Source organism: Terrapene carolina, unplaced genomic scaffold, assembly GCF_002925995.2.
Source record: "Terrapene carolina triunguis isolate 2854851 unplaced genomic scaffold, T_m_triunguis-2.0 Scaffold95, whole genome shotgun sequence".
Lineage (NCBI taxonomy): Eukaryota > Metazoa > Chordata > Testudines > Emydidae > Terrapene > Terrapene triunguis.
Genome location: NW_020664446.1, coordinates 43030014 through 43174192, shown reverse-complemented (window position 1 = coordinate 43174192; position 144179 = coordinate 43030014). Strand labels below are relative to the sequence as shown.

The following is a 144179-nucleotide window of genomic DNA, read 5'->3' as shown; positions in this document are numbered from 1 at the left end:
GTTGGCGCCTAGGATTTGACCAGGGGTCTCCAACCATTTCTTCCACTCAGGCAGAAAGGGCAATTGAACCTGGATCTCCCAAAACCCAGGTCAGTGCTCTGACCACTGGCTAAATATTGCAAGGTCACCACCACTAATAATAATAATTTTGAATGGGACCCAATCTGGTAGGCAGCCTCTGAGCGTACCCACCGGATCGGGCCCCATGAGTGAGATTGGCTCCTCTGCTTGTCTTCCCCTGCTTTGTGGATCACACGGGGGCTTAGATGGGACACAGGTGTTCAGCCAGCTAGACTGAGACAGCAGTGCACATACCCAGAGACAAAAACGTAGGTGCCAAGTGAGTTTAGGTGGCAGCTGAGCAGAAGTTTTGCAGACCACAGTGGAGCCTAAAAATGGGTCTAAGGCACCTAAGTACCTTTATGGAACTGGGCCTTACATATTTAAAAAACAGCTACTCTAGACAGTATTACAAATTAAAGCATTCACACTGCAATCAGGTGAATGAGATCAAAATTGAGAAATATTGTGTCAACACTATCATGTACATGTCCTCCACTTTTGATTACAAGATATCATATGTGTGTGCAAGAATTCTCCTTGATCATTAACCCGCTGTTCCTGTCTGATAATTTAATGATTGCCTAATATTAAACATATGATGTCAGAATAATACCAATGACTACACAGTGATCCTATAAACCCAACTGTCTACCAATGTAGGCATTTAGACTACCCTCATCACCATCATATCTGGATACCTAAATAATAAACCCAGGTGTATACTTCAGTGTAAGAGTCAGGCAGAGAAAGCTATCATTTAAATTAAGGATCAGCAGTGACCCTTCCAAAGTTGAAGCTAAAGCAAGATTCCCAATATAAATCTGATTTTCAGCCACTCCCAACAGCTGGCTTTACCCCCTTATCTGACTGCTAGACCATGCAGCTCTCTCTATGTGAGGCATGAGCAGTTTTGAAAATGGAATGCACATCCCCACTTAACTGATACACACTTCTAGCTGGGAACTCCCTGAGCAGTGGATGGCTCTCCAGAACCTATCAATATCTGGGTGGGTTCCAGGCACCTCGATTCCTCTCTAGTACCAGTGCTGTATTTCATTTCACCGATAATTCAATGCTGCAATGGCCAGCCTGACACTGTCATTACAAGGGTCCGCAGCTCCACTGTCACAATGCCCTTCTCCTTGCCTAGAACAGCACAAAGCAGCTTCTCCCTAGTGTGATCACTGAGTGGTACTTTGGTACAGAGTAAGAGGGAATGTTGCATTTTCAAATGTATCTTAAAGGCACTAGCCAGTATTACATGCATTCAGTGTGTCTATGTTTTCACTGGTTTCCGTGTAAGTACCATCACCTGTCCTTGAGTTCTTATTTTTTGTTTTTGTTTATTGCGAGCATATGTTTGTCTCGAGTCACTGCTTCACTCACCTCTTCCCTCCCCCTTTCCTTTTTCTCCCCTCACCTCCCACTCCTTCCTGCCTTTTTTGTAAACCCTTTCCCATCTGTTCAGGGTGCTTCAGGTTTAGACGGCAGGCCTGGACCACCGGTGAGTTCCATTTCTCCATTACCCTACATTCCTCTTCCCTGGTACTGTGATGTGTCTTGTCCATCGCACTATGCCTCATTTACATTATGACTAGCTTTCTTCTCCCTGAAGATGGAGAGGATGTCAAAATGCTAAATTTAGATATTGTTACTGAGAGGTGAAAGATCGCCCTCTTGTCACTCTCAATAATGTACTTCCATTTGGGACTAGGGGTTTTAGCCTTAATCACATCCTTTTAAACATTTTTTTACTTTATTATTTATTATTATTACCAGGATTATATTAAATGATGCCTCTGCATGAACCCATTATGCCATGTACTTCTGTCCTCATATTGTGAGCTGTCTCCGTCTTGTCTTTCCCCGTGGTAGCCTCGCTTACAGCATTGTGCAACAGCATCTCCTCAGACTTGTCTTAGACATAGTAACACCTCACTGTGTACTGTTTTCACACATACCATTTAGGACTGCATTGCAATGGGTTGCATGCACAACTCTTATTATAACCTCAAATGCACCTCTCCAGTAGGAGGAGAGGCATGTGAGAAACCTTCTGAAAAACAGCACGAGCCACCCCTTTGTGAGCACCAACACACCACACAATTTCCTGAGCTTCAGCAACTTCATAAATGCTTTTCTCAAGTCTCAAAAACCATTGGTGGAAGTTTTAACTTGAATTTTATTCATCTGGGAGGCAGTGATGTCTAGTGGCTGAGCAGGAGGCTGAGAACCAAGACTGCTAGGTTCTATCCCTCACTCTGTCATTAACTCACTGTGAGTCCTGGGGCAAGTCAGATAACCTCTCTGTGCCTAAGTTGTAAAATTAGAACAAAAATAATGATGCTAACCCAATTTTATAAAGCACTTTTGATCTTTGGATGAAAATTACTAAGGGCAAAGTATTATTATTTCTTCATAGGATGCTATATAGCCTCCAAATACAGTCAGATTTGACTTTTTCAGAGGTACTTTGATTTCCCCTTTTTCAGTGGAACAGGAATTACTGTAATTTCATTGCCCCATAACTCCCCCAAAACAGAAATTGAATGACAACTTCTAATTTGCATATTTGTTTCAAGAAATTGTATATTTACTTTTACAAATCTTCTAGATATTCCCCATGGATCTTTAGGGACTCTAGGCCTTAAACTATCTTAAAATGGAGAAAATGTATAGGTAGTTAAAATCCCCATGGTGCACTTACAGTCCCTGCATGAGTCCAGGGAATGATTTTTTTCCCTCCTTTACACTGAAGTGGTGGGTGTGTGTCATGATGAATTACTTCTCCAGGCAGTTCCTGCAAATTCTTACAAGTACAAAGTGTCCTTCTTACTCACACGAGTCATCCTACAGAAGTCAGTGGGAGTCCTTTTGTGAGTAAGGATTGCAGGATCCAACCTCTCATGATTAAACTTCCACTTCCTTTTCCTTCAATTAAAAGGATAAGCTACTGTAAAAGGTCCAGAAGGTCTCCTTTTTACATTCCTGACAGAGGTAGTTTTCCTTTCTAGCAGCTCATGAAAGAATTAAAAAATTGGAACTTGGATAGATAGCTAGTTTTTCACCAGTCCAACATAATATGATCTGATTTGGCATAGAGTTAAAAAGGTAAATGCATAAATATGTTCTGTTTAGGAAGGTGCTTTGAAATCTCCTAATCCTTTACTTAGATTTTAAAATAGCAGCATGGAGAACGTTAGATACTGTGGCAGAGAACACTCATATGACCTAAGGTTGCCAACCCTCCAGGACTGTCCTGGAGTCTCCAGGAATTAATCTTTAATTAAAGATTAATTCTTATGTCATGTGGCGAAACCTCCAGGAATATGTCCAACCAAATTGGCAACCCTAGTTATGACATGTGGTATAGGAGTCCACAAGAGGCTGAATCCAGATTCAAATGAGTGTAAATCATAAGGATTTCCACAGAAAATCTGACTTAGTTGTGTTGACTTCAAGAATGATAACACTTCTCATGGCCAAAAGGGCTATTGCCTCCGACTGTATTATTAATGCAAAAAGATAAGAATTGATTGGGTTGACTAATTAACTTACCAACGTCCAAGCAAGCTTCAATGTGGCTGAAAATGTTGGTATGAAAAAGGGAGATTGATTCTGGGCCAAAGGCTGAGCACAGAGACTGGATTTTCCCTTTACCATGACCTAGAACTTGTTGGAGTGATCTAAATGGTGAAAGGGTGGACAGAGGATTTAGGATTGAATGGGTACTCTCTCGTGTTTGCCTTTGTGTATGCGTGCATCTGCATTAGTCCATGCGGCATGGTGACCTTTCAAACTGCATGATGATCTGCCTACCAAAAAATAATGCAAATTCTATTTCATTTTTGCTCAACTGAACTCATTTGGAAAAAAGCTTAAAATGTCTACATCGCCTTTCTGCTGCTACAGGTTTCAGCTTTGCTGGGGATGCAAACTCATGGGTAAAACTACAGTCACCTAGCAAATAAAGGGGTGTCTGTCAATGTTATTTTTCAAGAAAGCCACCCCCCAAATAAAAACCAAGGCTTTGTAAAAATATACTGATCTTGTATGGCAATTTCTATGGTCCTATAATTGCATGTGAGAGTTGTTAAGAGAACCTGTCCTCATCAACCCTGAAAGCTGTAGTAATTCAAATGACTCCTTACATAATTGAATCTCCTTCTCAGCTCTGCTTTTTCCTCAAGGACCATGCTGTTTCTCAGTTGTAAAGAAGCCTGATCATGAAGAAAATGGTTTATGTGTTTTTCTCTCTAAAATTGCAGGGTACTCCAGGACCAATTGGAGCTCCAGGACCAGCAGGACCAAAAGGGGAAAGGGTAAGTTAGCTTTAAAAGACACACACACACACCCCTCCCCAACTTCTTCAAAGTTTCATGGATGGTGCCAGCTGCTACTGTTTCTGAAGTACAGTAATTGCAGCTCCTTCCAGAAGTTGGGGCTTGGCTCTTTGTGACTTTTAAGCATTTTATATTTTGGCTTTTTTCTGTACGGCAACTAGAGGTCCTGAAATGGGTGCCCCCTGCATTATTTTCAGAAGTGTTCATTTATCCATCTGTGCCCAGCCTGTTAATGGATATGTCTATACTTCAAGCTGGAAGTATGGATTACAACATGGGGAGACATACCCATTCTAGCTCTGATTGAGCTAGCCACTAGAAGTAGAGTGTAGCCGTGGTGGCACAAGTGGCAGGAGGGGCTAGCTATTCCAAGCATTTACCCTCCAAGATGCTATATACATACTTGGGCAGCTGGGACCTCCTTCTGCTCGTACCACTGCAGCTACACTCTTGTGAGTTGAACCTCCAGATCAAAGTGTATTTGTACCCCATACTGTATACAAAAATAGAAAAAAATTTCTCTTTCGTCTCTATTTTAGGGCAGTAAAGGTGACCCTGGAAATGCAGGACCAATGGGGCTAGCTGGGCTTCCTGTAAGTATTGGGGTCTCTAAATTGTCTGCTATCCATGAAGCTTTCACCTTCCAACTGCAGCATACTCTGCTGTAATGGGAGAAAATGTTCTCTTATTGACATATTAATGCCAAAGTGTAGCTGAGGAATTTGTACAAATAATGGTACATGGAAACCCTGGTTTTATTTTTCAAAGTAAGAGTCCCAGTCCCAGCGCCCTCAGTGATATTATTTAAATAATTCAAATACTTTAAAACAAATAATAGAAAAATAATTAGTCTAGCCAGCAGAACAATATAAAGAATAAAATATGTAACAGTGTAGATCCTGAATTTACTGGGTAAAGTAAGCCATGCTTAGACTATTCATGTGTTATACTAAGGTGCTATTACTGAACATATCCATTCCAAGTGTTTACTTTTCTGAACTGAGCACCAGCCTTCCAAAGGCTGACAAGACAGAATTGGGGCCCTGTTTTGGAACCCTAGTCATGCAAGTAGCCCTTCAATGGGACTATTCACATGATCAGGGTTTATTAGTGTGCTTAGCGGGTGTAGGATTGGAGTTGTAGCTTTAGATGATCACACACTATCTTTATTTTAAAATAGAAATGAAGAGGTTAGTTTATTTGCTGAGTTTTTGTCTGAAGAATTATTTTGACTGAGTAAACAAAGGGACCAGTTTGGCTGACATTTTTTTTTTCTTCTTACTGATCTATTTTAGGGTTTACAAGGCCCATCTGGTGACAAAGGAAACCGGGTAAGTCAGGAACCAAACTTCCTGCATTTGGTTACTAATGTCTTTATGTGGTGGTGGAATGGTTAATTTCTGAATTACCTGGAAAAAAAACAGATGAATTCCTACATGTTAAACCCTTATAAATCAACTTACAGTTGTGTAATTTACAGTGTGATGGCTGTAGTTTATACAATGCACCATAACCAAAGACCTCATCATTCAAACACTAAAGCATACCCGCTGTATTTTCAGAAGCGCTCAGTGGTGGCCTCTCTCTGTTCTCACTGAATGAGGCCAATGCAGAGTGCTTTTGAAAATCCTACCTTAACATGCTTAGTGAGATGTGCAGGGATGTATACCAGACAATTCCCACTAGTGGTAATAACGGTGGTATAGCTAAATCTTGTCACATGGTACTCAAATTCCCCTTGATGCAAAAAAGAATGTCAGCCACTTTATTGCAGCAAAATGTTTTCCAAAATTTCCAGAATTACATCATTTTTTCAACCAAACATGGAAATCTGGAGAAGAAATTAAATATGACTATATTAAAGAACCCGATCATGCAGTCTTAGACTCCTTACTCAGGCTTTGACTTGAATTGGTATAAGAACTGCAGAGCCAGGTCCTAAGAAAAGCAATAGATTATGTTAATTGCTGACAATCTTTTTTACATCATGTGCCTGTGTTATAAAGAAATAAACTATACCAAAGTGTACATATTTATAAGATTTTTTTATATTAGGATTATTAGTTATCTGAATCCTTTGATAACAACAATAAAGAGATACACAGCTGAGAATAGTTTATTCACTTGATAGATATAGATTCTCTTTATAAGGCTCTGATGCCATATGCAAGCATTTCAGAAATAGACTAAGCTATGATGGAATAAGTGCCAAAGCAGTAATTGTATGAGATAAATATATTTGCTGATAACATCGGGCGAGTGCTGTCTCTCCTTCCTTATCATCTGGAGTGCTCCTCTGATTCTATGTTGGACAGATTAACAATTTTGAAAAATGCACTGCCAGTCAGCATCTTAAACAAGGAGAGACTATTCCAAATTTCTTGAAATTCATGGCAGCTCCAAGGTGCTGCTACCTTTTAATCATTCCACTTCTGGTTTTGCTCTTTAACCTCCTCTTTATTTTATTAAGGTTTTTTTTTCTGAATAAGACATAAGCTTAACAGGATCTTTATTTAGACTTTTTCAGTTGGCTTTAAATCTGTATTTAGAGGATGGGTCTTTTGTTGGCTGCAGTAGGAATCAGTTTGGGTTAACGTGGCTTCATTGTTCTCCCGCACATAAAAATAACTGACGAGTGGGAAGAACAGCAACTTTCATAGATGATGAGAGGGGAGTGTCACAGTCCCCTTGAAATAAATATTTGGCTGAAATGCAACAAATGTTTTGAAACAAAAATGTTTGAGTAAACTGAGTTTGTGAATGGGCAAATACTGTAGCTTTTCAGGTCTGATCCACCAAATATATATTTTATCACTAACAATTTAATTAAGGGCTCCTCCTCAGCCCACAGTCCTTTTAACAAATTATTAAGTGGGCCACTTATTAGAGTAACTGAGGAATTAGAGTAAATTTTATTTTAAAAAATTTAAGCTTCCCGTATCAGGCTTTGTCTGATGTCCCAGTCTAATTGACATTCTTACAAATATCTCACAAGCTCCATTACGCAGAAATCTGGAGACTTCTGTGTGCTCAAATTCATTGTCAGGCCACCAAATGGTGTCTCTCATTAGCCAAACTGTTTAGTCACCAGAAGTTTGCTCTCCTTTCCCATAGCCCAGGCTTGAGCATAGGGTATGGCACTTTCATACCCATTTATGGGAGACATGCCACAGTAATGAAATGACATGGACTTCTTCAGGCACGAATGTTTTTTATTTTGATCCTCTGAGATGGACTCCCTCTGACAGGAGACCTGGAACAGAGAGCTTTAACAACTGAATTCAAACACCTGCCTTGAGTTTGATACATTTTCTTGCTGGAAAAGAAGCTGTTATTTAAAAATATTTTTAATAGTAGGTACTAGTAACAGCCATGGGCTATTAATAAGATGTATGCCCATACATTGTGATTAACACATTGAAAATAGGTTCTGAAGTGCCCACCCCATTCCCTGCAGTAATTTGACAAAAATCCCCTTCACAGGCCTTTCAGTTGCAAAAGACAGAACCCTGCCTTTTTATGCTGTGGATCTTTTCTGTGGAGCAGAGCCCTTTGTTCTTATGTCACTGTAGTATGTATAATAATAGCCTTCAAGATCCAGTGCAGTCATGAAAATAGTGTGCTATGTAACAACTGAAATGTTACTGGAACATGACAGCCTTGTGGATAACTCAACTGAAAAAGTATAAATGCTGAAAGTGTGCATTAAAGCTAAATTCTTCACTTTTTTTATAATATCTATTTTTTTCTTCTCCTGTCTGTGTGTTCGTATGTATTCCTTGCTTCTACAGGTCCACCTTTGTCCCCTTTATCCCTTCCTCCTCTTCTGCCTTTTTTCCTGGGTCCTTCCTCCTCCCTCCACTACAACCCATTCCACGTTTTCTCCTGGATTATCCTCTCTCTGTTCCAGTGTTTGATCCTGGGTGATTTCTCCTAGTTACCTCTCCTATCCCATCCATTTCTTTTGTCAGCTTGTAATTTATTTTGTCTAAAACCTTTTACTTTTCTTTTTTCTTTTTTTTTTTAAATCTATACCTGTGCTGCCTGATTTTATTGCACCTTCTAATCCTTACCATCTAGACACTAAATAAAATTCCCTCTTCAGCCATCCCACTTCCATTGTATCCTCAGCAGCTTTGAAAAGTTCTGCTCTTTTTAAAATATAATTAATATGAAGATATTTTGTATATATATTTTCTTGTAAATATCAAGGCCTATCCTGATGTTGACCTGCGCTTAGAATTTTTATTTAATTCAGTGTGAACTGAGGGTGAAATTTACCCTGTGCAGAGGGCCAGCGGGAGACCTGCTCACTATTTAAGATCCACTTATGCCCTGTTTTTACACAGGCTTTATGCTGGCCCTCTGCACAGGGATGCATTTCATTCTGTGGGTGTGATTCTTTTCTCACGGACCCCAATGTAAATCAGGAGTAACTCCACTGAAGTCAGTGGAGTGACACTGACTTAAACCAATTTTATACCAGAGAAAACTCAGACCCTCTCTGCACAAAACAACGGCACTATCAGGCTAATTCATTTGCTAAAATTAAAGCTGTGACAGATACAGACCTACCTTTATTAATCAAGAAAGAGAGATTTTTTAAAAGTACAGCATTTAAATAAAGCAGTGGAAAATGCTTACGTAAAACATATGGTATTTTAAAAATCATTTAAGAGAATGCATTTAAAATTACTTGTTATATTATTATAAACCAGAAATATTTTTGGGGGAAGGACAAGGAGAAGTATAAAGGAAAACAAGTGTAAAACTCATTAATTGGTAATTAGGTCCAAGGATGTGACAAAACAGGAGAGCCAGACTTGGAATCAAGCGGCCAGTATCTTGTTCCTTGGGTCAGTGGAGCTAAGAAGTGACACACTTGGGCTCCTGAGCCAGGCTTAGGACCACTCAGTGTTCAAACATCTCCTAGTCCGGGGGGACCAACCTGAGCCTGAAAAGGAGCCAGAATTTACCAATGTACATTGCCAAAGAGCCACAATAATACATCAGCAGCCCCCCCATCAGCTCCCTCTCCCCACCCCCGCCGCTCCCAGTGACCGGCAGCCCCGCCGATCAGTGCCTCCCCCTCCCTCCCCGTACCTCTCGATCAGCTGTTTCCTGGCATGCAGGAGGCTCTGGGGGCGAAGGGGGAGGAACGAGGGCATGGCAGGCTCAGGGGAGGGGGCGGGAAGGGGTGGAGTGGGGGCAGGGCCTGTGGCAGAGCCAGGGTTTGAGCAATGAGCTCCCCCCGGCACATTAGAAAGTTGGCGCCTGTAGCTCCAGCCCCAGAGTCGGTGCCTATACAAGGAGCCGCATATTAACTTCTGAAGAGCCGCATGTGGCTCCGGAGTCACAGGTTGGCCACCCCTGTCCTAGCCAGTCTGCGGAGTGGTATTAGGTGTCACTCTCCTGGCTGGAGGAGTCCCCAGTGCAATCCCATCTACAAAGTTCAGGGGGCTGACAGTTCATTTAATGCAATGGTGGGGTCAGAATCCTTATCAGGACAATTGCTGAAGTGCAATACATGCAAATAAAAAATATCAATAAATCCACAAAAGGCTTTCCTATAAGAGCAACTTAACTGAAGGAATTTCCTTTTTTACAATATTTTTCTAGACGTTTATTTATTTATTTTTTTAACTATCTCTGACATTTATTTGAAATGGATGATCCTAAAGCTTTTGTGTATTTTTTTTTCTTGGACTAAACTATTATTTACAGGGGGAGAGGGGCAAGAAAGGCTCTAGAGGGCCTAAAGGGGATAAGGGAGACCAAGGAGCGCCTGGATTAGATGCACCCTGTCCATTGGTATGTTCTGTTTTATAAAATGTTTTATTTTAAGATTTGTCAATGAGGAAGAAAGAAGGAAAACTTAAAGTAAATGATGGATATAAAGAGCACCCTGCTATAACAAAAGTCACATTGCTTAAATAAGGTCCTGCGCTGCTCCAACTGGAGTCTATGGCAAAGCTGTTTTCTTCAGTGTGAGGCAGGAACAGTCCCTTAAAGCGCAATTGGGCTATAGAGTGACTTTGGCTTTGGCCCTTTCTTTTCAGGAGCTCAAAAAGGAATGGGTGAAATGGCAGGAGGCTGAGAGCAAAGGGGTTTTACTATGAAAGGAGAACCTTGGAACTCCCATGCCCCCACTTGCGGGTTGTTGTTCTTTGGCAATGTTTAACATCATCACCCTTAAGCAGCGATGAAATCTAAAATGCCTTCTTTTTTGCCTCTGAGCAGTGTCCATCTGATGTGTTTGTAAGGGAGTCGCTCCTTGATAATGACACAGGGCACCCAGGTTAGGATATCCAGTGGGAAAACAAATTGGTGCGAAATCTGATGGGAGGTACAAAAAATGATCAAGATGGCCATGTCATTCAACATGACATTATCTCACTTCATTGGAAGCCTCTTTATATTTAAAAAGTAGCAAGAATTATCCAAATTATTTTCTAAAACACTAATGGAAAAACATAATGATATATGGCAGCAAGGATTATTTTATATATATCGATCATACCCTAGCTATTAAGGAAGCTCTGTGTGTCTAAAATGTTATCATTGATCCTTTTAGTTCACCCCCCAGGTATATTATTTGCTCAAGCTGAAGAGTCACTTGCGTACCACAGTAATAAGTGCAGCGTATGTGCCCAGACGGATCCTGCACAGAAATTATTCTCTTTTGTTTCAAAGTGGGGACAGCAACTGAAGATGATTTCTAAAAACAGAGATCCTCTTCCCACTCCCCCAACCAATAGAGTCCTCCCAGATTTAACAAAATCAGAAAAGCATCTTCAGACTCACACAGAATACAGAACCGGCAAGGCAACCTTTCCTACCGGTTATGTACTAGAGATTCAAACACTGATTATTTATGTACTGGGTATGTAGCTTGAGTGCCCTTTGATTATACCAGTGCGGGACTGGGCCTCTCCTCCCATGGCATGGAGGGGATGGCATTGACTGGAATAATTATAGTGGTTGATTTCATGAACAGGGACTCCGAGGTTTTAAAGGCGAGAAGGGTGAGCCGGGGTTACCTGGGCTGGACGGGCTGGATGCCCCTTGCCCATTGGTATGGTGTTACCTTCCCTTTCCTGCATGCTTCTGTTTGCTTTTCGTTCTTGATTGTTGTTTTATGATACTTCCAAATAGTAGCATGAATTGTAAACCTACAGCAGTGGTGCCATCCTTACCAATCTCCATCCTACCTCCTCTCACACGGCTTGCTTCACAATATGACCCATAACACCCTTTGCAGTGAGTCACGGCTACTACAGCCATCCCTTTGTAGTGTGGGGAGAAATGAAGCAGTAGTCTGGATGTTCTACCACATTACAGAGTATTAACAGAGTATTGTTCATAACTGCTTCATTTCTTCCTGTAAGATTTCCTTCAGAACCCCTGCTGGACCAATGCTTCGAAAGCTGACCCTCCAATACTTCAACTCTCTATTTGATCATTTGAAATGCTTAAATCCTCCATTAACTCCGCTGGCCAAGTGTGAATACTTGAAAGTAAAGTCTGACTCTCCTCCACACCGCCTATGCACCTCCCACATTTCAAAACAACCTATAAGAATGCAGACATAACTCTCAAACAATCCCTGAGAAACATACCAGTACAGTATTTCAAGTCATCAAGTTTCCAATAACTAATTTCTAATTATAAGAGTGTCCCGAAAAGACTGAAGCACTCCACTCTTATGTCATGACTTAACAAAAGACCTCACCTAAGTAATCTTTCAATCGCTCATGAGCAACATAAATGTCTGGGGGGAAATTATGGATTTTGCAGTACATTCAGAATGTAAACAAATTTGGGCTCTAATGGAAGAATCTTTCAGAACTGAAGGCCCTTCATGGAGAATCCCATGCCAGCAGCTCCTTCTCTCTTGTGATAAGGGAGTGCCAGCTCAAACTCCTCTTCTGGCCTCAGCAGCGGGCCCAACATTTCTCCTTTCTGTTGTTCTTTAGTGTCTCAGAGAAGGTTACTCTTGACTTGAAGGCTGCCTAGTACATTTCCTGACATCCATCTTACTTGGCTCTTAAAGGGATATTATCATTTTAATGCCACTTCCTAAATACTGTATCTAACCTAAATATGACAAAGCTGCTCCTGCCATCACACTAAAAAGCATCAGTTTATTCATTTACTCAAAAAAAAAAAAAAACTCAGCTCAAATGCAGTATCTGTTCCTTAGGGTATGTCTGGGAGCATGGGTAAGGCTTATGATAGTGTAACGCCAACAGACCCCGGTTGTCAGCAGGCGGGATTGAACCAGGGGCCTCTGGAGTTTAGTGCAGAAGCCTCTACCACATGAGCTAAAAGCCAACTGCCTGTTAAGCAGACTCATTAATATCTCTCTCTAAGTGGTCTCAGTGCCACTAGATGGGACAGAACACCACACCCAGGAAGTGTGTGGGTTACAATAGCTAGTGTGCTGAAAATAGCAGTGTGGACACACAGGTGGCAGCTCAGGCTAGCCACCTAAGTCCAAGCCACCCAAGCAACTGCCTGTGCCACAATGTCCACACTGCTATTTTTATCCTGCTAGTTCAAGCAGAGCTACTGAGAGTCTGTAAGGATTTACTAAAGGAAAGTCAGTGGATTAAAACTCATGATCCTCCTAGTTTCCATTTCTAATTTGACAAGTCTGGGAACAGCTGTGACAGCATGGGTTGTACAAGCCCACCTAGGAGCCAGGGTATGGATTTGAGCAGCTAGCCTGTGTTGCCTTGGCTTTACTGCTGTTATTCAAACTAGCTAGACCAAAGCTAGCACAGCTACATATACTTCAGTCACACCTTTAGTTGCAGGCTAGAAATACCCCAAGAATGTTAGTGCCAAGTCCTACTCGGTGTTACACATGCAGAACCACATTGATTGGACCATAGACAAACCAATGGAAAATTATGTTTAAAAAAAAAGGGGGGGTGGACTTTACTGAGAAACATTTGCTGCATCTGAACTGAGTTTTTCCTGAGTAGATAAATACAGTGGTTGCCATTAAAATCTTTACAATTTTGCCTTTGCAAGTAGCTAACGTTACTGTCACTCCAAGTATTCCCTGCAGTTTGCACTTCAATTTTCTTTGCATAGTGAATAATCGAATACTTCTGTAATAATAGCCATCTTCAAAGGCCAAACTGTAAAGATTTTAATGGAAACTCCTATTCTGTGAATCCTGGGTAAATAAACAAATTCTGCCCTCATTCACACATGTGATCACAGAAGCTAAAAATGCAAAAGAACTGTTCAGTCAACTAGTTCACCTCCTGCAACTGCTAGTCACTTCTATACTGAACATTCCTAAATTGTATAAAACACTCTGAGAGCATCTCTAAATAAAAGGATTCTTCCACTACCCTGGAAGACTAGTTTATCTTCTCTGGCACTACTCCTTCCAACTGCAAATTGCACTGCAGGGCAGCAGCATAATGTATGTCTATTTCATGACTATTTTTGTTATGGGAGACACGCCAGGAAATCTGGTGAAATGAAAATGCCAACAATATACAGTATTCTGGCATCCAAGCCTGTTTGAGACATTAAATAAGCATGTTTGTTGACCCAAAACTGTTAACACTTACTTCTGCCTGGCATTCTGCTGACACAACTTACTTCCATGCAGGATCTGCACAAATGTATGGAGTCTGAACTAATGCAAATCTGAAATATGGGACTCTAATGACTCATTACTAATAAGCATGTCCCACCTCCCTCCCTCTGCAAACTAGCCTGCAACAAACACTTCCTTGTGACCCTGTTCTTCCTTTGATCCCTAAACTATAACTCTCCAGCCTCCTGTTCCTTTACACACCTAACTTTCCATTTCCTCCTGCAATCCACTACACAATTCATTCCCGCCCACCACCAGCCTACCAATGGGAATGCACTTCTTCCCCAGTAACGGATCCATAATCATTTATTTCCACAGTCCTGCAACCTGGGGGAGGGAGCATTGCTGGGAGGCTACATTAAGAGAAAAGGACTTTCTGTCATCACCCAGTGATATGTGATCCATCAAAGTTGCTTATCCATGTACTTCAGTTAACTAGTTTCTCTCTCATTATAACCTTGTTCATTTTCTTGTCTTTGTTTTTTCTTTTCTTTTTTAAAAATGAGATGGTAAGCTGTGGAGACGTCTCCTACAATAGTTAAGAAGCTAAGAATAAACTAATTTGATTGAAGAAAATGGGTCCAATTCATCCTTTGTATAATTTCACTGACTGCAGTAGAGTTAATCAGGAGTGTATATGACCCAATAGCTTGAACTGTTAGAGCAGTTGTAGGCATCTTCTATAAGGATTTGATTGAACTGTCTAACTATCAATGGCCTAACTTGTTAGGTTAGGCTGTTTACCTGTTTATTATCCCAGTAATATCTCCCCACCATCCTCTATTGCCTGTTTCACAAGGCTGGTTAGTGCTGATCTGAGTAGAATTAATGATAACAGTTCACGAAAATTCATCTACCAGTTACCAAGGCAAAGGTCACCCTGTTTGTTTACTTTTAATATCCAAATGTTTACAGGATACAAAACTTTTTCAAAATAAAAACACTCTAAACCTGTATAGGGATGTCTGATCCTGCAGTCCTTTAGTGCAGGATCCTGCCAATTTCAAAAAAAATTCTGCACAAGAAATTCTTGAAGGTTTGGGCCATGTGAGAATACAGGCCTAATCCCATCCATTTTGTTGAGGCAAAATGCCTATTTGGCCAGCTATTCAGGATGCCACAAAGGGGTCGTAAAGCTGTCTTAAAGGGGCAGCTAAAGATTCCTTCATGGTAGAGGAATCCTTATCTGGTGTGAAGCCAACTCTACTACTCCACCTCCCAGACTGTCTCAGTGTAGGAACATGTTGGGGCAGGAGGAATGTGACGGAGCGGTCTGCATTCCAGCAATCCCTACAAACATAATGGCCCCAAGTAAGCTATTGCCAGTCAGCACAATTAAGAGTACCCCTGAGGCTGCTCTAGGTTATCCCAGGGGTTGAATTGGTCCTGGTTGTACCCAGGATTAGGGGTAGGTAAGAAAGAAAGCTGGTGGAAAACAGCCCTTTTAAAGAAAAGTGCACCCATTTTCCTCAGTCCAGGGCTCTAACTACCACCTGGTAGTAAGCATTTAAAATAATTAGGATTTTAATTAGGTTGAGCATGGCAGCAGCCATCTTGATGAAAAGTGACAGCAGAAGTAAGGGAGCCTGATGTCAAAGACCAAATAAATTTTCAATCAGATTTATAGATGTTATAGTTAACATTAAAAACAAACTTTTGCATTTAGATATGAAATATTTTGCTTCCTTATTAAACAGTTAAGCTCCTATTGTGACAGTGAAATAAGCTTTCAAAGCAGGGTGAAATCGGTTTTATAATCCATTCTCCCAAATCAGTGTCCCATGCCACCACTATAGAAATTGAGCAAAATGGAGGCAGTAATTTCTTTTAATATATTCTCAGAGCCTCCATCTGGATGGCATTGAGTCTGGGCTTCACCCCAACACTAAGGGATTAGCCAGCCGCACCAGAAAAAACACTTTGCATCCATTTCAAACCAGCACTGAAAATGCCTCAATCCCACACTACGCTATGCTTTTTGTGGGGAGTGAAAACACTTTAAAAATGGGCCAATTGGGCCAAGATTATCTGTACAGTAACTCCTCACTTAACGTTGTAGTTATGTTCCTGAAAAATTCGACTTCAAGCGAAACGATGTTAAGCGAATCCAATTTCCCCATAAGCATTAATGTAAATGAGGGGGTTAGGTTCCAGGGAAATTTTTTTCACCAGTGTGTGTATATATACATACACACACACACACATATATACACACAGTATAAGTTTTAAACAAACAATTTAATACTGGTACACAGTCATGATGATTGTGAAGCTTGGTTGAGGTGGAGGAGTCAGAGGGTGGGATATTTCCCACGGAATGCCTTACTGCTAAATGATGAACTAGCAATTGGCTGAGCCCTCAATGGTTAACTCTCACACTCTACAAAGCAGCAGGAATGGAGGGAGGGGAGACACTATGAGAGAGAGATGCGCATTTCCCCTTTAAGTACGCTGACCCTACTCTTAAGTACACTGCCTTGTTAATTAGATCAGCTTGCTGAGACTGCAGCTGCTGCCAGCAAGCTCCCTCCATCCTGAGCCCTGTCGTGTGTGTCCCCTGCTCTATGGAAGATGGGGTAAGCGGGGTGCAGGTGCAGGTGCAGGAGCAGGGGGGAGAGGGACACCCTGACAGCACTTCCTGCAAACAGTGGACAAAGCAGGCAGCTGCCAAACAACGTTAGAAGGGAGCATTGCACAAACTTTAAACGAGCATGTTCCCTAATTGATCAGCAACGTAACAACGTTAACCGGGACGACTTTAAGTGAGGAGTTACTGTATCTGTCCTGTTACTATGGTTAATAAAATTTATATTATGGTAGTGCCCAAACATCCCACCCTAGTATGCCCAAACACAGATAAAGAGGCAGCCCCTACTGTGAACACCTTGCAATCTAGAATCTTCAAAATTGTTTAAAATACCAAATCATATCCTGAACTGGTGTTCTAACAAATCTGCGACTGCCACACCTTTTTCTTTGTGCCCTATATGCTGTATAGGGTTTGCCAGTGCCCCTATTTGTATCTCCTTTCTTGCTATTGAAGAATATCTACAAATAGAATAAAAGTGTCAAGCAGTGCAACACAGAGATTTCTGATGTCTCAGCAGATTTGACACAAGGGATTTCTTGACATTTAGAAATAAGGACCATACAGCCAAGACATAAGAAAACGTAACTCCCAATGAATTTTGCTCAAGTGGACAAAGTGACCATTCTTCACTCAGTGCTAAAGCCAGCCCAGATAAATGAAATGAAAATATTTTCTAGACATTTCTGCAAGTCCAGATGTTAGTGCAGTGTTTGTGATCCGCTTTGCTGTATGTTGTCAGGAATGGCACGTCACCTACGAATTATGACATGGAATCACGCATGACAACATAACCAGCCAGTTCATGTCTCCCACTGCCAACATCCTGATATGTTTTACTCCTGAGTTGCAGCTTTTATGTTTCCCTCTTCAAGGAAAACAGGGCCAAACACATTTTCTGAGCAGAACTAGAGCATATATCCATAACCCTGCAGCCTAATACCCATCAACAGGAAGCCTGTGTGTGTTCCCTGCACAACACAGACAAATTTCCCTCTTGAATCTCTGGTTTCGGATTGAACCCTAACCAGGTCTTTCAGCCAGAAAAATGGGTCACCCAAAACAGAAGGGGGGAAATTATATATATTAGGACATTCATCTCAGCCCAACTCAGACTTAAAATGTTTGTTGCAGCTATATTCGTTAACCCTTTCCTTCCTTCCGTTTGGCTCTGTCTCCTGATCCTAAACTGTGTTTGTTTCCTTCTTTGTTGTAGGGGGAAGACGGCTTGCCAGTTCAGGGCTGCTGGAATAAGGTAAAATAATCTTGGAACTTCTATGACTGTGCTGAATTAAAGGTGTTGATGCATTTTGCAGATGCTTTTCTGTGAGTCTTTCTAATGACAAAACAGATGTGTAAAGCATGCAGTGGATTTTCAGTGCCAATGCTCATGACAAGCAAGGACCAAAACTGTCCATTTGATTTATCCAATAATACACAAATAAAATAGGTTAAAAATGATGGAATTCTATTGGCAACCCTGGATATTCCAGGCTTAAAAAATATCTTATAGTTGCACAGAATCAAAACTCATTAGCTGTGTTATATTCCTACATATCAATATATTATTAGTAAATAATCCTTTTATCCATAGATCTCAAAGTACTTTGCAAAGATGGCTAAGCACTGTTATCCCCATTTGGGGGAAACTGAGGCACATAAAAAGCCAACATTTTCAAAGTGGAGTGCCTAATATTAAGCACCTGAATCCATTTTAGGCACCCAAATAAAGGTAATTGATCTGATTTTCAGAGGTTCTAAACACCTGCAGATCTAGTAGATTTAAACTGAGTTAATCTGGAGTTTCTGGTGTAAATGAGATAAGAGTTGAAACAGAAATATCTTATATGTGGTTGGGTTGTTGTTTTAAATTGTTATTACAGCCAATACAGCATGCTAAGATAAAAAACAAGACAAATAAACTAAAGCTCCAAATTTCCTTCCAATAACCTTCTGCCTGGGTTATAATTAGCATACAGTACTTTATGTTTTACAACTGAGGAGGTTTTAAAAGCTCTGAAGGGAACAGTACAGCTGGGATTTTCACAGAGCCTAAAGGAGTCAGGCATATAACTCCCATTGACTTTCAGTAGGAATTGGGTACTTAACTCCCTTAGTCCCCTTTGGAAATTCCAATCTAAAGATATAATGATAATTCAAGCTCTAGTGCTGTGATCAGCTCTAATGCTGTTTATAATATTGACTGGGAATTTCAGGTTTTAGTCCTGGCTGTATAAGGCGTAACATGATTCAGTAGCTGGAAGTTGAAGCTAGACAAATTCAGACTGGAAACAAGGCATACATTTTAAACGGTGAGAGTAATTAAACATTGGTACAATTTACCGGGGGTGTGGTGGATTCTCCATCACTGAAACTTTTTAAATCACGATTGGATGTTTTTCTCAAGGATCTGCTCTAGGAATTATGTTGGGGAAGTTCTATGGCCTGTGCTATACAGGAGGTCAGACCAGATGATCACAATGTCCCTTCTAGCCTTGGAATCTATGTTCAACTGACATACTCTGTAGCCTTGGACAAGTCACATGGGACCTAATTTTCAAAACCTGCCTCTAACTTTGGGTGCCCAACTTTAAACATCTCAGGCCTGATTTTTCAGTGCTGCTGAGCACCTGCAACTCTCATGCATTTCACTTGCAATTGTAGGTGTTCGGCACCACTAAAATTTAGGCCCTTAGTTTCTAAATTAAGACATTCCACAATTGAAGGACTCTAAACTAGAAGTCTTTTTCTGATCATTTAGGTCTTAACTTCAGTGTGTTCATGAAAAAAAGGGGTGTATTATCTACCTCACAGGGCACTTTGAAAATCAATTAATTAACTGATTTGTAAAGTGCTTTGAGATCTTTGGATAAAGGTTGCTGTTTAAGTGAAAAATAGAATTACTATGCCAAATCCTGGCCCGAGTGTATCCAGGATGGAAAGCACTCAAACTCTATGGTCTGCCTGAGCTTTGCAGTCATGACAGTTTGTGCTAATTCTGAAAGGACACACTACCTGAGGCAACTCAGAGCCCTTACAAGGCTGCCCAAAACCTACTCCATTCCCAGGGATACTCCCCCCAACCAAATCCTTGAGGAGGACATCAAAGGAGGCACTGAGACCATGCAATGAATCTGATGTCCAAGAGGAATAGGTATGACCCCTCTCCCCCAAGCAGGCTGACAGCTATGCAAGAAGAAATTTACATCTTCGAAATGGAAATATCAGATGGAAATATAGGGGCCCCCTGACCTGAAGATTCCAATCAATGATCGACTCACAGACATGCACTTACACAAACCTTGTAATAACATGTTTTCTTTAAAGAAAAACAGCATAGAAACCTATTCAGGTCCCTTCTTTTCCCTTCATTTTCTGCAGTTCAGCTGCATAGGAGTTCTTGATGCCCTATAGCCATTTCAGGCTTATGCATCCATCAGTGCCACTCTTCAGGTTCTGGGTCATTATTATTAGTATTACCTGTTGTTTACATTAGTGCAGAAAGCAGCTCCACAAACAGCAATTTCAATAGGTATGATGGGGATGAGGAGGGTGGAGAGTCATCCAACATTGTACCCCCTCCTTCCCAACCAGACAAATGAAAATGGTCATTCCTGAGGTTCTTGATTGCTTCCTCAACTGTTGTGTGTTCTGGAGCATGCTCAGATAACAAGGTCCCCCCAGCTGTGTTTCCCTCCATTAAGAAATCCTTACAGCCATTTGAATTGTGAAACTAACACAGGTTTATGTTTTCTTTTGCAGTGATGATTCTAACCATGGACTGGCCTGTGTGTTTTTTGTACATAGAATATTTATTTTTATACAGTGTTCTTTTCTGAAATGCCAAGAAGTTATACATTTTACAAATTATCAAAAGCTGCATATATTTTGTACAGAAAATACTAAATTGCCCTTTTTCTGTTTGTCAATCCTTTATATAATTCTGTGTCTATATTATGCTTATATTGTTGTGGAGTCCAGCTGTAATATTTGCATGATATTTGTGCACACTTGATAAGTATTGGAACTTAATAAATTATTGCATTCAGGTGCCAAAAGGAACTGCCCTATATAGATCTGAAGGTCATTTCCCTTGCCAAATTGGGAGAATTAAAGAATATTTGAAGTGTTATGGATTTTATTATTAAAATGAAATATGACAATGTTATCTTTTTGTGAATAAACTATGGTGTTGCTGGGGAAAGCCTGGGGCAGCCAGCAGTGCTATTAAAATGAGGGACTTCTATCTTCTATTTATTACATCAATTTAGAGCATAAGGGCTTTCTTACTCAGTTTGCCATATCCTAGTGCAACCAAACCACCACTAGAGGACACTACTGGTGCTATTTTAACAAAGGTGCCCATTCATCAGTGAGGACGTTTAGGCAGCAAAACATGTACAAACATACAGAATCTGTCTTAAACTCTTGTAACTAGTTAAGATGGTATGTCTCACATTACCAGTTAGCCACCAGCATTTGTGATTATGGCACCAGTTCAGCAAAGTACTCAAGCACCTGTCTAATTTTAAGCACAAATAGTCCCCTTAAAGTCAATGGGACTATGCACATTCTTAACATTAAGTAGCCACTTGAATGCCTTGATGAATAGAGACCTAAATGAATACTTACTGTACATACGAATACACATTTAGTGTCAAGTATCAGGGGGTAGCTGTGTTAGTCTGTATCCACAAAAACAACAAGGAGTCCGGTGGCACCTTTAGTCTTTAAGGTGCCACCGGACATTTAGTGTCAATCATGGGGTTACATGCACATTTGCAAAAGAAAATAATCATAATTTGCATATGAACATCTTAAATACTCTTCTTGGTTTACCTATATTAATGTCTCAATTCCAAGGTGCCCACTCAGATAAAACTATGTTAGTAGGTTAAAGAGAACATCACAGTGTATGTTACAGAAGCAGTAAAAGAACACAATGGGTGCCACACTAGTGTAGCAACTGACCTCCATATATAAAGACCACTTGAAAGAGATTGCTAAATCATAAACCTCAATTTGATATAATTATGCACAAGCCAAACTGTGATTCTAATAACATAGAAACTCCATTCGTGCTTGTGCATTTCACATTGTACACAACGGACCGAATTCAGTCATGACATAAGTGCAGTTCCCACTGAAATAAATCCATTTATGCCTTGGTTGAATTTTGCCCACTGTGTGTGTTATGTATTGGAAAGAAAGGGATGATGTGTAATTCCTAAAACTTGTGCACCTTTTGTAGCCCAGGTCTGAAAGGTGAAACACTAGGAGTAAAGTTTGCAATTGGGGGATAGAAGGGAAGCTAATAGTGTCAAAAAAATCACAGTGGAGATGAACAAAGTGTACTCCATCAATTGAACTAAACAGAGGCACTGAAATCAAGCTGCTTAATGCAATACTGCAGGTCTCTCACAATTTTGCTATATATTCCCTCCAAAGTACCTGCAGTACTGTATGTATCAGTCTTACATAAAAAGAATCCCTTATCTATGCAGTATAAGGAAGGTGAACACCTGGTTTGAGAAACTGCAAGTTAAAAAAGCCCCGGTATACAGTATGTATCATATCCAGAGGACTCCCAATTTGTTATCTTAGCCAACAGATTCCTCTTTGTTGCTACAATATAAACAGAACTGCCATTGCCCTGGGTTAAGACACTTTGTTTGAAACGATATAGCATGAGAACTAACAACTGTATAGCACTATTTTTTCATAAAAACATTGATATCAAATCCAGCTACCTGTTACAAGGGTGTGGAGTGTGGAGTGTGGCTGGCACGGGCAGCAGTTATCTGAACACGAACTGATACTACCCAATTCTAGTCTTACAATTGGATCAGACACAAAAAAGTCAGCCAGTACAAAAGTCAAAATAAAACCTTGTCCTAATAGTAACCCTGTTACTGAGTCCTTGTAGGGTTGTTACGGCGTTAGAGAGGAATTCCTTTGCTAACCTTGTACCAAGAAACAACCAAGATGAATCAGTCTAACCCTTTCTAAAAATGGTAGCTGTACTTAAACAGCTGGCATTGACAAACTCCTAAGAAAATTCACAACTGTCTGCTTTTTGTCTGCCCCTTTCCTGTTTTCTGAATGTGTTCTTCTTTGTTGCATGGCATGAATTTGTCACGGCAAGATTTTTTTTTTATCTAAAAGAAAACAAAACTTACAACGGTAACATTGTTTTACATGCCAACTGAAAGTTAATTCATGCGCTCAGAGGAGTATGATATTTGTTTATTATTTCTCAGGCTGTTTTTCAGCTGATAAATTTATGAGGAAGGAACCATTGTCTGAGGCATCAGGGACCTTGAAATGAAATTGCCAGAGCTCTTGGAAGTCGCTAAATCATGACAGTAAAATAGGGTTGCCAACTTTCTACTCGCACAAAACCAAAACACCCTTGCCCTGCCCTGCCACTCCTCCGAGGCCCCACCCCCACCCTACCCCTTCTCCAAGGCCCAGCCCCCCCATTCACTCCATCCCCTCCCTCCCTGTCGCTCGCTCTCCCCACCCTCATTCACTAGGTCATTTTCACCGGGCTGGCTCAGGGGTTGAGGTGCAGGAGGGGGCTCCATGCTGAGGCAGGGGGTTGAGGTGTGGAAGGGGGTGAGGGCTCCGGCTGGGGGTGCAGGCTCTGGGGTGGGCCTGGGAATGAGAGGTTTGGGTTGCAGGAGGGTGCTCCGGGCTGGGATAAAGGAGTTTGGAGGGTGGGAGGGGGATCAGGGCTGGGGCAGGAGGTCAGGGGTGCAGGCTCCAAGCGGCGCTTACCTCAAGAAGCTCCCGGAAGCAGCAGCTTGTCCCCCCTCCGGCTCCTATGCGGAGGTACGGACAGGCGGCTCTGCGTGCTGCCCCATCCTCAGGCACCACCCCCTCAGCTCCTATTGGCCGTAGTTCCCCACCAATAGGAGCTGCAGAGCTGGGGTTTGGGGCGGGAGCAGCGTGCGGAGCCCCCTGGCTGCCCCATGTGTAGGAGCCGGAGGGGGAACATGCTGCTGCTTCTGGGAGCCGTGCAGAGCCATGGCAGGCAGGGAGCCTGCCTTAGCCCCGCTGCGCCACCGACCGGACTTTTAGCGACCTGATAAGCAGTGCTGACCGAAGCCGCCAGGGTCCCTTTTTGACTGGGTGTTCTGGTCGAAAACTGGACACCTGGCAACCCTACAGAAAAAAGAGAGAGGTTTTGGGAGCACTAGACAACATGGGCTTGATATTCCTGTCACTTACTCCTTTATTGCACCAGTGTAACTCCAGTGGCTTCAGCAGAGTTGTTACTGCTTTACACCAGTGTAAATGAAAGGCGAATCAAAGACCAATTGCTGCAGCTAGAACCCACTTCCTTTTAGTCAGCAATGTGCGAATACACACACCCAGCAACTGTCAGCTCATGCTCCTCTCCCCACTTCTTTGTTCAGCTTTACTTCGAACAATTCCATTCAGAGCTTTGGGTTGGCCTGTTCTCTAAATAATTTCCAAGATATCACTAGGCTGTCAATTACTGAGTCTGGATATCAGATCTTAGGCCTTTCAGGGGTTTGTTTAACATTCCCTCTGAGTTTCCTAAAGAAGTCACTGCACATTTTAAAAATGTCACTGCAGTTTTTGTGTTGCAGTTTGACCCGCACCCATCTTCAGTGGCAGTGATGGGGTAAAATATCAAAGAGATCAGCACATCCAGGTCCCATGCACTGAAGGGGTCCCCCAAAATAATTATTTTCCAATAGTAACAATTAGTCTCCCCCTAAATAAAAAATAAATAAAAAAGATTGTGTTTCCTAGTAACGCCTCTAGCCCTATGCAGAGAGCGGTTTGGGGTTTCTGTTTTTTCTACTGATCTGCACCACCTTTAACCTTCCTTCCCTGCCCAGTTGGAAATTAACTTGGTATGCTCCTCCTCCATATCAGGAACTCCTTAGTTCAGTCCTCTACTCCCTGGTATAGTCCAGTGTTCCTTCTTCCCCACAACATTCCCCCTGCAACACATAATCACCCTCTGAAAGCTTAAGTTCAGGCCCAAGCATTTTAAATCTAAAAGCATGTATTTTTCAAGACTGAGGGCAGGTCTACACTTAAAATGCTTCTTTGGTGCAGCTGCACCAATGCAACTGCACCGCTGTAGTGCTTTAGTGAAGACACTCTACGCCAACAGGAGAAGCTCTCCTGGTGACACAACGCTGTCTACATTGGTGCTTAGGTTGGTATAACTACGTTGCTCGGGGTGGGGATTTTTCACACCCCTGAGCAATGTATTTATACCAAAGTAATTCCGTAGTGTAGACCGGGCCTGGTTTTGCTCTGAGTAGATTCCACCGACTTTACAAATTAGTTTTATTTTTATCCTTACCTGAAAAATAGCAAATACTTCAAGGCAAAGGGAATCTGTAGACTTCAGTTTAAAAGAAAACTTGGCTCTTAAATACTAAATACTTATTTTAAGGGAGTTTGGCACCTAACTCGCTTAGGTTCTTTAAGGAACCATAACACCTTTGAAAATCTGTCCCTGAGAGTCTGACAGAGTTAACAACAAAGAAGCAAAGTAGAAGAGTGTTACAAGGTATACACAAATCTGAGAGTGCGAGAAGTGAGTGTTCTTTTCAAGAGGAGGAGGCAATGATACCTAGATAGCAGGCAATTCACAAAGTAAAAAGGGGAATTGACTTCTGCGAAGGGAAAAATATTGAATTTGCTCCTTTGGTTACCCTAGAAAAATTTTGGCCAGTCAACAGAAACTTAAAAATTCTATTGTGGCTTCACAAAATAAAGCTATGCTGGTGATGAGGGGAAGATTCAAAGGGCCACAGTTCACCACTGGAAGTTCCTGAACATGCCTTCTCTCAGTTCCTAGGCCTCCTTCTTCTTGGGTGGCTAGCAGCTGATGGAAGGGCACAGAGCATGGCCTAACTCCATTCAGAGTACTTCACATTGCTGGCAGCACTAACACTCCTGCTGCCTTTGCATTCAGGAATTGCAGAAACTGGTATTGTGGTCCGCTCCCTGTGCCCTCCTTCCCCTCCTTGTGCACCAACACAGGGCCAGCCACGATCTAGTCCTGCTTTATTAGTGCTGCATGAGATATCAAGTACATGATATTTCCACCATCTTAGTCTAAAATTTTGGTTGAACAGCTATTCTCACAAGATTCCAGACCCTTACAGTTTTGGATTAGAACTAGAACTCAGATCATAGAGGCATTTTGTCATCAGTGGAATCAAATTTGAACCACCTTGAAATTTGAAGGTTTGGATTCCAGGTTCAGATTTTGGTCTATTTCTACTAAAACCTAGAGCAATAAAAAGCAGTGCTAGTATTAGGCATTACCTTTGATAGGCCATTTTCATATTAAATCATTTGTCTACCACTTTAAGGGTCAAACTCCTTGGTTGATAGCCAAAAAGTGAGACAAGCTTGGGGGATGACTGCAACAATGAAAGGAGAAGAACATCCTTCCTGAAGATTTGCTGAAGATGTTTGCAAATTACCGTCCAGGAGTTTGAAGGAATTCTTCAGTCACGCACACCAGAGTATCGTCCTTGACCAACATGCGTGGTGTGGCTACTGGAGATGGGCATACCAACAGTTTTTGCTTTGTTTTTTTGTCCCCTCCTTCCAGAGGCCAGCAGCAGAGCTAGAAAATTACATTATTATTTTTTTTGGTCATTTTCCCAAATTCTATTTTTGTCATCAGACTCTTCGCATGAAGAATTAGGTTTGTTTTCCAGCAGCCAATATGTAAAGTAAGTGTAACATAGATACAGACAATAATTCTGTGGGACTCTCTCAGTACAAGAAGGAAACTCTCTCTCTTGAACAAACATCTCTTTAAAGAAAAACTTGTATATTCATTTTGGAGAGCAGCTCCAAGAGGACATGGTAAAAGCTTTGCTACCTTTCCTGGTTACAAGATGACAAACTTCCATCTATTCCCTTTGATGATTCCATCTTTAATCCTTTCATAACCTTTTATTCTCCCCACAAGCTATACATGAATGAATCTTTTGCACACACACAAACAAAACTTCTATCCAGTTTGTACAGTCACATTATATCCTGGCATAATGGACAAAAATTCTGCTGTTTGATGAAAGTCTGTTTTCATTAAGCAGTTGCTTTGGATACTGGAGTTCCATTCAGTTTCAGTCTTTCATGATACAAATTGGAAGTATTAGTTGGCACTACACACCAGAACAAAATCATGTTAATGATGACTTTAGATCTCCAGAAATGTTTCTGATGTCTTGATAAAGTGCTTAAGTAAACTTTTCTGTGGGTACATTTCAACGGAAGTATTCCAAGATTGAAAGGAAGGATCATAGTGGTGTAATTTCCAACAGTTACAAGATATTAAGGGGTTTTACACAGATTTACTAGAGGGAAGAAAAGATTAGGCAAGGAGTTAAATGTCACATAGTACATTTCCCCCTTCATATGAAATTCTGAGTGTACAACACCGGAACCTCAGCTGCCTCACAACACGTAACACACAAATACGGCATCCCCTATTTTATTCCTATTACTGAGAGTGAAAGAAACTCTAATCATATATATTTGTATTGAGTATCTCTACTATAGAGTTCCTGCAATAAAACAATGCAGCTACAATTTATAAAATAAGTACAACTATTGCATTGAGTGCACTAATGCCCCAATTCAGCAAAGCACTTACATATGAGTAGTCCAATTAAAATCAGTGGGATTACTCATATGCTTAAAGTTAAGCATGTTCTTAAGTGCTTTGCTAAATGCATTACATTATTTTAATCACCAGAGAAATCAGGCTGATTTGGATAATGGGTTAGCAATTCATGTTGTAGTTCAGCTAGGAGGGCTTATCTTCAGAAATCAAATCCAATGTGATTTATTTTTTATCAGAATAAATCCCAGAAATAAGATACTTCTATATATACCCATATCAAGCATCTCTCACTTCAGCTGGCACTACCATGCCTACTTTGGGGTTTATTTGTTTTTTATCAGTGGTTTACTAACTGCTTTTCAGCTAAAATGCACCTTTTGTTATCATCTATCTCCATGAACAAGCTTGTGATTGGCTGCTAAGATCTGAAGTTGAGAGATGTGGTGGACGGTAACTCACCAGGAAAATTAATGATCCCATTACACAGGTTTAAGAATCATGATTAGTGTAAAAAAAAAGCCCACTTCAGAGTTCCATAACCAATGATCTAGTGGCACTATTTTTACAAACATGGCAGCACAGCATTTTGGAGTTGCTGAGACTCAAGTTTCTAAATCAGTGGGTCTCAATTTTTTTACTGGCGACTCCTTTCACATCGCAAGCCTCTGAATGCGATCCCCTTAATAAATTAAATACACTGTTTAATATATTTAACACCATTATAAATGCTGGAGGCAAGCGGGGTTTGAGGTGGAGGCTGACAGCTCACAACCCCCCTCCCCCCATGTAATGACCTTGTGACTTCTTGAGGGGTCTTAACCCCCAGTTTGAGAACCCCTGTACTAGATGATCCAAGATATCTTGAAAGCAACGTTTCAGTGCTTTTTCAACAAGGGGAATACAGAAGACTTACTTATAATTTGAAGGGCAGAAGAAGACGCTTCCTGCTTTGGTCCTAACTCTAACTGCTATGTATCAGGATAGCTTCATAAACCGGGATGTAAAGTATATTAGTACTGAACAGAGAGCAGGCCTTGAAATAACGAATGAAAACACAAACCTGTCGAAGTTTGTCATTGTAGGGGAAATTGTATGGAATACTGGAATGCCCACAGGAAAGGCACACTTGTGATTATCCTAATTTGCCTCTAGGCACTCCCAGTGCATTAAACCCACCCTGATGAAGAGCCTTTATCAGGCAGCAAAAGTTTTAAACAGATGATAGGTCATATTGACTATGAGACCTTATACAGTATCCACCTCTTCTCATCCTTATACAGAACCTTTTCAGAGAAAGTCTACTTCCAAAATAATTCAAGGATGAAGGGGACAGGAAATATCTTCATTTAAAGAATATGTGATGCAAAATTTCTTTAAGAAGTATATCAGTCACACAGATTATGCAATAAATGTATTAGCAAAGGAGAGAAATATCTTCAGGTTAATGAAGGGGTTAATTTCTTTTATTTGTAGTTTTTACTTTTCGGGGTGTAAGAACCTGACCAGAACTGCAGGCGGTGTGCCTTTTGTTTTTTAATGAAAAAAGTTATATTTATAGTTTGATAATGTTAATATCACTTTTCTTTCTGTTATTAATATTATTATGGCAATACATTTGCTCTTTTTTATTTCATTGTGATTTCTTTTAGGAGTACTTTACGTGGGACTTTGGAATATAAGGATTATAAATACTCCCCACCCCAAAGTTCCTAAGGACATTTTTGCCCTGTTTTTCCCCAGTTCATTACCAAACTGGTGCTTTTTACTGACATGTTAATTTTCAGTGCAAAGAAATATATCCACACAGGCCACCCATGGGGACCAGGTAACAGTGACCTCTCATACAAATGGTCTCTCTAAAACACTGTATTTACATTTTCAAAAATAAAAACAAGAATATATTAGGGACCAGATGACAAAAAGTGGTCTCCTCTCATACCAGGTGGTCTATCTTAAAGAAGGTGGTCTTGAAAGTTTCTCTGTGTTATTTTTGCTAGTGTTCTATGGAATCTCAGACTCATTAGGAATATCTGAAATGCTGATTAAAAAGAAACAAATTTTCAGTTATGACTTGAAAACAGTAGGATGTTGGTAGTTACCTTCTAAAATTATCCTGTTTTCTCCCTTTGTTCTCCCTGGCCCCAATAAAGCAAAGTACTTAAATTGATGCTTAACTTTAATCCAGTGGGTCTACTCACATGTTTAAAGTCAAACACATGGTTACATGCTTTGCTGGATCGGGGACTCTGTCTCTTTTCTATTTCTTTGTTCTCTGAATCATTTTCCTATAATGTCCCTTACTGTTTCATTCTGTTTGTCTCTCATGATTTTCTTTCTTTGCTTCTTTCTTTCCATTTCATCTTTCATATCATCTTTTCTTGCAACATCTTGTTCATTGTTTTATTCCCCCCCCCTTATTACCTTATCCTTTCTGCTACATTGTTTTCCAACCTTTACCTCTCTATAATCAGATATTTTGATCTGATGAAAGTATCAAACCAAAACATCAATAAAGATGGTACAGTTTTTATAGGTTTTTTTTTATTTAGTGTTTAAAATACTAGAAAACAAAGACCAGTTTAGTTTTACAACTAGTTTATGATTTTTATTGTTGTTGGTCACAATTAAATAATTGTACAACTTTGGTTCTTTGTGAAACAGACTTGCTTAGAATCATTTAAAATGTCATTTGAAAAGTACTTTCACCACAGATCATTGTATTTTTTAATTTATGTCATTTTGAGATTTCAGTAGGTCAGATGGTGGTGGTATGTGTGATGACTTGGTGGTGAAACTTCTAGAGATTATATTGGATTTTTCCTTTCTTTTGCATGGCTCTGTGTGCAAATACAGTGTCCCTGGCTTGGGGCATGCTGGGGAGTGTGGAATTCCATTTTGTGATAATTCCATTGTTTTCTCACAGTAACATCTCAACAACTGCTTCAATAAATCCTCCCCTCCACTCTCCTGCAAATGCTCATGTTTTCCCTGCTGTTACACATAATGGACAGAGCAATAACCAAGCAGTGTATCCTTCTCATGTGATGAGACTTTCAAAACAAAGCACACTTTTACTTAAAATCCATAGCCCTTACTGCAATTGCTAGATTATCTATTGCCTCCCTATCTTCAGTATGGGACAAGTGTCTAGTCTTACTATAAAAAGCAACAAAGAGTCCTGTGGCACCTTAAAGACTGGTGCCACAGGACTCTTTGTTGCTTTTTACAGATCCAGACTAACACAGCTACCCCTCTGATACTAGTGTTACTATCACAATGATCCTGAGACCACAAATAGAATGTACTTCTGCTATCCCAGTCACTGATAACAGGGTAAGAGTCTGTGCTTCATGTCTAACAGGTGCATCACAGAACTTGAGGCCTGTGGGGGGAGTGGTTATGGTGATTTTCGGCCACCTTTGCACCCTTTTGCCCAGCTTGTAGCTCTGCAGCCACCCCCCTCCTGCGTCAGCCCGACCCCCGCATACCCCTATGCCAAGGCTTGTGAGAGGGTCCTCAGAAGACTGCAGGGCTTTTAGAGCTCTTTCATGCCACTCTGGCCACTTTATCCTGTGTAAAGGTGCTGGAGTGGGCGTGAGAATTTTGCCCCTGGTCTCTCAGTCACATTTGACTCCTTTTGGATTACATCCATGCCATAGAATCATAGAATCATAGAATATCAGGGTTGGAAGGGACCTCAGGAGGTCATCTAGTCCAACCCCCTGCTCAAAGCAGGACCAATCCCCAACTAAATCCATTATGGACCTTCGGAACTAGTATGTAGCAATGCTAAATCAATGAAGATGAAAATTTGAGAAACATTTGGAGCTCAGTCCTTCAAGGTGCTGAGCACTCTGGCCCCATTCCATCAAAGAACATGCTTAAAGATAACTATGGACTGGAGCCAAAGTGCCCCAGAGTGCTCAACACCTTGTAGGATTGAGCCCTCGTTAACGTGTGTTACAGAACGACAGATTCTTTCCGTCATCCTTCTCATTTGTCTAGCCAAATAGGATGTTATTTCATCTTGTCCCACCATTTACTTTGAATTTAAATTGCCATGTTTAAACAGGATAAGTTAAGACAGATCTTTGGCCTATAGACAAAGAAATCATGCAGCCACCGCTGTGATGGAGAATAGGAACCAGTGGCCCAACCCAGCAAAATTCTCATTGACTTCAATGGTGCAGGATAAACCCCCAAATTGGCAACTGGTAGACCAGACTCTGCACAATAGTGTAAGGAGGGGATATTTTGGCCAAGAAAAATGGGGAAGATCCACCTGCCATGGAATCTTTAATGCCCATGCAGAACCGACAGGGCCTTGGTTTTTAAGGTCTCATCCACCTAATGACACACTTTAGTCTTTACAGTCCCAGAAGCAATAGAAAAAATATCATTGTATTTTTCAGTAGTATAAATTATAGTCACATCATTTACATTGCTGCAGTTTATTATTTCTACGTCTTTTGGGCTCCAAATTCATCTAATTTGGGTCTCTTGCAGTTAAAAATCAGTGATTTCCTTTTCAACCCACTAATGTCAGTCAAATGTTAATTATGGAATTAATCTGTGCAGGAGAATTATTTATTGAAGCAATTTGTTGTTATATATGTAGTTTTCTTGACTCTTACAAGAGATGTTTCACCTTTTTTTTAATAGAATGTACAATATTTAAATGTACCTGTATTAAAATGATGAATTATGGATATGTTGTGATGGGGCATTGTTTCTACACATTTCTTGTAGACATCAATTGATTTCTAAGACATTTAAATCTTTATATACTTTTTACATTTGGTACGCTGAAGTTTTCAGCTTGTATGTTAGATGTTGGAATACACTGGCATTGTAAGTGCTGTAATATACTTTTTATTAATAATAATCTTTATTATAATTATGATGATTTAGATAGGTGATTTTTGCTCCTTTTGAATTAGTTCAGATAGCTAGAAATGTCTAAGCTTTAATACAGATTCTTTACTTAAATAATAGCAAGTAGGAGGAGAGCAAAAGTTTATTTTTTTCTATATCCTTTACTACCTTATTATATGCTTTTTCAGCCAAATCAAGCCTTTGTTTTTCTTCTTGATGATGTAAGAGCACTGATTTATGTTTTGCTTTTAATCTCAATCATTCAGAACATTATTCAGAATGATTATTATGCCAGTCTGAACATTTTTGAGAGGGTTTTCTAGACTCGTACAGATGATATTTTGAAGGAATAGACCCTGAACGACATCTCTAGGAGTTGACCTTGGCCATGGAATTTGAAATATTGTATTTTAAAAATCTCCCAGTATATTTAAATATCGACATGTAAGACAGGGTTGGTTTGGTTTTTAATAAATAGATACGTTTTTTACCGATTCACATTTAACAGAGTCAGTCAGTGACCTAGTCAGGAAAAGAACCCAGAGTCACAGTCCAGTGCCATATCTACTCTATGATATATAGTAAAGAGACGAAAGGGTTAAATATTCAGCATGAATGGGGGGAATAAAGATTTAGTCAAAGGACTTCCATCCAGGAAGTGGGGATAATGGGACTTACCTCCTTATAAGATGCTATGAGATCTATGAATGAAAAGCACTATATAAGAGCTATATATTATTATTATTATAAATGGCTTAGCCATGGCACTTCATTTTAAGAATAAATACGAGAATTTCCAGGACAAAGGAGATTTTTCTGAAAATTTTCAGTACAAGGTGTCAAAAACAGGACTTAGAATGGATTGTTGGTCTCAGCCTTAAATATGGAGCCATGACTATGACTTCATAACTGGAAAAGTCCAATTAATTCCCATGCATCATGCTGAAACTTTACTCCTCAGTGTCAGAGCAGCAGTGGGGATTTCCATTTCAATTAGTGTGTGTATGTATTCCTGTACTATTTCTGTTTGTTACATATGTTGTAAATACTTTTCTTTTTCCTTTTGTAAAGTAAATGTTTACTTATATTTTTTCGTATAATTTGTAAACAGCAGCTGATCTAACTAATAAATCATAAAACCATTTACATGTCTTGTTTCAATTTTGGGACGGGTTTTTCTTTGTAATTACTTTTTAAATTATGTAATTATTATATGTTGTTTAGAAGTAGCTTAGGACCCAAATGTCACTGGCATGCCTTACAAATGTTATGGAATTGTGGGAAATGCTCTCTATATTGTAAATAACTAAGTTTTTTAAAAAAAATTAAAAATTCAACACTCCAAGAAATTTTTCAAAATAAACCATTTTGCAAGAAACAAATAAATAAATCACATGATTGTCTACTGCTGTCTCATCCGCAGAAGTTCAAGTAACTAACACTTGCCCAAGTTGTGCTTATATAATTGGGGAAGCTGGTGCAGAAATAGAAAGTAAAAAAACCAAAAAGCCATAAATCATGTGGTGTTCCCATTCTGCTCCAAAACAAAGGCAGTACACATTGTCCAGAGTCAAAACTCACCTTTTCCTGGGCTCTGGCTTTAATAAAGAGGTATTAAAATAAACTCTTGTTCAAGGCTTTTTGGATTATTTGTATTAAAGTAGGACCTAAGACTGCCTGATATCAGAACTTCATTGGGTTACGGACTGTACAAACACATAACAAGAGAAAGTCTCTGCCCTGAACAGTTTACAACCTAGGTAGATCAGACAGACAAATAGTGGCAGGGATAACAGAGGCACCGAGCGATGTAGTGACTTGCAAAGATCAGAAAGCAAGTCAGTGACCTAGTCAGGAAAAGAACCTTGAGTTGCAGTCCAGTGTCCTATCTGCCAGACAATTTTGTCTCCCTTTGGGTGTTCCTAGGATTCCTCCCTTCTGACTTCTCTGCTCCAGATCCTACATTCCTCTGTCCAGAGGACAACTCCCAACTCTGTTATATTCAGGGTGGAGTTTAACAAACCACACATGCCCTAGTGAATCAGCAGGACTTGATTAGTATCTCTCAACAGGGTTTCAATACCTGCATGGCTCCACAGAAGATCTATAACGCCCTCTTACAGGACCATTTTAATTTCAACTTCATTAAAAACAAATAGGTAAAATAGAGACCAGTTACTTACCCTACAGTAACTGTGGTTCTTTGAGATGTGTTATACACATGAATTCCACTCTTGGTGCACATGTTCCCTGTGCATGCAAGATCCGGTTCTTTTGGCCACACTTGTGCCCTAACTGTCCTCCTGTCCCCCATATCTGACGGTATAAAGGGCAAAGGGGCCCAACTGTCCCCGAGTTCCTTTATCAATACAGAACCCCAGCAGGGTAGAACACTGTAGTAACAGAGAAGGAGGGTGGGTCATGGAATCCGTGTGAGCACATCTCACAGAACCACAGTTACTGCAGGGTAAGTGACCATTCTCTTTTCTTCAAGTGATTGTCCACATGGATTCCACTCTACTCTGAAGTTGCCTATTTGCTTGGAGGCAGGTACAAGGAGCCCTACTTAAACAATGATTGCAGGACTGCCCTACCAAAACAGGCACCCAGTCTGGAAGCCTCTATTAAAGAATAGTGTCTTGTAAAGCGCCACATAACTGCCCTACAAATTTCAGGTATAGCGACATTCTTTAAATGGGCCGCAGAGGCCGAGCTCTAGTGGAATGAGCTCTAATGCGGCTAGGTGAATCTAACCTGACTAACTCATAACATGTCCTTATACAATTGGAGACCCACTTAGATAACCTCTGTGAGGATACAGCTTGCCCCTTAACTCTGTCAGCAAAGGCCACAAATAGCCTGGGTATGTTCTTGAATGACTGTTTCCTGTTGATGTAAAAAGATGGTAACCTTACTGCAATAAGTGTGAGAAGTTCAGCTTCCCGAAGGATTGAGTACGGCTTAGGAAAGAAAACAGGAGGTGAATGCTTTGATTTATACAGAATTCTAAGACAACCTTGGGCACAAACTTGGGGTGAGGTCTGAGAGTGACCCTCTCCTTATTAAACACTGTTTAAGGGGGACCTGCCATGAGGGCCTAAATCTCCCCTATCCTTCAAGTTGATGTAATGGATATTAAAAAGGCAGACTTCCCTAATCGGTGGTATGGAGAAGGTAGTTTAGGGTACAGGTTGCTAAGGGCTCAAAGAGGCAGGATCCATCAACCCAATGGAGTTTCCGAAGGGAAGGGGCTCCTGAACCAAGGGAAGACCCAAGAATGAGGCCCTAAAGGAATTTTGCCACTCTAGAGTGGGAAAAAACAGTATGGCTTTGCACAGATATCAGTGCTAAATTGACCCTTATGGAATTGATGGAAAGCCTAGATTCTTTCAGGGTTAGCAAATATTCCAGTATTGCTGAAATTGGTGATGATGACAAGTGTAAGAGATATATAGAAGAGATATGCCTTAAAATGATTAATAACTAGTGATTCCTTCTGGCCCTCACAATGAGAAAAGCTATCCACTTCTGTTTATCCCAAAATAAGATACACCTAGGAAGTAAAGACAATAAGAAAACATTCACATCATGTGAGACACTTTCTCTAAGGACCAGAGACACCGACTTTGTGATTTGCCAGGGGGTGCTTGACCCCCCTCTCCACTCCAGGCCCTGCCCCCACTCCACCCTTTCCCCCAAGCCCCCTCCCCTGAGCGCGCCCCTCTCCCAGCGCCTCCTGCATGCTGCTGAACAGCTGATCGTGGTGGGCGGGAGGTGCTGGGAAGGAGGGGGAGGAGCTGCTTGGCAGGGCCCCCTGGGGAGGGAGAGGGAGGAGCTGATGCACAGGGCTGCTGGTAGGTGCTGAGCACCCACTATTTTTTTTCCATGGGTGCTCCAGCCCCAGAGCATCCACGGAGTCAGCAGCTATGCTAAGGACCCACAAATCAGCCAAGATTGGAGTCCCTATCCCCAAGAATAAAAATTAAAATGGCTAAATGAGAGCATTGTTAATCACTTAGGCAAGAGTCTCTCAGAATGTGCATATAGATAACACCTCTTCCTCCCTCCCAACTTAACTAAAAAGAACTCCAAGTTACCAAGCAAGGGTGACATCCTGCTTTCCTATGCAGTGGCCCATTGCACATTCTGAGTGGATTGAGGGATGGGTGGCAGGGACACCAAAATGGGGGGGGAGAGGCAGAGGGCCATGGCCCCATCACTTTTTACTGTCCATAAGGGCAAGCGATGGGGGAAGAAGGGGTGGAGAGGAGCGAGTAGGGTCTTGGGGGGAAGAGGCGGTGCAAAGGCAGGAGCATGGGGACAAGACGCAGCGCAAAGGCAGGGGCTCGGGGAGAAGGGGCAGTATGGGGGGGGGCATGGTTTGGGTACCAGTGGCCCCTCTAGTTTTGGGGAGCTTCCGCCGCTCCTGATGGGTGGGCAAGTTAAGCAAACTTGAAATTACTGGCTTAAAATTGAAGGTGAAATTGGGCAAACTACTTGCTACCCCAAGAAATCCAAGTCACATGTTTTCACCCCCAAATTATTAACTATATATTGTTTTTGTGTAAATCAAATATACCATGGATAATATGTCTTTCACCCCAAATGAGAAGCTGCCATTTCTTTGCCTTGTGAGTCAGTTCTACATCCTTCTATATATGGATAATGTCTCTTGTTCTATTGTAAGTCCCAAATAATGTGAAATGCTTATGTACAATCAAAAACTGTATGGCATATGTCTGCCAAATTTAAAAGATATAAGTCAGTTTGTTGGTTTTCATTGTAAATAATTGTTGCACTCCGGAAATAATAGGAATTGTCTGGCACAAGAAAAAAGGAATATTGAAAGATATAAACCAGCATATAACTTTGGAATAAGTGAAATTGCTTAAAAAGGGGGATCCAGCTTGCTAGTAGGGATTAATAATGAAATGCAATCCTTGAAATGAATCAAACATAAAAAGCCTCCGATAAGAAAAGGATTGAAGAAATTGGTTATACACCAGCGCCATCTTCTGGATACCAATGGAAGCAGCAGAGAAACTGAGCTGAAAACTGAGCACTCACTTGGCAAGCGTCCTATAGAAATCAGAGAGTGGTCCCCTGCAATAAGCCCTGAGATAAATCTGAGATAACCACATGCAACTTGAGAGCTGACTGAATTCAGCAACCAGCTCAAGAATCCTAAGTATGACCATCACCCAGACTATCCATGTGGAAAGGACTCTCCCCCAACCCAGGGTTAAGAGGATAAGGAGTGGTGAGATTTCATTTCAAATATTGTATTTCCCCTTCTATTCTTTAATACAAATAACTATAGGTCAGGGGTCGGCAACCTTTCAGTAGTGGTGTGCCGAGTCTTCATTTATTCACTTTAATTTAAGGTTTTGTGTGCCGGTAATATAATTTAATGTTTTTTTAGTCGGTCTCTCTCTATAAGTCTATATATTATATAACTAAACTAGTGTTGTATTGTAAAATAAACAAGGTTTTCAAAATGTTTAAGAAGCTTCATTTAAAATTAAATTAAAATGTTGATCTTACGCCGCCGGCCCGCTCAGCCCGCTGCTGGTCTGGGGTTCTGTTCACCTAGGCCGGCGGCTGAGTGGGGCCTGCGGCCGAGACCCCGGCTGGCAAGGGTCCAGCAGCCAGAACCCCAGACCGGCAGCAGGCTGTGCGGGGCCGGTGGCCGGGACCCCAGACCGGCAGTGGGCTGAGCGGCACAGCCCACTGCCGCTCAGGGGTTCCATCCTCCGGCTCTTGCCAGCCAGGATCCCGGCTGCCGGACCCGCTCAGCCCGCTGCCGGTCTGGGGTCCCGGCCCTGCCCACATACAGTGGGTACCTACCTTCTCCCTGGTTCTGGCCCATTCTCTTCCTCTCTCTGCTCTGAGCTGAGGGTGGGAGTGCACTGAGCACAGGGCTGGGGGTGAAGGGTCTGGCCAGGAGCTAGAATGAGGGAGGGGGCTCAGGGTTGGGGCAGGAGGTTTGGGTGTGGGGCACTTACCTGGGCAGCTCCCATTTGGTGCGAGGGGTGCAGGTGGGAATGTGGGGTGTGTGTGTGTGTGTGTGTGTGTGTGTGTGTGTGTGTGTGTGTGCAGGAGCTCCCATTTGGTGCTCAGGGTGGGAGTGGGGATGTGGGGGGTGCAAGAGTCAGGATGTGGGGGGATGCATGGGGTGTGGGGGGGCAGGGTATGTGTGGGGGGTGCAAGAGTCAGGGCAGTGGGCTGGGGGCATGTGAGGGGGTGCAGGTGTCAGGGCGGGGGGGGCTGGGTATGTGTGGGGGTGCCAGAGTCAGGGCTGGGGTCGTGGGGGGGGGGTGAAGGAGTCAAGCAGAGGGCTGGGTGTGTATGAGAGGGGTACAGGGCTCAGGGCAGGGGCCTGGGGGGGGGGCACAGGGCTCAGGGCACGGGCCTGGGGGGTGTGCGGGGCTGTGGGGCTCAGGGCAGAGGGCTGGGTGTGTGTGGGGGGGGTCAGGGCAGAGGGCTGGGTGTATGTGGGGGGGCTCAGGGCTCAGGGCAGAGGGCTGGGGTGTGTGTGGGGGGGGTCAGGGCAGGGGGTTGGGGTGTGTATGCCCCTATTCCACCCACCCACCCTTCCCCAAGGCCCTGCCCCCGCTTCTTCTCTGCAGACCCCCGGGACTCCCATGCCCCATCCAACCCCCCCTGCTCCCTGACTGCCCCCTCCAGAGACCCCCCTGCTGCTAACCACCCCACCCGGGATCCCACCCCCTATCCAACCCACCCTGCTCCCTGTCCCCTGCCTGCCCCCACCCCTTATCCAATTCCCCCGGCCCCAGCCCCCTTACCATGAGGCTCCTAGCAGCATGTTCTGCTCCGCGCAGAGCCAGACACGCTGCCCCGCCCCTCAGAGCGCTGCACGTGCGGCAGCATGGCTCCAGGGGAGTGGGGAAGGCAGGGGAGGGATCAGTGGCTTGCTGTGCTCGGCCGGGTGCTCCGGCCTGGGAGCGCAGACCCCGCGGCTTGCCGCGTTGGAAGAGTGGGGCCATTTGCCCACCCCTGCATCAGGGTGTGCCTGGGCACAGCCCGTGCGCACGCCTATGCTTCTGCCCTCTGCCCCTGCGGGGGGACGGGGGGAGAAGAGCGGGCCAGGCCGGGTCGGGCAGGATTTTTAATGGCACGCTGCTCCAGCAGACAGCAGCGTGCCATTAAAAATCAGCTCTCGTGACGTCTTTGGCACGCGTGCCATAGGTTGCCGACCCCTGTTGTATACTAATGTGGGTCTGAATTCATAAATTGTTGGTTGGTTAAGAATAAGAAAGTGTCCTGATTTGAGACATACTGTTCAAGATAAAAGTTGACCTGAAAAGAACCCAGAGTTAGAATTAGTAAGCAATGCTCCCTGAACTCAATAAAAGGGATTATCCTATTAGATTCCATTCTATATTGGCTATAAACACTTATTCAATTGGCAAACCTAGTTTGTTAGATTTCAGCTTTAAAATCTAACTGGCACCTCAGCAAATGCATAAAAATTGACACTCCCCCGCCCCATTCATGCTTACACCAGGGAGAAAGCTGGTGCTGAGATGCCCAAATAGGAAATCTCTTCAATTTAGCCTTTTAAGTCAGTCTGGCTAAAGATTTCCTGCTTTAGAATGGAATGTCTGAACCTCAACTGAACAGCTTTGTTTGGTGTACATCATCCAGGCTGTTACATGTAACAAAGCTTGGTCTGGGTGTTGAATCTGACCATTTTTCTGTCAGACTATGTCAGGCAGGGCCAGTAGGGTGATAGGGGGGCTGAGTGATCCATCAGAATTGTCTGGCCCATGCTGGGGCTATCATAATTACCAGTCCTACATCTCGTCTCAGTTTCCTCAGTATCATGGGAATTGGTGGAAAGACATACATCAGTCCTGGTGTCCAGGGAAGGAGGAAGACATCTGTCAGGAAGTCTGAGTGGAAACCCTCTGGAGCAACATGTCCAACACTTCTTGTTCTGGCCTATGACAGGTCTATTTCTGGGAATTCCTACTTGCAATAGACTGGGTAGGACCGGGTCTTTGACAGACCATTTTGTGGTTGTCTGAGAACTGCTTGCTGAGTTGTTCTGCCAACCGAATGTAGGGGAAGTTTCTCTGGACACCAGCTGAAATTGGAGCCAGGAGCTGGAGACAGCACTTCCCTGGGGCAAACAGGAGAAACTTCCCCAGGATTCTGAATCACGCTGGGTAAACTCCCTGGGGAGACATGACCTGGACCAGCCGGAACTAACTGTACCTGCTCCCCACCTCCCAGCTCTGCCCTGGCCCTTAGCCCCCTGCGCCAGACACTGGTAGCCTTAGCCCTAGGCAGGCCCACGTTTTACTCTCTATGCCCCCGATGTATAATCTCCCCTTCTTCTCTCTGTCCCCCCCCCAGCCTCATCCCCTGCTTTCTGCCCCTTTTAGTCAGTGGCATTCTGGTACCTTCAGGTTTAGAACTACACCAAGTGCTCCTTTCTGCCCCTGTCAGAAGAGGTCAGCACCAATGTAGTGGCAGGCAAATGGGGCCTTTGAATAAATGTGGCTCAGAAGCTTGGGGTGGAGTCATGACTCACTGGGGCACTAATAGAGAGAGAGACTGACCAGAGGGCTGAGACCTGGCTACAGCCTTCCTGTCTGTATGAGAGGAGGCTTGCTTGGTCTCCTGAGGAGGAACAGCTTCATGTGGGCTTTCCTTGCTTTCCGACTGTGCTTGGAGAAAGAATGACATGTCCTCTTTTCTCAGCTTATATATTGCTAGAGTCAGCATCCTGGGACTGCTATCAGGAAAATGATTTTGTTGAACCTATAAAGGGATGAGAGGTGCATTCTAACTGAGTGAAATGAAGGTTACTTTCTTGTAACTGAGGTTCTTCAAGATGGACTGAGCATGTTCAATCTCTTGGGATATGTACTGACTGGTGCAGCTGAACGGTGGAACCGCTGTAAGCAGTGCGCTGTAAGCAGTGCCTTAGTACTCGAGTGTCCCTTCCTGCCCCTCCCCTCTGCGTTCCAGCACATTCAGAGGGTGTGTCAGTACCACCTCAGTTCCTTCCACCACCAATGCGGAGCTGTGCTTAATTAGGACTCTGCAGAAGTGGGGCAGGCAGGTTGGGAGCGTGAATATGCAGAGTCAATCTCGAAGTAACCTTCTTCTTTGAGTGTCCTCTGCATATTTCCACTCTTGCGATAGTTTGGTCAACCATATACTGACAAGGTACCGTAATTAAACAGATACTGGAGAACAGCCCTGCCAAACTGTGTATTAGACCTAGTAGCTGTGTCTAATGCATAATCTTTAGTAAAAGTATGTATCCAGGGCCATCCTTAGGCATATGCAGCATACGCAGCTGTGTAGGGCACCCAAAAATTTGGGGCACCATCCTCACTGGCTGTGATGCGGACTCCTCTCCTCTCCGGCCCTCCCCCACGCTGGTCCAGCAGGCTTCTCCCCGACCAGACGCCCTGGCCCCTCCCCTCCACCTACTCACTCCTTAGGCGGCTGGTTAAGGGCTCCAGCTCGGGCGGGGCCTCACGGGGCCAGGAATGAAAGTTTGCATGTGAGTGAGCAGGGGGGAGCCGGGCAAGGCTGGGAACAGAGCCGGGGGGATACCCGGAGGCTGGGAAGAGAGGGGAGGAGCCGAGCTCGGGGGGTAGAGCTGGGCACGGGACTTCGGGGAGTGGGGGGGGCAGAGGAGGAACTGAGCTGGCGATGGCTTGGGGGAGCTGGGCTGGGAAGGGAAAAGAGAAGAGGGGGTTATTTGTCTGGCTCAGTGAGTGAGCAGTGAACGTGCTAGGGCCTCCTGGGGAGCAGGATCGTGGCCCCAGGGGAGAGCAGCTGTTCCGAGCAACCCCACACTGTACCTGCACCTCTCCCCTCTTCTGCCCACATGCTCTGCCCTGTCAGCAACGCCCTGCAATCTCTCCTAGGTATGTCTACACTACCCGCCGGATCAGTGGGCAGCGATCGATCCAGCGGGGGTCAATTTATCACATCTAGTCTAGACGCGATAAATCGACCCCCGAGCGCTCTCCCGTCGACTCCTGCACTCCACCGCCGCAAGAGGCGCAGGTGGAGTCGACGGGGGAGCGGCAGCAGTCGACTCACCATGGTGAAGACACCACGATAAGTCAATCTAAGTACATCGACTTCAGCTACATTATTCACGTAGCTGAAGTTGCATAACTTAGATCGATCCCCTCCCTCCCCCCAGTGTAGACCAGGCCCTAGTCTCCTTTTCACTTCACCGCCCTCTCCTCTGAAGTTTAAGCCCAGATGCCGAGGATCCCTTTTGGACCGTCACCTTTTCCTCTCCTCCCTTCCCTAGCTGGGATCAGCAGTAGATGCGGGCTGGGAGGAGGGAGAGGCACGCACACAACCTGGCTGGGGAGGAGGGAAAGTTAAAGGAAAATAAAAGAAGGTGGCATTTGCATTCACAATATTCTGGTCTCAACAGGAGGAAACTGACATTAAAACAAAAGGAGGAGGGGGATGTACCAGGAGCAGAAAAGTAGCAATCAGGGCTGCAGAATGCAAGGGAGGGAGCGACCTCTTAGCTGGGGAGGAAGATGGACTCACACTTGAAAAGACTGGAGTAGCTGAAAACTTTTATTTAGGGAAAAGGGACATGATTTTCTTTCTTGTGGAGCCAAGTATCTCCAGGGCTGTCTCTCAAGCTGGTACCATTTTGAATGAGGGAGAGTTCTAAACAGTGCAGAGTTGAGTGGGATTTTAAAGGGCCCTTCAAGAATGCAGCACCTTCTTCCTCACCTGTGGGAAAGACCTTTAAAAACTGCCTTAAATAATCCAAAACAAGAGCCATTGTTCAAATGAGACTTGGCTGGTTAAGGCTCCAGCCCCACTGTTGAAGCACTGTTGAAATTGCATGCTGAGTTATACCCAGTTCAATCCCACTGAGCCATGTGTGGCAACCAGGAACATAAATCAGGGCAGAAAAAAAGACTGATGCCTGAATATAATTCCTTTTCTTATTAAACTGCACATCCCAAGCACCCCTTTACTTTTCAGGATTTGAGGGAAATGCTCTATTTTAGGGAGAATGAAAGGCCATTTGGGAGTTGATGGCCCAGAGCGGTGGCAGGCAAGGGCCCTGATGAGGGCTGGACTCAGCCATTGGTAGCAGCTATTTCCTTTTTGTCATTCAAATGGATTTTGGGTCATGGCTGACATCCCAGCCATCATGTAAAACGCTCCCCTGTGGCCTTTTGACATGCACACAGAGGTATCTGACTGCCAAGTCCCTCTCCTAGCAGGGGAGGGGAGGGGGAAGGCTACAGGGTGATCTCCCACCTCCTTGCAGCCAGTGGCCTATGCTTGCCACTGCTATGCTGGATTCCGGCCTCCACATTTATTTATTGACAAAATTTGCAGAATTTTAAAATATTGTGCACAGAATTTAATTTTTTGGTGCTGAATTCCCTCAGGAATATGGGGTGCTGGGCAGTTGGGGGGGCTGTGAGAGGGGCACTGGGCAGTGGGAGGGACTGTGGGGGGGAGATCGCTGGGCATAGGGATGTGGTGGAGATCTCTGGGTGAGGGGCCACAGGGCATGGGGGTTGCTGGGCATGGGGGGTGGGGGGAACTGGGTAGAGGGGCAGTGTGGCATGGCACTCCGACAGCGCAGGGCTGGGATTGGGAGCACAGCTGGGAGGGAAGTACAGGGGTTAGGAGTGAAGGCGGCACTGTGCAGAGGTTAGGGGTGAAGGCGGCACAATTAAACTGTTTTTAATAAAGTGCATGTGGCAAGTTTTCCAATACTGTAAGCTTATGTTTGTGTTGCTAAGAGCCATCCGGGCATAGGGGCACCAGTTTAATAATACTGTGTAGGGCCCCATAAATCCTAAGGACAGCCCTGTATGTATCGAGCTCCATGTGGTTGTTTTAGATTTCAGTTAATGGAACATGTCCAAAGCATACTGCTGAAGTCCCAACTGTCCTGGTAGAATGTGTTTTAATGCAAGAGGAGGATTGTTTGAAACATTCTTATATCTCTCTTCTATGCACTGTCTGACCCATCTCCGATAAAGTCTGAGCAGAAACAGCTTTTCCTTACAATTATCTGCATAGGAAACAAACAGTTCATGTGAGGTCTTGAATATTTCAGATCTATCTAAGTCAGGGGTCTCAAACACACGGCCCGTGGAGCTCTTCCCTGGGGCCCGCCAAGCTCCCTGCGCCCCCCTCTCTCCGAGTTATTTTATGTGGCAGCTAAGCTCCCTGCTCGCTGCTCCCCAATGTTTGGGGCTGGGTCTCTCCCCCGGCCCCGCCTGCCACCCCCACGTGTCTCCCCCGAGTGTCCCCCGGGCTCACTTGCTGCCCCTTCACTGCCCCGGAGCCTGCAGCTCATGCTGACTCCACTCCGCTCTGCTGGCTTCTGGCATCACCTGCTGCCGCAGGGTCCTAGTGCCCCCCTCCACTATGTCCAGGGCAGGCTGCCCTTCTGCCCTAGTCCTGAGCCTCTCCAATGCCCAGAGCCTCTCCAATGCCCCAAACCCCTCATCCCCAGCCCCACAGCCCTCACACCTGCACCCCCTCTTATCCCCAAACTCCATCCCAGAGCCTGCACCCCCACCCCCTGCCCCAGCCCGGAGCCTGCACACAGCACCCAAACTCCATCCCAGAGTCTGCACCCCAGACTCCCTCCCCCACCCAAATTCCCTCCCAGAGCCTTAGGCAGGTGGAGGTGGAGTTTGGGGGGGACAGGTTCTGGGTACCACCAAAATTTCTACAAACCTGGAAGAGGCAGAGCAGGGGTGGAGTGGTGGTGCACCCAGTGCAGTGGGGGGCTTTAACAGAAGTAAATCTAACTAAGTGCGTGTTTTGTCCTTTGAGTGAGGTGCATTACTGTTGGTGGCACTTAGCACTTTGCAGAAGGGAGGGGGGAGGAGCAGGGAGCCGCGCGCTCAGGGGAGGAGGTGGAGAAGAGGTGGGGCAGGGGCGGGGCCTCATGGAAGGGGTGAAGTGGGGGCGGGGCCAGGGGCAGCGAGGGGTGTGTGTGTCAGTGATGCGGCCCTCGGGCCAATGCACTAGTCCTCATGTGGCCCTCGTGGTCATTTGAGTTTGAGACCCCTGATCTAAGTAATAAGATAAAACTCTTTTAGTATCCAAACAATGTAGCTTTGATTCACTCTTGAGTATGAAGTTTTGGAAAGAATACTGGAAGGTTAAGTTGGTACATTGATTAACATGAAAACCAGAAATTACTATTGGTAAAAACTAAGGGTGCAGCGAGAGCACTATTTTGTATTTATAAAAGAATATAAATGGAGGATCTGCCAGTAAAGCATGCAGTTTGCTAATCCTTCTAGCTGATGTAATTGCTATAATAAAAGCTGTTTTAACAGAAGGATGAAATAAAGAGCTAGTTAATAAAAGTTTGAATGGCAGAGACATGAGTTGTGTTAATACTACGTTTAAGTCTCACAGAGAAACTGGGTCCCTTACGGACAAGTAGCAGTTCAATAGACCTCTTAAAAACTTTTCTACAATATAATGAGAGAAAAAAGATTTCCCCTTTGAATAGGGTTTGCTGAGTCAGGAGCTGACTCGGTGCCTTGTCACTCAAATTCCCACCAGTATACATTAATTGGGACCTGATTAAAAGACAGGCAGTGGGCAGAAGTTGCCTATTAACTGAATGGAGATACAACTGAGGGGCTAACTGAGTAGAAGTAACCCCCCAGCAGCGGTATTATATAAGCAAACAGGAAGGAAGTGCTAGGGAGGAGAGTAAGGAGCCTGAAGGAAGGGAAGAATTGACAGGACTGGTGGCTTCTACTACTGTATCCTTCCCCAGAAACATGTGGGGAAAGCTGGATACTGACAGTAAATAATAACTGTGGCCTGCTGAAGTGATATAATAAAGTGTGGTGGTTAAGAACACCTGGTGTTTTGGTGGTCAGTTACAGAGGCTGGAAAAGACTCTCATGGGACTCCATGACATCCTCCACAGGACTATGAAAAGCCTCTCTTGTAGCTATATGTGCTGTAAGGAATCAAACAGAATCTCTTATTCTTTAGAAACAGCAAGTACTCTAAAAACACTTACATAGGAGTGGATACTGGATATAAACCCTTATCTGATACCCACAGTAGAAATCGCCTCCATTTTTAATCAGTATTTTCTAGTTGATTGTTTTATAGAATTAATCAATACATGCTGCATTTCAAGAGAAAAAGAGTTCTCAAAATCTGAGAGTCCAACTACTCATGCCATAAGGTGCAGCGAATGAGAGTCTGGATGATACATTTGTTCCCCTTGTTATGATAGTAGATCTGTTGATACAAGTAAGCACTTGTGTGATGTTATATGATTAAAATATGACCATGTAGATCATTATTGGTACCAGTTATATAATCACAAAAAATCTTGTACAAAGTGTGTCAAGTAAGGTGTCACTGGAAAAGTTACGGTTTGCTGAATAGGATTATCCTATTTGTAGGCATGTATTGTTTTTTATCTGAAGTTATGAATATTGCTATGTACCTATATTTCAAATGTGTTTGCTCCTGTGGTATTACCCTGAGGGTAATTTGCATTCAGTCTGGCCAGTACATTGTGAAGTGACTATTCAATCTGAACGGCTCATCAAAGAACACTTAACTCACAATGGACTATAGAAGAGGCTTATCCACATCTGATGGACTTTCATGTGAATGTTTTAACTAGAGTATGGGTAATGACCTCTGCTATAACTTAGCAAAGCATGCAAGGACATGTGACTAGAACATGTGACCCTAAACTCCATCTTGTTACCTGTATTCTTCCACAAACTGGGCTGAGGGCTTTGTTTGGAACAACGGGTTTCCCTCCACAGGACAGAAGCTATAAAAGGCCCTGGAAACATCTCCATTTTGCCTCTTTCCTGCTCTGATCTCTGGACTATGAACTTATATTAATGGGAGCATTCTAACCAAGGGACTGAGGACCTTCCAATTAATTGGGAGCAACCAGAGACTTAACCAGTTAACAGTTTGTGCCATCACTGCTTCAAGTCTGATCCAAGAACTCTTTGCAACATGAAAGCTCACCATCTCTACTATGAAACTGACCTCCAAACTGTATTCATGTCTGTATGTATAATGATCTTTTAACCAATTCTCTTTTCTTTTTTAATACATTTCAGTTTAATAAGAATTGGCTGGAAATGTGTATTTGGGTAAGATCTGAAATAGTCATTAACCTGGGAGGTAATGTGTCCAATCCTTTGGGATTGGTAGGACTTTTTTATATGATGAACAAGATTTTCAGTAATCCTTGTCATATTTGACTGGGTTATCTGGGTGGAAGCCCAAGGCTGGGTTGCTTTAAGGGAACTGTTTTAGCTCCTGGGTAACCAGTAAGGTATTATAGAAGCTGTTTTGTGGCTAGCTTGGTGGATCTAAGTATTGGAATGAGCACCAGCTTTGGGGATTGTCTGCCCCATTCCTTGCAGTTTGCCCTAATTAAGTAACGTCAGTGTGGCTCCCTGGGACCTCAGTCACAGCTTGAATTTCCCCTTGGAGAAGAGAAGCAAGTCCTGGGTACTCTTGCTGCCTGTGCCATGCTGGAGCAACACTTTTGGCAGAGTCCTGCCTGATTTTCTTTACAGCCTTCAATATTAACAGAAAAAGTAGGAAAGCATACATCAAATCTATTCCCCAATTGAGGAGAAACACATCTGTCAAGAACTGAGCATCTCCTCAATTCTCAAAAAATGTTTGCATTTGTGCACTGGGCATAAAGGAAAAAGTGTTTGGAGAACATCTAGCATCGGTGGATGCTACCACAAATCAATGAGCTCAGCAGAATGCATTATCTGATTGTTCCTTGATTTATTTAAAGATCACAATTATTTCTCTGAAATAAAGCCTTCATGGATTTTAATACAGGCTATTTGATTAATTAGTAATTGTGTATCATAGGTATGGTGTAAATAGCTGGAAAATCAGAGTGGTCAGCACACTACACTGCAAAGTTTCTCTGCAGGAAATCTTTATGGCACACTGTTCCTTTCAGGCAAGATAATGTGCCTGTAAATTTCATCAGAGAGAAAAAACATCACTGCATCAGCAGTACCAGAATATAACAAACAGCGCAACTACAGAGAGTGACTGTCAAATAACTTTAACACCATGTAGAGACTTTACCAAGAAGAAAAAAATGCAAGAAAATTAAAATATAGTTTCACAGGAAGTGAGTGCAACCAGTACCACTCATGCTATTGACTCATCTACACTTGAAATGCTACAATGGCACTGTAGAGATTCAATGTGGATACTACCTACGCCAACAGGAGGGGATAAGTGTAGGTTATTCACCTCCCTGACAGGCAGTAGCTAGGTTGATGGAAGAATTTTTTCCGTCAACCTAGCGCTATCTACACGGGGACATAGGTCTGCTTAACTACATCACTCAGGGGTGTGGATTTTTCACACCCGAGTGACATAGATGAGTCTATCTAACTTTTTAGTTTAGACCAGACACAGTTTGGATGTGCAGGACTCTGCATCACTCCCCATATGCTCTCCAATCTGTACTGAAAACACCTAGAGTTGCCCAGCAGAAGGGCAGGCTCAGCTACCTTGTTGAGAAATGGTTGGTTGGATTCTTTGGCACAGCTCCACACAGGGATGTAGATGCTGAAAATCATGTCACTGCACCTAACTTTTAGCAACTAGAAAAATCACACAAACTCACTATGAGCCACAAAGACTTGAGTTAGAGACCTAGGTCCCTATACAATGAATGGGGAACAACAGGAACCTTCAAATACGATCCACAAAGCCAGCATGGCCGGTCCAGAGGCATCTAAGCTAGCTAATGGGAGATGCCAACAAGAGGGTTATGTTCTAAGCCCTGCCCCTCTCGAAGATATGCTCCTACGACCAGGCTACAGGGAGGCACCTAACTCTGTTTAGCAATCCATGAATGGGAACCCATCTCCTGGAGTCAGGTGGCTTAGGCACCTAAGTAATTTCTTGCAGGAATGAGTTAGGTGCCTGTCTCATTCTACACAAAATGGCCAAAAGGAGGAAGTGCCCACCCCCTTTTAACCCACGGGTTAGCTCACTTACCTGGGATGTGGAACACACAGGTTCAATTCCCCGTCTCTGACAGAGGGGAGACTGCTGATGAAATCCTCTCAAGAGAGTGCTCGAACCACTGATATATGGGACATTCTGAGGTGGGGCTCCCTCAGTCTTTCCTGTTGAAGCCATTCCATGGTGAATAAATAATGAGTAGTTGGAGCAGGTGAACTGGATTAGTCATTCTGTGTCAGTGACTATTTAAGTATTTATCCACAGTGGATCTGACATTGGGCCAATGAAAGAAAGAATATGACTCTGTATCCAACGGTTAGGGTACTACCTGGGAAATGGGAGACCCTGGGTCCAACACCCTGCTCCAATCACTTTGGTTCAAGTGAGAGTTTTGTTGATCACAGTGGAGCCAAAACTGGGACTTAGTGTCTAAACCTGAAACTTAGGCACCTAAGTACTTCTGTAGATCTGGACCTCTGCCTCTTTGAGTGGCAATGGCTGTTCATCTAATCCGTGTGATCACATGCATCACTCACAAATTAGCCATTTTGTCCAATTAACTTTGCTTGAGCCAGCCTGTCCTTCCATTAGGGATGCATGTTTTTTTATTCCGTTTTTTAATCCACAATTTATATCATGTTTTTATTGCAGACTAGGAACTCCTTTTGCAGCAGCATAGGGCAACAAGCCACAGGAACCAATTATAGCATCACTTAGAATCATAGAATATCAGGGTTGGAAGGGACCTCAGGAGGTTATCTAGTCCAACCCCCTGCTCAAAGCAGGACCAATCCCCAATTAAATCATCCCAGCCAGGGCTTTGTCAAACCTGACCTTAAAAACCTCTAAGGAAGAAGATTCCACCACCTCCCTAGGTAATCCATTCCAGTGCTTCACCACCCTCCTAGTGAAAAAGTTTTTCCTAATATCCAACCTAAACCTCCCCCACTGCAACTAAGACCATTACTCCTTGTTCTGTCATCTGATACCACTAAGAACAGTCTAGATCCATCCTCTTTGGAACCCCCTTTCAGGTAGTTGAAAGCAGCTATCAAATCCCCCCTCATTCTTCTCTTCTGCAGACTAAACAATCCCAGTTCCCTCAGCCTCTCCTCATAAGTCATGTGCTCCAGCCCCCTAATCATTTTTGTTGCCCTCCTCTGGACTCTTTCCAATTTTTCCACATCCTTCTTGTAGAGTGGGGCCCAAAACTGGACACAGTACTCCAGATGAGGCCTCACCAATGTCGAATAGTGGGGAATGATCACGTCCCTTGATCTGCTGGCAATGCCCCTACCTATACAGCCCAAAATGCCATTAGTCTTCTTGGCAACAAAGGCACACTGTCGACTCATATCCAGCTTCTTATGCACTGTAACCCCTAGGTCCTTCTCTGCAGAACTGCTGCCTAGCCATTCGGTCCCTAGTCTGTAGCAGTGCATGGGATTCTTCCGTCCTAAGTGCAGGACTCTGCACTTGTCCTTGTTGAACCTCATCAGATTTCTTTTGGCTCAGTCCTCTAATTTGTCTAGGTCCCTCTGTATCCTATCCCTACCCTCCAGCGTATCTACCACTCCTCCCAGTTTAGTGTCATCTGCAAACTTGCTGAGGGTGCAGTCCACGCCATCCTCCAGATCATTAATGAAGATATTGAACAAAACCGGCCCCAGGACTGACTCTTGGGACACTCCGCTTGATACCGGCTGCCAACTAGACATGGAGCCATTGATCACTACCCGTTGAGCCCGACAATCTAGCCAGCTTTCTATCCACCTTATAGTCCATTCATCCAGCCCATACTTCTTTAACTTGCTGGCAAGAATACTGTGGGAGACCCTATCAAAAGCTTTGCTAACGTCAAGGAATAACACGTCCAATGCTTTCCCCTCATCCATAGAGCCAGTTATCTCGTCACAGAAGGCAATTAGGTTCGTCAGGCATGACTTGCCCTGAATCCATGCTGACTGTTCCCGATCACTTTCCTCTCCTCTAAGTGCTTCAGAATTGATTCCTTGAGGACCCGCTCCATGATTTTTCCAGGGACTGAGGTGAGGCTGACTGGCCTGTAGTTCCCCGGATCCTCCTTCTTCCCTTTTGCACTACATTAGGCTTTTTCCAGTCATCCGGGACTTCAAGAAGTCATAATAAAAACATATATAAAAACATATTGTGATTTCTATGAGCAATTTCTATAGAAATGGTGGATAGCACCAAATTAAATAGCTGAAGTATTTACATGTCTTGGCTATCTTGAGAGAGGAGAAGTATATAAGGATACTTTCTAGAAGTAGTATCTAGCCAACTATCTGCAATACCCCCATAATCAAGAACCTTCTACAGCCATAAGCAATTATATGTACGGTGTCCAGTATCCCACAAAATCATATATATAAGAATTTTTCTGCATGTTGAACAGAGCAGCCATTGTTTAGCAGGAAAGAAAATAGATGAACTGGTATTCAAAAGCACCCTACTATTCACACCTGTCCTAAGTTTTTGATTTCCTTTCTTGCTGAGCAGTGGTCATAGCATCTGCTTTGAACAGATATAGGTTTCCAAAAGTTCTTAAGCAAATTCTAAACTGTACCACTTTCCTCTAGCTAGCCATATTACACCTCTGATGCATTTTGTCATGTATAACTAAAGCCATTGTTCCAACAGCAATCAATGACATACAAAGATGGACAGAAAATGGTCCATAAGACATTATGTATGTGTCATCCATGAATAGTATAGAAATGATCCCATATATGTATACAAATAAATTAATTATAGGTGAGATTTTTCACCCTCTCTAGCTCCTTTACGCTGGATAAAAGGGCTGGAGTTGCATAAAGGGGCTCTAAAACCTCCTGATCCAGCCAAGGGAGAATTAATTACTCCAACACAAGAACTGACTACAGCCACAGGCTGCCTTCAAAGGACCCCCCTTGCAAGCCCGAACATATACACTGTGTACTGAGATGTGGCTCAAGATGGAAGGCATGTTAGGTGTGGGGCCAGTGCTGCTACCAATAGGGCAGTCCCAGGGCTGTCTATATAAAACCAGGGGCTTGGTCACCAAAGATTTGGGACGATGCAAAAGTGGCTCAAACCCACCTTAGCACCCACTTCCCTGGGCTGTGAGTTCTGTGTGCTATGCCTCTTAGGTATGTCTATACTGAAGCTGGAAGCATACTTCCCAGCTCAGAGACAGACACACACTAGGTCTGCTTCAGCTAGTGCACTAAAAACAGCAGTGTAGTTGGAGGAAGCTCAGGCAGTGGCTTGGGCTAGCAGCCTGAGTATGTACTAGGGTGACCAGATAGCAAGTGTGAAAAATCAGGACAGGGGTGGGGGGTAATAGGAGCCTATATAAGAAAAAGCCCCAAATATCGGGACTGTCCCTATAAAATCGGGACATCTGGTCACCCTAGTATGTACCCAGTGGGTGAGGGCAGGTTTGTACTCAGGCACCTAGCCTGAGCCACTGTCAGTGCTAACCCCATCTACTCTTCTATTTTTTTATCGTGCTAGCCCAAGAAGAGCTAACACATCTGTCTACCTGAGCTGGGAAGCATACTCACAGCTACAGTGTAGATGTACCCTGAGAAGAGCAGCACAATCTTACTCTATGTATCTTGAAATGCTATGGGGAGCACCTTTGACTTTGTGATAGGTTGGTTTTAATCTGTCCTCAATTCAAACTTGATATAGAGCAGAATTAATTATCAGAATTATATAAACCCATTATTGTATCTTTAAAAACAAACAGACCTTGTAAACACTGTGGGCAGGTGAGGGCGTTGCACAGATGTAGTTATACTGATGTAGGTGCACCAGTGCAAACCCCTCACATAAACACACCATGCCAGTGTAAACCATGACTTGCAGTGGTGCCGCTGACCCAAGCATAGGTAAGGCCTCAGCTTCACGTTGACATTTCCAACCAAAACCAAAACTTGCAAAATGAGACAAAGTGCAGATAGTCCTTGGAGGGGGTGAAAAAGGTAAAAAGATGCAAAGGTGGACTGGGAAACAACTCTTATGTACCTTCAAGGAACATTTTCAATTATGGAATTTGTACAGAAAAAGAGGAGCCTAAATTGTTTGTTAACATGAAAATTACAGTGATGAATGACTTTGATAAAAGCATGTGAAGCAGACTAGTACGGCCCTTTGCAAAAACACGTGGGGATGCTGGTAAATTAATAAGCTAGGAACGTCAAAGAAACATGAAAAGTATAACAGTGCTATAAGCTGGATCAGAGGGTAGAGGGATAACAAACTGAAAGGTGTGGCTTTTATATGCTTAGTGCAAAAAGAATCAGGGAAGAAAAGGATTCAAATTTAAACTGATAAAAGGAAATACCTTTTTTGCATAATCTATAATTAACCTATGGAATTCATTGCCACAATATATCATTGTAGCCAGTATCTTAGTAGGATTCAAAAGATTAGATATGTACATGAATAATACTAAAAACAAAACAAAAAATGAACAACTTTTTGAAAAGATATAACCACTCATGCTTCAGGACTCTTTAACTACTGGGTGTTAGAAAACACAGGAAAGTTATGGAATTACTGCCTACTGCAGGGTTTCTTACAACTTTCTCTGAACTATCTGGTACTAGCCACTGTTACAGACAGAACTGGACTAGATGGACCACTGGTCTAATCCAAATCCAATATGGGATTTCCTATATTCCTATAACCAGCTGGGGGAAAGAGAATATATTCTCTAGAAACATAAGGCTTTTGTTTCTTTACTGCAGCTAGCCCTCCTGTACCTATCTAGTTGAGCTCTTATAGTTTATGACTAGATATTTTATACAAACCATTTATTTTGTTTTAATCTGAACGTGCTATTCCTAATAAATTCTATTTTTTAAGTAGACCATTTGAGTCTTAGGTTGCTTTGAGGTAAGGTCACTGCAGTCAGGAGAGGTGGAAGCAGCCGAAAAGTGTGTGTGTGTGGGGGGGGGGGGGGAAATTGCCCAAACAGTGGCCCCACCCCCCCATTCCCAAGCCACCTCTTCCCTGAGGCCCTGCCCCTTGCTCACTCCTCTCCAACCCCTGCCCCAGTCACTCACCCTTACAACCTGTAAAAAGTGGGAGGGCCATGGCTCCTGGTCTCCCCTGTTCTGGTGCCCCTGACTGCAGTATGTGTTGTTAGGACCACTTATGAGAGGCAGTTGGGAAGAAAACAGTCCCTTGTCTTGACCACTCCGTTAACTCAACCTTCACCAAGAAATGAACCCAATATCAGATGCAGACAGTAGGAACATGGGAAAGCCAGCTGACCATGAGGAATAGGAGGATGGAAGACAAGACTCCTCTGAATCCCTTGTCTTGAGCAGAGCAGGGAACAAAATTAGTATTTTGGCCTCAACAGAAAACTAAAACTGGGCCTCATCCAAAAGCTGGCAGTCTGTGCTCAGGAAAGTCCTAGGAAAAGAAAAGGAGTGGTATTACAAGACAGAACTTAAGTGCATTAGCATACTTTTGTTGAGTATATTGATAACACAGCACTTGCCTACATTATGTCTGGATCTAGATCATTCATGTGTGCTGATAGAGATTTGTTTATACTGAAAAATACAAAAACCAGATGTACACACAAAGTATGGTACAGATGTACTACCCCATTCTGCCTTCCCTTTGTAATTTCTATTGTTGCCATAAATTAAAGAAAAAAAAAAAGATTAAAACTTCAGGTCAGATCTCCAAGGTAGTCTGATTTTTAGCTTGACTATATTTGAGGTGGGGTTTTTTTGGTGAGCTATATTTCATTTGCCTCTTTTATTCTTTGCCTTATAAGGTCAAGCATAAAATCCACCTATCCTTTTGGTTGAGAAAGGCTATAAGAGAATTCCCTCAGGAGAGCGTTAACAGTACCCTTGGAATAGCTCAACAGTGTCATTCAAGTCATGTACGGTGCTCCCTCCCACATAAAGGAGAAAGATCCAGATCCTCAATGGTATTTAAGCCCCTAACTCCCACTGATTTCAATGGGAGTTAGGCACTTAACTACCTTTGAGGATCTGGGCCTAAGTCACCAAATTCAGATCCCAACTTGCATTTCCTGCATAACAGTGCACCGAGTTATCATAAATCCACTGTGATGGTCAAAATTGTAGTTTAATTGAAAAATCTTCAACTACTATTTTAAAGTCTACAAAAAAATTTATTGGATTTTAAAAGAAAAAAAAAACACCTCATAATAATGAAGTAATTTTAATACTGTTAATAAGATTCTGAAGTTATGAAATAGTCATTACAATTCTTTAGGAGTAACAATTTCTATTCACCAGTAAGTGTGCCATATACAAACACTATGACTCCAATAGCTTAGGAGTTAGGCAATCAGCAATTCATAAACCCCCCTTCAATAGATGTTATTTATTTTTACAAAGAAACAAATCTGTTTTGTAGTAGGAAGTCAACTGGCAGATGGTCTTTGTAGAAATAAACAGGGACAGACTCCATTTGTGTGAATAAATTTCTATTATCCAAAATTTGTAAATTTTAATCTTATAAGATTGCTAAACAGTAATACCATCTTTCCCTAAAATAGAGATAACTGACAAGGAACATTTGTTTGGGTGGAGAGCCAAATGTTATGTTTTTGTCTGCCTCTCTTCCTTGTACTATAGCTGTTGTGTCATGAAAACCCTGGATGCTTGATAACACTCTGCATAATAGCAAATGAAAATATATGCCAAGACTCCAGGATCATTGCCTAGAGCAATCCATCACCAAATAATACTAATAAGCCATCAAATGTCATTTTCCTATTGCTGATGTATAATGAAATGCAGTTTGCTTTTAACTCAGTGAAAATACATTCTTTATCCACTAGTAACTTTTCTCGTCACTCTATTCTATTCATGTTTTTATACCATCCTCATCACTGTAGTATCTGAATGCCTTCCAGAAATGTAATACCTGTAACTTTGTTAATGCACATTTAAGGATGAGAATGTGTTCTACCTACAAAAATCTAAACTTACTACAGTGTGGTAGTTGATAATTTAAACACTAAAAAGGCAAGGAATTCTCAATTAAGATTTCCACACCTAGGACAAGTTCAATAATACCAGGAGCACACTGTAAAGCTCTTCAATTTCATACCCTCCCCAGATTCCTATACTATGCTAGGGCTTGCATTATCCCTTCTTATAGAAAGGGCAGAACCAGGCTTCCCATAGAGGTTGCCAGGTCTTCTCAAAAGACACTTGCAAATATTATATTATTTTATTCCAGGTTTCTGCTGTAACATTTGTTAGTTGATGCCAGAGGAGCTTGGAAACAGCTTCTAGATATGTAACATTCATAAATGCCTAACACAGACTGTAATCTCTGCTATCCCCAATTCACACATAGGAGATAACTCTTTGGGTGAAATTCTGGCCCTACTGAAGTTAATGGGAGTGTTATTTACTTCAATAGGATCATAATTTCACCATTACTTCTTATATGATGCTTTAAATATTCACACTGCTGTTCACACATTAATTAAGCAATTGAAAATTTAATGACAATTTCTCAAACTCAATAAAACCTGTCCTGTGCCCTTGTTCTCATGAAGAACGCCATGACAGAACAAGCAGTTTCTTGAGGTGAGAAAAGTATTGAGTTTCCACAGCCCTTTAACTCAAAAATAATTTGTTCAATTATCCCCAATTATGCTCCTTTAAAACTTATATATGGAAATACTATAAGTATTTGGTGACTCCGTATTCATGCAAAGACAAACACTAATAATTATAACTGCAATCCAGCATGATTTGTTTTATATAATCCATTTGAATGGCATTTTGTGATAGCATACACTGCATCTATAGTTTGTACATAATCCAAAATACAAAAATATGTATATAAACAAAATAAGGTAAAGAAAATTATTTATTGATACAAATAAAATGGCTCAGCCTAATGACAGAAGTTTTTGGTGCTACATAGGAGACCTAGATTTATTTTTCTGTTCCAGTTCCCCCCCTCCCCTTTTTCCATTGTCACTGCATAGAACCTGCCTGATGTTAATCTAGAGCAGTTATAACAACATTTGAAATCGTTTCCTATTTTCTTGTCTCAAAATAGTATTTTATGACTCTTCTTGTTTATTTACAAAAGGTGTGTATTGTATTATGGTTAAGCAATGTTGCCAACTCTTGTGACTGCATCACAGGTCTCACAATATTTGTTGCTTTTTCAAAACCCCAACTCCTCAATTGGTGTGACTGAAGAGCTCAGCTTTCATTTTGAAAAAAGGCAAGTCTGTAGCTTTTGTGGTTATGGCAACAAGCTTGAAAATACTAATTCCTAAACACTTCCAACACCATATGACAAATAAAAAGAACCCCAAAGATGTTATTTTTAAAAACCCTCATGATTTTAAAGCCGATTTTGTGATATTTGAACATTTAGGGTTGACAATACTGCATACTGACCTCACACAATGCCCAAAATATTCTACTGGCTAGCAGATCACTCTCCCCCACATTTTGGGATGAGTGGCTCCCTTAATACCAATAGGGGCACCAAACCCTGGATCTGGGTGCTATGAACCAGCCCTGGATATTATTTAATGTCCCACCAAATATGTCATTTAAAGGACCCCTAAACCTCACAATGGCGCCAACTCTCTCTGTCCCCCTCCCCCTCCCCCGGCAGCCCAGACTGTCCCTGCACTCAGGAAAGCCTGCTTTTATTTATGCACTGACCCACGGCACCCCCGCAGCCAAGGCCGGGGAGCCCTTTCATCATCAGCGGGTCGGTTTTGGAAGACAGGAGCCAGCGGGCCTGGCCAGGGAGAGGCAGCGCGCTGTGTGCGGGCGGCAGGGGCTGTTGCAGGCAAGCTGCAGTGACTCCTCCTAGAGGCGGTATGTGGAGAAGAAGGAGCCCCCCCCCTCCGTCCCCCTCCAGAGCTGCCGCCGCCATTGAAACATACAATACAAGAGAAAGCTAGCGGCAGGCGAGAGCAGCCCCGGGGAGTCAGCGGCAGCAGGAACCTCCCGAGGCGGGGAAGGCGGCGGCGACCTCCGGGCAGGTGAGGAGAGAGGCCCGGCGGGTGCGGAGCATTGGGGGGGGCAGGGCGAGGAAAGCGACCGATCGGACGCTCCGTCTACCCAGGCTCTCCACTCGCGGCTGAGGCAGGGCGGCTGCCCCAACCCGCTAGCCCGGGGTGAAGGAATCCTCCGAGGGATGGGGGCGGGCCGGCGCTAGGCGCGGGCTGACCCCAGGGAAAGGCCTGGCCGGGGGCACGGAGGGCCGAGGCGGGTCCCAGCTGTGGGAGGTCTGGGCGCAGGGTGGTGATCGGACCCCGGGGATGCGGAGCCGGTGCTCTGTAGGCTGCGCTGTGCGGCGCCAGGAGCGATTCCCAGCGGCGCGGTCCGGAGGGGGTGTGCGCTCTCTCTCCCTCCCTGTGTGACTCTCCCCGGGGGAGTGGGGCGAGGCGAGGGCACTCCCCCTCCGCTTCCCTTTCCGGGACGCCCTTTCGGTCGGAGCCCGGTTAATGGCAGCCTCCATCGAGCTAAGCCTACAGCCCCCCCCCGGAGCCGTGCTTTGGGGGCGGGGCTGGCAGCCGACCGGCACCTGAGACTCGATCTTTGGGGTTTGCGCGGGAAGATCCCTTCCCTCCGGCGGGCGCGCGCCCTTTAACAGCCCCCTCTCCTCTGGCGCGCGCGCTCCAGTGGGTCGCTTGTATAGCCCCGAGCCGTTCGGAGCGCGCCTCGTACCCAAGGCCCCCTTATGCCCTAGTCGGCGCGCGACTTTCACCACCCACGTCAGAGAAGATGTCCTTCGCATGTCCGAGTCTCTAGCCCTTCGGCCAATCACTTCACGCCCCCCTAGTTCTCCTGCGGTGCGCGCCGGTGCTTTAATCTCTGGCTCGGCCAATAAGCGCGCGCACCATGCGTTGGGGGGCGGGTCTGTTGTCTGGCAAAGAGCGCAGACAGCCGAGACGCGCAGGAGGTGCCGGGGAAGGGGCCTTGGCAGTTTGCATTTGAAAAAAAAGGCGGGTTCAGATTTTACAAAAGGCTGCTGTTGGACTAGAAGCCCGGCCCCTTAAATAGACAAGCGTCGCAGAGGCTACCGCGGGGAAAACAACACAATCGCAGCCCGACACTGCTGCGGGGAGACGGCAGAGCCTGTTCTCGTTCGCTGGGCTAGAGCGCCGCCCGCCCCGCACCACTGGGTCTCCGCCTGCGCTGTGCTCGGACCCTGCGGGGGCTGAGCGCGGGGTAGCTAACGGAAACATGTCTTGTGCACAGGCACGTTCGGAGCCGCCCGCCCTGGGCTGCCCTTTCCACCAGGGCAGCGTGTGGGGCGCCCGCGTGGGCTGAAAGTGACCTGCCCCCCCAGTACAGACTCAGTTTCCCTTTGTGGCAGAGCTGCGGCGGCTGCTCTCTCTTGGCTAATGTCTATATTAGCATGTCACGTGCCATTAGGCACGCTGGTGCTGTAAACTGCTGCCAGCCTCCTACAAACTCACCTGGGGAAAGGGGGCTGCTGATAATCAGCTGGCTGCTGATTATCTACCCTCTGGTCAGCCATATTCATCAACGCCTATCTCTCTTCTACAACTCTTCAACTCCCACATTTCACTTCATCTCCATCATTGGGGACAGAAATTTGCCTGCCACCAACTTAAAAACATCTCAAACATTCACAGTTATCTCAGTTACTCTTGTGCTGAAGCTTCTACTAACTCCATATTTTCTTATGATTACTCTCATTTTTGGCCAGTGGCCTTCCTTTAGGGCCTGTTTAAAGGGATACTGTTAACTTTAAATCCAGAGACAAAGTGGGTGAGGTAATATCTTTTATTGGACGAACTTCTGTCCAATAAAAACACCCCCCGCCCCCTGACGGACATAAGTTTCACCGCCAAAAGTGCTGGTGTCGACAGCTCTATGTTGGCAAGAGAGGCTCTCCTGCTGACATAGCTAACATCGCTTATGGGGGGGTGGTTTAATTATGCTGGCAGGAGAGCTCTCTCCACTGCAAGGTCCGTAGTGTAGACAGCCGGAGACAAGCTTTTGATCATACACAGGTCTGTGAAATGTACTGCACATAACTGCACATATTTCAAGGGACTATTCAGGGTGAAGTGTCCTGTTCAAGGTGATTCACCCTGAATAGTCCCTTGAAATGTGTAGTAACTACTTAAGCTAAACAATCTGTTCAGATCTTGAATTTAGCTGTGATACTGAGTATGTTTCCCAAACCTGAAGAAGAGCTCTGTGTATGCTTAGAAGCTTGTCTGTCTTACCAACAGAAGTTGGTCCAATAAAAGATATTACCTTACCCACCTTTCCTCTCTAATATCCTGGGATTGACACAGCTAAAACACGGCACACAACTTGAAATCCAGTTAGTTTTAAAATTTGAGTTAGAAATAATTGCAGTTACTATATCTGCCTCTGTATACCACTGCTGATTTGTGTGGATTTATAATCTTATTTGTTTACAAGTTTCTATCACTGTTGTTGCTGCTGTGTGAAAAGCATACCTAAACAAAAAGGGGACATAATTCAGTAATAGGATAAAAACAAACAATATATTACTAAGTACACAAATTAAGCAAAATGAAAACAATATTTTTGAATCACTTTTAGATATGGTAATCTTAGGTGTTATGTGAAGCAGTAGTAGGTAAACATTTTTTCAGACAAATAATGGTTTTAGTTGTCCTAGTTTTCCAAGCCCCCTTCCTGTACATGCAACAACTTTTTTTTCTTACTGGTGCCTATAAAAAGGAAAATAACTTCCCTTTCTGTTAAATTTTAACAGGTTTCTTGTCTGTTGTAGAATCCACTACAAAATCCCCTCCCCCCCATTCAAGATACATTTTGAACTTGTCCCCTTCCCCACTTTAACCACTGGAATAAAAATTATAATGGTGGTGGCAGCCACTACCAGTACATTTTAAATGGGACCAAATCTGGCAGGCAGCTTCTGAGCACACCTACCGAATTGAGTCCTGCATGTAAGTTAGGCAGATGAATGTCTATCTTCCCTGGGCCTGTAGACTGCTCTGGTGCTTAGGTGGAAGATAGGTGTCCAAAGGCCTAGAGTGAGGTAACATTGTGGATGCTCAAAGGCAGAAACTTAGGTGTCAAGGGAACTTTTACCCTGAAAAATATAGATACTGTGCAAGTTTAGGAGCCTACGGGTTTCAGCACAAATTTTGTAGACTGCAGTGTAGTCTAAGGCTATGTCTACACTACATACCTTACAGCAGCACAGCTGTACCGCGGCAGCTGCGCCACTGTAAAGGTCTTCCATATAGCCACTCCATGCCAACAGGAGAGAGCTCTCTCGTCGGCATAATTAAACCACCCCAATGAGTGGCTGTAGCTATGTCGGCATGAGAGCATCTCCCACTGACAGCGCTGTCCACACTGGCACTTTGGTCAGTGAAACTTATGTCAGTCAGGAGTAAGAGTCCTATAAACTCAACTCATGCTGGCAAAACAGCTTGAGAAACAGAAACTCAGAGCTCACTTAAATTAGCATACTTTGATTGGGACTGGATGAAATAAAGGGAAGTCCTATTTCATAACTACTAAGTGTCAGAGATGTAGCCGTGTTAGTCTGTATCCACAAAAACAACAAGGAGTCCGGTGGCATCTTAAAGACTAACAGATTTATTTGGGCATAAGCTTTCGTGGGTAAAAAACACACTTCTTCAGATGCATGTTGTAATTTTCACTCCATGCATCTGAAGAAGTGGGTTTTTACCCACGAAAGCTTATGCCCAAATGAATCTGTTAGTCTTTAAGGTGCCACCGGACTCCTCGTTACTTTCATAACTGAAGCTTTGGTCCCACAAACATATGTGCACACGCATGCAAATCAGGTTGATTTGTTTTAGTGATCATGCTGTTGAGAGGTAACATCATTAGCTAGAGCCAGGCATGGTACATATGTTTAAGCTTTCTTTACTCCATTTGGCCAATGCACCTCAATCCTGACCTAACACCTCTTTCATGTTCAGGTTCTCACAAGGTTCTGTTAAGGTATCTCAGCCCTGACCTGAAGCTCATAAAAAAAAAAATCTTTAGAATAAGAAGGAAAGAGTGTTGTAATCCAACGGTTCCTTGACAGTTGGGAAACAGCAGTTGGGGAGAAGTGCAAGGAACAGTTGCACAGAAGTGTGTGACAGTTGTGGGACTATTAGGAAAAATAATGATCAGGTAAAGGGAGAGGATGGAAAATTAGACACAGTGAGGGACGAGGGAGTTAGGAAAATGATTTAATTGCACAATGAGAGAACATATATAATGTAATAATTTCTCTCATTACTTTGTAGTCGAGTACTTTTTCATATCCACAGCTCTACCAATGTGCTTTGATCTTTTAACACAGATGCTGAATGCAACCACAACATTTCTGATGGGCCAAATCCTCCTCCTATTGCAGTTTTGTCATTGACTTAGAAAGAAGCAGGATTTTGTCCTTCAAAAACAATGGAAGAGAGATTAATTTAGTGTGAGTTTGAGCTAGTTAGATACTTGATAGCCATTTGAATGACAATTATAAGAACTAAAAAGGATGTGTTAGTGAGATTATTCAATGTTATAAGATAAAGTGCTGAGTTTAAGACTGGCTTGTGACAAATTAAATAAGTTTGGCAGTTTCATTTTGGTTTTTATTGCAGTATGCTATCTCATGTCCTCTTTTGGTCAACATAATTTGTAAAGTAGCTTATGTAATACTTGTTCCATCTTGTCGGAGAACTTGCTTTCATCATTATTTTGTAAAAAGCAAAAGTTTATTGAACAGTCACTGGGCCTGAAAACACAGAACAGTTACCAAGGGGAAATTCTGTTAAAATGTTGTGAAATAAAATTGCAAACCGTTGCGCAGCACTGCTAAAGTTCAGGATTGAGGTGCATTGGCACAGTTGTGTGGCAGTGTATGGCTGTTTCCTGAAGCCTGGCATAGTGTTTATCACAGTATTGCATCCATTACCATGATATCCCTAATGCAATTCATCCTTTGCTGCCAGAGTGTTAAATTCAGCCACAGAATTAAAAAGGGGGCGGGGGGGGAGGGGGAAATCAGCTAATGACATCATAAAATAGCATTGTTGTGGGGGTTTTTTATTTTTCATTTGGTAGTCCCACTACTGACATTTTAGAGCAAATATTTATCCAGTAATTAGATTTTAGATCAAATGGCAATTTTATTAGTTCCCATAACATAACAGCACTTGATTCAAAATTGGTAATTATTTAGGAATTCATAATGAGGTCACGTGTATCTTGAATTCTTAGTATGTCTATTAATAAAATAAATAATAAAACAAGGTTATTAGTTTATTCTCCCTTAGTTTTCGTTACTATACCTATTAATAAACACATTCAGAAAAGAAAATCAGCAGCATGGTGGATAAGGACAAACCGGGGGTATTTTAGACCACTGTTGACTGGTGTTTTTCTTTCTTAAATGTGACATAAGTGTAGCTAGAATTCAATTTAGATTCTCAAAGAAAGTGTCCTTGATTTCCTGATGGCTGTTAAAGATGAGCAATTTAGAACATCTAGACTAGTATTGGACAGGTGGGCCTTTTCATATAGTCACTCTCTTGGAATAAACAGAAGAACTATACCTGGATTTCAGTGCTCTCAAATGGATTTTGAATGTGTCTTTGTGATGCAGTGATATCAAAGGCTGTTAAGATCCTGATCACAGAAGCACACTATATTATGTTGTTATTCCCGGTTATAGTTTTGTCCTTCACTCCCAATCTGTCAGGGATTGCAAGAGCTGTTGAGGCAACAAGTTTAGCTCCTGCAATGAGTGAACAACACATGTCACAAAGCAGTGCCCTCGCCTCAATTCAAGATGTCTGGGGTTTCACATGCAGCCCCCCTCAGCAAGTTTGGTCATGACAATGTAGGACCTTGAAATTACACATGTAAAATTGGAAAAGATCAGGTTGCCCGTTTTAGGGCATAAAAACTGAAAGCAGGCTGAAAAATGTGGGTGTTAAAAAATAAAAAGATTTGAGTGGGAAGAGAGTTCTGTGTTGTGCCTTCATCATGCTCTGGAACTCAGAAATGCCCTTATCTACAGCCATAGAATAGATTTCCCACAGTGCCTCACTTCATGTCACCACAATCCTTTTCAACTTAACCTTTTCCTTTTTTCTTGTTCCTTTGCTGTGAATGCATATAAGAGAAATTCTGTACATATGTCTTCATCAGCAGAAGCATCAGGTGCTGCAGCCAAATTCCTCATATACTTCAGTAGAGTGGCACAGGACTTACTGTGGAGTAACTGGGATCAGAATTAGGCATTAAGGTGGACAGCTATCTTTACAAAATTAAAATGTAGCAATTACTTGACTAATAGCTGACGCTGTATCTGTAGCTAAAAGGCTTTTATACTGTTTAAGTAAAATGGCTGATTCCAGAGTCGTCATAACATTTACCTGGGAAACTTGTTTATTGTTTCCACAAAACAGGAAGAAGCAAGGAGGGAGCTAGATTTTATTTTCTTTGCTCCTTAAGCCTAGCCTAGATTGTCTCTTCCCATGGAAAACTTCTGCAGGAGGAAGCCAGAGGGGCAGAAAAACTGGTAATCATTCCCTTTAGGGCAAGAGATGCGGGACTTCCTCCCAGCTCCATGGAGGTTGGCTCCTGTGGCTGCCCAGTAGCAGCTGTGAAGGCGACCCAGAGGAGGGTGTTAATACACCTCTGACCCATATAATTTGCCTCCCAGAGTTCCAGCTGAAAAAGCAGGAGCAGAACAAAGAGGGGTGGTTTTGTGGAGTACAGCCTGTTCCCTGTTTCTCCCTGTTTCTCCCAGCTCAGTTCTACCTCCTGAACTTAATGGACCTCCATTCACATAAGACACAGCAAGAAGGAGTGTTACAGAGGTGGCTCTCACTCTCTGCCACATGGAAAGGAGGAACACTAAATATAGCCTTGGCAGAATTAGAGAGTTTTTTTTAAATATAATTTCAGTGGATAAAAATCGATGCTTATTTATAACTTATTTTTATCAATTTAAATTTTCACAATTGCTGGAAATTATGGGGGGGTAAGATAAAAATTATGAAGTGACAGTAGACGTTGAGATTCAAAAGGTTATAGCTGTATAACTGTTAAAAGACAAATTGTCAATATCACATGTCAAAATATACAAGATAAATATCCTTAAATGAAACTGTGTTCTCAGCAGCATATTTCTTACTTTGCCTATCTGTAAATTATGGATAGAAATATTTTTCATTGGTTTGCGTGTGTATGTTGAAATCAACGTTTGCCAACATTCACCGATAAACATCTAATCCTTCCAAATTTAACTATGTACACATTCACAAGGGATGATCCAGCTCCCTGTAGTTATTATAGGCAGAACCGACAGTGAACTACTGTGAACAGTGAACAGACAGTGAACTACAGGTAGTTCAGCTTGCCTTCCACCCTAACACCCTGCTTTTGATTACTTATAACTGCCAAACTTAATCACTGGGGCTGCAATTTTCCATGCTGGTGTCTACCTCAGGGGATCGCTACACTTGCAGATGTAGAGCGCTTTGAGTTAAACCGGCCTTCGTAGAGCGCAGTAGGGAAAGCGCTGCAATCTGTCCACACTGACAGCTGCAAGCGCACTGGCGTGGCCACATTAGCAGCTCTTGAAACAGCCACAGAGAGCAGTGCATTGTGGTAGCTATCCCAGCATGCAAGTGGCTGCAACGTGCTTTTCAAATGAGGGGGATGGGGTGGAGTGTGACAGGGAGTGCGTTGTGTGTATGTGGGAGGAGAGAGAGTGGGTTTTTGGGGGGCTGAGAGCATGTCCGCATGCTGTCTTGTAAGTTCAGACAGCAACAGACCCCCTCCTTCTCCCCCCCCCCGCCTCTCTCTCTCACACACAGCATTCCACAGTGAATGGTTGCTTTGTCTCGGAGCAGATAAGCATGCCGGCTGTCAGAAACGGAGCTTTCAAAGGGCATATCCACATTCCTGCAGCGATTCCAAAACAATGACAAGAGTGGCCACTTGATTTAAGGGGATTATGGGACGTTTCCGGAAGCTGATCAGAGCGCAGTAATGCAACACCTTGTTCACACCGACGCCTGGGTGTTTCAGCCAATGCGCACCAAGTGTTAATCTTCTCGCCGAGGTGGAGTACCAGGAGCGCTCTAGCCCTGGAGTCAGAGCGCTCTACGTGCCTTGCCAGTGTGGACAGGTAGTGAGCTAGGGCGCCCAGGGCTGCTTTAATGCGCTCTAACTTGCAAGTGTAGCCAAGCCCTCAGGCTGGGTTTTTAACAAATGGTTCAGCCATTTTAGAGAATGAGGTTGGGGAGAAATATGTTGCTTTGCCCATGTTAAAAAAATTCTTACAGCCTTTTAATTGAGAAACTCTAGTTCCTCCATGATTTGAGGTGTGACAGGAGGATTGCTATGGTGCCAGGAGACCTTTGAAAATCCACCCAACTTTGACCAAACCCTGCCTCATTTAGTGCACAAGGTAGATGGAGTTCAAGAAATGAATCAGGGTTGAGTAGTGAATTAGGCTGTTGTCTGTAGGACCCCTGACCACATTTGTTGTCATAGTGGGAAAGTGTTTAGTAAATGAGGCATGGAATTGCAAGAGGAGGAAGGATGGTTTCATGGTTAAGACAGTTGAATGCCACTTTTGAGAACTGGATTTTATCTGCATCTGCCAGAGTTCCAATGGAATGCTGGGCAGGTCACTAAAATAAAAAATTTCCACAGGTGGCCACTTGTGTGTTCCTCCCTATCTGAGTGCCCAACTTGATTGAGACATTGGGGGCCTCATTTGCAAAAATGTTGAACTCTCACAACTGCAAATGAAGTTAATGCGAGCTATGCTTTGAACATCTGAAGTACTATAAAAATACCAACTACTCTGAAAAATCAGATTTTAAGCATCTAAATTTGGGCAGCAAAATTAGTGGACGTATTTGACAACATAGGCCTTAATCTCTCAGTTCCCCATCTATTAAATGGGAATAATGCCACCCCATCTGATCTGTGTATTATAAAGAAATTCATTAATGTTTGTGAATCACTCAGATGCAATGATGAGTGCCATAAAAAAGCCCATACACAGGTTTTGAATGGTATACAGTAATTAAAGCATGTAGCCACACACTAAATGGTGAGGATAAAAAGAAATATTAATAGCTACCCATTCAATAAGCATTGCCTTTTTTTGTGTACTAATGAGATGGGGTCCTAAAGGAAAAAATAAATAAAAGTATGTGGCCATTTAATGCAAGATTGCATAAGAATGCATCCACATAAAGCAGCTGACTTAAGGTTGCATGGGCAACCTCACTTCTGGTATTCCCTAATTTTTGAGTGTTTTACTGTAACATTCTTTTAATGTAGTTTATTTATGTAGTTTTATTTACCGTAACAAACAGAACCAAATGAAACTTCATTAAATAATGATGAGTGCTGCATGCCTATCTCCCACCATGGTATGCTGAAAATATTCCCCGCACTTTGTAAATTGATTTTAAGACATTTAGCAAGAATTAAATCCTTCCACTGCAGATGCATCATCACCTGCTATACACAACAAAGAGATGTTTACAGATATATTGAATAGCAGCAGTTTTTTTCTATATTATAATCAGTTAATGTGCATTCAATTTTCTTGTATTCCCCAAACTGCTCTTCCTGATCTATTTCTGTCTTAATATACAGTATGCAAAAGAACACAGATTATAGTGTTTTGAGTGCTCAGATTGTATGCTGTTTGATAAGTGATGCTTCTGCTTTAATATCTGTATTTATTGTGGCCAGATCAATGTCTCTGTGAGAAAGCACAAGCAAGTCTATATTGATACTGTTCTGTAGAAGTTTCTGCTATACTCACCATCAATCCATCTCTTTTCCCTTGCAGCTTTGTGTAGGTGCAAGTAAATAAAAACTTTCTGTCAGCAAATTGAAAGGAATATAGCAGCAAGATGTCTGCCCGAAGTGGGAAAAAGAAAATGTCCAAAATGTCACGCTCAAGCAGGGCAGGTGTTATTTTCCCTGTGGGGAGGATGATGCGCTACTTGAGGAAAGGAACATACAAGTACCGGATAGGTGTTGGAGCGCCAGTCTACATGGCAGCTGTCATAGAATACCTAGCAGGTAAATTAAGAGCCTCATTTTAGAAGTGCTGATCATGTACAGAGCCAAGTGAAGTCCATGGGCTATGCACACTGGCGGGGGGGCGGGGGAACAAGCTCTAAAAGAGTATAGAATATACCAAAATGCATTTAATGGGATGAGGTGAATTCCTTCACATATTGGAGCAGCAGGGGCAGCATGCTTGATCATTATGTGGAAGGATCGTGTAACTGTTCTGCAATGATCTCTTTGCCTGATCTAAAAGTGTGATGGGCCATAAAGGGTGTTGCATTGCGTACTTTTTTCACAAAAGAGAGACCAATGTAGGACTTTGAGAGAGTTGGATGAGTATAACAGACGAGAAAAAAGGAGAATTCATGTTACTCTAATAGCATGTTCTAGTTAAATTAAACTACATTCTCTTTAACCGCATCTACCCTTACCAAAAAAAAGCCCACAAACAAAACCCAAAACAAAAAAACCAAAACTTGTTAAAGTGGCTGTGAAATGTGGTTGTGGTTCAGCTTTGTTATGAAACAGTTTCTGCTTGCTTACATGTCCAGAAAACAAACAAAAACCCAACCCCCTCTCTCCCCCCGCCCCACACACACCCCTACCTTTAATGATGTTAGAGAATGTGTTTTAACTTTAGTAAATACCTAAGCTTTATGTGGTGCCATGAAATTGAACATAATGCACCAAGGATGGGGGTGGGGGAGGTGACACAGGTTGCTGTTGCTGCACTAGGTTTTCCCCTATGAAGACATTCAAGTTCATATTCTTATTAAGATCTAGAAGAATTTAGCTTCAGTTTCACCATAATATAAATTTGTCCACATCACAAAATAGTCCCTTAGCATAATGTCATTGTACCTGTTGGGGGGAAGGTTCAGGTTGGAATTACAGGGATGTCACAGTTGGAGACTGAGGTGTATTAGGAGAACTGTGAGGAGTCTGAGGCCTGGACTAGTTGAGTGTGCTGCAATTCACAATTACAGTTCCTTGCAAGAGCTGCATGGGGGAAACTTGCATGGAGCCTGCTTGCCCACGTAACAGCATATGTGTCTGTAGCAATTGCTATCTAGTCCCTTTTACACATATTTGATGCACCCTCCGTTATAACTCCTCTCCTTGTCAAAAAAATCATAAGTTTCCTTTTCAAATGCATAATACAGAAGGCTTATTTTGAGACATTGAAGAAATAAGCAAGTCTAGTTTTCAGGCTTTTGATTATGTATAACAGGAGGGAACAAAATGCTGGTGACACTTTCATATTCGCCATAAAGCAATTCTGAAATCAGAATTCACCTTTTTCTAACACTGGTTTTGAAGTTAAAAGGAAAAATATTGTTTATATGGTACAAATACAGTTAAGTTTAAATAAAGCATTTCTGTTCACCTATGGCTCATCCAACTGCAAGAAATAATAAATCCAGAAAAATAAGTTAAGAATGAAATGCCACAGGACAAAGATCCAACCTCCAGAGAAACAGACTCAAAGTCTGAAATGGTGGTTGTGCCTTCCTCTCTTTCATTTTCTAATATATTATCAATTAAGTTGTTCCAAAATCTCGAGTGTGCATACGTAAATAAACCCATATTTACACTGTCCTATTTTATATATTAAAGAAACATTGTTTTCCTGACCATTGTAGGCGCCAAAATCCCTCTTAGAAGGATATGGTGAAGTTATGCTATACAAGGGCAAGGGCATGATTTGGGAAGACCTTGCAGAGCGTCCTTAACCCTCTGTGGCATGGAGCACAGCTCTAAGGGGATACTTGCATAGCTGAGAGGGAGATTGGGAAGAGTGAGGCCAAGAGGATCCATTGTTACATGGATCCTCCAATCTCTCCTCCCTTCCTAGCAGCTGCCTTGGGCCTTCTGTCCAAATTTGGCCAAGTTGTAAGCCTTTGAAAAAGCTGCAGTTTGCATATACTCAGTAGAAAGGTCTTTGATTTTTAACAGTTAAAATCCTTGTAGCATGCTCCAGCCTCACAGCTCCTACATGTGACTGGACTGTGCATTCACCATGCCCACACTGGCCCTGAGCCTGCTACTGCCCAGGGCTACAGGGGCTCAGAAGGACTTTCCCTGTAATTACTGCTCCTGACTAGGGTGAAGCTGGGTACTGGAACTGAGAACAAGGAGCCTGTCTCTCCTGTGCTCACAATGATCCCTCTGCTGGTACCCAGGCTGTGTGGAGGAGGAAGTCATCTGAGCTGAATACAGAAGGGAGAAAAGCTGGACTGAAGGAAGGAGGGGGAAGAAGTACAGCAGAACCCTGTTTATCTGATCCAATTGGTACCAGAGCCAGATCAGATAATCAAAAATTCAGATAATCCAGAGAATGGGAAAGTGCGAGGCTGCAGCACCGTCTAGCAGCCACAGGAGAGATCGCCCACTTCTGGACCTGTGTGCGCTGGTTGTTCAATTAATAAGGAGAACTGGATAATGGAAGGTCAGATAAACGGGTTCTACTGTATATTGGTACAAGCAATCTGGTGAGATTGGGACTGGAGGGGTGGGGAGAGATTGGGACTGGTTAGGATAGGAGACTAGGAGCCGGGGGAGTGAAGGCACACTGGGAATAGCTGGGCAAAAAGATTGGGATTGGAAGTTGGGGGAAGGGAGGTTTGGACTGCTTGAGCTAGGAGATGAACTGGAAGTCATGGGAGGCAGTTTGGGACTAGGAGCCATTTGGCAGGGAAGGAAGGAGCATTGAGATTGGACAGAAGAAACTGGAACTGGCTGGACAAGGAGACTGGAGCTAGGAACTAATCAGGAAGAATGGGCAGGTAGGGGGGAGAGAGATCTGACAAGGAGATGGAGTGTTGGGGGGAAAATAAGACTGGCTGGGCAGAGCTACTGGGACCAGGAGCCAGGGGGAGATTGGGATTGGATGAGGAGCCAATGTTTAAAAGAACATTATTAAAGTTGCAAAATCAAGCAATCAGAATTTAGGAAACACCAGAATGAAGGTTGCCTGTGCAAACTAAATGTTCCACAGATCCCCTGCCTCCTTCAGTGCACAGGATGAACCTGCACTGGGATGAATGTATATGTACAAGGGAGCCAGATTAAGGTCACACAGGCAGTCTTAATTCTAGCATCTAATTCTTGAGTGCTTGATTTTGCAACTTTAATAATGTTCTTTTAACATAGGTATTGTTTAATAGTTTATATATTAAACAGCTGCTAATAGTTTTTTACATAACTCATTACTAATAATTCCAAACAACTTTTACAGCTTTAACATTCATATTTTGCTGCTTAGGTTTTATTTTGTACACTAAGGGCTGGTCTACACCCAGCCGCTAGTTCGGCGGCTGGGGATCGAAGTTCTGGGTTCGACTTATCGCGTCTGGTCTGGACGCGATAAGTCGAACCAGGAAGTGCTCGCCGTCGACTGCGGTACTCCAGCTCGGCGAGAGGAGTACCGCGGAGTCGACGGGGAGCCTGCCTGCCGCGTGTGGACCGCGTCTGAACCGCGGTAAGTTCGAACTAAGGTATGTCGACTTCAGCTACGTTATTCACGTAGCTGAAGTTGCGTACCTTACTTCGACTTGGGGGGTTAGTGTAGACCAGGCCTAAGAAGTAGTAAAAATGGGAGGACAGGTTTGCAGTATTGAAGACCTCTTTTCCTCCTGTGGAGTTAAACCTCCTGTCAGGGGGGCTGGAATAATGTTTATAGTGGGGTGCTGAGAGCCATTCAACGAAATAGTAAACCAGTATATGATGGAAACCACTTCAAGCCAGGAGGTGTGGCAGCACCCCTAGTTCCAGCACCTGTGCTTTCTGCTGTTGTCCCTGGAGGATAAGCCAAGTAGTTTTCTATAGATTTCCAGTGAGTTTTCCTTGGAGATTTTTGTATTTATACCTCTTGCTGTTATTTTTTTTTCTATGAGAAAAAAGTACAACATCACCAATGAAGGACTGATGCAATTGTGACTTGAACCCCAGTTAACAAAATTTTAAAAAGCAAGAGAAGAGCGGGACATTGGACATTCTTAAAATGAATCAGTGCTCCAATATTATTTTTATGCTTGCTTAATGCAAAAAGATACCCAACCAAATAACCCCCGCCCCCCCATTAATATACTAATAGAGGCACAAGGAACCAAGGAACAGGTTCTTCCTGTTTTTCAATATATACAAGGTTAAATTTGAGAAGTTAATGAGTCCCACTGATTGAGTTGAACATCGTTTTAAAAAAATTGTAGCAAATAAAGAAAAAAATCACATCTGCCTGTGTGTTACATCTAGATAAATCACAAAAAAGGTAACTGAGGTGGTAGGTCACAGCTGAAACCTTATTGCAAATCTAGAGAAACTACTTTTCACATGAACTATGGCATGACCATCAATCCCTGAAATTTCTGGAAGGGATTCACAACTAACAGTTCATGCAGTCAGAATCTGGGTAGCAAGTTACCTACTTGCATCCAAACCAAAACTCTTCCTTCTGTAAAATGAATCTTCACACAGCTTTGTCAGTGCCCCTCAATCTAGACCTGTAGCATTTCCTTTCTGTTCTATTCTACTGGCCTTCACCATAATTCTATCAATGCACCTCACTCCTTGCCAGCAGCACTTTTACTTGTCTAGTCCTAAGAATCCTCACCATCAAGATTCTCTACTAGATTTTTGTTTTTTTCCATTGGATGCTCACACTGTTTTATTGTTGTAGGATTACTTGTGAATTTTGGACTGCTGACATTTTTTGAAAGAGCATTTTAACTTGAGATTTGAAGAAAGCAATATAGAATTATATGAACCAATTTTTAGCACCCTGGCTTTTTACAGTGTCTGTTTAGAAAAGTAGGAAAGGATCACAAAATATTTTTTGTAATTTTACATAAACATTGACTATTGTTTTGTTTCTGTTTTTCAGTAAGGAGTGGTAGATTTGTAATAAAAAGATTTTTAGCCTGATTTTCCTTTACACTAAAGCCACTTTACACTGCTTTGGTGATATAAAGTGGCATTAGTGTAAATGAAAGTCAGGCTGTTCTTATCTTGAGAACATTTGCCACCATAATAGGATTATTTCTAAGTAGATCAAACCTGGGATTTCAGTTATTTGCTATTGTCCCTTTAAAGCCAAAAAAACCCCCACATCTGGAAACGATACCTTACAGAAGTTGGTCAGAAAGATGCTGTGATACTGCACATCAGATTCTGGAGTGGGGAACAAGATGCTTGATTATTCCCTGAAGAAAGCCTGCACTCCAATTTTGTTAGATTTGTTGCTTTTCTGTTGCTGATTTTTGCCCCCAATGTGTTTGCAGCTGAAATACTAGAGCTAGCGGGGAATGCAGCAAGAGACAACAAAAAGGGAAGAATTGCCCCCAGACACATCCTCCTGGCAGTTGCCAATGATGAGGAACTGAACCAGGTATGCTTTCAGAATTTTAGTGTATGGTTGTCTGTACACTGTAGCTCAAGTACAGCTGCCATACTTAAAGTTTAGAAACAGTCCAGTGTGGTATTCAGATGAGTCCAAGATGGTTCCCACAACAGAAAATGAAACAAGAATCTGCCCTCCAACATAAGGACAAAAACGACTTTTATGCCATGGACTCTTATTTTTGTAAGGAATGGAAAAGGAAACTGTAGGTAATCCCTTGTTCTTTATGTCTTAAATGGCCACCTGCATGTTCTGTCAAGTAATTTGCCAGTAATATATGAATGCGTAGTTGACTTTGTGGGAGAGATTTTATTGTGCGTACTTCAGGATCCCATTCCTTCAGTGCTCCCATAAATAATGCCAGAATCTATCATTGTCACTTAGAGTTTCAGCAGTACTCTATCTGTAGTTTATTAATCTGATCCATAGCTGAGTTATTTTTTATACTAGGCTTGGCAGATGGAGAATTCTTTAATTGCTTTTATGTCTATAATTCTGTATCCCTAGCCAGCATCCTTTAATTTCAGGCTGTTTACCTTTGCTATTAAATAATTATTGTGAAGTGCATTGTTACTTTTGTATGAGCATTACAGTACAAATGCAACAAATAGAATAAAATGAGTGTTTTAAATATTGTATACTCTACTTGTGTATAGTGCAGTGCAGTCTATGAGGACAGTTCTAGTCAAGAATGAGGGATTTTAATCAGATAAATCATGCTTCTTTACACTGCCTCTCCCTGCAGTTGCTAAAAGGAGTGACCATTGCAAGTGGAGGGGTCCTGCCCAGAATTCAGCCAGAGCTTCTTGCCAAAAAACGAGGTGCCAAAGGCAAATCTGAAACTATCCTTTCCCCGTCTCCTGAAAAGAGAGGGAGGAAATCCTTGGTGAGCAAGAAGAGTGGAAAGAAAGCAAAGGCTACCAAAGCCCGGGCACCCAAAAAGGTAAGCAAAAACTAGGTTTGGTGTTTTGGGAGGTGGGAGAGACTGGTTGAATGAAGAATGATACAGGGGAATAGGAGAAATTAGATGGGTGCCTTCCCGTTGCTTATTAGTTGATTGCTATCTTGTTTGTGACAACTGGAAGTGGGAGGTATGGGTTGATAATGAGTGAGAAGTACATGGTCCAGGATTTTCTCTCAAAATAGTAGAAGGTAGTGGAGAAATGAACCATCAGATTATTTCTGTAATGAGCTTCCAGAATCGTGGCAGTCACTGCTTAGAGGATACTTTTCAGGTACATTCACATTACCTTCTACGATACCTTTACGAAAACCCATATTGTCACTAGGATCCTGCAACATCTTTGTGGAAAGGATGCTCTAGCATATAAAACACACTTCCTCATCACCCACCCTTATTTTTTCCACCCTCCTTCCCAAGAAGTCCAACAACAAAGCAGCAGACCATCACCACCTTCTAGCTAACAACTGTAAAGTTTTCAGCCACACTACTATGACAGGATTTTGGGTTAAGATTTCCAGTGGTCAGAGAACTTGTCCTGACATGGGATATATATTTGGTGCTGAAAAGGATGCATTATATCAGACTTTTGTAATTCTCTCAGAGTAATGTCTCTGCATATTCACATCAGTCTCCATCTTCTCCTCTTACCTTTTGGTCTCTTGCTGGAGACATGATTTCAATGCTTTTAAAAATACAGGGAAACCCCGCTATAACGCGCCCCGCGATAATGCGAATTCGGACATAGCGCGATCATAAGGTGGCTCCCGCCACCCCAAGCGCGCGCAAAAAAAAAAAAAAGGGAACGTGCCTTCCCCACTGCCTCTTACCCCTTACCCCTGCTTCCCCTTTTGGCAGGAAGAGCCATTCTCCTCCCCAGCTGCTCCTCACTCTTCCTCTGCCCCTTGCACATCTCCCCTGCTCTCTGCCCAAGAGAAATTGACAGGCTTGAAACTGACTGGCTTTAAATGGTAAACTTTTCGTAACTCCGCTATACCGCGACCCCACATTTATCGCGATCAAATTTTTTGACCCCAATCATTGCGTTATAGCGGGGTTTCACTGTATATATATTTTAATTGCAATTACATCTGTGAGAAGAATGAATGGGAGGTTTTGACTGCTAAACTTTCCTTCACTCTCTAGGCCATGGGGACAAAGCTGTCCTGTGTCCCCACCTAAAGTTTTTACCAAAAGTAGTAAACGTACTCACCGTGAGTGTACCCCCTTGTGTTAGAGTGCAGTGCTGCCAGAGATCCTTATCTCTAGCACTCCTTGCAGACCACTCGTCTTTGCACACTGGTCACCTCTAGGGTCTTCTAGTCAAGTCACTTAGAAGTTTAAAACCCATTCCACGGTAGCAAAAAGGTGCAACAAAGGCCAAGTAAATCTTTAAACTAATAACTTTTCCGCCCCCTCAGGGTCCACTGAAGTGCTTTTACTGGACCTACCTCAGGGCCTCCCACACAGGACCCTAACCTGCTTCTGCAGAGTTCTTTCTCTGTTGCTTCTTGTCTAGCAAGTTTTTTCCTTCACTGACTCCTCCCTCTGGGGACGCTAGTTGCTTCCCTTAGGGACGGGGCGGCTCCAGGCACCAGCGCACCAAGCGCGTGCCTGGGGCGGCAAGCCGCAAGGGGCAGCCTGCCGGTCACTGTGAGGGCGGGAGTCAAGCAGCCTTCGGCGGCATGCCTGCGGGAGGTCCACTGGTCCCGCGGCTTCGGCGGCAATTTGGCGGCAGATACACCGAAGGCGCGGGACCGGCAGACCTTCCGCAGGCATGCCGCCGAATCCGCGTTACCAGCAGACCTCCCGCAGGCAGCCGCCGAAGGCTGCCTGACTGCCATGCTTGGGGCGGCAAAATACATAGAGCCGCCCCTGCTTAGAGAGCTCCCTGCTACATGCAGGCCCTAGTTTAAGGCTCTCCACCACTTGAGCCGCCCCTGCTCCCTGTATGTCCTGCAGGAGAGTCCTGCCTTCTCTGCAGTCTCTCCCCTATTGAGCTTCTTTAGTCTGCTTATAAGGTCCAGGTATCTAATTGATCATCAGCTACCTCTGTCCCTGTCTAGCAGGAGGCCATCAGTCAATCACCCCTCAGGCGGAGCACATATCTAATTGTGTTTTTTTCCCCATTGCTAGAAGTTGAATGGGGTTCTGAGTTCCACCTAACTCAAAACATTACTCTTGAGTCTCATTTGGTTTTTCTTTCCAAAACTTAATGAGACTACATACTCTGCATGTTAAGAGGTCTATGAGATTTTGTTTGGATAGGACTAAGTCATTTAGGTCATAACCTAGACTTTTTGAAGCATTGGGGGATAAATGTAAAGTTAATGCCATTTCCGTACATCATCCATTGAAATGGATGAGATTATGCACTTACATCTTAGCTAGAGTACCTGAGCACTTTAGGGCTCCCTCTACAAAGGCTACAGTGGTATCAATTCATCCTTCTATAATGTTTTCATCATAGAAAACTACTCTGTTTACACCTTTATGCAGTACTATGTTGTTGACTTGGCACTTAGATCCAATACTTACTTTGCAATCCTTGCTTAATTAGGATTGCTCAGCCTGTCTTTCTGGGTTTGTACTGCTTGCCATTCTGCCAGAGCTGGGAAAATGCAGAGACCACCTCTAAAAAGAAAGTAGAATTACTTAACAGTAACTGTAGGTATCTGAAAATAATACCTCTACATATTCACATCACTAGCCACCTTCCCCTCTTATTCTGAATTCTACATTCTCAAAACTCTGGGGTTTAGCAGGAGGAGTTGAGGTGTTAGTCTACTTGGCCTCTTACATCCTTTGGTCTGAATGTTCAGAGCTGTGAGGGGCATGGTTTTTTTCCTAGAAGACTCCTTAAGCTAGGCTGCACCAAGGGGTGCATCCCACAGGTGTGAATTTGCAGATGCAACACTCTTGAAAAACTACAGTTACTGGTGACAGGTTTCAGAGGGGTAGCCATGTTAGTCTGTATCAGCAGTGGTATAAGCTACGGGTGTAGGGTTAAATCGATCTAATGCTGCTAAATTCGACCTAAACTCGTAGTGTAGACCAGGGCTAAGAGACTAACACATTTATTTGGGCATAAGCTTTTGTGGGCTATAACCCACTTCATCAGATGCATGGAGTGAAAAAAAGTAGGCAGGTATAAATATACAGCACATAACACATCTTTTCATGTGCTGTATATTTGAACTCGCCTACTTTTTTTCACTCCATGCATCTGATGAAGTGGGTTATGCTTATGCCCAAATAAATGTGTTAGTCTCCAAGGTGCCACAAGGACTCCTCGTTGTAGTTACTGGTGAGTAACTTTTCATCTAGGTCATCTGAGTGGTTGTGTGATGGGTAATTATGTGATAAAGGCGCCATTGGATTATGATTTATTTTCAAGTTCTAGTGGCTGCTCCCAGTTTGTTTTTCCTTATAAATTAGAGCATTTAGCTGTTATTTAGTTTGAATACTCATAAATTAATGCAGCACAAGTAAAATTACAAAAACAAAAATCCTCAATAAGCTGCAGACATATGTACGTATTACTAAATCTTACAGTACCACAAACCTCCACTGTGCTCCATCTTTACTTTTACTATGTTTAGTAAATAGTAGAAAAGTCTTCTAATACATAACTTTGGGGTAGTAAAAAGCTGTGGTTTGGTTGTCATTCTATGAAGTTTAGATGAAAAGGCTATTGCTTTTATCTTTTGAAAGATTATAATCACAGACTTCTTTTTCCTGACTGTTATTGCTTCATTTTGCCTTCTTTGCCCCAATAGAGCAAGCAGAAGGAGAATGAAAAAGAGGGGGCCTCAAATTCAACATCTGAGGATGGACCTGGGGATGGATTCACCATCCTGTCTTCTAAGAGCCTCGTTCCAGGACAGAAGGTAATAGAAGTCAGAGAACAGATGTTATATAGTAAAATTTGATCGCACGACGGAGTCTAACATCAGCAAAAGAATATTTCCCATCATGCATGAACACAAGCTCTCCCCCAGCATTCTGGCTCAGTTGTTTGGGATTTAAAGATGGATCCAAACCCCATTGAAGTCAGTCGGTTTTGGATTAGGCCCTTATAAGATTTGTCTGCAGACTGAAGATTTACGAGATCAAGACTGGATATTATTTCTTCCTGGTGAGAGTGAAATGATGATTTGGGTCTCCCAGTATAGTTATAGGAGAAGAGGGGGCTGTTTTAGTTAAGGCCTAGCTATGCTGCTTCTCGTTATGTTAACAAACCATGTTTTAATCTTCCAGCTAAAATGATTTCTAACAGTTTGGCTGGCCAGAATTCTAAAATGTTTCTAACAGGATTTTGCCATGTCCACATTGTCCAGCTAAACTGTTTAACAAAACTCTCTCCTTCCTCTTTTTTTTCGCATGGTGGTCAGGATTTTTTTTTAGCTTCCTTAACCTCTTATTATCATTCTATTTGAAAGATACTGCATAATTTCTTACAGACTTAACTATGGAGATATCCTTTAAGCTTTTTCATTTTAAAGGATAGGATCTTTCAAAGAAAAATATATTTCATGAAATTTCTTCTGAAAATCCCCCCATAGGAGTTGCATGCCCTGCCTTATGAATCTCAGAACCTTTTAAAAATACTCAATAATTGGAGCCATATGTATGCTTTATCAGGTCCTCTTTGGCACTGGCTCCATTTGAGATCAGCACCTACGGCTGTTGGCCTGGGCCCCTTAGGCACAAGGACCATGTAGGCTTGTGCACCAAGTCAACAGCACCTCTCCCAGGTTTCAGTACTCCAGTGTGAATTTGGTTTGATTTACCAGAAACTGGACATGTTGGCCCCCACTCCTTCTGGTTCTTCAGCCCCTGCTAAACCAGTGCTTTAGCATATGAAGGAGTAGCCCCAATTTACAGATTGCAAACCACAGCACATAAATCTGGCAGGTTCTTTTGGAGCAATAGTGTAGCTAAGTGGATGAGTGTTGGGTCTGCTCTGTTTGAGATTTGGGTCCTGTTCCCAATTCCACCAGATGTGACTTTGTGCAGCCTCCCATTTACTTCTGTGAAATGGGGAGGGCTGATATTTACCCTACTCCTAGAGTAAAGTTATTAGGCCTTGCTCAATAATGAAGTGCACAGAATTCCACTCAGTGGAATTGGTAAAACTCATTGTTTTCTGGCTACCAGCCCCACATATCTTCTCCAGACCAAAGGGCATTTTCAACAGCAGAAGATTCAATTGTGTATCATCCAGAAGTTCAGGTCTGAATTTCTGCTTCAGAATGAAGTAGGGAGACTCAGTGAGGTTAGGGAGCATGCTCACTGCAAATGAAGTACTCACAGAATTTAAGAGCAAATCTCCAGCAAACTCTACTTAACGTGCAAATGGTGAATTTCCAAAGCTTATAGAGCTGTGATGTCATTTTTTGTGTGATAATCTCAATATTTCTGTCTTTTTTGTTGTTGTTGAGATTGAACAAAGAGAGAAATGAGACTGTAGAGTCTGAAGAATAGCTTTTTGAACTCTCATTAAGGCTTCAATTATTGGTTGTTTCCAGTTCTGATGTGTGGGTGGGGAATTAGGCCTGGTCTACTCTAAGAGCATATAAAAGTAAAGTTTAAAAGTTGGAATCAGACAACTTGACTACAGTAAAATGAATGACCCATGAAAGTGGGGTCCATCTGTCTTCTCTTGTAGTAATTTGGTATGAAAATGGTTTCACAATTAAAATTATTAGTTTAATTCTTTCTACATTCTCATTCTCATCTTGCAGCTTTCTCTGACACAAAGTGACGTCAGCCATATTGGCTCCATGAAAGTAGAAGGCATTGTTCACCCAACAACTGCTGAAATAGACCTCAAGGAGGAAATAGGTAAGGCTCTGTTGGAAGCAGCAAAGGCAAATCTAGCATTGGACTGATATCTGGTCTACTGGCTGACTGCTGAAATTTAATATTCTTTCATTTCTGTCCTGAAAACCAGGCTGGAATTGAGCAGGGATGGCAGGCTCCAGATATTTGCAGCTAATCAGTGACTTGCTAATAATAGCCAACATACAGATGAGATGACAAATGCCATGATCAAAATAGGATAGGTTTGATATCTTATCATTCTCCCTTCCAAGTCAAGACTTGTTAAATCTTTGTGGTCCGTAGTATTAAGACTAAGGGTATATCTATACGTACAGCGCTGCAGCGGCGCAGCTGTACCAATATAGCTGCGCTGCTGCAGTGCATCTGGTGAAGACGCTCTATGCTGACGGGAGAGAGCTCTATGCTGACGGGAGAGAGCTCTACCGTTGGCATAAAAAACCCACCTCTGCAAGTGGTATAAGCTACGTTGGCAGGAGAAGCTCTTCCACCAGCATAGGGCTGTGCACATGAATACTTATGTTGGTGTAACTTATGTCGCTTAAGGGGGTGGAATATTTACACCCCTGAGCGACATAAGTTATGCCAGCATAGGCTGTAGTATAGACAGCCTAATTGTGGACCTAGTTGATCGTTTATTACTGCCTTTCTTTCTCTTTTATTACTGCCTTTTAAAAGTTTTCATCTTTTTAGAATCCATGGGTGCTAACGCAGTTAAATAATCAATTGTTCTTCAAGTATTTTCCCTGTGGGTGCTCCACTTCAGGTGCGCATGCACCTCTGTAGCCCTGGATCAGAGATTTTCAGTTAGCAGTGCCTGTTCAGCCCATGCACCCTATGCCTCCTTGTGTTGACACTGAGGCTATAAAGGAGTGCGCGGATGAACTGCCCTCAGTTCCTTCTCAACTGCCTTGGTCTGAGACGAAGCCTTGATGTGTCCCCCTTGAGCATGCCTCACTTTATCTTTCTTAGAATACTTCGTGTAGTTAGTTGTTAGTTTCAGTGTTGTTATAGTTAGTTAGTACAGTTAAGTAGGGAGAGGATCATTTCTCCTCTCTTTCCCATTAGGGGACTTGTTTCCTCCTGGCAGGGCATGCCTGACTTCTCCAGGCTTCAAACGCTGCCTTTCATGCTCAGAGACCATACCGGTGAGCAACAGCCCCTCTAAATACTTCCATTGCTTGGGGGAGTCCTATATCACCAAGAAGTGCAACTTCCGTCTAGCCCTCAAACCCAGGGAGAGGAAGAACAGGGAGATTAAGATCAGATTAATCATGGAGCGCTCCCTTCAACCATCGTCTGAGCCAGGTCAGGAGACTCCCAACCCCTCTCCCTCTGCACCCACCCCCATTCATCTATCTCAGGATAGATCCAGCACCTCTTCTATCTTAACACAACCTTCTCCTAAGAAAGGGGAGACATTGGAAGTGTCAGGGAAAGCTTCCAAAAACAGGAGCACAGACTCTCACCTTAAGGAGCCAGCTCCAAAAATGACCAGGTCTCTGGAGAGATCTACAGTCTCTGAAGCCTCAGCTTCTTGGCTTGGTACCATTGACTCGAAGGACTCCTCCTCTGGTACTGCCAGGTCCGTGAAGTCCCGAAGTCCCAGAGACATTGCTCTGATAAAGCTTCATTACCATCTTGGAGCAAGGAGGGCGAGCATAGACACTTGGGACGAGAACCATTGGATTTGGCCCAGCCATTGGTACCTTTGCGTTTATCCCAGCTGTTACCTGCGTATTCTGCCCAGCCGTCAGTACCTATGCATTCGGCACCAAGCATGTAACAGTGCCAGGTATCATTGGCATCAACTTTTGTACGCCCACCAATGGTACCATCAGCAACTCTGTCAATGCAGCTACTGCATCGGTACTTATCTCTTACTCAGGATCGCAGGAGTTTAGGTATACAAGGGACCTCTCAATAACGGATGAGCAAGAATCCCCACTCCTCTTGGGTACTGAGCATCTGTAGGTGCTGAGACCCTGATCTCTGGATTACCGCCTCTAGTACTGCAGGACTTTCCACCGTTTTCTGTGGGTGTTACCCCATTGGACTTGATGGAGGAAGATGAGGAAGACTTTCAGTTGGTCTCTTCTATTTCTGTTCAGGATTCTCAGACATGTCTCTCCAGGAAGCCTTTGTCTGATAGTTATAGGGAGGATAGCACTTGCTATCAAGGGTAATGGAACCAATCCTGCATGCCACACCCACTTCTATATGGGCCCCGCAATGGGGCATATTGGGCTGCCTATTAAAAGCAATTTGCCAGACCACTGGTACCATCTCATAGGGAGGCCAGAGTTGTTCAACTTTCCCATCCCCAACCTGTCCCCCCCACAGGAGGAGACAATTGAGGAACAGGAGGTTAAGGTGAGTAAGGAGGTTACCCCTCAAATATATATTTCATCCTTGTCCCTGGACGAGGCCACCACTCCTTGGGAGATGTTTTTCTTCTATCCTGGAGGAGGGGACTGTTCTATGCATTCCCTCCAATGCCACTTAAACTAAGGGTGGTGAACAAGATCAGATAGTTATCTGAACAAAGTTATCCTTACAGTGCTGACCTGGCTGAGACAAGATTGGTACTCTTACCCGCTTCACCCATGTGCCCAACCATCATTCAAGCTCCCAACCATTCCTCGTCTCATATCACAGGATGTGGGTCGCATGCTTCTTCCCAACCTAGCGGATCTCGGCCTCAGAGCGTGGCTCCTCGATGGTTCACAGGGTTATAATCCTCCTGCTCTTCGGAAGTACAGCAGGTATTACTGAATAGTAGAAAGACATCAATCTGTACTACTTACTTGCAGAAATAGAAGAGACTCTTCCATTTGTGTTGTCGCTGCCTTCTGCTTGAATCTGTGTCAGTTTCAGTCATCCTGGATTACCAGTTGGATCTAAAGAAATCAGGGTTATCAGTTAGCTCAATTAAGGACCATTTGGCCTTAATATCCGCTTTTTAACCTCCAGTAGAAGGGTTCTCCATATTTGCTCACCCTGTGTCATCTAGGTTTGTAAGGGTCTGGGGAATTTCTATTCCCAGATTAGGGACCCCATCCCAATGTGGGACCTCAACCTGGTACTTAAATACCTTATGAGATCTCCATTTGAACCTATGGTAACCTGTTCGCTCTTGCATTTGTCTATGAAGACGGTCTTCTTAGTAGCCATCACATTGGCCCGAAGGGTCAGGGAGATTGGAGCTTTGATGGCAGGCCCCCTGCCATCTCACGGCATTCTTTAAGGACAAGGTCTCTTAACGTCTATAAATTCTTGCCTGAAGTTCTACTGGAGTTCCCGAAGCCACATAGTTCCCTATAGGAATCCTGCTTACATACCTGGACGTTAGAAGGGCATTGGTGTTTTACTTAGATAGGACCAAGCAATTTAGAAAGTCACCATTTCCTTTGGAGATAGATCCAAGGAATCCTCAATTTCTAGTCAAGGACTATTGAAGTGGATTTCTGGATGTATTATTGCTTGTTATAAGGTTGCAGGTGTTCATCCCCCCAGAGGGTTATAGCACATTCAACCAGATCACAAGCAACTTCTATGGCACTACTGAAGAATGTACTGTGACAGACCCAGACCAGTGGGGTACAGGAGTCTGGTAGAGGGCAAATATACTGGTCACTGGATGAGTAGTTTTCTGCTCTCTGAGTGACCAGAGCAGGGGCTGCACTAGAGTAATCAGGAACCTGCTAGAACCAGTTAAGGCAGGCAGGCTAATTAGGACACCTGGAGCCAATTAAGAAGAAGCTGCTAGAATCAATTAAGGCAGGCTAATCAGGGCACCTGGGTTTTAAAAAGGAGCTCACTTCAGTTTGTGGTGCGAGTGAGAGGCTACGTCTTCACTACGGGGGGAGTCGATTTAAGATACGCAAATTCAGCTACGCAAATAGCGTAGCTGAATTCGACGTATCGCAGCCGACTTACCCCGCTGTAGGGACGGTGGCAAAATCGACCTCTGCGGCTTCCTGTCGACGGTGCTTACTCCCACCTTCGCTGGTGGAGTAAGAGCGTCGATTCGGGACGCGACAAATCGATCCCCGAGAGGTCGATTTCTACCCGCCGATTCAGGCGGGTAGTGTAGACCTAGCCTGAGGAGCTGGGAGCAAGAGGCGCAAGGAGTTGAGAGTGAGAGGGTGTGCTGCTGGAGGACTGAGGAGCACAAGCGTTATCAGACACCAGGAGGAAGGTCCTGTGGTGAGAATAAGGGAGGTGTTTGGAGGAGGCCATGGGGAAGTAGCCCAGGGAGTTGTAGCTGTCATGCAGCTGTTACAGGAGGCAGTATAGACAGCTGCAGTCCACAGGGCCCTGGGCTGGAACCCGGAGTAGAGGGCGGGCCCAGGTTCCCCCCAAACCTCCCAATTGACCTGGACTATGGGTTCTTCCAGAGGGGAAGGTCTCTGGGCTGTTCCTCAACCCACATGGTGAATCTCTGAGGCAAGAAAATCCGCCAATAAGCGCAGGACCCACCAAGATAGAGGAGGAACTTTGTCACAGTACCAATATCTGAAATATGTAGAGCCACTACACATGCTTCAATACATACATTTTTGAAACATTAGGCCCTGATCCAAGCTGTTAGATTCCATATAGCACTTGGTTCTGCAGTACTGTCTTCAGTTCTGGACTCTATTCTGAAATTCCCTCCTCCATTTGGGGATACTGCTCAGAAGTGGAGCACCGATAGGGACATTACTTGAGGAAGAGGTTACTCACCTTGTGCAGTAACTGGTTCTTGAAGATGTGTCCCCCTATGGATGCTCCACTGCCTGCCCTCCTCCCCCTCGGCTTCAGACTGTTCCTTAAGGGATGTTTGGGTGGAGAAGGAACTCAGTGTGGTTTGCCTGCACACTCCTATATAGCCTTGGTGTTCAGCATGAGGAGGCATTGGGTGCATATGCATGCTGAACGGATGCTGTTAACTAAAAATCTCCGATCAAGGGCTTGAGAGGCACATGTGCACCTGAAGTGGAACACCCATAGAGACACACATCTCGAAGAACCGCAGTTACTGCACAAGGTGAGTAATCTCTTCATATATCCCTTTCTGTATTACAATTATTTTGTATTTGCATTTGAAATAGCTCAGAAGGAAATGAAATGTATTCATAATACTACTTATGTCTTTCGTTGTAGATCTCACATGCTTTGTAAACATCAGTGTCGTAAGCCTAACACCACTCCTGTGAGATAAGGAAGTACCATTATCCCCATTTAATAAGTGGGGAATCTGAGGCACAGGGCAATGAAGTTACTTGCCCAAGATCAGTTGCAGTCAGGATCCCAGAAATAGGCATAGGGTCAGGGCTTTATACAATCATTCAGTAAGGATTTCATCCCCATTGGCATCTCAACTGTTTGTTTATTTTATAAATGATTGCAGAAAAACAATTGGATGAGTTACCTCAGCTGATTCTGGAAGTCCAATAAAATACAATTTCTGCTGGCACAATTCTCCCGATTGTTCACTTTCTCCACCAGAGAACTGAAGTGAAGTTGCAGAGTAGCGATATCTCTGCCAATAAGCACTGTATCATCTTCTAAATGTCTGAACCCGGTTTTTAGGTTAGCAGTTTTGGGGTATTCTTGGAAAATTCTTGCAAGGCACATTTTGTATTTTGATTAGAATTTTTTCATATACTGTGCACATCTTATTTATGATCGTTTCTAGTATGAGATATCTGGTTCCCATGCTTTCATCCTTCTCAGGGCTATCTGAGGAGCAAGTACTGCAAACCCTACTATACACTTTTCTTTAAACCTATACTACAAAAAAGATGGCATATTTTATAGAGAACTAAAGTTCAGGTACTTCAGATAATGAAATACTAACTCACTGTACCAAAACCAGTAAAAAAAAGTATTACATGCTGTGTTATTTTCAAGAACTCAAATAATAAGCAGACGTGTTGGACAGTACAAAAAAGCATACCTTAACTTCAAGATTTTATTATCTTATTTATTAAGATCTCATATTATCGGGAGATGACTTAATTTAATTATGCATATTAAGAACAATGATGGTCAAATGTAACTGGCATTTAGAAAAATTTAGCACATTTAAACCTTTTAAATTTCCCATTCACGTATATCCTCTCACTTTTTCATTATCATAATATCAGGAAAAAAAATAGAGGTGGCTTTCTGTTTGTGATGTCAGAATCTCATTTTTACGATATATCCGAAGAACTGAACAGGCTTCACTTACAAAAATACATTTTTAAAAAGTTAAATACAACATTATTTCCTCTTGGTTGTTATATACTAACCTTTTTGCTGAGTGAAGTAGGAAAAAGGGAATTTTTTAGTTTGTTCAAGGTGAAGAATACGTGATCATTCCACATGGTTTAAACATACAATGTTTATTTTGTACATTTTTAGTTCACACATGTTAACAAACATTTATTCATTTGGCTCTTGTAAAATGCATAAATGTTAATAAAAATAAATACTAATAATAACAGGCAGTTTAGGATTGATAAATCCTGGTGAATAAGAGTGAATCAAGATAATACATGTATAATTTTTGTTCTTGAAACAATCTGCAGTTGTATTTTCTTTTAAAAAGAAATAGTTTGTTTTGTTTGTTTCAAATAAAAGCCTTTTGCTTTGTTTCCTTGCAGGCAAGGCCTTGGAAAAGGCTGGAGGGAAAGAATTTTTAGAAACAGTAAAGGAGCTCCGCAAATCACAAGGACCTTTGGAAGTTGCTGAAGGTAAAAAGGGTGCTATATTATCTTTTTGAATATATCAGCTTTTCCTCCTCCCAAATACTCATTCCTTTCTCCTGCCACTCTGATCTGTTCTTGGGTTAATCTAGAGCTTTGTCTACACTAGGTAATATTTTTTAAAAAATCTCTTTGGTGATGTAGAGGCTCCTGTGCCTTCCTCCTAACTGGTGCTGGGGATATACCTGGATGACACGGAGGGGGCTAGGATCCCCCTGTTCTGTGCCCATCACATGGCTTTGTTTTTTAGCCCCATGGTAGTAGTTAGGCTGCCTTAACTTACACCAGGGGACCATTTCTGCCCATGGCAGCCCCAAGATTGGGGGAATGCAAAGGTGAGCTTTATGACCTTTGACCTATCCTCCACCCCCAGACTTGCACATTGTGTGTTCCTCAGCCATAGCTAAGGATCTAGCTCACAGTATAATATATTCAGTATAAAAAGAGCAGTATTCATAAGTTACCTTGTATTAAACCAATTTTATTAGAACTAATAATCAAAGCAGAAGTTTTCCCTAACTGTACATTAATTGTTTGAATATAAATATAGATGTAAATCTTGTGATTATCTTTTTCCTTAAATTGCTATTCTCCACCCCGGCACAACAGCTATATTATCAAAAATATAATTATGAAAGAAATACTTGTGGAAATTTTAAAATATCTGTGGCAATGTATAGCTCTGAGCTTACTTTGTGGAGGTTGCATCTTACTTGTGAACAAAATTATCGGATTTATAGGGATTGAAGATGGAAAAAAGATTATATCCAATGTTCCCTACAATATATTTTCTAATACATTGTCCAATCTAGTGTCTCAAAACCAGAGACTGGATGTCGTAAATAGTCTCATTTTAAAAATCCCCCAAATAAATAGCCTAGTTTTAAAAGTCCCAAGCAAAGGGCCATCCACCACTACTCTTGAGAGACTTGCTACAACTTATTTTACCTCACTATCACACTGATTCTTAAACACTTTTGGAGTAAACTACTTTTTTACCCATTAACATCAATGGAAAATAAATGGTCTTCATTCAGGTAACCTGTTGCCAGGGAAGATAACAACCCCAATGAAATGAATGTATTTTCCATTTGTGTTGTCACATGCTATGTCGGTATTTTTAAAATTGCCACTTTCATTATTTTAGATGCTAATGTATGATACTAAAAGTTTTTAAAATGGCTGGAGCTCTCCTGTAAATACTGTGCTCCATCCCAAAGGTGACTGACTGTATGTTAAAGTGATAGATCAGAAAATTCTTGTGTATATTTTAAGCAGCACCACTGATAGGTAAGGTTTCTCAACAATTTCCATTATAATATGAGTAAGGAGTAGAAATGTTATTTTACCTATGTTTTTGGCATTGTTGTGAATACTGTGTCTAGTTCTGGTGTCTGCAATTCAGGGATGTTGATAAATTGGAGGGTTTAGAGAAGAGCCACGAGAATAATTAAAAGATTAGCAAACGTGCCTTATACTGATACACTCAAGGAGCTCAATGTATTTAGAGAAGCTTAGGGGGTGACTTGATTACAGTGTATACGTACCTGCATGGGGAACAAACATTTAATAATGGGATCTCTAATCTAGCAGAGAAAGGTATAACACAATCCAATGGCTTGAAGTTGAAGCTGTACAAATTCAGACTGGAAATAAGGTGTACATTTTTAACAGTGAGAGTAACTAACCATTGGAACATCTTACCAAGGGTCCTGGTGGATTCTCCATTACTGGCGATTTTTAAATCCAGATGGGATGTTTTTCTAAAATATAGTCAAGGAATTATTTTGTGAAAGTTTTATAGCCTATGTTATAAAGAAGATCAGACTAGATGATAACAATGGTTTCATCTGGCCTTCTAATCTACAAATAAGACCCTGTTTTCAGTTGCTTACAACTTTGCCAAACTTTATCCATTTCCTTGAAGTTGAGTGGGACCCCGGAGAATTGGATTCTATTGCAGCCTCTGCCACCAAGTTCCTATGTGATCCTGGGCGGGTCATTTAAACCATACTTTTCATAGTTGGGCACTAATTGTATGTTCCTCGTTTTCTGGGTGGCCAATGTGAGACACCTGGTGACAGATTTGAAGAAGTGCTACGTACTCACAACTGCAACTGAGGTTGGTTGGAACTGTACTTTCAACATATAAAGTGCTATCAAAATATTAAGTACTCTGAAAAATCAACACCTAGGTGCCTCAAGCTGGACATTCAAAACTCTTAGACACTTTTGATCTTAATCTCTTTATGCCTCTATTTCCCATATGTAAAATGGGAATAATAAAACTATCTAATCTCAGAGGGGTGCTGTGAAGATAAATTCATTAAAAATCTATGAAGCTTTCAGATATAATTGAGAGAATACCATAGAAATGCCCATCAGAAAATTAGTAATACTGTATTCAGTACAGAGTTTGAATGATGTGTGTTAAATAAGGCCTGAGACCACACACTGAATGAGGATAAAGACAAGTATCTGATCATGTAATTAAATAACTGTATCTTAACATATAGCACAAGGGGGGCCATTAAAGTTGCAAGTGCAACCTTAATTCTGGAACATACCCTAATTTTTGAGTGCTTGATTTTGCAGCCTTAATGTTCTTGTAACAGTTTTCTGGAGTGAATAATAATTAGTGTTGTGAATGAAGTACTTCGGGATGGAAGATGTGATAATTGTAAAATGATTATATTAGAAACTAATCATCACTTTTTCTTTATGTATTAGCTGCCCTCAGCCAGTCCAGTGGACTAGCAGCAAAGTTTGTGATCCATTGTCACATCCCACAGTGGGGTTCAGACAAATGTGAAGAGCAACTTGAGGAGACTATTAAGAACTGCTTAACAGCTGCAGAAGACAAGAAGTTGAAGTCTGTGGCTTTTCCACCTCTCCCCAGTGGCAGGTATGAATCTTTACCCAGAAGAGGCTGATATATTATTGCAAATTGACTATTGTAAGGGGCATCTGTGGCAGGAAGGGGGATTATTATAGAGGCCAGATTCTACTTCCATTGAAGTCAGTGGCAAAACTCCAGTTGACTTCAGTGGTGCAGATTCAGGCACAAAGTGCTCTTCTCGAGTAAAATGGTATGAAGTATCATTTTTGCATGAAGTTATCAATAAAAAAAACTTTATAATAAATTATGTAGAACATAATCTAATAAAAAGGAGATCCAAATCTGGTAGATCAAAAATTGGGCCTACCAACTATGTTTTGTGTTGTTGGTGAATAATTCTCTTAGTCTCTGGGCCTAATTTACGACTGCGTTACTTCAGTTTTATGCTACCTAATCTTACAATGATGTTTCTCACTATAAAACTCTGTTAGCTTCAATGCCAGCATAAAATTGGATATAAATAATAGTGAACCAAGCGCCTAGTCTATGCCTGAGCAGTTTGATAGAAGAAGGTAAATTTTGGTTTGTTTATATAGGTTTTCCCAAGAACACCCATTAAACAAGATAGTTGTTCAAAATCTTTTCTTTTAGATAAAAATTGTTTTGTTTTTAGAGTCTGATTCTGCTCTGAAAAGCAACTGTAAAAATCATTGTGGGATTGCAGGTTTATCTCCCAATAATTAGCAGATCAAATGTGCTTGGTTGACAAGTAAAAAACAGTGTTTTGCTATTTTTTTAACGGCCTGCCCACTAACCCACTTTGGACTCTGTCAGTAACAAAGCTTATGCAAGTCAATTTAAGCCTTCATTTACATTTATGCAACCCTGCTGGCTGCAGCAGATGCTCTTAGTTACACTTGCACAATCTTTTATGTTTGAGTTTGTAGAGATTTAAATGATTGGACCAAAATAAACGATTTTGTTGGTTACTTACAAGAAGGAGTAGATGCTATCTTACTCTTTCTCATTGTGTTGGCTCTACGGAGTTAATAGGAATAAAAAAGGTTAAAAAAACCCTTATTTTTACTCCTAAAATGAGCAGGTGTCGCTGAATGCACAGAAAGAGCTGATCTGATAAGTAATATGCTATTTTTACATAATCACTTTTCAAACTAGGATCATATTTTTAAAGGGATCAGGATATAAGTGTAAATGGAAATGGAATATAATTTAATGCATGTATTGTTTCATTCACTGTTTCCGTCCTTGGTTTGACTGTGTTTTAGTCAGTCAGGTTTGATAGGTCAATAGTGTTCTCTTTTTATTATTAAATTGTAGCTTTTAAAATAAATTTGATTTCTAGTTTTCAAATTAGTGTAATCTCCACTGTGACCCTCTTCTTTAGAGTGCTTGTTCATATATATTCCATGCTTGGTGCACACGCACCCCATGCACTCGAGATTGGAGTTTTTGGCCAGTAGTGTCTATTGGGGCTGCACATGTGCCAACTGTCCTGGTGCTTCTGTCCTAAAGACATAAGGGGCGGAAGGGCCCAACTGCCACTTCTCACCATCCATGGCTGTGAGATGGAGCCCCCGTGTCTCCCTCTCAATGTATCACTTCTTTCATAATCTCTAAAAGTAAAAGGTATTTATTAGTGTTCATTAGGATAGGTAGGGTTAGTTGGATAATTACCTGTTGGAACATTCTGAATAGGCTTTCTTTTGTTGATAGTTTAGGAAGTTTTTATGTTCCTTCATTATTATTTTCCTCCCTGAGATCTTTTTCCTGTTAGTGGCACTTAGGGATGTCTCATCCCAAAGCACATGATTTTAAATATTGCCTCTTTCATGAGGCAGCAATTCCTGTCTCTCTCGAAGTCTTTTTTATTTGGGGAATCCCATATCTCCACTAAATGCTTGGTGTGCAAATCCTTTTCTAAAAGGACTTTAAAATCTAGGGAGGCAAATCTAAAAATGTTTTTATTAGACTGCTCCATGGGACCAGCCTCTGATCTGGGCACAGCTGGACAAGTTCCACCATAATCCAGAAGTGCTCCAGTGAATTATGCATCCACTAGATTCAAGGTTCCATCTTCAGATTCCAGTAGGATGATTATTAAGTCCTCAGAGGAAAAGGAGCATTGCTGCTTTGCTAAAGTGAAAGATAGATCCTCTCCGGAAACTTCTAAAAAGATGTCTAAGTCTACGTACTGCTCCGATTCAGAAGAGGCTCCATGGCCCAAATTGGGTATTGTGGGAGCTTAGAGGGAGAATGGTGAGAGACTTTGATATTGTATGGCAACCCAAAGTTAGCTGCCTCAGGTACTCAGACTAGAGCATCAGAGGTTACATGAGCACCGAGTGTCAACCAAGAATTGCTCCAAGTGAAAAGGACCCAAAATTCCTTGACTTATTTGGTCATGAGTGTTTCTCTACCATCTTACAATTCAGAAATTTGAATTATCAAGCATTGCTGGTTATGGTTTTTTGAACTAAAACAAATTTTTGGATTTTACTGATAAACTACCTCAGAAAAGCAGAGAGGAATTTAAATCTTTAGTTACAAAGGGAGACTTAATAGCTAGAACATCCTTACAGGTACCTCTAGGCGCTTCTGACCCTGCTTTACAATCCACAGCAACACCAGAAATTATGGGATGGGCACCCTGGCTCCAAAGTTCTGGCAAACAACTGTGGAGAATCTTCTTTCTGAGGGCTCAGACCGTGTTAGCTTTAAGACTGCCGATATGCTCCACACGTGGAAAGATTCCCAAATCACACTTCACTGTCTTAGGGTTCATACACCTGATACCAAGAGAAAAGAGTTCCTGAGTTCCCACCCAAGGTAGTTTCAGACTTCCATTTGAATCAAATGTTCTGTCTGCCAGTATTCTTTCCCAAATGGCATTCTAATCAAGGAGGGTCTAGGTTGCACACTTTACACGTTTGCATGGCCTCAGCGTTTTGCTTTCAAAGGACCAAGCCCTTCAGAGCTTTCCCAAAATCATTTATAGAATTAGCTGAAAGAATGAAAAGGTCAAGTGATTTCAGGCCAGTGTATGGGTTTCAGGGTGTATTAAGCTTTGTTAATTAGTTTAGAATCCCTAATTATATTAGAGCTCACTCTACTAGAGCACAGCCAGCCTCTGCTGCTTCCTTGTAAAGCATTCTCACTTTGGACATCTTTAAGGCAGCTACTTGGGATTCAGTGCATAATTTTACCAAGCATTACTTCATAGTGGAAGCATTGAGGTCTCATGCTTCCTTTGGCAGAGCTGTGCTGCAATCTTTATTTAAATGGACTCTGAGCACCCACCTCCACGCATCAGATCACTACTTGGAAGTCAACAAGAATGGAATATACATGGACAAGCATTCGAAGAAGAAAAGTTACTTACCTTTACAGGTAACTGGAGTTCAAGATGTATTATTCATATGTATATTGCCTGACCCACCCTCCTTTCCCACTACTATGGAGTCCTATTGCACTGGGATTCTGCAGTGGTGAAGGAACTCAGTGGCGAAGGATCTGAGTGACGATTGGGCCCACACCATCCTTTATGTCCTCCGTATGGGAGCATGGGAACATGCAGGGCACAGGCGCAGCCCCCACAGACACTGCTGGCCAAGACACCAATCTCACCTGCATAGGGAGCATGCACACCAAGAGTGGAATATATATGGACAAACCATCTCAAATGAACTTCAGTTACTGAAAAAGGTAAGTAACTTTTACTTTCACTTACACTTAAATTTGAGAATACATCCTGCTAAACAAGCAAAGGAACTAGTCCTGAGAATTATATCCATACCAAGTTTCAGATTTCAAACATTTTTGTTGTAGTTTTGTTCAAAAGAATGTTAGGGATTTTTGCTGGCATTTTTTTTTTTAAGAGGAGAAGGGGGGGGAGGTTATTGTTTTACAACGAGAAAATATTTTTTCCACTCCCCTTTGAGTGGGGGGTGGGGGGGAAGTTGCTTGAACTTCTATGCCTGGGGGGGGGGAGGTGGGATATGTAGGCATAGACTATTGATGGAAAAGGTCAACCCTAAAAATGAACATTTCAGAAAGATGTGTGAAAACAAATGTTAATTGAAACTGTTTTGCAACATTATAGTAACTGCTGCTGGTGAGTATAATACAGTGTCATTGACTTCATGTTGCTATGAAAAACTAGAGTTTTATTTCTTGACTTGTGTGTTTTATACTTGCAATTAGTGTTGCCTTAATGCAGGATTTCTCATGTAATAGTACATATACTCATTTTGAAAATGCATTTTGTTCTTTTCAGTGTCATGAGTACAGTGTTTCCATGCACAATTAGAATGACTGAGTTTGAGACTAACTTCCTCTTTTCCTTTTCTTCTGCTGCGTAGAAACTGCTTCCCAAAACAGACTGCAGCCCAGGTGACTCTCAAAGCCATTTCCACCCATTTTGATGACACTAGTTCTTCCTCCTTGAAGAACATTTACTTTCTGCTCTTTGACAGTGAGAGCATCGGAATCTACGTGCAAGAAATGGCCAAGCTAGACACCAAGTAGCTATGGCAGCCAAATGAAGCTTTATTTTTCAACATAAATTTGAGTAGCATTAAAGAATTAGAGGTGGGTTTTATTTTTAAAATGTGGTGAAGAGGGGGAATGTTAGTCGTTTGATGTTTTGTGACTTAATGGAGAGCTTTGCTATGGAGGAGAGGGTTTAGTCTGTGATTAATTCTTGCTATAGATACCCCCTACCATTTTATATCACCTTAAAGAAATCTTGAGTAGTTAATTTGCCAGCTCTCTTCAAAAGTTTGTTTAAATGTGTCTTGCTTTTTTAGTTTAGGACTCATTTTAGATTTGTAGCTTTGAATTTTACACACACACACACACACACACAATTCTTTGTTCCCCTTTCTTTTTTTGAGGGTGGATGGCAAAATGTTAACTTTTTTTGTCTACATTCCATGTTGGAGAGAGAATTTTAAAGATGTATTAGGACCTTCTATTTTGTTTTACCCCATAATAATCTCTGTAATTACTGAGAATATTTCATCTTGTTTTTTGTTTTATAAGAAAAAAGAAAAGAAAATATGTGTCAAGTGTATTTATTATAAACCGTACCCTAACTGCAGACACTTTTGCCTTAAAATGAAAGTCAACAATACCTCCAGTGTGTGGAAATATTTGACATGTGAATACTTAGTGTACAGATAGTACCAAATCTGTGGCCACAAAATACTTCCATATAAAAGACACTGAATTAGACCCTGTGTGGTATTTTTGCCAGGTAATGGGTGCAATGCTGTGCATCAATTCAGGATGGCAGCCATCTGTTCTGAGTGTGTCTCAGGGCCAGACTCAGAGTATTATTGTCTTGAAGACTTAGGCAACCCAAGGCCTTCACTTGGACTATAAATTCTGCAAAAGCAGCTCTCTATGTTGTGAAGAGATAGGATTTGCTGTTGAACCAAACTGAGCAAAAATAGCAAATGAGGGTAGTGGACTTGCAGAGATAACACAATCACACATTTCACTCAAAAAGAGGACTGGTAGACAAAAGAATGGACTTTTGAAAACAGCTCATTCTGCTACTTATTTGAATTTAAAATCCATTTAAACTGGATTCCTTTCTCAGCTCCATCTTAGCATGTGAATTGTGTTTTGAAAAAGTTTCAGCAAGAAATACAGTTTCTGTGCGGATCCACTTAACATAACAGAGCCACTTTAAAAAGAGGGTTTTGTGTTGTTATTATGCACCATGCTAAAGAATGGCATTCGTAATACATGATGTTTTGGTGCAGTATTGATATCAGTCAAATAGCCATATAGCTTGTGTCATTTTGGTAATTATGCACCTTTTACTCTTTTCCAGCTTTGTTCATGCCAGTTGATACATGTATTCTCTTGCTACTTCATCATTGTCCTTTCTATCTAGCAGGGCATAGTCTGTCCCATAGTCTTCCAGCTCTTAGAAACAAAAAGGTCCCGGCTCTTGGCAATAGTCACCAAAAGACGTCCCACGTAGCATCCATTAATCTGGCCTACCCCATCATTCCGGCCCATCGACAGCAGGAAGGTTAGTGATCCTAGAAGTGAGAAACATACACAGTTAGCCGTCAAAAAGTTGTAAATGAGATCAAACAGCATGATCAGCACCCGTGTGCTTCATAGCACAATGGGACCAAATTATATGGCAAGAATTAAAAGATTTCTTTTTGCTGATTCTCTAGAATGCCCAGCTCTATGGGATTCAGTCATAGGGTTTTCCGAGCAGCCTGGCTTAGAATCTCCTCCCTGTATGCCAGGGAAGTGGGAAGCTTGTCAGTTTCAACAATTCATTTTCTCATCTCCATGGACCTCAGCCACTGCTCTGTTCGCCAGCTAGTCTAGCTGTCCAGCCAGCACTTCTGGCTCCCAGACCCCACACTGGCTGGTTCTACATAACAATGAAGGAAGCATGCACTGCTATCCAGTTACTTCCCCCTTGTACAGAGCAAGGAGGACTTCCAAACAGGTCCTTCACGGCCAGGAGGGAGAAAACAAAATGTTTGGTACCAGGCTGCAGCAAAATGAATTAATACTATAGTATCTTGGACAAATGCTAAATTCCACAGCTGTGAAATCACAAAGTCCATGGGGCCCTGCACTAGCTACATTGGTCAATTCACAACCTCACAATCAGAGTCTCAGGCTCCTTTCAGACTTAAATGGGCATCAGTTGCACTCGATTCACATTTTTAATGTTTTTGCAACCACAGGGGTAGACACCTTTTTTATTGTTGTTGTTATTATTAATTATTATTATGAAAGCTGAGATTCTGGAGCCTAATTCTCCAACAAAGGGCAAATTCTGCTGCAAATGCCAAGGAACCATAGAATACACAAGACTCTGATGATGCTTTTGCACAGCTATATCCTTTATTCTTATAATTTGGAAATAAGGGTGGGAGATGAAACAAGAGAACCTTGTTTTCTCCCTCTCTCCTAAACCAGAGTTAACCTTCAGGTAACAGATGTTTCCATTTATAGAGGACTGATTCTTATCTTTTACGCTGCTGTACCTCCATGAATTCAATGGAATTATTCATGATTTAGAGTAATATAAATCAGAGGAAAATTAAGTACATGGCATCGTGACATGTATGCACCTCTTGTCCTAAACCTTGGCATTAGAATGGGTCAATCCAAGCCCCTAAAATGTAATTTAAGAAGATCTGGAAAGCGATTCCAGAGAATATATACACAGACGGGCATCAAGAGCAAGTGGGCAATGCACTCTGGATATCCTATTATCCCACTGCTACAGCAACTAGCAAGGAAGGCTACTGGTAAATATTTACACTAGTACAAATGCCACTGACTTAAATGGGACTAATTGCACAATAAAAGACTATGCATGTGATTAAGATTTTGCAGGTTCGGGTCATAAGAGTTAAGTCATGATATTTTGCTGTTCCAAGGACTTAATGTCATAGTTTGATAAACAACTCATTAAGATAATGGTTTCCTTTATAAACTGTAACCACCATATCCTCCCACCAATATAACAGTAATCAATCAGCAGCGAAAGGGAAGAACATTTCAAAGTACAGAATAATCAAATAGTGTGCTTGTTTTGTTTCTGTGTCAAAAGAATTGCTGAAGAGTTGGCAAGAATATTTTTTAAGAGGAAGAAAGTAAGAATAATATCAGTGATATAATATTCAAATCCAAATTATTTCCTTCAACTCTAAATACAGTCCTGTGCAAGTTATGGATTTCTTACAAAGTAATTCTATATAGAGATGAAGAAAGAATCTCATCAGCTAAGACTTGTTATGAGCAGAGCCCAGTTTTACCTGGCTGGTAGGTTTTAAGAGGTTTCTGTGTCAGACTGTTGATGATGTTTGTCACCACAATATTGGCATGGAGCCCAGCATGGTATGCCATCTTCGGTTCCTTCACATCAGCACAATCACCAATAGCATAGATGTTATCATACCCTTCCACCTGGAGGTACTGGTTGACCTTTAAAGCACCATTACTCGCCAGCTTGTCCCCTGTTTTAAAAAAAAGAAGTGCATCACCTTACGGCCTGATGAGTTGAAAAACAATGCATATCCAGTGACACAGCGCATTCAGGTGAATCACTACCAAAAGCTAGATCATTAACTATTCAGTAAAGTAGTTGTGTAACTTATGTTTGCCACAGCAAGAGAATGACACTCGCCATGTAAGAAGTCACTCCTATATGATGCATGATAAATCATGTTTAATTGATACTTCAGCGGGTAATATCACCCGAGAGCCAACAGTGTATGCAAACCAGGAAAAGAAAGGGCCAAGTCTTCAGCTACTGGAAATAGTCATAACTCAATTGAAGTTAGTGGAGCTATGAAAATTTACACAGGTCAAGAATCTGATCTGAAAATGCTAACGTTAGTTCTCAGTATCAGGCTCTCTGAATTGACTTTCAGGGCTAGAGTCAAAGGGGGGCCTGAACAGATTTGGTTGTTGAGGAACAACACCACTCCTAGCTTTGCCAAATGGTAACAAGTCATTCTAGTGAGAATTACAGAATTTCAAATCTATATTATAGCACATTAATTCTAACACAGACACACAGACACATATCCCTGCTCCGATTTTCAGGCACCTATATATTTTTCTAGGTGATAAGTTACACTTCAGACTTGAAATTTTTTTATGAATTTTCTCAGCGGAAATTTTAATAGCTTTTCCATGAACAAAGCATGATTTTCACTGGTTTTAAAAAAAAAATAAAGCATCTGAACTTTTTTCCACATGGATGACTCAATTACCCTTTTAAAACAGTAGATAATGCATGGGTTTCATCCTCTGAGGACTAGTGCCTTTCAGCTGCTTGAAAGAATTTCCTTTGAAAGTTGTTCATTGTATGTGTACAATACACTAGTTTTTATTTTGGCCACATAGGATACAATTCTCCAGATACACAACTGTAATACAGTTTGAGCCAGACTATTCTGGATCCTCCTTGCACAATAGACAGCATTTGCTCCCCTCAAATCCCTTTTACCATTTCTATCAGAAGGTGATCATTTGAATGTGCAACTGATACAATATAAAATTCCTACGTCCTTTCTAATGCTGTCTAAAGGAAGAGTGGGTTAAGGGCATTAAAATTTGAATTAGATGTGCACTTGTTAAATCACACATTTAAGAAAATGCACATTCACATGTGCAGTTGCACTAATTCTCACATTTTATTTGTCTTCCCCTTGAAAACACAGAAGACAGATGAGTGATATTTACTATATAATACAATTGGCTTTTAATTTTAAAATGTAAAATACTTTAATTGAAACATAATACCCTTAGAAATATTTTGTTGCATAGGTTTTTAAATAATTCACCAAGTAGGATTAGCTGAACACCAGGGCACAGATCCTTAAATGGTGTAAAATGTCATAGCTCCACTGACTTCAGTGACAGTGTTATAACAGCTGAAGATCTGCACCCAGGCATTTTAGTAGGGGTTAACCTTTCACATTTAGGTGGAGAGTCCTACAAGTGTTATAGGCCCACTGCTAAGTGCACCAGCTACTAAAGTTCCATCCTAATTTCCCCCATTCACCTCCAAATGCTGTGTCTCTAGAGCACAGTATTACCAGCACATTGATGGATTCATCGCACTCATGGAGAATACTTGTTCTTACGCTACCAATCACAATTTAGCACATTTGGCATTCTCTATACAGGATAGCTCCAGGACTGGAAAAACGGGTAGCGGGGCTCAAGACCGTAGTGCACTGACAGATGAGTTTAGCAGCAGGAGTGAAACCCTGGCCTCACTGAAGTCAGTGGGAGTTTTGCCGTTGACTTCAGTGAGGCCAGGATTTCACCAAGGACCACAATAGTAGGACATATTGGGTGTCTAGCTAAAGTTAATGGTTGGGGAAGGTGAAGAAATAATACAAACCACTTAGTACATAAATATACGTCCTCTTCCACAAACTTCCACTAAAGGGCCACTTTCTTTTTTGAAGTGTAAGCTTTAACCACAGAGTTAGATTATATCTAACTATACCAAGTTAAATTTCAATACCACTTGCATACGGTCTCTAAAATATGGAATTGAGATCAAGTTTAAAACATTTTATTACCTGTGCTGAAGAATCTTAGCCCCACCCTGTCCTATGGTTTTAACTTACCAAATGCACTGCTGTATGCTGATGAATTGATCTTTATACCAGTGCAGAGAATCACCATGTCAGCAGCAACCTCTGTGCCCTTTTCTGTCTTGACTGCCATATTCTCTTGGAATCGGTTTAAAGTCAGCATATGCAGGTTGCTGACTCTGTCACCTGTCATAAGAAGCAGCATATAGGTCTTTGTGATAATTAGCAGGGATGCTGCTACCCTCTAAGCCAGTGACTCAACCTTTTACCTCTTTCAGGAATCTGATTTGTCTTGTGTATCTCCAAGTTTCACCTCACTTAAAAACTACTTGCTTACAAAATCAGACATAAAAATACAAAAGGGTCACAGCACACTATTACTGAAAAATTGCTTACGGTCTCATTTTTACCATACAATTATAAATCAATTGGAATATAAATATTGTACTTACATTTCAGTGTATAGTATATAGAGCAGAATAAACAAGTCATTGTCTGCATGAAATTTTAGTTTGTACTGACTTAGCTAGTGCTTTTTACGTAGCTTGTTGTAAAACTAGGCAAATATCTAGGTGAGTTGATGTACTCCTTGGAAGGCCTCTGCGTACCCAAGGGGTATGTGTACCCCTGGTTGAGAACCACTGCTCTAAGCAGCGTAAGCTGCTTCCTTGGGCACCAAAGCCTAAGGAGTCCAAAGTGTGTCATTTTTAACAAAAATACTTTTATAAAGATTGTACATTTAGAACACAGATTACAATATCTGTTCTACGCAAGGCATACTAAAATATCTCCCAAAGTTTCATTTCAGAGAATCATATTTAGTTTCCTCCATTTGTTCCTTTCCTGGAGTTTATCGCGTTTTCATCCTGAATTCCCACTGTCCCTTTTATCTTCTGTGAAATGCCTCCACATCCAATGGCAAAGCCTCTGGTCTCTGCAGATAGTCCAGTCACTTTTCCATTACCCAGAAAAGCCTGATCCTGTAGCATGCGGAGTACCTCTTGGGTGATGCTGAGTGCCCTTCCTTTCCATTGAAGTCAATGAAAGCTGCCAATGCTCAGCAACTTTGAAAATCACTTTGGTGTTGAAATGTGAATTTCAGAACCTAACTTTAGGACCTAACATTTAAAAATGTTGGCCAATATATATGATTATAAGCAGAGCTGGTAGCCTAACACTGTTTTAAGACCCTCTTTTCAATTGCTTATATATAGCTTTGCCAAACTGTTAGGCTGAAATTTTCCATGCCGCGCCCCTAAAACAATGCCCCCCCCCCCCCCCCCGCCTCCCCAAAGCTTCAGCTAAAATTGTTCATGCAATTTCAGAAGATAAGACTCTGGGGGGGGGACGGGGACATTGTTTTGTCAGTGTTAAAAACAAAATCATCATCCTGTTTTGTTGAGACACTCTAGACCCTCCATGCTTTGGAGCAAAGACATGAAATTAGCCAGGAGGGCTGGCTTTTTGTCAGAGACATGCCTTTTGCCATTCCTGTGACCAGCCATCAAAATGTATCCAGGTTATAAACCTCTGAAAAACTCAGTTTGCATATACTCAGTAGAGCCTTAAGAGTGTGTCAGCTAAATTCTCATATGCATCTGCTCTGGGCATGCTCCATTCCAACCCTTTAGGGGCTGAGCAGGACTCTCCTGTAATTGCTCCTCCCAGCTGTCATGGGATACTGTGGTGCCAGATGGAAACTGAGCAAGGAGACTGTCCCTCCTGTGCTCTCAATTCTTCTGCTAGAGCCCAGGCAGAAAGGAAAAGGAGGAGGAAGCAGCTGATTTGAATGCAGAGAGATGAGAAATGGCGAAGGCATGCATGGCTCACAGGACCAGCTCTGCCAGTGCAAAAATGGTTCTCTCCTGCACTGCCTGTGGCAACAACTCCTTTTTCCAACATAAGATCTCTCCGGTATTTTGGAAGTGTTTATCCCCACCTTAGCTGCTTCTCACCCCCAAGACTGTAGGCTGAGGCACATGCACGTCATCTCTACATTTTGTTTCTTGTTTTGTTTTTGTTTTTTAATGTCAGGGTTGGAAGGGACCTCAGGAGGTCATCTAGTCCAACCCCCTGCTCAAAGCAGGGCCAATCCCCAACTAAATCACCCCAGCCAGGGCTTTGTCAAGCCTGACTTTAAAAACCTCTAAGGAAGGAGATTCCACCACCTCCCTAGGTAACCCATTCCAGTGCTTCACCACCTTCCTAGTGAAAAAGTTTTTCCTAATATCCAACCTAAACCTCCCACACTGCAACTTGAGACCACTGCTCCTTGTTCTGTCATCTGGTACCACTGAGAACAGCCGAGCTCCATCCTCTTTGGAACCCCCTTTCAGATAGTTGAAAGCAGCTATCAAATCCCCCCTCATTCTTCTCTTCTGCAGATTAAATAATCCCATCGAGTTAGTGCACTAAAACAGGGGTAGGCAACCTGCAGCACGCGAGCTGATTTTCAGTGGCACTCACACTGCCCGGGTCCTGGCCACCAGTCTGGGGGCTCTGCATTTTAATTTAATTTTAAATGAAGCTTCTTAAACATTTTAAAAACCTTATTTACTTTACATACAACAATCGTTTAGTTATATTATAGACATAGAAAGAGACCTTCTAAAAACGTTAAAATGTATTACTGGCACACGAAAGCTTAAATCAGAGTGAATAAATCAAGACTCAGCACACCACTTCTGAAAGGTTGCCGACCCCTGCACTAAAAAATAGTAGTGTAGCCAGGGTAGTGAGAGTCCTGGCGAACAGCAGGATGGGATAGGCACGCTGACTACATGCCCAGGGGGTTCAGGTGGGTTTGTACTTGGCACAGCCTATGCTGCTGCTCAATGCTACCCATGCTACCGCAGCTACACTGCTATATGTTGAGGGCTAGCTCAAAGATAGCTAGTACAACTATGTTTAAGCAAGCAAAAACACCCTACAAGTGCTATTTGTAAAATAGAAGGTGTGGAGGGATACATGGTATGTAGCAGCATATTATGTAGAAATAAAACCTTTGGGTTAGAGAATGGCATGTCACATCTACTTCACAACATATAACATTTGCATGGTTGGGTCACTGTGGGAGTGACCCAAGAAATCACAGTCAAAATTTGGTCCCAGCCATTCAGATTTAGTTCCTTATTCATTTGAATATTATATTAATATTAATTTTCTTTATAAAGGAAAGTGCCAGGGAGATGCTGAGGTGGCACAAGTGGAAATAGGACGTGGGGGTGAGAGGGCGGGGTTGATGTGGCACAAGCAGGAACAAGGTTTAGGGTGAGAGGGAGGCACTGAGTTGGTCTGGCAGAGCGAGCTCAGTTGAGATGGAGACACTGAAATGATAGGGCTGGAGTTCAGAAAGAGGTGCTAAGGCTGCAGAAGCGCAAGCAGGGACAGGGTGAGAGTTAATTGGCATAAGATGAGCTTAGGTTCAGGCTTCAGTGGGATTCTGCCTGTTCCTAGAGAAGGGCAACAAAGGTGTGACAAGATTATGGCGATCAACAGATGGCTCAGGCAGTGGTGCTATAAGGAGGGCTTTGGGCTGTATGGCCACTGGGACGCATTCATGGACAGAGGACTGTTCTCTCGGGATGGACTTCACCCGAGTAAGGAGGGAAATAGACTTCTAGGATGGAGGCTGGCACAACTGATTAAGAGAGCTTTAAACTAGGAATTTGGGGAGATGGTTGGGAGATGTCCAGGTAATCTCCACGCCGGAATTTAACATTGAGAGGGAAGAAAACGAAGTAAGAAAGGATACAGCCGTGGGTATGAGAATGGACATAAGGAGGAAGGGTAGTGTAGATACCAGTCTAATAGGTGATACTGGTGGTAGAATGTCTGTGCCTAATCGGGTAAAGAATGTCAGTGAAGGCAAACGGCAAAAATTAAGATGCTCGTACACTAATGCGAGGAGCCTAGGTAACAAAATGGAGGAACTAGAGCTACTGGTGCAGGAAGTGAAACCAGATATTATAGGGATAACAGAAACATGGTGGACTAGTAGTCATGACTGGAGTACAGGTATTGAAGGCTATGTGCTGTTTAGGAAAGACAGAAATAAAGGCAAAGGTGGTGGAGTAGCATTGCATATCAATGATGAGGTAGACTGTAAAGAAATAAGAAGTGATGGAATGGATAAGACAGAGTCTGTCTGGGCAAAAAATCACATTGGGGAAGAAAACTACTAGAGCCTCCCCTGAGATAGTGCTTGGGGTGTGCTACAGACCACCGGGATCCGATTTGGATAGGGATAGAGACCTCTTTAATGTTTTTAATGAAGTAAACACTAATGGGAATTGTGTGATCATGGGAGACTTTTAACTTCCCAGATATAGACTGGAGGACAAGTGCTAGTAATAAGGGCTCAGATTTTCCTGGATGCAATAGCTGATGGATTCCTTCACCAAGTAGTTGCTGAACCAACAAGAGGGGATGCCATTTTAGATTTGGTTTTGGTGAGTACTGCGGACCTCATAGAAGAAATGGTTGTAGGGGACAACCTTGGTTCGAGTGATCATGAGCTAATTCAGTTCAAACTAGATGGAAGGATAAACAAAACTCGATCTGGGACTACGGTTTTTTATTTCAAAAGGGCTAACTTTAAAGAATTAAGGAAATTAGTTAGGGAAGCGGATTGGACTGAAGAACTCGTGGATCTAAAGGCGGAGGAGGCCTTTAGTCAAAGTTGCAGAAGCTATCAGAAGTTTGCATCCCAAGAAAGGGGAAAAAATTCATAGGCAGGAGTTGTAGACCAAGCTGGATGAGCAAGCATCTCAGAGAGGTGATTAAGAAAAAGCAGAAAGCCTACAAGGAGTGGAAAATGGGAGGGATTAGCAAGGAAAGCTACCTTATTGAGGTCAGAACATGTAGAGATAAAGTGAAAAAGGCCAAAAGCCATGTAGAATTGGACCTTGCAAAGGGAATTACAACCAATAGTAAAAGGTTCTATAGCCATATAAATAAGAAGAAAACAAAGAAAGAAGAAGTGGGACTGCTAAACACTGAGGATGGAGTGGAGGTTAAGGATAATCTAGGCATGGCCCAATATCTAAACAAATACTTTGCCTCAGTCTTTAATGAGGAGCTTAGGGATAATGGTAGGATGACAAATGGGAATGAGGATATGGAGGTAGATATTACCACATCCGAGGTAGAAGCCAAATTCGAACAGCTTAATGGGACTAAATCAGGGGGCCCAGATAATCTTCATCCAAGAATATTAAAAGGAACTGGCACATGAAATTGCAAGCCCATTAGCAAGAATTTTTAATGAATCTGTAAACTCAGGTGTTGTACCGTATGATTGAAGAATTGCTAACATAGTTCCTATTTTTAAGAAAGGAAAAAAAAGTGATCCGGGTAGCTATAGGCCTGTTAGTTTGACATCTGTAGTATGCAAGGTCTTGGAAAAAATTTTGAAGGAGAAAGTAGTTAAGGACATTGAGGTCAATGGTAATTGGGACAAAATACAACATGGTTTTACAAAAGGTAGATCATGCCAAACCAACCTGATCTCCTTCTGTGAGAAGGTAACAGATTTTTTAGACAAAGGAAACGCAGTGGATCTAATTTACCTCGATTTCAGTAAGGCATTCAATACGGTTCCACATGGGGAATTATTAGCTAAATTGGAAAAGATGGGGATCAATATGAAAATTGAAAGGTGGATAAGGAACTGGTTAAAGGGGAGACTGGTCATACTGAAAGGTGAACTGTCAGGCTGGAAGGAGATTACTAGTGGAGTTCCTCAGGGATCGGTTTTGGGACCAATCTTGTTTAATCTTTTTATTACTGACCTTGGCACAAAAAGTGGGAATGTGCTAATAAAGTTTGCGGATGACACAAAGCTGGGAGGTATTGCTAATACAGAGAAGGACCGGGATATCATACAGGAAGATCTGGATGACTTTGTAAACTGGAGTAATAGTAATAGGATAAAATTTAATAGTGAAAAGTGCAAGGTCATGCATTTAGGGATTAATAACAAGAATTTTTGTTATAAATTGGGGACGCATCAGTTGGAATTAACAGAGGAGGAGAAGGACCTCGGCATCTTGGTTGATCACAGGATGACTATGAGCCGCCAATGTAATATGGCCATTAAAAAAGCTAATGCGGTCTTGGGATGCATCAGGCGAGGTATTTCCAGTAAAGATAAGGAGGTGTTAGTACCGTTGTACTGTACAAGGCACTGGTGAGACCTCATCTGGAATATTGTGTGCAGTTCTGGTCTCCCATGTTTAAGAAGGATGAATTCAAACTGGAACAGGTACAGAGAAGGGCTACTAGGATGATCCGAGGAATGGAAAACCTGTCTTATGAAAGGAGACTCAAAGAGCTTGGCTTGTTTAGCCTAACCAAAAGAAGGCTGAGGGGAGATATGAATGCGCTTTATAAATATATCAGAAGGATAAATATCAGGGAGGGAGAGGAATTATTTAAGCTCAGTACCAATGTGGACACAAGAACAAGTGGATATAAACTGGACATTAGGAAGTTTAGACTTGAAATTAGACGAAGGTTTCTAACCATTAGAGGAGTGAAGTTCTGGAACAGCCTTCCAAGGGGAGTAGTGGGGTCAAGACTAAGCTTGATAAGTTTATGGAGGGGATGGTATGATGGGATAGCCTAATTTTGGCAATTAATTAATCTTTGATTATTAGCAGGTAAATATGCCCAATGGTCTGTGATGGGATGTTAGATGGGGTGGGATCTGAGTTACTACAGAGAATTCTTTCCTGGGTGCTGGCTGGTGAGTCTTGCCCACATGCTCAGGGTTTAACTGATGGCCATATTTGGGGTCGGGAAGGAATTTTCCTCCAGGGCAGATTGGCAGAGGCCCTGGAGGTTTTTCGCCTTCCTCTGCAGCGTGGGGCACAGGTCACTTGCTGGAGGATTCTCTGCACCTTGAGGTCTTTAAACCACAATTTGAGGACTTCAATAACTCAGATATAGGGTAGGGATTTGTTACAGGAGTGGGTGGGTGAGATTCTGTGGCCTGCGTTGTGCAGGAGGTCAGACTAGATGATCATAATGGTCCCTTCTGACCTTAAAGTCTATGAATCTATGAGAGCCCTGTTCAGTCTTCCTCACCAAAAACAAGCATCAGAGACAACAGTTCCTTATAGGAGAAGGAGTTAGAGATGGGGGAGTAGGGGAGGAAGCTTTGAGGATTTTTAGAGACTCAATCTGATTTAGAGAAATATTAAATGAAATTGGTTAAGAACGTACTTAACAAGAGACGCACTTCTTTCTTGAGAAGAATCTCCTTCACCATCTGCCGGACACTTGGTAGAAGCTCCACATCAGCCAGTGCGATTTTTGAGTGAATGAGGGTGACCTGCGGACAAATGCAAAATAACTACAGCCAACTGGGGAAAAACAAATAAGAAAACAAAAACAAATCTGAGTCAGCCAGGAACAAATACTATTTAAACAGGATTGCGTCTGACTGCTGTCCCAGCAAGCAGGCAAAAGCAATAGCCAAGCCTTAGGCTTCTGGCTTTCAGCATGCATTTCTTGGCAAGAAAGGCAGAGTAGGGTGGATGGGTGAGTGGAGGATCTCGGGAAGAACACTAAGCTATTCTGCTTCCAGCCAACCCCAGCACCAGGACGCACTGCAGGAATACTGGCTGCGAGGGCACTCACAGTTGCTCCACTTCCAACCTTGCTGAATATGAGGCTCTATGGAAAATGGTTGTGAAGGAATTTAGCTACGGCAATCCCAAACTGCTCTAGCAGGGGCATTGTGGAAGAACACATTTAAGTCACCAGAAGAAGGAAGCAGCTGGTGGAGCATTAATTATTGTGCAAGTTGTTTCTTGTACCTCTTTGGCTGGATATTCTGTTTTGATCTCTGCAGCCATCTCCACTCCAGCAGCACCACCACCTACTATCACGATACGTGGAGATTTCTGGAGCTTGCAAAAACAAAAGACAAAACAAAATCATATCTCCTTGTTGCATTATTTCATACATAAAGTAACCTAGAATGAGGCATTCAGCCAGAACACTCATTCTGGCAGCACCAGCCGTGCACCTTCCCAACATGTAGGAAGACCTTCTTATTAAAGTGGTGTCCACACAGAAACTTATCAATAGAACACCCTTTATCTTCTACCCTCTGGAATGAGAGGTGGAGTTGTCCCACCAAAAGCACCTTCTAAATCCCATCCTAACCTTGAAACACCCTGGGCAGTTTTGGCCCTCCAAAAAAAAAAATCTTGTATTTCGATAGGAAGCATTGATTAGGATACCTGAGTCCTAGGGAAGGGCTGGCAACCATCAAATGCAGCTTGTTTACCAGATTTCAGGTGAATTTTTACTATAACAATAAGCCACTCCAAGATGCTCATTAGTAGGGCAGCACTGCAGCCTGTTATGAGGCATGAGGTGATGTGCCTTCATCTACCTAAGAAGTGCACCGATCACCTATTAATGCACAGTTTTACTACCATCAGAATGCAAGGCCCATTCATTTAGATCTAAAAAGAAAAATAAGTTGGGGGCAGGGGGAAGGAGGAGTGCAGGGGCGTTGTGCAATATGTCTTTCCACTATGAAAAATAGTACTTGGAGGATGATCAATTAATAGTCAAAAGGGAAATGGCTGCTATGGGATCCGGTAGGTCCAGCATTTAACATGTCAAGCTTTAAAAATCATCGCACCTTTTTAATATAATGGGTAGAAGAATTTTCTTCTTTCAGGATGAGATCCCAACAGTGCAGCCTGGGCTGATGCCTGACTGTGATATCACCAATGAGGTGTTTAGCAGGGTGGCTTGCCCATTAGGGTTGGAAGGCCTGGTGCCAGCCAACTATTGTTAAGGGGTCCTGCTAAGGCAGGAGCGAGACCCTGATACCAGGGGAGTTTGGCAGTCAGAGCCTGAAAGCTGAGCTCCAGCTAAGTAAAGCCTGGGAGTAGTGACTCAATAGCTCTGAGGAGAGGGGGTGGAGGGAAGAAGGACACACTGAACTGGCATAGGGCCTGGAAGGGCAGACGGTGTGTACAGTTCTTAAAGAGGTCCCTGAAGAGAAGGAAACAGAGGGAAGGTGCTGAAGCATGACCACTGGCCATGAGGGACTGTGCTGTTGGCAGCTGCCCTGTTACAAGGTCCAATGGTCTAATCTGCCCATAGCTTTGTATGGTCACCATCCCCACCCATAGCCTGTATTACAAGAAGGCCTATTTCACTACTGATACAGCCATCGGAGCCCCGACCCACAATTCTTCAGTTGTGGTATGTAGGATGCTACAGGAAATATTCCCTATTAGCCCTCATCCCTTGGTCCAGACTCCACTGTTGATTTAATCACCGTGTAGAAAGCCTTGATTTAAACTGATTCTCCCTTTGTACTTTTCTAAAGAAAACCGCTCTCTCAGTGATTGAGATTAAAACATGTTTTACTGGTTGATTTACAACTAAATAGAGCATTTACTCTAGATTTGATGTATTAACTATATACATTTAAGCAATTATATAGCTTAATAATTTCAGATCCTTAATTGTACATTCAGTCTGTAACAGATGAGCACAAACAAGGTTATCTAGTAAATAAGCAATATCATTCACCATTTTGTGTCAAGGTGCAGTAGGATGGTAACTGGAATTTAATCCATCACGCAACAGCACAATGTTTATTAAACAAAGCCATCTTAAATGTTTTAGATAAATAACTTGATCAAAACACATTTCACATTTACAACAAAATGATTTATTAAACAAAGGCATTAACTATATAGTGATGGAACTAAACAGATTTCAAGTCAGCCTGGAAAAAATTTCAAATATGCTTAAGTGAAAGTTCCTTACTGCTTAAGTCTTTTGAAAATAAAACAGTTACTTAGGCTGTCCTTCAAACTTTTGCAATAAGTAGCTCTCAACGTCTTCCTCATTTTTGTTCACAGACCGGAAGAGACAAGTATTCCTGCTTTTTCAACTCCCAATTTCTCAACTTTAAATGAATTAGTCCAAATTCAGAAAGTATCCTCTGTGCCTGCAGAAGAGGCTACTGCTGTCAAGAGCTAGTTTTGCATATTCAGTTCTGGTTCCAGGTGCTTAGCTAGTGACTTTCAGTTCAGCTGCGACTTTTAAAAGATCAAACATATTGCTTGAATGGTTCACCTCCAGTCCTGAAATTTGTTCTGGTTGGATATGATTGATGGGTGATAAGATACCCATGTCATAGCACCATCTTCTTCTGCAGTTAGGCATCTACCCTGGTACTTTGGGTAGAGAATGGCCTGAAAACGAGGTGGAGTAAGTGATTGATCCATCCATCCCATTTCTTCACTGCCGGCAATCTAACTGTTGTTGGGTATTTCTTCAATGTCTCTTGAAATTCTTTACAGAAAGACTGCTGATACGGTTGATATTTAGAGTTTGTCCAAGGTTATCAAAAGAAGTTTCAGTATATTCAGCATATCCTCTATATTTCTCTTTAGTCCAATGTAGACTACTGTGGCTCCATCTATTTTGCCATGATTCTTCACAAGTTATCAGAATAGGCCAGTTCATAATAAGTAGCTCAAAACAGCCAACCACTGAATTCCATTGTACATTTTGGAGAATTAGTTTGGATCTTCCTGCTCTCTTCAGTGAAGCTGAAGTAAAGTAATTATGGGAAGTATTTTGCAATTTCAAAATTTTCCTTAATTCCTGGAGTTGTACTTTAGTCTTTGGTTAAAAGGTGCATCAAATGAGTACTGCACACGTTAGAAGTTTCAGGTTCCCTTCATTATCTTCTAGATTTGTTTTCATCTGTGTTACATTTGCAGTATTATCTGTGACAAAACTATATACTTGACACTTGAATTTTTGTTCAGTTTGTTATTGTTTTTACTGCTACTTGTAAGTATTCTGCTGTATGGGCAGTGTCTAATTGTTTCTGTAAGTTTGACAAACAGAAAATAAGGTTGTCTCAAGCACATATTGCTGGACCATTGTATACACTGTTCCACCCATCAAGGCTCAGATTAACAAGCTTCCTGTCAATTTTTTGCACACTGTTCAGTTTCCTTCTCATACACTGTATCCAGAAGTCTTCTAGCAATGTCTGCTTGCTGGGTGGAGAGTGACATGATTCAATCATTATGGACCAGGCTAATGACGTGTTTGTTCTGAACTAGATGAAAAGGAGAACTTATTGCATAAATGAACCAAGTAATCTTTTCACTTATATAGTCTTGCTGGAATTTGCTGGTCCTGATTACCATGGGTTTATTGGATGAAGAAAGTCTCTGGTACAAGAAACTGACTGTATGTTTAATTGCAGCACTGCTAGTGATACCAGCAGATGATGGAAATTCATAACCTCTTACTGTATATCTAAGCTAGGCCCTGAAACAAAATGGCAAAGTCAGTCACTGAGTATTACTCAATGCATAGCTTTAAAAAAACCTGAGATCCCTCCTACTGCAGCTGTGTGTACCACTGTTTAAATGATGATTTAGTCTAAACCCAGTTTTATAGGAAAATTAAATAAAGGATTATCTGTCTATTTAAACCCTTAACCCTAGCAACATAAAACATCTTGAGTTTAAAGGTTGAAATTCATAAATGCCTAATAAAACTTTAAACAGGAATAGTTAAACTAGGATGTTGGATTATACTGAGCAATGAGAGATCATTTCAGAAGTCCAGCAGTAACAGTAAAAGTGAAATTAATATATTCCCACAAAAAACTAGCATACCAATTATATTTTGAATGCTAACATTTTGAAATGCATAAGCAATCCATTCAAAGGGTAAGCTTATGACCATCTAAGTTGTTTACTAGCATAGTAAGACATGGTGGACAGTCCATAAGATTGGGGCAAAAATAAAGTTTGCTAACCAATTGATCCAGATTGATGTAGACATGCTAAACAAAGTCACTGCCTTCTGAAGAGCATTTTTCACAGTGTCTTGTTCTGACAATCAGGCCTTGCAGCTCTGTTTACATTTGGCACATGTTCCTTTTTACTCAGGGGTACAGGAATTTCTTGAAAATTTTCCCAGATAGGATCTCTTTATGATCCGCAGCAATGGCAGGCCTTCCCTATTCTCCCCACCCCCACAGTTCTCAGGTGTGAAAATAAACACTAGAGACTGCACTCTGAAGAATGCTATCCCTTCCCCCGACCCATCCTGTTTTGACACCAGTGTTGCTCCTTTCTGGTTACACACTCTGCTCCTGCTCCCTTGTTATAGACTCCACTTATGACATTCCAGGGTACACTCCAGACCAGTGAGGGGCTGTGTCACCCCTGCCCTGCAAACTTGGGTGCCTCACAGTGCTCTGCTGCTGTAGCACTCCCACCTGAGCCACTCACAAACAGCCTTCTAGTATGCAGGTTACACCCCAAGTGTCTGTGTGTAGCTGCAGCCTGTCAGCCACACACCAGTCACACTCTGGCTTCCACCAGCCGTGGTTCCCACTTGCAGAGTGACCCCAGCACAATCCGAGTCCTGGATTTTCCTCCAAAATGTATGTTCTGCCCTGTCTAGTGCTCTCCTGAACAGCCCAGATACTAGATCTGTTGCTCCCCTAAAGGGATCAATATTAAACAATTTGCTACCATAAATGGTGTTACCCACACAATTCAGTTTAGACAACACTGGATTAGTTTAATTAAAAAATAAAACAAGTTTAACTACAATGAGCTAAGTTTTAAATACAAGTATAAGGGATCAAACTCAAATGGTTATAAGGTAAAACACTTCCTAGTACTAAAACTTAAACTAGGCTTGATTCAAGGTGAAGTCCCTTACACATGTTCCCAGTAACATTGCTGACCAAATTCTCAGGCCTGGATCTGCTCCCAAAGGCTGTTCCTTTTGTTATCTGAAGTGAAAAAAGAGATTTATAGGAAAAGGTATCTTCGGGTGTTTTGCCCCTCACTTTGTAGTCCTGTCCCCCTCTAAAATGCATTTTCCTGAGATTTACCCCTAGATAAAGTTCATTACTGCTGTGAGGCTGGAGTTATGGAGTCTTGTGGTGAAAGGTTTCATGTTTTCTAAGATGCAGATCTGTTTGTTCCTGCTTTACCCTTTCTTGCCATACAATAGCCACTTGACACGAGATTGCACATCAACTTCAACACCCATCTAGAGGCATCAGCTTGTCCTTTGTCTTTGAGAAACTGATTTACCCAGACTTGTCTGGTAAATACATTTCAAATCTAATTTCAATTTGTTACTACACACATTTCATCATGATATTACCGAAGTTTAGTGAGTTAGTTCAGATGATACTCAGAAGGCATATTTTGTACAAAGGTTACTACAATAGTGTGTAGGGTGTGCATTCAGGGGTGCATTCTGCCACACCCCGGCCCCATCCCCACACAAACCAAAAAATTTACAGTCCAAGACTTCTGCTTGTGTAACCCAAATCTCTTTTGCACTCCAATATTTTATTTGTTTAGAGACAGAAGGAGGCAGTTGAGAAATTAATGGATTTATATCTGTCTGCATATATAAGCAAGGAGACTGGACAAGGCCATTTACTTGAAGTGCCTAGAACCATCCAGAAGCAAGGGCTGGTAGTTACTGGGCAGATCCATGTTTTTCCATGAGCTGGAAAGTTTTGATGGCGGGTGGAGTCATACGTATTCCTAATTTGAGATCGGAGCTTATCAGCATTCAGGTAGAGAGACACTATAAATAAGAGTAGAAGACCACCCAGGTGGGCTCAGCGGATGATCCTGATGAGATACATGATGGTGACTCCTGGAGAGAGTGAGTGAGGCTGGGTCCCAACACCTGTGATGACTTTACCAGTTTCTCACACCCATCAGCACAGCCACAGGATCCTTCACAAGACCGATCCCTTAATACACTACATGGACCATTGTGCCATATTTATAAAGTTTGATCTCAAAAGTTAGAATGTTTTTCCCCTGGTTCCCTCTAAAAAGCAGCTTTTAACTCAACTTTTGATGGAGGATCATGGATTCAGTATTTATTTAAAAGTTTTGAAATTAATGCAAAATGTGTTAAGGTCTAAAATAATAATTAAAATTTCATTTTTAAAAAGGAAAAAAAAAACTTCAATCTGATTTAAATAAAATGTATCCATTTTGCTAGCCCCCTCTCTGATCCAAGCACCACTGCATTATAACACCCCACTCACCCCATAACTCCAAATTTGGATGTTGCCAGCACTCGTTAGTTTCATCCTCCCTCATCTGGATACCAATAAGAGCTCTCACCATAACTATAATTTCTTATATCTTTCTCAAAAGGACAGAGCCACCCATCACTTTTTCCACTGATGGTTTTCAATCTCACCTCCTTGACCATGTCTTCATAAGTCTGAATGGCAGTTTCCATGTCAATGATCTGGTTAAACTTCCCAGGGAAAGGCCCATCACTGCCTGTAGCAAGGATGAGGTGAGAGTAGAAAAGCTCCTACAAGGGGAGAGAGTGGGATCAGACATCACTTTGAGAAGTCCAAGGTAAAGGATACCGAACACTGAAGTCGCTTTGCAGGTGGTGCTCTGACACCTCCCCCTGCCCTGGAACTAAATAGCAACACTCAGTTCAAAAACAAACATCTTTTGCAGAACTAAATGATTCATATAATTGTTTACCTGTATTTAATCTGAAGATATTAATGGGGACTGGATGAGTCTGAGTTTGTAATGGGATATCACAGCCTCTTTTCTAGGTGCAATCGCTATGCAAAATGGGTATTGTGGCTTCAGTACAAGTTGTGACAGAAAGTTACCAGCAGAGCTGGCCCTCTTACTGGCCATCTCTGCAGAGTCTAGACCAGGGGTAGGCAACCTATGGCACGTGTGCCGAAGACGGCACGCGAGCTGATTTTCAGTGGCACTCACACTGCCCGGGTCCTGGCCACTGGTCCGGGGGGCTCTGCATTTTAATTTAATTTTAAATGAAGCTTCTTAAACATTTTAAAAACCTTATTTACTTTACACACAAGAATAGTTTAGTTATATATTATAGACTTATAGAAAGAGACCTTCTAAAAACGTTAAAATGTATTACTGGCATGCAAAACCTTAAATCAGATGAATAAATGAAGACTCGGCACACCACTTCTGAAAGGTTGCCGACCCCTGGTCTAGACACTGAATTGAAACGGTGCAGACATTGCTACTCTCTCCTTTTAAGGGTGGTCCCTCCAGAACAGGGTTAAAATGCTTTGGCCGGGCAGTCCTGGGAAGCTTACACTGCTGCTGTCCATATGTTTATCCTGTGATTGAGAGACTTCTGCACTGTTAATTCAGCATTTCTTACCAGCAACAAGGAAGGGAACGACTTGCCTGAGGGCCTGACTGGACCTGTGGTGCAGCATTCAGTCCTAACTTACTGCGTAGTTGCTGTGCTCCGCTTCCCAGCTCAACCCTACGCCCTGTCGCTTTGATAAGTAGGAAGCTGCCACATGAGGCATGTTTTGGGAACAAAGGGATGCAGACGTCTCCCTGGTGAAACACTACAATTAAAGATGGGCAACTACTCTGAACTCTTCTGTAATCATTGGCTTGAGCTTTAAAGTGAGTTTGCTTGGGTCATGCCCTGCCCTCTTTTGTATGGTCACTTTGCACAACAAGGGAGTTATTTGCAGAGGCTCACATAAAGTGAGTTTTTAGCTTGAACATCTGAGTACTCATAGGCACTGACTCCATGGATGCTCTGGGGCTGGAGCACCCACGGAAAAAAAAACAGTGGGTGCTCAGCATCCACTGGCAGCCCCACAGGTCAACACCTCCCCCCTGCCCCCTACCTGCCACAGAACAGCTGTTCCGCAGCGTGTAGGAGGCGCTGGGGAAGAGGGGGAGCAGCGGGGGTGGAAAGCGGTGGGGGGCATAACCACAAGGGGGCCGCAGCCCACCCACTTAGCATCCAACTAGGCCCACCCAAATCGGGGCCGGAGCCCGCCGAATCCACAAGCTGTAACTCCCGACCCTGGCTTGGTGTTCGTCCACCTGGCTATGTCCCTCTCCTGCTGGCACTGCGCGCTGCTGCCCCAGTCTCTGGCCCCAGGTGCATTGATTGTGCCTCGTGGGGGCAGGTGGGAGCAGGGCTAGCGCTGGGGCCTAAGATCAGGGCAGCAGCACATAGTACCAGTAGGAGAGGGATGTGGTCAGGCGGCTGGACACCAAGCCGGGGTTGGGAGGGGTGGGCGGAGCTTGAGCTTGGGGGCTTGGAGGAAAAGGGGTGGAGCAGGGGTGAGGCCTGGGGCAGAGCAGGGCAGGAAAAGGCAGGGTGGGGGCTTGGAGGAAAAGGGGTGGAGCACAGGCGGAGCCTGGGGCAGAGCGGGGCGGGAAGAGGCAGGGTCGGGGCTTGGAGGAAAAGGGGTGGAGTGGGGGTAGGGCCTGGGGCCGAGCAGGGTTTGAGCACATACCCCTGGCAACTTGGTAAGTCAGCACCTATGTGAGTATTTGCACCACACATGGGTACATAGGCAAACCCCAATTATCCAGGTGATACGTCTGAAATTCAAAAGAGTTGGAACTTCAACACCACTTGAATTTCAGGTAGTATTCCCTCAGCTAGTAGTTTGCAATCAGTCCAAAGAGATAAACCCTGTAAAGAAACAGTAAATCTGAACACGAGAGTGAGAAGAAAATCATCTGCTCACTGCTGCATTTGCAGAGTAAAATTATTCATTGGAAGTCATTTAGTCAGTCTGTCCCCAATGCACTCACCTCATCATCATTCAGCAAGACTTTCTGTCTCAGTAGGTCTATTCCAACCACCTTGGCTTGTCGGAAGCTCTCCTCAAAGGTCACAGAGTAAGAGATGAAGGTTTTCTTGGCAAATCCTGCAATGAAAGGAGGATAATGCCACCTATATACTGGTTAAGAAAAAAGGAAAATAGGGAGACTAGAAACCCCATTTTCCACTATGTTTCCAGAAGTCCTATTCAAATGGCCCTCCTTTGGTTATAAGAATTTGCTTTCTTGTTACACAAAATAAAGGCCTGCTCCATGGCACTAGTGTCCTGACATCTATTCTCTCTGCCACACAGTAGAACCCAGAGAGTTTTTGCTTCAGTTGACAAGAACTGAAAAAGGAAGGCATACAATTAAGGGTGTCTCTACACAGCAACATCCTGGAAAACTAATCAAATTAAGTAAAGTGTGAATTTGAAGTGGATTAGTTAAACTGCATTAAATCCCTGTGTGCATGCTTTTATTAAAGTACCTTTAATTTAGTTTAATTCACTTTGAAAGTGAATTAAACTAAAAGGAATTAAGACCACTTTAATTCAGAGGGCTTATTTTCACGTACAGTGGTGCAATTGCACTGGTTCAGCTGTAACTCTGTACGTGAAGATGCCCCTGCTGACAGGAGAGCTTCTCCCATCAGCATAGTTAATCCACCTCCCTGAGAGACGGTAGCTACATTCACAGGAGAAGCTCTCCCATTGACATAATGCTGTCTATACAGGGAAGTTCAGTCAGTATAACTATGTTGCTCAGGTGTGGATTTTTCATCCATTTTATAATCGATATAGGTCTGTATTGTAGACCTAGCCTCAATGACAATGTTCACACAGAGGTTTACTGCTGTTTAACTAATCCACTTCAAATTCACACCTTTACTTAATTTGCATTAGTTTTCCTGGAAGTCCTCATGTAGCCAAGCCAGAAATCTCATTTGGAATCAAGTGACTGAGGGAAGAAGTGTTTCATAAGAAAACCACAACTCAAGCCAACAAGGGAAAGCCATCTTAACTTTCGGGATAGTTCAGCAATTTTCAGACTATGGTCCATGGACCTCTAGTAAAACCCTGTACAGTGAACCACAGAATGAATATTGACACCAGACCACTGGAGGGTTATGGGGCTGGAGGGAAGGTAGGCCCCTGAAAGTCTCTCTCAAGGTGTGCAGTCGGATTTAGAATGAAAGAGTTGGAGAACAACCATGCTATTCCTTGCAGGGTAATCATGGGCCACAACAGGAGCTATTTTCCCTTAAACTGTCTCAGCTGCAGAGTAATGTATTAGACAAAGACATTAGCTGTTGGGAGGCATACCATTTTAATGTAGATCTAAATTTGGTCTCATGCTATTTGACAGCGTTTCTTTTATGACTTTTTACATTAAGTCCAGGACCAGGATATGTACTGGAACACTGAGGCAGGCTGAGAGGAAAGGATTTTTGTTTTTTAAACTAACAGATCACTATTGAGAAGAGAAAGTCAGTACATTACCAGTCATATTTTATACCCATGCAGCATGTCTTCAGTAGGGGACTGAACTGGCATAGCTACACCAGTATTGCCAGCCCCAAGCATTCTCTCACACCCACTCACACAAAGCTACACAAGTCCGCTGACACCCTACCTTGTCCTTCCTCCCCTCCTCCTGCCACCAAAAAAACAACTAAAGATGAATGGCTCTAAAATCATTTGCTTTTTTTTTTTAAGAAGTTAAGCTGAAAGTTATTTGCCTTCGGGATGTTGAGCTTTCGGTGTCACATTGTCACGCCTCTCTCCAACCTTAAGGGCTAAAACTCAATGTAATTAAACTGAGATTCTCAAGTAATTCCATTAGTACTGGAGCTGGGGCTCTAAAGGAAAAAGCCTAATATTGCAAGGCCCTCAGCAAAACCATGTCACTAAAACCCCAGTGCAGATGAGCCCTAAGATCCTGAGGAATCTCAGCAACAGGGCTCATGCCCCCGCTGTTAGTGTAACATTCTAAGTATCAAAGAGGCTTAAGATAGCAATTTAGAGTAGCAGTCATCTTTCACGTTCTTGTTTATGGTATCTTTAAATCTTCACAAATGCCTGTGCAAACTCGCAGCTGGCATAACTTTACAAATTTGCCTTTGCAGATAACTATTAGTGGGAACAACTACATTTGTGCTGTCACTGTGCAAGTGAATCACAAGTCTGCAGCTCAGGTTTCTCCGAAAGCAGTAGTGGTCTCAAGTTTTATCAGAATACAGAAATAACTTAGTTTAACCACAGCTAGAGATATTTTTCTATTTTGGAATCTTACAAGAGTTTTTTAAACCTGTGCAGTTTATCTTTCAGAAAGAAGCTCCACATATCCCAGTAGGGTAAACATATCTCAAGGGACCAGAGATGGTCCACAGACTTTAGGAAAAAGCAAAGTTACCACTCTCTACAGAGGCCCGGAGAGCACCCACATTGTGGTGGAATGCATCTCTCATGTCCACAAGAACAAAGGGGATTCCCCAGGACTTCAGTTGTCTGGCAGCTGCGATTCCCCCGAAACCTCCTCCAATGATCACAACACGCACCGAGTCGTCCACTGAGAGCTTGGATCCCATCCTAGATAGCAGAGCTGCTTCTTCGGGAAAAAACACCCACCACACTAAGAACAAGGGAAACGATAAGGGTGTCACAAGAGCTCCTTACCTGTGGAAAATAAGGACTTGATCCTGCAAAGACTTAAATAGTCCCATTGAAGTCACTGAGACAAATCATGTACTCGAAGTACTAACAATGAGTAAAACAGAAGCCAGAATATGTATGGTCTGACGACGAACTTTCAGAACAGTTTGAAACAGGCACTTGTACAGCTCAGCTTCTTACAGACTATCTCTTGCCCCCCAGATAGCTGACAGGAGTGCAGCAAAGAACATGCAGTGGAAACAGCATCACAGAAATTTTAAGCAACAGGAATAGTTGCTTGAGATACAAGTTTTATTCTTCCTCCAAAAAGTCATCACTCTGCACCTTGTGAAAAGGCAGAGGGGAATCGGCCCTACATGCTAGAGATTTGTTGTCAACAGAAATCTGTTTTGAGAAGGATAATATGTTTGTAAGAAAATATTTTAATAGAATGTACCAATATCTCCTACAATAGGGGTTCTCAACCTTTTTCTTTCGGCGGCCCCCTCAACATGCTATAAAAACTCCACGGCCCAGCAGTGTCACAACAACTGGCGTTAGAGGGTAGCAAGCAGAGCAACTGCGCAGGGCCCCATGCCACAGTGGGCATTGCTAAGCTAAGTTGCTCAGGCTTCGGCTTTAGCCCTGGGTGGTTGGGCTGGGGGGTCCCGGGGCTGCAATCCTCTGCGGCAGGGCTTTGGCTTTCTGCCTTGGGTCCTAGCAAGTCTAGCACAGGCTATGCTTGGTGGACCCCCTGAAACCTGCTCGTGCCCCCCCCCCAGGGGGCTCCAGACCCCTGGTTCAGAACCACTGTCCTAGAAGAGCACTTCCTGTTTCCTAACTGTCTGTGTCAATGGTTTTCAACCTGTGATCTGCAGACCCCTGGGGGGCCTCAGACTATGTCTAAAGTTTCCAAGGGATCTGCACCTCCATTCAGAATGCAGGGGTCCGGGGTCCGCACACTTTTAGGAGTTAGAGGAAACTTTTTTTTTTTTAAACAAAACATGCCATTCCTTCCACTTCTCCGCAGAGTACATTGTATAAGGCACTGCTCGGCTAGCACTGAATTCCATGTGAAACCGAACTGCGGGACCAGCACAATCCCTCGGGGGGGTCAAAGAAAAGCCCTTCGGAGCACAACGAGGACACGGGCCAGCGCCTGCTGGAGCCCTGGCGTGCAGAGCAAGGGCTGGCTCCAGCGCCGGACTGCTCCACTTACCCCCTCCTCGCACCACTGCAGACCCGGGAGGGCGGTGGAGGAACCGCAGCCAGCGTCCCCGACTCTCCGCTCACGCCAGGCAACACGGCTGAGGAGACAGCTGAGCTACCGCGCCGTTCCGCGGGGCACGGAGGCGGGCGTGGTCTGAGCCGAGTCTTTGCCTCTCACGGTGACTCGGCAAACGTGGCTCGGACCCTCCGGACGGAAGACCCGCTCCCTCCCCTACGGAGCCGACTGCTGCCGCCCTCTCCTGGAGCCCCGGGCGCGCTGCAGGGCCTCGGGGGAAAGCTGAGGCCGCAGATACTCACAGTCTCCTGTGTTAGAGGCCGTGACGGAGCCCAGCCCAGCCCAGCCCAGCCCGCCTCCTACGCATACAAAAGAGAGAGTTCAGCCTGCTGCCTGTCGGCCAGGCATGTGAGAGTCATGGGCTCCAGCCAGGATTGTTCGGGGGCTGCTTGGTTAGATGCCCAACACTAGTCTAAGCTAGGGTGACTAGATGTTCCTATTTTATTGGGATAGTCCCAATATTGGGGACTTTCTTATATAGGCACCTATTACCCTCCACCCCCTGTCCTGTTTTTTTCACATTTGCTGTCTGGTCACTAGTCTAAGCTAGCTGGTTACTTTTGCATGGGGATGAGGTAGCAAACAGCTGAACCAGCTGCTGAATTATAGCTATGAGGGGGTGCCTGAGTCCAGATGGTGGTTTGTTGGGTGGCAGTGGGGTTAGGCGGTATGCTATTTGGGTTCAAGGGGGAAGTCACAGCACTCACAAGACTCGTGCAGCATGGCCTTGCAAAAGCTGCTGAGGCAGGAAAGTAGCACTGAAGCAAAAGCAGCTGCCTTCACCTCCTGCATTGCTGCTGGGGGCTAAATCCACTGGCCCCAGTCTGAAGTGATTTTACACTGCTAACTGGATGCCAATACATGCATTTATGCTGTGCTGTTTCATTGCAAATAAAGGATATTTTCATTAAAATAATTCAGTCAGTGACTAATGGTAATTTATTCTGAATGTGTGACTTTTGCCTGTTACCGTGCCCAAGTTTTAGCTTTGCCCTGATAAACCACTCCCTAAAACTCAGTGTTCAGAATGTCCACAGGTTAAACTGCCTGTGTGGGGAAAGCATTTGGCCCAAACTACTGGGAGGTATTTGGTGTCCATCACCATTCTGATCTGTATCATACTAATGGCACTTCTAGCAGGTAAAAGTGCAAGAAGAATATATTGGAAGACTTCAGAGACCATAATAAACATTTTAAAACACCAAACAGCTTCCTTTTTAGTAGATCTTGGTGAGCAGCTGGAGAGTAAACTGCTGTTTACTTCAGTTGTGAGTTGTAAAACTACCACCACCAGAGCTGAATTGGGCTCCTAAATTTCCTTTGACAGAGGCAGAGCACAGAGGCCATTTGTGCAGTTAGCAGTTGTATTTAAGTGCAGGTAATTTGGGCTTCTACAACACAAGCAATTCCAGAAGACCAGTTGTTACATGACACATACAGTCTTGTGAATTGCATCCTATCTAACAGGTAGGCAGGAATTGCTCCGGGCCTGCCTAGGAAGGCAGCAGGTCAAACAGCAAGCCAGCTCAAGCGCTTCCCTCCACAGCTCTGTACAGATTCATTTTATTTGATTGGATTTGTTGGTTTTTCTTTTCCATGTTGTGTTTGCCACATCTTGTGCTATTGTCACATTCCCAGGGTTAGCCAGCTATCACTGCAGTTCTTTTACAATGCTAAAGGCTAGAGCAGATTTAATTCTCCAGCTGTGAGGCTGGCCTTCAAAGAGAATCTGACCTCTCTAAAGGAAGACAGGATAACCTGAGATAAGGAACATAAACAGATGCTTCACTCTTGCTTTCAGTGAAAACAAAACCATCTGGCAAATACTGAAATCTTGTATATTAAGTATTTCTCCAGACACTTTGGCCTTTTTGAGTCCCCTCTGGAAAGGCCCCAGGGAAAATGGAAAGTGAACAGGCTGCCCCATGTAATGGCCTTTCAGGATACCTGGAGTGGAATCTTTATCTCACAGCCTCTGCTTTTTAAAATGCTTGCATGTTAAAGAGGCCAAACCATACAGCTCTGCCATCTCCTCTACAATAGAGTCATTAGGCTATTTGAGCACCTTAAAGGTGACCTAAAGAGGCAAGCTTGGGTTTGTGACCTTTTTTGCTTAAATGTAAACAGCCAATTAGGAGCAGCCCTGATTCAGCAATCATTGTAGCTGCACTGGTGCACTGCTGGCCTCTTAGTATAGACAAGGGCATGCAAAGGTGTGCATCAGCTGAGCTAATTAACCAGGTAACTCAAGTACTGCCAGCCCTGATTTTCCCTTGTCTATAGGGCTTGGCTACACTTGCAGATGTAGAGTGCTGGGAGTCAAACCAGCCTTCGGAGACAGCAGCAGGGAAAATACTGCCGTGTGTTTATACTGTCAGCTCCAAGCGCAGTGGTGTGGCCACATTAGCAGCTCTTGCAATGCCACAGAAAGCAATGCATTGTGGTAGTTATCCCAGTGTGCAAGTGGTTGCAGTCTGCTTTTCAAATGGGGGTGGGGGAGTGGAGTGTGACAGGGAATGTGTTGTGTGTATGTGGCAGGAGAAACTGTGTTTTGGGGGGCAGAGACTGTCAGCATGCTGTCTTGTAAGTTCAGACAGCAGCAGACCCCCCCGCCTCTCTCTCTCACTCACTCTCTCACACACACACCCCTCAGCAGCAGCAGCATTCCACAGTAATGGTTTGCTTTGTGTCCAGGAGCAGATAAGCATGCCAGCTGTCAGAAAGGGGATATCCACATGCCTGAAGCCGAGTTCAAAACAATGACCAGAGTGACCACTTGACTTCAGGGGATTATGGGACGTTTCCGGAGGCCAATCACAGCGCAGTAATGCAACACCCGGGAGTTTCAGCCAGGGCACAGCAAGCTTTATCCTTCTCATGGAGGAGGATTACTAGGAGTGCTCCAGCTGCAGAGTTCAGGCGCTCTAAGTGCCTTGCCAGTGTGGACACCTCAGGAGTTAGGGCGCCCAGGGCTGATTTAATGCGCTGTAACTTGCAAGTGTAGCCAATCCCTATGCTTAGGGTCAGCACCAGAGTAGCAACACAAACAAAGGAGACCTGAAGATTTCTTTTTTCAAAAGATAAGATTCCTTCCCTGCCCCCCTTTAGAAATATCAGAAAAGTCAGGACATGTCTTCCTGGTGTGCAAGAGGTCTTTCTCAGAGGGCCTAGAGAGGTGGCCTAGGAGCCCTCTCAACCCTTAACTGCAAGATCAGGGTGCTGAAACTGTAATAGAAAGCTCTCCTTCCATCTCAGGCCTTTGAGTTAAACAAAAGCAAACCCAAAGCAAAGAGGGCTTAGCCTGACTAACTATCCTTTCCCCTCTCAGTTAATCAGAGTTTAGTTCCATGGTATCTGTGAGGTCTTAAACCTGGTAGTTTGCCAATCCTGCATAAGCCTTTGTCTACACACACAACAGAAATTAGTATGTGTGTCACAGCACCTGCCCCCAACAGTGCAGCAGCACCAGTGTAACAAAGCTGTAAGTGTCAGTATAGACAGGACTCAGATGTTTTTTCTACCAGGTGATGAAAACCAACCGATTGTTAGATTCCTTTCTACAGTAGCACCTTAATGCTGCTGAAGCTGCATCAACGCCAGCTCTTTTGTAAGATGGACACTAAATTTACTAGTGTAGCTGCACCCATTGAGTCTTTCACAAAGGTGAAAGTAAGCCGGTATGCCCCGGTACTCTGTACCGGGGCGGATCGGCTTCCCCTGGTGGCAATTTAAAGGGCCTGGGGCTCCCAGCAGCGGCTGGGACCTTTAAATTGTCCAGAGCCCTGCTGCCGGAGCCCTGGGGAAGTGGCGGCGGACTCTGGCGGCTATTTAAAGAGTCCGGGGCTGCGGCAGCCATTACCAGCCCAGCCCTTAAAATAGTCGCTGGAGCCCCGCTGCTGCCTCCCCAGGGCTCTGGCAGGCTCCGGGAACAATTTAAAGGGCCCAGGGCAGTAGCGGCTACCAGACCCCCGGACCCTTTAAATCATCCCCGGAGCCTGCCGGAGCCCTGGGGTAGCGGCGGCAGGGCTCAGGCGGAGATTTAAAGGGCCAGAGGCTTGGCGGCTGCTACCGCCCCGGGCCCTTTAATTTGCCGCCAGAGCACCACCGCCACTACCCCAGGGCTCTGGCAGCAGGGCTCTGGGGATGATTTAAAGGGCCTGGGGTGGTAGCGGCAGCCGGAGCCCTGGGCCCTTTAAATCACCGCCCGAGCCCCCAGCTTCTGCTGCTACCCCAGGGCTCCTGCAGTGTGGCTGGGGTAGTGATTTAAAGGGCTCGGGGCTCCCACTGCCGCTACCCTCTGGGGCCCTTTAAATCGCCACACGAGCCCTGCTGCTGGAGCCCTGGGGTAGCGGCGGTGGGACTCTGGCGGTGATTTAAAGGGCCAGGGGCTCCCAGCTGCCACTACTGCAGTGGAGCTCTGGGCCCTTTAAAGCTCCACCAGAGGACGGGGCCCCCTCCGATGGTGATTTAAAGTGCCTGGGGATTTAAAGGCCCCGCCTCTTCTGGTTGAGGCCCCGCCCCCTCCTAATGACTCCGGAGTACTGGTAAGTCCTTTAAGTTACTTTCACCCCTGGTCTTTCAGGAAAGACAGCATAGATAAGATCTGAACTCCTTTTGTAAGAGACAAGCCAGAAGTGTTAAGGCCTTTCAGGTCCTCTTTATGCAGCATAAATAAACCAAAAGGGTACAAACAGTTTCTGTACTTTTCTAAATTATCTTTAATAGGATGTCCACAGCTGGGACATTCAAACCAGCACGTAGGTAGGGAAGTGCCCACCTTACATGAGTGACAATGTGAACATCCAAGGACAAGCAGCCTGACGTCCTACTGAGACATCTACAGTTAAAAACCTATGCATTGTAGTTAAGAGCCAATTGACATATACGAGTAGTAGTCCCCAAATGCTGCTGGCATTGAAGCTTTCTGCATTGTAATTGCCCAGCAGGAGAGATTGCTAACTCAGCACAATTGCTGAGCCAGAGGCATGTTGTTGTTTTCCTGTCCAGCTGCGCAATGGGCAGCTATTTCACTTTCTGCCCAAAGCTCTACATTGGCTGGGGGGGGTGAGGGAAGAAACAACAGGCTTCATTAATACTGAAGTTTATGTGGATTGCTAAGAGTTCATGTGAAGAATAATACTTTAGGAAAACTATGGGGCGCAGGGGAGTTTGCAGTAATGCATGCACTTGAAAGGGGCAAGGCTTTCTTCAGAAGCTAGAGAACACAAGTAAATTCCTGATGCAGTTGGATCAGGTACCACACCTGCAAGTCATGTGTGCCTTGAGAAGGATGTGCTGAGCTCCTGGGGGAATTCTCATTCTCGGATGCATCCAACAAAGTGGGCATTCACCCACGAAAGCTTATGCTCCAATACATCTGTTAGTCTTAAAGGTGCCACAGGACTCTCTGTTGCTTTTTACAGATCCAGACTAACACGGCTACCCCTCTGATACTATACAGCTAAGGGTAGCATAAAATCCCTCCTTTACCTGTAAGGGGTTAAGAAGCTCAAATAACCTGGTTGGCACCTGACCAAAAGGACCAATAAGGGAAGAAGATACTTTCAAATCTATGGGAGGAGGTTTTGTTTGTGCTCTCTTTGTTGTTCTCTCCAGGACAGGAAAAACCATCTCCTAAAACTCTACCTGAAATAAGCATCCAAGATTACAAAAATTGTAAGTAATAGCAAGGAAATGCGTTAGCTTATCTTTTGTTGTAGCTTGTGAATTTTCCCTATGCTAAGAGGGAGGTTTATTCCTGTTTTTTGTAACTTTGAAGTTTTGCCTAGAGGGGAATCCTCAGTGTTTTAAATCTTATTACCCTGTAAAATTACCTTCCATCCTAATTTTACAGAGGTGCTTCTTTTACTTTTTTTTTCTTTATAATAAAGTTCTGTTTTTAAGAACCTGATTTAAGAACCAAGGGTCCGGTCTGTGCTCACCTTGTTTAGCTATTTGGTTGGTATATTATTCTCCAGCCTCACCAGGAAAGGGAGTGAAGGGGTTTGGGGGGATATTTTGGGGAAACAGGAAGTCCACGTGGTCCTTTTCCTGAATCTTTGTCTAACTCACTTGACGATGGCAGTGACACCATCCAAGGACAAGGAAGAATTTGTGCCTTGTGGAAGTTTTTAACCTAAGCTGGTAGAAATAAGCTTAGGGGTCTTTCATGTGGGTCCCCACATCTGTACCCCAGAGTTCAGAGTGGGGAGGGAACCCTGACACTGGCAGATAGGGCAGTGAGGCTGGCACCATTGACAGAATGGAGGGGATGGGGTTTTACAATAAGAAACAAGGGTGGATAAGGAGGAAAGGCCAGAGTTCTGCAGGGCCTTGAAGGCATTCAGTGTTGACAGGGAACTCAGTCCTCTGGAGAGGAGGTGGCAGGAGTGGAGAGAGAAATTTACAATAAAAGGGTATAATCAGATCCTGAAGTGGTAAATGTGGGTCTGTGATGTTGTTCTGCAGCACAGAAATTATCCCTAAGAGATCCAGGTCCTGTGGCATTCCAGATAAATGTAGCCAGTCGCTTGGATAAACATAGCTTTCCTCCACACTGCAGTTATTGTGGGCTGATAATTCTAAATATGAATCACTCTACAGAGGCACTCTCTCTCTCCAATTTCTAAGGGCCAAGTTCTGCTCTTACACCTTGTGCAAACCCACTAACTTTGGGCCAAACCCTGGTCACCATTGAGGCAACAGCAAAATTCCCATAGATTACAATGGGGCTAGGATTTGACCCTTTATCTTTAAGAAGGCTGCACAAAGTCTAAGTCAGTACAGAATTTGGCTGTTCCTCCTGCTCTCATTTCTCCTCTTTTCTGTCCCCTTCCTCCTCATTTGTGCTAGAGAAGAGTGGCAGTGGATTGATAAGCCCTTCGGAACAGAAGTTCTTTTGCCACAGAGAAGGGACAACGTGGAAGAAGCTTCCTACCTTTATGCCTCAACCCTGTCGTTAGGGGGCCCTTTTTAGCCAGAGGGCAGTTTGTTTTCTGGGCTTATGGTCTAAGAAGTCTGGAATCAAAAGTCAGCTGGTGAAACTGTGGATCCTGACTTGCTCCTTTCCTTCTGGAGAAGTGACAGGAGTAATGTCTTCCTTTAGGTTCCTGTGTTCCCTTACGTGGGCTGCACCTGTATAAAGGGCTGGCAACTGAGCTTGCCCCTCATTCTGTCAGGGGATAGGGTTGACCCTGCATCCCTGATGTAACAGAGTTCACTTCCCCCATTCCCCAAACCACAAGATCCCCATGGATATTGGGGGAATATATTGGAGGCCAAGGCAAGTCACATGGAGGCCCAGTGCCTCTGCACAGGGTCATAGCCACATATGGCCTCTTGGGAGTATGGCTCTTGGGAGTTCTGCAGACCTCTTCTGACAACTACTGCTCATGGAGAAGTGAGCTCTACTGCACAGAGGAGGAACCTGAGTATGAAGAGTCCCAAGGAGTTGGGGGCGGGGAGGGGAGAATAACAAGAGAAATTGCCAGACACAATACAGGGAGGCTTGTGCTGTCAGGAGAGCTGTAGGAGCATGGCCACCAGGGGGCATAACTGACCCATCTGCAGCAGAGTCATCACACTCTTGGCAGGTTCAGCCTGGGAAGGAGACTTGAGGTCAGCTCAGGTCTGTATTTGTCAGTCAAAAATCAAAATCTGGTGTCCAGGCTCAGTGGAGGGGTTTTTTTTTTTTTTTTTTTTTAATACTAAAGATGGAGAATTGGAGGCAATGCCTATGTTAGATATTCAGAGCAAGTGAAAGCCTTTGAATTCAACTTCCCAGATCTCCTTGTTAGCCACTGAGTGAGCAAGGCACCTCAGGCCCTCTCTTTTCCCCACTTTCCCTCTCCTTATCTTTCCCCCATATTCTGCCCCCCCCCTTTGTAAGTGCATGGTCTTGGTTCATCATTGACACTCCTGAGCCACCAAGAGTAGGCTTTATAGGAACAGGGTTCCTCCCTCTCTCCACAAAGCCCTTGGGGCAGCATGTTCTCATAGGGGAGGGAGATGGGTTGTGCTTTCTGTAAGCAAGGGTATTTGCATGAGTGGGTTGAGCTGTGTCTCAGAGGGGAGTCACTTCTGGTGAGAGCTCCCAGGTGTAGCACCATGGCCATTTAGCAAGTGCTCCTCATGGCTAGGGGTCACTTCACAGGTACCCTGCCCCTGTTAGCCCACTCTTGGAGGCCCCTGAAACACTCCATACAGTCTTTCTTGTTGCTCACAGCACTCCATGCTGGGGCTGGTTTAATATCAAATAAAGCTCTGACCTCGGAGTCCTGAATCACAAAATAATCCAACCAGTCCTCAATGAGTCCTCAGCATAAAGTCCAAAATCATAATTCAACAGTTCAGAGCTAGCTCCAGTTCTTCAGCCACATCTAGAGCTCTTTCTCCATCAGTCTGCTCCGTCTGAAGCTGAGAGTCCCCAGCCCTTTCCGGCTAGAGAACTCAGCTGTCTGACCTTGCTTCCTTCTCCTGCATCTTCTAATTCCTGAGCTTCTCTCAACCATACCCTCCCCATAGTTTTCTGCAGCCTTTTATATTTGAATTACCTTATTCTCTTCAAGGGGGGCTCATGGTGTAATCAGGGTTGGCTTAGCCTCAGGCCATGGGGCATGCCACCCTGCTACAATTGGCAACAACAGATTCATCCTAGAATTTCCACTGAGTGCAAAAGGGATTTGACATGACCAGGAAAACACTGCTACAAATACCTCTATTATCTGTCTGTCTGTTTAGCATGATCCATGATTTATGTGAAGGGAGGCTTTTGAAGTAGTCTTAAAAAATACTGGTATACAACAAAGTGTCAAGGAGCACCGAAAGCAAAGATTTGACTCTGATTTTTACTGAATAATTGAAAAAACCCAACACTAACTATTTTTGAAGCATTTCAGAGCTTTGAACGAGTCGCTTAACATCTTACACATGATGTAATCATTTCCTGCAAAGAGAATAAATACATTTGTTTTTCCACCCTGTGTTTTTTAACCCATCCCCTTTAACAATAGGTTTGTGCTTTACTCTCAAAACACCCATCTAACATTTCACCCTGCTGTAATCTTTCCAGGCTGGGGAAACTGGTTAGGTCATGACATCCTAAGACTTGGTCAGTAATGATGACAGGGTTTGGGAAGAAGCTGCAGTTTCTTGACAGCTAACTATTCCCCTTATCCTAATACTCCTGTGCCCACGTGCACAGCACTTGTCGTTATGTCCATCCTCCTGGCAGGAACACCGAAGTGAGTACTGTTCAGAATTCTGCTAATGGCTCTCCTGCTCAAGAAGGGCACCTACAAATTGAGGTATGCCAGCTCACTGGCTACTTTAAAGACTATGATCTTAATATTTATATAGCTCCATGCATGGCATGGCACTTTACAGGGCAGATCCTCAGCTGGTTTAAATGGTCATAGCTCCATATGACAATGTACACTAGCTAAGAGGGTCTGACTTTACATGAAGATATAATCCCTGCCCCACAGAGTTTTCAAATCTAATTCAATTGTATCCCTGTAATCCTATTAACTAAACTCATGGCAGACTTCTCCAACCTGGGAACACTTATGCAAGCCAATAATCAACTCTCAGAAAGGCAAAAAATGTGCTTGTGAATTGACAATGCTTTTTTCTTAACCTGCCTTTAAAGTCAATACAATATAAGTGAAAATAAATAGATCCTTAGAACCCAGAAGGCATTTCTCCAACTAGATAATAAATATTTTTAAGGTAGATCAAATTTTAAACCAAAACTACTCAACAGTGCCCCCTTTCAGCACTTGGCAAAGGTCAACTTTTGCTGCGTCAAAACAACCTTATGAAACTTGCGAGCTGTAGGTCTGGAGCACAACCAACATGGGAGACAGGGCCAATGTCAAAAAATGAGCCCAAACACAACAACTGATGTAAAAGGAGTCTTTATGAAAGGAATAGGAACCCCAGATTCTAAGGGAAAGCATCAAACTGCAGGCAAATGGTAAGAAACTCAGAATGCAGAAAATAGTGTGGTTGGATGGAAGACTTTTATGTGCACTCTGCAGGTGTGTTTCCATGCTTTCCAAATATTGTTGCATACCTCCTTGTTTTGATGTTTTTCCTACAGTCGGCAAACAAGACACCTTAAGTAATGGCCAGTCTGCTTCAGAGAGAGATTTGTCTTATTTCAATGGTCTGTAGTACTGCAAAAATACATTTTTGGACTTCACATGAGATCAGGAACAGTCTGGGGGAAATGGGTAGCCATCTATTTTTGACTCACATTTGCTGTGCTCAGAATCCTAGAATTCCGGACTGGTCACACCCACAAAGTAAAATACGGGGCTCCCTGCTTCCTCTTCCCCCCTGCTCCCCATTGCACTGATCCGAACCAGAGATAAAGAGCGGGGCAAAAGGAAGAGCTATATCTGGAGCACTCCTGTCCCCTTCTTTGTTGACATTGAGAGCACTGGTGCAACAGGCTGCATAGCACCTCTGCTTCCATGCTGAGCTCAGGTGAAAGGAGGAAGAATGTTGTGCCACCCCACTCCCTTCCTTTCTGCTTCAAGCTGTAAGTGTGATGCAGATTGCTGTGAGTACATGCGTGTGATGCATGCTGGAGTGTGAACACTGTATGAGACCATGACCTGGCCCCAACCCTTAACTTAGCCTGGGGCAGTGAACTGGCCCCAGCCTCAACCCTCCCGAGTGATAACCCTAAACATTGGATGGGATCTCCAGCCAGGCCCAATGCTAACACTTGCCCAGGCCCACAAATGGGTGCCAACTCTAACCACAGCCAATGCCCACAAACTGGTTCAAACCCAAGCCTGGAGGCACAAACTGACCCCACCATCACCCTCGCCTGAGTCCACAAGCGAGACCCAATCCTAAAAGTCACCTAAACTAACAATCTGTTCCCAACTCTATACCTCGCCCTGACTTTCAAATTGGCCCGACCTTTATCTTAGCCTGACTCTATAAGATGGTCTCAATCTTCACCTTACCTTGGGCTTTCAGACTAGCTCCAACTTCAGTTCTAGCCAGACCCAGAATCTTGTCCCCACTCTGCAATTAGATCTGGCCCTCAAACTAGCCCAAGGCCATGAACTGGCACTAATCTTACTCCAGGTTCTCAAGCCAGCTCCAGTTTAACCGTAGCCTGAATTTATGAACTGGCACCAAACCAGTAGAAATGCAAATGATGCCTATGTTATGAGCTTGATGCAGAAATTACTGGGTGAGTTTCTATATATAGCCTGTGATATACAAAAGTTCAGATTAAATTATTTTAATGGTCTCTTCTGTCTTTATAATCTACAAATCAATGAAAATATCTGACTAGCAATTTAATAACATACCAAATTCTGCAACAAGCAGTGTCTGCTTCATTCTCTTTACAAGGTTCAGCCCCGGTGATGTGTGAACATGCACACACAGGAATACACTGTAGTGTATAGTAGGTATAGTAGGATGGTTATCCCACTTTTGCCCCTTCCCACCCTTTTCTGTAACACTCATCCTTGTTTTCATTCTGGTTGCTAAATGTCATATTTTCCTTATCTGCTCATTGTTAGATAAACATATTTCTGTCTGTTTCTTTTACACAAACTCCATCTGTAAAATGGGGGAAATGAAGCTGAATTCCTTTGTATAGCTCTTTGAGATCTACTGATGAAAAGTGCTCTATGAAAGCTAGGTGTTACTATTATTAATTATTATTATTATTTTATTATGAATAATAACAGCATAGTACATACCTTTTCAAAACGGGGAACAAAGACCACCTGGGGAATTATAGACCCATCATCCTAACTTCGATACCTGGAAAGATACTGGAACAAATTATTAAACAATCAATTTGTAAGCACCTAGCGGTTAATAGGGTGATAAGGAATAGTCAACACAGATTTGTCAAGAACAAATCATGCCAAACCAACCTAATTTCCTTCTTTCATAAGGTTACTGGCCTAATGGATGTAGGGAATCAGTAGATGTAATATCTTGATTTTAATAAAGCTTTTGACACAGTTCCAGATGACAGTCTCATAAGCAAACTAGGGAAATGAGGTCTAAATGTAATGACAATAAAGTAGGTGCACAACTAGTTGTAAAACCATATTCAGAGTAGTTGTCAATGATTTTCTGTCAAACTGGGAGGATGTATCTTGTGGGATCCCACAGGGCTCTGTCCTGGGTCTAGTACTATTCAATATTTTCATAAATGACTGGGATAAAGGAGTGGAGAGTATCCTTATAAAATCTGAGGAGGACAGCAAGCTGAGTGGGGTTGCAAACACTTTGGAGGACAGGATTAGAATTCAAAATGACCTTGATAAATTGGAGAATTGGTCTGAAATCAACAAGATGAAATTCAATAATGAGAAGTGCAAAGTATTACATTTAGGAAGAAAAAAATCAAATGCACAACTACAAAATAGGCAATAACTGGCTAGACAGTAGTACTTCAGAAAAGGATCTGGATCACAAATTGCGTATCAGTCAATAATGTGATGCAATTGTGAAAAAGGCTAATCAGTCTGGAATGTATTTACAAAAGTGTTGCATGTAAGACATGGGAGATACTTGTTCTACTCTACTCAGCACTGGTGAGGCCTCAGCTGGAGTACCATGTCCAGTTTTGGGCACCACACTTCAGGAAAGATGGGGACAAAATGGTGAGAGTTCAGAGGAGAATAACAAAAATGATAAAAGGTTTAGAAAACTTGACTGACGAGGAAAGGTTTTTATAAAAAAAAAAATGGGTATGTTTAGTTTTGAGAAGACTGAGTGGGGACCTCATAGTCTTCAAATATGTTAAGGGCTGTTATAACGAGGATGGTGATCAAATGTTCTTCATTTAGATATTAGAAAAATATTTCTAAATACTGGAATAGGTTACCTAGGGAGGTTGTGGAATCCTCATCACTGGAGGGCTTTAAGAACATTTTGGACAAATACCTGTCAGGGATGGTCTCGAGGTTTATTTGGTCCTGCCTCAGCTCAGGGGGATGGACTAGATGGCTTCTCAAGGTCCCTTCCAGCCCTATGTTTCTATGATTCTTTCCCTAATGTTGAAATGAGCTACCACGTTTGTATGGCATTGTTAACAATGTTCAAGGGATTGGGCTCCCTCACAGCCTGCATCCCTATAATGCCACGTCCTAGGATTGGCTAAGACTGAACCATCACAGTTCATGCTTGGTGACCTATAGACCTCACTTCAACAAAAACAAAAGGGTCTTCTTCAAATGGACATCATTTCCTGTCTTGAAGAAGGAAAGGAAAAAAAGCCCACTCACCAGTATAGAGTACAAATGTTTGACTCGTTTCTAGTGATCAATTTGTTAATGAACTGCAACGTCAGGTTCATCACCACAACAGAGGACTGTATGAAAGTCTAGCTATGCATTTTGTGGCATGTAGATTTCTTTGGGGAAATGGAGCAAGGAGTGTTTATGTGTCTGGGGATGGAGATCAACCAAGTAGCGATTAATTTTGTTTGACCAACTGCATTGTTTTTTCTTGGCCTGTTAGCTATGATCACAGATACTGTCTGATACAACTGTCAGGAGACTATATCTTGCTTTTGCCTGGGAATAGATGTGATGATCTAATAGATCTTTGCTATCTCTGGCATCTGTGCCCACAGGGGCGGCTCCAGGCACCAGTGTAGCAAGCTTGTGCCTAGGGTGGCAAGCCGTGGGGGGCGGCCTGCCGGTCGCTGTGAGGGCGGCAGGCAGGCGGCTTTCGGCGGCATGCCTGCGGGAGGTCCACTGGTCCTGCAGCTTCGGCGGCAATTTGGCGGCGGGGACACCAATGGTGCAGCACCGGCGGACCTCCCGCAGGCATGCCGCCGAATCCGCGTGACCAGTGGACTGCCCACAGGTGTGCCGCCAAAAGCCACCTGCCTGCCGTGCTTGGGGGCGGCAAAAAACATAGAGCTGCCCCTGTGTGCCCGTATTCTGGAGGATCGAATCAGGTTAAAGCAGGACAGAAAATTCTCTGGAAAAAAACAAGTTCAGCCTAGTTTCTGATTGTTCTCTCAAAATCAACACTGGCTATTTTTGCTTTATAAATAAATCCCACTTTTAACAAAAACCAACAAACTTCATTTATTTATTCTTTTTCTTTTTCCAAACAACTCACTTCTCATTTTCATTTTTTCTGTGACATCAGCCTAGTCATAGGCTCATTTCCACATCCCACACTCCTAGGCCAAAATAGTCCTATATTTGTTGGGTGAGGTTAGGAATGGTACATCTATTTATAGCATGTGTGTCTGTGAGAGATCATACAGGGTTGCAGAAATCCCACTGGAAAAGGGATTCTGACACAGAAAAACCCAAAGGGTGAATCAAGCCCCTTCTAAAATATTGAACTAATCTTTGTGTCTAATATGCAGTGAAAAAAATGGCCTGGGTTATTTGCCAACAGGGGGTCTGGTTTGTCCTCAGTTTTACCACAAGACTATTCTCCCTGTTCCAGTGCTATGAAAAAGGCTTTGTGCAGCAGGATGGACGTAGGAAGGAGCTCACTGTACACTCTGTGGCTGGCCTAGACGGCTGAGACAGAAGGGCTCTTAAGAAGTCCCTCCACTCTTCCTGTCTCCCCTCCCTCCACTCTATATTGCAAAACACATGCTATAAAATCAAATGCCCCTCCCTACCTTGGCCCTTCAGCACCTATTTTCTGTTTCCCCTATATAAAACAGGAGAGCTGATAGCTGTTTTATGGGTATTAGCTTTCCTCGTGCTGTGACTGAGCATCTGAGTTTCAATCCAACCCACTGTTTGCAAATATGATGAGTTTTCCGAACTCAGCTGAACCCTGCGTGTGGCCATCTGCATTAGAAACCGAATAGGACTGCCCTCTTTGGTTTATATCCCGATATTATGCTGAATCAAATCAGATGCCTACTAGTCCTTCCCAGTCACCAAAGAAAGGCTGGTGTTTCTGAAAAGAGCTGAAAAAGTGAGGAAGCTGAAGATGGAATGATCATGGAGATCGGAGAGTGAATCCCATTTCACTCTAGCAAGAACTGGTTTCTCCATGTCAAGACTGGCATTTGCTGAAGTATCATGTTAAGGAAACCCAGAGGTATAAAACCATGGAGTAGAATTTCCCTCCCATGTATGAGAAGGACACATCCTCTGTGGGAACATTCCCGGAGCTTACTGCAGCAGCATACAATTTCACAGAATCATAAAAACGTAGGGCTGAAAAGGAACCTTGAGAAATCCTCAGGTCCAGGCCCTGCACTGAGGCAGGACCACATAAACCTAGGCGACACCTGACAAGTGTTTGTCCAACCTGTTGTTAGAAACCTCCAGTGACGGGGATTCTACAACCTCCCCCGGAAGCCTAGTTCAGAGCTTAACTACCCTTAGAGTTAGAAAGTTTTTCCTAATAACTAACCTAAATTCCCTTGCTGCAGATGAAGCCCAGCACTTACCAGAATGGCCGAGTGGTTAAGGCGTTGGACTTAAGATCCAATGGACATGTGTCTGCGTGGGTTCAAACCCCACTTCTGGTAGCAATGCTCTTTTGGGATACCGGGAGGAAGCACAAGCAGGAGAGTGCAAGAGGGGAGGACTCCTGTCTCAGACTGAGAAAGTGGGGACAATCAGCGAGTTATCTTAAGTGCCTATACACAAATGCAAGAAGCCTGGGAAACAAGCAGGGAGAACTGGAAGTCCTGGCACAGTCAAGGAACTATGATATGATTGGAATAACAGAGACTTGGTGGGAAAACTCACATGACTGGAGTACTGTCATGGATGGATATAAACTGTTCAGGAAGGACAGGCAGGGCAGAAAAGCTGGGGGAGTTGCATTGTATGTAAGAGAGGAGTATGACTGCTCAGAGCTCTGGTATGAAACTGCAGAAAAACCTGAGAGTCTCTGCATTAAGTTTAGAAGTGTGAGCAACACGGGTGATGTCGTGGTGGGAGTCTGCTATAGACCACCAAACCAGGGGGATGAAGTGGACAAGGCTTTCTTCCAGCAACTAGCAGAAGTTACTAGATCGCAAGCCCTGGTTCTCATGGGTGGCTTTAATCACCCTGATATCTGCCGGGAGAGCAATACAGCAGTGCACAGACAATCCAGGAAGTTTTTGGAAAGTGTAGGGGACAATTTCCTGGTGCAAGTGCTGGAGGAACCAACTAGGAGCAGAGCTCTTCTAGACCTGCTGCTCACAAACCGGGAAGAATTAGTAGGGGAAGCAAAAGTGGATGGGAACCTGGGAGGCAGTGACCATGAGATGGTCGAGTTCAGGATCCTGACACAAGGAAGAAAGGAGAGCAGCAGAATACAGATCCTGGACTTCAGAAAAGCAGACTTTGACTCCCTTAGGGAACTGATGGGCAGGATCCCCTGGGAGAAGAACATGAGGGGGAAAGGAGTCCAGGAGAGCTGGCTGTATTTTAAAGAATCCTTACTGAGGTTGCAGGAAAAAACCATCCCGATGTGTAGAAAGAATAGTAAATATGGCAGGCGACCAGCTTGGCTTAACAGTGAAATCTTTGCTGATCTTAAATGCAAAAAAGAAGCTTACAAGAAGTGGAAGATTGGACAAATGACCAGGGAGGAGTATAAAAATATTGCTCAGGCATGCAGGAGTGAAATCAGGAAGGCCAACTCACACTTGGAGTTGCAGCTAGCAAGAGATGTTAAGAGTAACAAGAAGGGTTTCTTCAGGTATGTTAGCAACAAGAAGAAAGTCAAGGAAAGTGTGGGCCCCTTACTGAATGAGGGAGGCAACCTAGTGACCGAGGATGTGGAAAAAGCTAATGTACTCAATGCTTTTTTTGCCTCTGTCTTCATGAACAAGGTCAGCTCCCAGACTGCTGCACTGGGCAGCACAGTATGGGGAGGAGGTGACCAGCCCTCTGTGGAGAAAGACTGGGTGCAAGTTTCACTCCCCCGTTAAGGGACCTCTTCTCTCTCTCTCTCACACACACACACACACACACACACACACACACACACACACACACACCCCAGCATTTCATTACAGTGAAAACAGGGCATATAATAAAACTGTGCCCTTTTAAAAAAAAAAAAAAGTCAGCCTTACAGATGTCCTTTGTGTGAAGGTGTAATTACAGGATAAATATGGGATGCTGACCAAGAAACATGGTCTGGTGAGGCATGCAGTCTCTTTAAATAGATAAATTTGCCATTTAATTTTGGCATATTCCTGTGTGCTGCAGCCACTGGTCTCTCTTTGGCCCAAAGGTCCTATCTCTGACCCACAGGAGGAAGCAAAAGTCCAGTGGGGTAGGTGTAACTATATAAATAAATGAACTCTAGTCAGGATAATGCACATTTAAAGTGTTTTCTGCCCAGGAATGCTTAGCTATTTCCAAGAGTGAGTGAGGCAGTTTATGCTCCTCTTTCAGACATTGCTTAGCATGCTCTTTATGTTTCTAAACCAAAAGGAATAGAAAATATAGCTTGGTAGGACAGTGCAGGTTCCAAGTGCCAATATGCAATGGTTCTTCTCCTCTTTCCTAGAGTGGGTAGTGGGAAAAGCTGATTTCTCTGTGGACTGGATGGGAAACAAAGAGATACTCCAGCCCAGATAGACCTTAACTTTTTAACTAGGAACAGTTGGCATTGAAGTTGGGCAAACAGTTTTCTTTCTTGTCGCATGGTGTTCAATATCCCTTTTTTTCTTGTGCCTCCAAGGTCACTTCCTGTGTGTGGCAGCCAAAGCAGGATAAGTGTTGGAAATGAAAAGGCTCAGGCTAAACCTCCATCTTCCCCTGGCCTCATGCTGGCACTTGAGTGGAGGTCCTCAGGACTGGATTTGTATTATGGATCTGACATGTCCGTTGCTTCAGGCAGATGCTAATAAATAAATTGCTTCTCAAAAGTGTTTATCAAACTGCCCAATATAGAAACCCACCTTAATAATGTTGAGAGGGACCTAGAATTAAACGAGGCCATCCTTCTTAATCAAACGGAAGTGAGGGGGTGGAGGTGCTGGTGGGATGGGGTGAGAAGTGGGGTGTTTCTTTCTCTGAAAGCTTATCTCATAGAAGTTTGGCAAAATCCCCCACTTGTCCAGATCAGCCTCTTTTTTGACCTTCTAGTATGTCAAACACAAACACTTAATTGTAAAAATTCATCATTTAAAAGTTAAAAAAACTTTACCACACCTTCAATGAAATAATAATCTTCGGTATTTGCCATGCATCTTTGTATATCATCGGCACATGCAATCACTGTTGTATTTACATACTCCACCATGTTGTGGTGAATAATATTAAATCCAGCACAAATCCCTATGAACCATGACATCTCCCTTTTTTGAAGTGATACCATTAATAATCCAGTATAACTGAGTCAACGAGCTGTTTTGACCCATTGTCCAGACAATATTTCTCTATACCTAGAGCGGTCCATGTAGGTCCCTCATCTTACATAGTTAACGTTGGCATATGTTTTTTTCCCTATGTGTTTGCATAACTCCTTTATGCACAGTTGCTGCTTTTGGCAGAATGCATCCCACACATTAATTGCCCTCTGTCTAAAGAAGCTTCTCTTGAATTCCTTTCCTGATCAAGGCTTACTTAGCTTTTACCTAAACTGTTTTGGTTATGACCCTGTTCCCCTCTCACACTGTTGTTCATCATCCACCTTCCCTATACAGCTCAGAATCTCCCTAACTGCTCTTTTCAGTTCCTCTAGTCTAAAAAAAAGAAAAGCCTGATTTTTTCCCCCTAACTTCTCACCATGACTATAGCCCCCAAGCTCCTGAATCACCCCTAACATCAGCTGTACCTTTCAGTTCTCCAATATCCTTCCCTCAACAAGAATCCCTAAACTGTGCACAATATGCCTGTCTCCACCTTTTTTTCTTCCTGTCCATTTACTATTATGTATTTGTATTCTGTATTTTTCTATGTGCCTAGACAGTTGTCTGGCTGACTCGCGGTTAGCTAGCCATTCGTCCCTGTGCCTGCTGATCTCCCTACCTTGTACTTACTTTACCTGAGCGTGTAGACTAGAGTCCTGGCTCATCTTATTCGTTTCAGACGCTTGTAGGAAAGGGATTCAAACAATAAATAACATGAGTGAAAGAAATATCCTCCTAGTTTAAAGCCGAGAGGAAACTGGACTTGGTTTTGAAAGGAAAGGAAAATGCTAATGTTCTCCAAGCTGCTTGGTCTCGTTAAATTGTTTAATGAGGTTTTTTTTTTTAAATGGCTGTTGATATTTTTCCTGCAGGTGAAGGATCCTTGGAATTTTCTCCAGAACCTGCTGCTAGAGCCAACTTAAACAAGAATAGTCCACTTTATGGCAAACCTAGCAATGCCAGGACAGCTCCGGAACAAACCCCGAGTGTCTTTGAGAGAAGGAGGGAGGGAAAAGGCAGGGCATATTTGCTGGTCCAGTGGCAAGTTTGAATTAGATCCGAAAGGGGAAAACACCAGACAGAAAGGTTACATTTAGGCTGGAACAAGGGTATTTGTGAGCTCCTCTCAGCTAGCACTCCTACACCATCTCCCACAATGACTCCTTCTGGAAAGGGATGGCACTGGAATAATTGTGAACACCATCACTCCTATTACATAGATTCCAGTTAGGAGACATTAGGACTTGTGTAGCTGCATACAGCCCCCTAAATCTTCTACAGCTACATCACAGCTGTTGCTCTTATACACCCCCTCCCCTCGCAGGGGTGATAAAGGGAACATGGTTCTCTAGTTTTGTACTGTCATATTGAAGTACTGGCTGAAGCACTCATGAATTCTCATTCACCCACCCCAAAATATTTCTTTTTAGATTGCACCTATGCCAACTCCTTCCCCACCGCTAATGCTCATGTACCATCCTACACATCTCCTCCACAATCGGTACTCCTGTACTATTCTTGACATTTCCCCCAGAGATTCTATACCGTCCTGTACAGCCCCCGCAGAGCCCATGCTCTTAAATTAGTCCCTACAGCTCCCCATAGCCATTGCTCCTATACCATAGTGTATAGCTTCCCCAATGCTCCTATACCATAGTGTATAGCTTCCCCACAGTCAGCACTTCTGCATTATTCCTAACAGTAAAAAACTAACCTCTTATTGACATAAATAGTTTCCTTTATTAGGCAAAACTTTCTCTGTGGGTGGAACAGTGAGGTAAATGATATCATGGAGATATGCCATTGGCATTCAGATGTTTGGAGAATCTGTGTCCATTGCCTTAACTATCTGCCTCTATCTTACAGCCTAACTATATCTGCTTCTAACGTGTGTGTGTGTGTGTGTGTGTGTGTGTCTCTCTCTCTCTCTCTCTCTGTATCTGTTATGGGGCCTGTATACTCTGTCACCCTTTGGGGTGGGGGGGAAGGGCATTCAGGTACCGCAATCGCATCACTAGGGCTGCCTTTAGCCTGAAGGCTGCGGGGCCTAGTGGCCAGAGGCAATAGGGCTTTGGTGGGCCACCACCACAAACAGTTGGGGGGTGGGGGGGGGAAGAGACCCCAGCCTGCGGTCTGGGCAGAACCATTATCTGTCTAGGGAGATCAGTTCTCTGGTGGGGCAGAATGCAAACAGTCTGCCATCCTATCTCTGAGGGATGGCAGACCAATGCAGGCATCTAGGCCTCAAATGGGGGAACTGCCACCCCCAGGGGTGGGGTGGCAAGGGATAGGGGGACACAGGCCCATCCAATTCCACCGACTCCCAGCTCAGGGCCCTGATAGTGGTGAAAGGTTTGCTACTGAGTCGGTGGGGGAGTACAACCAAACACACCAGCTCCTCAGGGGACAATGCCTAGTCCCCCGATGGCTACTTCCTACCATGAGTCCTAGCATCGTGATTTGGGTGTCAGTGGCCTGGTCTACACTAGGACTTTAATTCGGATTTAGCTGCCTTAATCCGAATTAACCCTTCACCCGTCCACACTACAGAGCCAGTTAATTCGAATTAAAGGGCCCTTTAAATCGATTTCTGTACTCCACCTCGACGAACGGAGTAGAGCCTAAATCGATTTTGTTAATTCGAATTAGGGTTAGTGTGGACGCACACCACCGAATTACTGTGTTTAAGTTAATGGGGTAGTGTGGCCGCACACCACCGAATTAATGTGGTTTAAAACCGAATTAAGGTGCTTAGTGTGGCCGCGCACAATCGAATTTATACAACCTGTTTCCCAAATTCGAATTATCTAAATTCGGATTAATCCTGTAGTGTAGACATACCCAGTGTCTCTGGGCTCAGCAGGTTGCACTGCTCCTGGCAACTGCAACCTCCCTGGGGCATCTGCTGACACTTGGGCATCAGTCTGGGGCGCAGCACCTCTGGCTCTTGCAGTCCAGGCTTTCCAGTGCTCCTCAGCTGGAGCCAGCGAGGTGCATCCTTCCTCCTCTGCAGTCAGCCCTGCCTGGGCTTCTCCCTTTTATACTGCTAGAGCAGTTGGCGCATGCTCAGCAGGGATGGGGGACGTGGCTTCCGCTGTCAAGAGTGCTGCCTTAACCCCTTCATCTCCAGTGCAGAGCCTGTATACCCCATCACAGTATCATTCACCCATCCTGCCATCTGTTGTGGTGTATTTCCCATTCACCCATCCGTTGTGGTTTATTTATTTCCCAGCATACACCAACACTTCCATTTCAATCTCTTCTGCACTGTCTGGCATTCCTTGCCATAGCAATGAGTAGCATAGCATATAGAGTAGTAATGATTATCTGAGTGAGACTGGTATGCTAAGGCAAGCCTAACATATTTGATGTACATAGTCTTATCACAAAGAATCACTGCAGGGGACAAAAGATTTTCTGGTTTAAGCACAAGCCTAGGAGTCAGGAGATCTGGGTTCTATTCCCACTTCTTCTGGAGACATCCCGTGTGACCTTAAACAAGTCACTCAACCTTTGTTTCATTCTCCTTCGGAGTGATAATACTGTTCTGCCCTACTGGTGGTATCGTAAGGCTTAATCCATTAACGTGTGTAAAATGCGTGAAGTTCCTCAGCTAGGTTCTGATTCTGCTCCATTGAAGTGATATAGGGTCAGGCCTATGAAAGGTGCTGTATAAGTGCAAAGTATTTCCTTAACCCTGGATACCATGGTGGACTCTGTCAAAGCATGTATCTCACTTTGAGAGCAGCTGTTTTATCATCTTCATGGGTGTTTTTTCTTTTTGCCACAGTTAAAATAAATAGCAAGTCCCTCGGCCTGCGCCGCTTCCAGCAGCCCCCATTGGCCTGGAGCGGCGAACCGCGGCCAGTGGGAGCCGCGATCGGCCAAACCTGCGGACAGGGCAGGTAAACAAACCGGCCCAGCCCGCCGGGGCTTTCCCTACACAAGCGGCGGCCCCAGTTTGAGAAACACTGCACTAATCACATATTAGTGAAAATACTCATCTGAACTATGACCAGCGGTTTGGAGAAGACTAAACATCCGTGTGCCTCCTTCATCCTGGGATCGCTGCCTCTTGCTGTGGCTTTTGTAATTCACCATATGAAAGCAGCCCTCTGTTGCTCCTCTCCAGGTAACAGATATAATCATTGTTGATGTTGGAGAGAATCTTCATCCTCCAAACATGTATGCTTGGGCAGGTTGCAGCCAGCCCAGAAAAAAAAACAAGCTACTGCTTCTTATTCATGTACATGACAGTGAAGATTGTGTTACTAAATATTATTGCTGCTCAGTATTATAGTCTTAAAACGTCTTAAGCTTTCTTCTAATGGCTTGGCTACACTTGCAGTTGTAGAGCGCTGGGAGTTAAACCAGCCTTCGGAGACAGCAACAGGGAAAACGCTGCCAAGTGTTTACACTCTCAGCTGGAAACGCACTGGCATGGCCACATTAGCAGCTCTTGCAATGTCACAAAGAGCAGTGCATTGTGGTAGCTATCCCAGCATGCAAGTGGCTGCAACATGCTTTTCAAATGGGGGTGGGGTGGAGTGTGACAGGGAATGCGTTGTGTGTATGTGGGGGGAGAGAGAGTGGGGTTTTGGGGGGCTGAAAGCATGTCAGCATGCTCTCTTGTAAGTTCAGACAGCAACAGACCACCCCACACACCCCCCCCCCCGCCTCTCTCTCACTCACTCAAAGCAAGCAGCATTCCTCAGTAGCGGTTCCTTTGTCCCAGAGCAGATAAGCAGCCAGCTGTCAGAAACGGAGCTTTGAAAGGGCATATCTGCATTCCTGCAGCGAGTTCAAAACAATGATGAGTGGCCACTTGACTTAAGGGGATTATGGGATGTTTCCGGAGGTCAATCAGAGCGCAGTAATGCAACACCTCGTTCACACTGGTGCTGCGGCGCTCCAGCGGGGGCACAGCAAACGTTATTCCACTCGCCGAGTTGGAGTACCAACAGCGCTGTAGCCACAGAGTCAGAGCACTCTACGTGCCTTGCCAGTGTGGACGGGGAGTGAGCTAGTGGTCCCGGGGCTCCTTTATTGCGCTGTAACTCGCAAGTG

The 144179-nt window shown here is 43.2% G+C and overlaps 3 protein-coding genes and 1 non-coding gene across 8 annotated transcripts in view; 3 read left to right on the top strand and 1 right to left on the bottom strand.

The window, feature by feature from the left end:
- Positions 1–26061, top strand: part of LOC113406386 (collagen alpha-1(XIII) chain-like) — a 28291-nt gene extending 2230 nt beyond the window's left edge. The window contains exons 2-8 of one of the 2 annotated variants that reach the window (XM_029911331.1): positions 1532–1567; positions 4332–4385; positions 4946–4999; positions 5702–5737; positions 10131–10217; positions 17832–17870; positions 25987–26061. In XM_029911331.1, coding sequence (XP_029767191.1) covers positions 1532–1567; positions 4332–4385; positions 4946–4999; positions 5702–5737; positions 10131–10217; positions 17832–17870; positions 25987–26019 — 339 coding nt within the window. In that variant the 3' untranslated portion in view covers positions 26020–26061. Of the gene's footprint in view, positions 1–1531; positions 1568–4331; positions 4386–4945; positions 5000–5701; positions 5738–10130; positions 10218–17831; positions 17871–20377; positions 20826–25986 lie in introns of those variants that run through there. The other variant, XM_026650989.2, reaches the window with a different exon arrangement.
- A 31989-nt stretch (positions 26062–58050) lies between these two features.
- Positions 58051–95295, top strand: LOC112105376 (core histone macro-H2A.2). 3 transcript variants are annotated; one of them, XM_024198145.2, is made up of 9 exons: positions 58051–58191; positions 68037–68272; positions 73543–73649; positions 74407–74604; positions 78402–78512; positions 80370–80469; positions 87102–87191; positions 89934–90108; positions 94422–95295. In XM_024198145.2, the coding sequence occupies exons 2-9, from the start codon at positions 68101–68103 to the stop codon at positions 94585–94587; spliced, it is 1119 nt and encodes a 372-aa protein (XP_024053913.1). In that variant the 5' UTR covers positions 58051–58191; positions 68037–68100; the 3' UTR covers positions 94588–95295. The 3 variants fall into 3 exon arrangements, with proteins under 3 accessions (XP_024053913.1, XP_024053915.1, XP_024053914.1); XM_024198147.2 differs by lacking the exon at positions 58051–58191 and adding an exon at positions 62616–62636; XM_024198146.3 differs by lacking the exon at positions 58051–58191 and adding an exon at positions 64708–64730.
- A 570-nt stretch (positions 95296–95865) lies between these two features.
- On the bottom strand, positions 95866–121021 carry AIFM2 (apoptosis inducing factor mitochondria associated 2). Of its 2 annotated transcripts, none has more exons than XM_024198144.3 (9): positions 120704–121021; positions 119246–119464; positions 116822–116937; positions 114438–114557; positions 107993–108079; positions 107397–107505; positions 100203–100355; positions 97869–98069; positions 95866–96116 (listed from the first exon to the last, which is right to left on the bottom strand). In XM_024198144.3, exons 2-9 carry the CDS (start codon positions 119418–119420, stop codon positions 95962–95964), a joined length of 1116 nt encoding a protein of 371 aa, XP_024053912.2. In that variant the 5' UTR covers positions 119421–119464; positions 120704–121021; the 3' UTR covers positions 95866–95961. The 2 variants fall into 2 exon arrangements, with proteins under 2 accessions (XP_024053912.2, XP_024053911.2); XM_024198143.3 differs by having other exon boundaries at positions 107993–108085; positions 120704–121020.
- Positions 121022–136197: 15176 nt separating this feature from the next.
- Positions 136198–136280, top strand: TRNAL-UAA. Its single transcript has one exon. It is a non-coding gene; the product is annotated as a tRNA-Leu (tRNA).
- Positions 136281–144179: the final 7899 nt, after the last annotated feature.

Bases quoted from the DNA above. Each gene is read 5' to 3' on its own strand.
- LOC112105376 (XM_024198145.2), top strand. From the start codon at position 68,101: ATGTCTGCCCGAAGTGGGAAAAAGAAAATGTCCAAAATGTCACGCTCA. The intron at 80,470-87,101 runs GTAAGGCTCTGT...GTTTCCTTGCAG, and splicing joins AGACCTCAAGGAGGAAATAG to GCAAGGCCTTGGAAAAGGCT. The intron at 90,109-94,421 runs GTATGAATCTTT...TCTGCTGCGTAG, and splicing joins CCACCTCTCCCCAGTGGCAG to AAACTGCTTCCCAAAACAGA.
- AIFM2 (XM_024198143.3), bottom strand. From the start codon at position 119,420: ATGGGATCCAAGCTCTCAGTGGACGACTCGGTGCGTGTTGTGATCATT. The intron at 107,506-107,992 runs GTACAAGAAACA...ATTTGTCCGCAG, and splicing joins CAGAATATCCAGCCAAAGAG to GTCACCCTCATTCACTCAAA. The intron at 98,070-100,202 runs GTAAGTTAAAAC...TTTTTAAAACAG, and splicing joins AGCATACAGCAGTGCATTTG to GGGACAAGCTGGCGAGTAAT.